This window comes from Pelodiscus sinensis, chromosome 6 (assembly GCF_049634645.1).
Source record: "Pelodiscus sinensis isolate JC-2024 chromosome 6, ASM4963464v1, whole genome shotgun sequence".
NCBI lineage: Eukaryota > Metazoa > Chordata > Testudines > Trionychidae > Pelodiscus > Pelodiscus sinensis.
This window is the reverse complement of record NC_134716.1, coordinates 52,285,307-52,429,485: the sequence shown is the minus strand read 5'-3', so window position 1 is coordinate 52,429,485 and position 144,179 is coordinate 52,285,307. Positions and strand designations below refer to the sequence as shown.

Genomic DNA, 144,179 nt, shown 5'->3' with positions numbered 1-144,179 from the left:
AGTGCTTGGGAAAGGGGTAAAGGAAGGGAGAGGTGACAAGTGTAAAAGAGCATGAGGTCTTGCTCTTGTTGCACAGGTATCTTACTGCCTCTTCTTTTTATTATTCATTATTTTATAAGTAAATGTAATATTTGTAGTTTAAGGAGCATAGTCAGAGGCTGAAGTGGAGGTCAGTGATAGAAGAAATAGAGAGAGAGGTTGGAGAGAGAGGTTGCGTGACACACAGGATAGGAGTGGATACTGCAGGCAGAGGGAAATATGGCTTATAGGAAGCAGTTCTCCCAAAGTCTCTCTTTCTTCAGGGTTGTGGAATATAGCAAATGGTCTAAAAAAATGGTATTTGCAGCTTGGTTATGTCTTCAACCAGGCTTTAGGGCTAAGTTCTCCGTAAGCTGCACAGATGCACCACTACCTACTTAGTGCTGCACAGGCACTCAAGGCACCAGCCCAAGCTGGAGAGTAGTGCCACCTTAATCCTCCCCTAGCCTGGTCTCTAGGCTGCCAGGGCCGAGGGGGGAGGGAGGGAGGGGACAACCTTAACATGGTGACTCTCCCCTAGCCTGAACACAACTGCGGCCCGAGTGGCCCAAGACCCAGAACTTCCCCTGCTGTAGCCCAGGACCCGGAGCCCCGGTCCCGGAGCCCCTCTGTTGCATCCAGGGCAGCCCTAGATTTCCCCCTCACACCCTTGACCTGTGGCCCAGCCCCAGCTCAGAGCACACACCCTCAGCCAGGGCCCTTGCACTCCAACACTCTGTTCCAGCCCTGAGCCCCTCATCCCAACCCCACCTCATAGTCCCACCCTCAGCGAGAGCGCTCATATTTCTGCACCCCAATCCTCTGCCCCAGACCTCAGCCCTCTGCCACACTCAGAACCCATTGGCCCCACCCCTGAGTAGAATGAATTTTTTATGTGCACTGATATGGGGGCAGAAGAGGAAGTGCTAGGGGAACAGTCAGAGGCTGTGCAATATAAAAATGAAAAAAGATGGAAGCTTTGCTTTCTGAAAAGCTGATGAAGGTGAAGCCGTTGGGGATTTCTCTGAGCAAAAATTCTCTTTTAAGAGCCAGCTCATCGTAAGGACAGATCTCTGGAGAAGTGACATCACCGTTTTATTTCATGTTCAAGGTCACTAAAATAAGCTGAAAATAAATTTGGAATGGGAGGGAAATTGATAAAGCCAAATACTAAAGTGTAGGTATAACAAGAACAACAACATTAAATGCAAGTCTAAGTTGCCTGATCACATATGCTCCTCATTCTGACAAATCATTTTGATGTAACATGAGAATGTTACCCCATAGGGACTCACGTGATCTTTACAGGCTAATGCTCCTTGCCGTAGGAAAAGCCTTTCTAGGAGGAAAAGAAAGGAGGAAGCCTGTCCATCACATCAATATTGTCTTAGTTTTAAACAGCATGTTCTCCCCTCCACAGTTCTCTCACTCACACACACACACACACACACACACTAACCATACATAATAGGTGGTGCTGTGCACTCCATTTATTCTCAGAGTAAGCTAGAGTAATGCTACGAAGACAATAAAACAGATTTAGCTGAACCTGCAGCAAACTCACTTTTCTCTAATTCCCCTCAGGAGTTTACAGACTGTTGATGCTCAATTTATTTTTGCATGTGGGGGAGGGAGGAAGAAGACTACTAAGGAAGAAATGCACAGATAAGCAGTAAAAGCGAAACCGTGCCTTTTAAAAGTGTCAGAGCTACCTCAGCAGGTTCCAGAGCCAGCTTCAGCTCATTCTGCCAAAGAGTGCAGGCAAGCGTTTAAAAGGGAACCTAATTAAGAAAATTGACTGGCACTTGGTTTCATTGTTGGTCTCTTGGAGCAGGAGAAATCAATCTAGCTCAGACTTGACAGCAGTGTAACATAAAGGGCACTCTGCAAACTACTAACTGGCTAAAGACTAAATCCTGCATTACACATTCACATCTGGCTCTGTGAGCATTGAATTAGAGGAAGTGTAGAAAGCCTTTGGCTCATGGAGTAATTGACTTTTGTAGACCCTACACACTGTGACCTCTCATAGGCTGCCTCGGTGTCTCCTTGAAAATAGAATGACTGAGCTAGTACTTTTGGTGCCGTACAATAGCTTAGTGAATTAAGATCCTGATCTTCCTTGTCTGGGGAGTTTACACATGAGAAAAGTCACCTCCATGAGAAAGTAATATTCATTATTCACTAAAGGTTCAGCTTCTACTATAGGAGCCGTTCCTATGCATGGAGCTGGTTTTTGTTTCTTGTCAGCTCATTTTTTCCACCCACAGTTATTTCTGTAATTGTATATGTGTGTATACAGTACATGATGTCAAAAAGAAAAAATGAAGATCTTGTGTTCTCTTTAACAAGTAAGACACTCAGATAACACAAAGAGAGAGGGGTGGATAAGACTTTGGGGAAACAGAGAAATAAACAAATAGATAGGTTCAGGGGATAACCAAATTAGTCTGTACAGGATAAACTTAAAAAACAACAAATGGTCTGGTAGCACTTTATAGACTAACACAACATGTACATGTACAAGAAGTCAGAGGAACCAGCTTGCCTGATTTGTGTCCATCAGAAGTTTCATGTGAAATGTGTTGATTCTGTTAAGTCAGCATTTTCTTACAGAAAAGTGTTCCACCGGAAAAAATTTAGCCAGCTATATACATTACTAATCTAAGGTGTGCAGCTCCCTGTTCTCTTTAGGTGACAGCTATACCAGCTGCTGCATGACATATTCACAACTTTGTGCCCCAGTCCTTTAGTCCTAATGTGAATAAAATAATTTAGTTTACCTTGAATTCAGATTGGATTTCAAAACACACATTAAAGACCGGGAATATTTAAATTTGCATATGTAATTGCATTATGATCTAGGGTCTTATACAGGTGGGGGGGAGAGGTTGAGCATTTTAATTCTCAAAGCCTGCCAGAGTTCTGTTAGAAAGCTTTTGTGAAAATGATCTCTAAAGAACAGACGGACCTCCCTCTGCAAATGCAGCTGTTACCATCCAATTTCCCATTTAAGGATGAATTGCAAAAACGTTAATCAACATCATTTCTAAAAGATCAGAACCCCCAGATGAATTGTTTGATGCGCTCTAATCAAATAGGTTTTTACAATAGACAAGCAGGGCACACAGACAACGCAGAAAAGGTTTTAAATGTGTTCTTACAGAGGTAAGTTTGCAGATCAACCATTGTGGGTAGAGTGTCATGTTTTAAAAAAGTCTTTTGAGCAGGTGTACTGCATTAGTGTTAGAAATTAAGACAAAATTCAGATCTGGACGCACAAACGTCAGTAATATATGTAGTCTGGAATTTGGTTCTGTTAATTATAAAGTGGGATCACTTGTAAAATCCATATGTGGATTTTCGCTGTCACACACACAAAGTTCAAGGATGTTTGAATCCATATGCCAGATACTTGGGTTTGGCTGGGCTGAGCTTGATGGAGAAGCTGGAGAGCAAGGCAAAGGAAGACAGGGGCGAAGAGAGCAGCTGTAAGCATCCTTTCTCTTCTCCCTATCCTGGTATTGTCCTGGAGCTAATATGGACTCTAGCATTTGCTTTAAGTTACACTGGTTGTACACGGAAGTCCACTCACACTGGCTCTGGTGGTGCACCATAAGTCCAACTCACCCTTGAACAGGGAGTACAGACACTGTACACCACTTAAGGACTCCCCCAGGTCAGAAGGACTCCTCGGTTACCTCTTTTGTGGGGTGGGATAGCTCAGTGGTTTGAGCATTGGCCTGCTAAACCCAGGATTGTGAGTTCAATCCTTGCAGAGGCCATTTGGGGTAAAAATTTGTCAGGGATGGTACTTGGTCTTGCTGTGAAAGCAGGGGACTGGATTTGATGACCATTCAAGGTCCCTTCCAGTTCTAGGAGATAGGCAACCTCCATTATTAAAAAGGCAACTTTACCTTCTGGAATTATAAACATGAATTTCCATTTGATTTTAGATTCATTTCATTTTTCACAGAATCTCAACTTCTATACCGATCTTAATTAAATTTAAGTAGAAGAACAACTGTACCAGAATCAGAGCTAGATTCTCAAAAGGGAAGTCTAAATCTTGAATTTCAAAAAGAGATCCAGAATCCCCCAGTGCTAGTCAGTGTTTTAGTTAACACATATCCCTAGTTTAATCATTTATACTGAATCCTTTGACAGAATTTAAGACTTCAAACTTTAACTTGTGGTGTTTCCTTGTAGTGAGTTTTCCATATCACTATCTGCACTCATTTTTCCTCATCAATATTTATTTATACCAACTTTCTTTATTTATGTAATGAATGTATTTATTTAATAACAACTTAACCAAGAAAAGATTAAATCCCTCATCCTCAGGAACTGCTCATGTTGTAGTCATGGAAAAAAAGGAAGTGCCCTCTGAGGCTGCTGAGAGATGGGGACAAAAGCAGTGCCACCTAACTAGAAAGCCATAAAAGCAAAAGAAGCTTCCCCACAAGTGAGATGAGAGCTATGGTCCTGTGAAGGAAGAACTCATGCTCCCTTGTCTAGTCTAGTAGCCTCCTGATTCAAACCTAGACCCATGAGTGATAGGTGAACCTAGGGTTAGGGGAGGCAAACCCCGAGCCCTGCCCCCTTCTTCCTCAGGACCAACCCTGTCATCCCAGACCTCCCAGGGGAGCCAAGCCACCCCACTGTAGGGCAGGCCCCCAGTCCATCCGCTTCCCTAGCAGATGGTGTATGGCTTGGCCCCAGCCTCCCTGGCCCCAGAGCATGAGGAGGCCAGGTAGCACCAGGAGACTGGAGGGAGCCACACTAAAGCAGAAGAAGCTGCCTGGGGGTGAAGTGTGAGTGGGGCCACATATGGCCACACATACCCCCTAATACCCACCACCCATGCCTAGACCAACAGATAAGGAGAAACTGGAGAATTATCAGCCTTGCTTGTCCATAAGAACTACATTAGTTCTCAGAGACTAAACATACAGTAAGAAGTATTTTGTTGCATTTTCCCTTGGATTAGGCTGAAGGATGCTGACTAGTGACTGGTTTGTTTTCCTCTGGATAAGACTCCAGGAAGCTAAGACTGGATCTTTTGTCCTTTTAGGCTTGACTAAACGTAGATGTGACAGTAGTCATTACACTATTCTACTGGAAATTATAAGGAAGTATAAAGGTCTTCCAAATCTCCTTCCATCTACTGTGCTTTAGTGGTGTGTGTACATATATTTCTATCTCACACACGCACAGGAGTTCACTACAAAAACAATTCTGTTATGGGCTCAAGAGAGGTTATAAAGAAGATAAATATGTTGTATTCTAGGCATATATGTTGAGTGACTTCAGATTTTCTTTTCTTTTGCCATTTCATATAGTAAATCCATTTGTCAACAATTTTATTTTTACACACACAGCACTGCATTGGTATCTGTTCCTTGGAACAGCATAAAAGATTGCTTCTTTACAGCCTATGATCTGCTTTATATACATTTCTTGATTTCTGAACGATTTCTCAGCATTAAAATCCCAAGATTCTTACTTTGAAATTGAGGAATATTTGGCAGTGACATGCTGATCATATTTTAATCACTAAGCAAAGAAAAGCTGTATTTTGTACTTTCATGGGACAATGTATCACTGGAGCTAACAGAGCCCAGGTCCTGTTCTTTCTGGAAAAGGGAATGGCCAAATCTAAATCGAATACAGCTCAACTAAATGCCTACGTTGGAATTAAAATAGCTTACATAATTCAGGTTTCAAAACTTTGTTTTCATTTGGAATTTGCTCTTTAGTAGCTCAAAAATGTTTTGCTTCCACAGCAACCTAACAATCCAGAAAAAGGGTTGGGTGACTGTTACATAAAATGCATCCACTAATATTTATTTAAATGATTAATCACTTTCACTTTTAACTGTGGTCACATGTCTTTCATATTCTCTGTAAAATTTAATTCAGGAGTTTGTGATATTTAGAGAGACCACTAGCTATATACTTGGCTCCACTCTGGCTTTGCTCTTGTTGTATCTTACAGTACACATACTCAGACAACACCTGTATGTCCCAAAAGAGGCCACATTTTCAGAAAGGGTCACTCAAAAAAATATGCCTCTGCTATTGCCCAGGTAAATTGGGTATTTGCATATTGAGCACCAAGAACCAAGTAGCAAGACCTGTACGTCATAACTGCAAGGGCTTGTACCACTAGGTTGGGGGGCCAGACCTGCTCACAGGGCTGAGCTCCCAGATACAAAGCTGGGCACAGCACTGAATAATCACTGAACATCAGAGCTGCCACAGTAAAATGTTGGCTTTGAGCAATATACCTGCATGTATGGTCTACAGTACACAATCTCTTCATCCAGAAATTGACTGTGGCCAATACCTCAACCAGTAATCTCCTATTTGGTCAATTGGCCTATTCTCTTGACTAAGCCTGAGTAGGGTCAGAAGCAATTTACTCATCAACATCTCTCCTTAGAGAATTAAAGATTCTCTTCTCCTCAGGAAAGTCTGTGTGAAATTATTCATACAACAGTAAAGATAACAAAAAGAAGAACAAATTGAATTTAAACAGAAATGGTTTGCTTAGCATATCAAGATTCACACTTTTAATTAGCTAAACTAGACAAGGCAATCTCAGTTTATTTAGTGAGGGAATTTCATGTCTAAAAAGCAAATCCGGATTCTGATTAAGGATGTTAAGAGGCAGGTAAATGACTAATCGTGTAGTTGATACAATTTGTATCGACTATACAATTAGCCGATAAGGCTCTGCTGTTTAAATGTAGTAGGAGCTGGGTGTGCAGGCAGCCCAGCTCCTACTACATTTAAACTGTGGAGGAGCAGAGCCGCCCAGCTCTGACTACATCTAAAATGCAGAGCAGCAATGGCCTCGGACCGGCGCAAGCTGGGACTGAGCCAGGCTTGCTCAGTTCCAGCTAGCGCCAGGCTGGTCCAGTAATAGCCCCTGTCTCATGGTACCCAGGCTGGCCACAGACAAGGGCTGCTGCCAGAACAGCCCCTGCCCATGGCCAGCCTGGGTGCCATGAATAGAAGTTGCTTCCCCTGCACCGGATGCCCCCTGCACCAGCTCCTGTTTCCTCCCCTTGCTGCCTCTGTAGCAAAGGGGTGGGGAGCAAATAGTCAACTTGATAACCTGATAAGCTTGAGCATATCAAGTAGCTGACTGCTCGAGTACTCACTTACATCCCTAATTCTGATACTCTCCTATGATAGTAATCCCAATGCTGCTGTGTCCAAAGCAAGATAGGTGCATCTGTCCAAGACAGGACTGCCATCCCCACCCTCCGTGCCAGACATGCACATGCATGGACTTACTGCCTTCTCCAAGAGATGGTCCATTCATAATTCGAGGACCTTTAAATAGCTGTCCTCCAAATTAAACATGTGCTTCAATAAACTTCCTTCACAAGGTTTTAAAAAAGAACTATATCAGTACCTTCACTATACTCTTGAAAAAAGTTAAGAAAACAGGAATATATAGATATTTGCTTTGAAAATTGAAAAATATTTGAAGATAGCTGATTTCATTTAGCACTGCAAAATAAATTGTTATTCAAAGAAGAACTTTTTTTAGAAGTTAGGTTATCAAAAGTTAGGTGAATACACAGCCTTACATAGGTTTCAGATAGGTAGCCATGTTAGTCCATATCAGCAAAAACAAGACACTTTAAAGACTAACACATTTATTGGGTTATTAGAGCGTAAACTTTCCTACACTACAACTCACTTCCTCTGATGCTGAAGAGAAAAGAAACAAAGAAAAACAGAAATAGGAGGGGGGAAAGGCTACACACATGGGAGTGTGGCATAAGTGCTAATTAATTCAGAATGGTTGTGGCTAATCTCCAACAGTGGTAAAAAGGTGAGATTACCAGAATGGGAAATTACCTAATCTCATGGAAGAGCCACTCCACGTGTTTATTTAGATCAGGGGTTGGCAATCTTTTCAAACCAAAGAGCCGAACTACATCAAAATTCAGAGCAAGTTGTCAACAAAAAGTCATATAAGAATTCCCATTTGCGTTACTGAAAATATACAACTTAATATTATTGATAATTGACATGATGATTAATAATAGCAAAAATGAAATGTAGTCACAGACTTTATTTAATGTGACTTCTGCTGATGCATCTTTTCACACATTTCTTTGAAGTTTATATCATAACTGGTCAAATTCTGGTTCTTGTATGCATTCAAGCAACATGAGTAATTACACATTTTTAATTTTTTTAATTAATTTTTCATTTTAATTTAAAAAGTTGCATGCATTTTGGGAATGACAAAAGAGCCATATTTGGTTCCATACTGAGCCATATTTGGCTCTAGAACCATAGGTTGCAGACCCCTGGTTTAGACCTTGGTTTAGGGTGTCAAATTTGCACATGAATTCCAGCTCAACAGTTTCTCTCTGTAGTCTGTTTTTTGAAGTTTTTCTCTGAGCATGGCAACTGACAAGTCTGAAACTGTGTGCCCAGGGAGGTTAAAGTGCTCCCCCACTGGCTTTTGGATGTTGCCATTCTTACATCCTTACATAAGACATGCATTTCTTTTAACTATGTTCTTTCAAGTTAAGTTTGTCACAGTGGCCTTTTGATTTTTAATGACTATCAAAAGGGGACCTGAAAGAAATTCTTGTAATAGAATCATTAACATTATCTGTGTTGCAGAAAGGAGTGGGAAGTTATTCCACCTTCAGCCAGTAGCATACACTAGGGCATATTCTATTGAGAAAGGAACTAGTTAGAGAAAGGTTGTGTGGAGAATCTCCCTCCAGACAACTCTTTCTCTCTCCCTCTCATTTGAAATTCATGAAGATGAAGTGCTGCTTTTGTTTCCCATCTCGGAGATGAGCCCTAATACTCTAGCCAAAAGCAAGCTAACACAGCATAATTGTTTTTCATCTAAATTGCATGTCCAACCTGCTTAGTTTTCAAAGAACATTGATGATACTGCTTTGATACCCTACTCCTGAATGACAAAGTACAGGGCATACAGGCAGATGGGCATGATGAGAATTTTTAATCACCATGTTCCAGTCAGCCTGCCTTACAAAGAGAGAAAAAGAGAGGGAAATGTACACAAGAAAAGAGATTCATGGACAAGATGATTTTTGTTTTCATTATGAATATAAAGCACATACACACAAACAAGGAAAGGCATGGTTTGAAACAAAGCTCTCCTGAGGTGTTTTTAATCTATGCTATTTCATACAATTAAAAGGGCTTGAAAAGGTTACAAAATAGACAAATGGCTAGAAAGCACAAAGGCGGTTCTTTCTACTACAAAGACAAAGGCTTTGAGGGGGGAAAAGTGGTTTCAGATGTAGATCTTCACATAAGACACATGTAAATTGTTGAAAAGATACATCAGATTTGAATGTTGTGGTTTTAAAACTCCCTCCGGTATATAAATGTACTTCAATTATATTTTAATATACACTGATCTCCTTTTGTCTCAGCCATTTCATTTAATCTTATATTCACAATGTTGAAAAAGATAATTGGAAGGAGGCCCAGGTAGAAGTGAATAAAAATAATCACCTAAGACAGTTATGTAATCAAAATCCATTCTCACTGGCAGATAGAAAAGCATGTGGCTTCTATTGTTGATCCCTAGTGGTTCCTTGTGTAATCTGGAGCTAGGACAAAAGGCTTGATTGTTTCTACGATATATGTGCCGCTTAATTTCATTCTTTCAAAGTTTAAGCTGTTGTTTTCTAATTACATTCCCAAAACTCTGCAAAGGGAGAGCTGAGGGTGGCGGGAGCGTGTTCCTTCACTTTCTGTGCATGTAAAGCATGTGGATGTAGCGGCTGCATTATCCCTGCTGCTTTCTGTAATCTTATTTCTCAGTTATTGAACACTGGAAGCTTCTGATCCCTCAGCAGTCAGGGCATCCTACTGTGTTTCCATAATACACGACAGAAAAGATGGGGGAGGGAAGGGAACAACAACTCCCTACAGAGAACTCAGGATTGTGCTTTCCTCCTTTCAAAATGAAACAGTGATTAAATTTTTCTTGTGCTTTTCACAGCGAATATGGGTGCCTTTTAGCTTAAACAAATGCAGGAATCTTGCTACATTCAGGATTTTATTGTTAATTACACCATGTTATTCTGTAAAACTGTTCAAAACGCACACAGTCCAAAACTCCTCCCTCCATTTCTATCTTGATCTGTATATTGTATGTGGAGCCAGATAGGAATACAATGGAAATAGATCTGGGATAAGAATTCTTCATATATATATCTTATTGAGTGCCTTCAATGCAACAACAGTTAGTAAAGTTTCAGCAAGTATTGGTTCCCACAAGACTTGCTCCTACAAAGTGCTGAAAAATCTGGCTATGAACCAGTAAAGTCCTAAAGCATATACTATTGAACATGTTTAGAGATGAGACCATTCTTTGCTATATAAAAGCCAATCTGCTCAGCACTAGGACTAGCCGGAACAACAAGAATTTCACTTCAGAAAAGTTGGAGGCTATGACATTTTGTTCTCATTCTAGATTGGAACCAAAGCTAGATTTTTTTAAATGATTCATAGGGTGGAGGTAAGAGACATGAGCGAGACCACAGTGGTGAAGGGCACTCACCTGGGAAGTGGGTGATCCAGGTTCAACATTCTGCTCTGCATCAGGAAGAACAGGGATTTGAATCTGGGTCTTCCATATCCCACAGGTATGCTCTAACTAATGGGGTATTCGCATATGCTAGAGTGGGCTCTGGTTTGTTTCCATCATCAACCTGAGGCACCTCTCTGATGAAAGTTTCATCCCATAGATATTTCCATGAAGCTTTGCTTTTCAAAAATTTGGTATTTTCTGATAAAGTTAGCTCTACCCTTTTAAGGTCTAGTCTATAACGAAGCACAGTCAATTGCCAGGGTTCATCAGTATTACAAAGTCTTCATGTTTGCTCATATGCAAAGTTTGTTTCTGTCACACAAAGGTTTACAGAATACTTTTAAACAAGTGATCAGGGAGCTTTTATTGTTTAGTTTATCATTACAAAGGACAAAAAGAAGAAAGAAAAGTGGTGCTAAGAATCAACATTACAGAGGTGGAGGCACTAATTTCACTACCATCTATTTCTGAAGCATTATAGGTGCATAAATGATGGTCCGGAGCACTCCCAGTACTATTAAAGGGAGAACAGATCACACATATATTGAAAACTATCTGGTTCCACAATGAAGTGAGTGGACAGAGGGACAAAAGCGAGTCAGCTACTGCTTTTGCCTGAGCATGGTGAGAGTGCTATTGATCTGATTGACTGGGTCACTGAAGTACTGCTGTACATTATGTAGAGAAGAAAGACTGAAAATTACATTAATTCAAATTGCTAAATCAATATTTAACTGAACAGTTAGTGGTACTTGACCTCAGAAGCACCTTTAATAAAACAAAGGTGAACTAGAGCACCCTGAGGCATATGCAACACAATAATGTGAATTCATGTGGAAAAGATACATTTCAAGGGCCTGTGGTAACATAGACAGTCTCTGTGGGTATATGGTATAGCAACAGGGAATTTTTGGCTACTGCATCTCATCAGATATGAAGTAGGAATAACGGACTTTCCCATCTTAATTATCAGTGTACCCATCTAGGTCACAGCAGGTAGCCTATTATTATTACAGGATGGAGAGCAAGAAAAGTCAGTCTAACACTACACTCTGCTGCATTTTGCTTTGGATGTACCAATAAGCTGCAGGCAATAAAACTTGGAAAGAAGGATGAAAAATACTCCGGTGAAAACAAATAGGAACAATAAGGAGATGGGTCAGAGAGAGACACGCACGTTCACCCATCTTGTCTTATATTCTTATCGTATTTTTATCTCTTGCACATGCACCCCCAGAGCTAGCTATTGTACCCGTTGCATTATTCCTCTCAATACTGAGAGCTGCTTTGGTATGTTGTAGGTTGACTACAACCGCACGCACGCGTGCACACATGCACACACACATATACACACACTAATCTGGACTGTGCTCCAGTAGGTTAGTTGTCATACAATGTTGTGCTTCAATGGGACTAGGAGTCCTTACTTCTTATCTATTCACAACCTAGAATACCTTTAGGATTCAGACTCAATCTTTTCTATCCTGCAGGCTGGTCCCCACAGAATACCTTCTGATATCATTCTGTTCGGAGTTGAGAAAAGTCTCCAAAACCAAGAGTGAGAGAATACAGCAAAAGGTGTAAATCCCAAGTTCTTCAGGAAAGAAACATTCACAGATAAGGCCAAAAGGGACCACTGTAATCATCTAGACTGACCTCATGTGTAACTCAGGCTATAAGCCTTCCTTGATTTCATTGGTGTTCGAACTAGAGCAAATCTTTCAGAAAAAAATACTCATACTTGATTCAAAACTGTCAGTGATGGAGAATCCACCCCAATCCTTCCATGGTTAATTAACCTCACTGTTAAAAATTTATGCCTTGTCCAAAATTTGTCCAAAATTTATCTTGTTTCCTCTTTCAGACATTGAATTTTATTTTGTCTTTGCTACTAGACTGAAGAGCTCATATTTTTTATTCCCCATCTTGGTACTTATCTACTAAAGTCAAATTAACCTTTTCTTTGGTAGGCTACAGTGACTGAACTTATTGAGTCTATCACAACATGTTTTCCAACCCTTTAATCATTCCACTAGACCTTCTTTGAACCCTCCCTGTTTTATTTTTACTTCTTCTTGACTTGCGTACACTAGAACTGGACACAGTGTTCTTGCAATTGTGCCTACTAGAAGGGTAGTTTCATCTCTTTACTTCTACCTGAGATTCCCCTATTTATGCAACCATGAATCACATTAGCCCTTTTGAACACAATTGCACTGGGGGGCTCATGTTTGACTGATTGCTTAGGGTATGTCTACAGTACCCTCCTAATTCGAACTAGGAGGGTAATGTAGGCATACCGCACTTGCAAATGAAGCCCGGGATTTGAATTTCCCGGGCTTCATTTGCATAAGCGGGGAGCCGCCATTTTTAAAACCCCGCTGGTTCGAACCCCGTGCAGCGCGGCTTCCTAGGCTTCCTAGTTCAAACTACCGTTACTCCTTGTTACTCCTCGTTCGAACTACCATTACTCCTTGTTACTCCTCGTTACTCCTAGCGGGGTAGTGTAGACATACCCTTCGTGACAAAGTAGCTTTCAGAAGCACTGCATCCCATCCTGTAAGTAAGGACTGCGTTATTTGTTCCCAGATGTATGGCCTTACATTTGGACATACAGAAATGCCTATTATTCACTTAATCCCAGTTTACCAAATGATTCAGATTGCTCACTGACCTGATTTCTTACTTACTTACCAGCCTCCCTTTCCCTCATTCCCCACCAATACCCCCACTTCAGTCTATGTGTGTGTGTCATTTGGAGACTTTCTGTGATCAATTAACATTATCCTCCAGATCACTGTCAAAAATGTTAAATAGCATAGGGCCAAGAACAAATCCCTGTGGCATCCCACTAGAAACCAATGATTCTCTGTTTACAATTATTTTGAGACCTATCAGCTAGCCAGTTTTTAATTTGTTTAGTGTGTGCTAGCAAATAGATCAGAAACTGGCTAACAGATCTCAAGATTATTAGATATCTTAGATCTGCTACAGTAAAACAATAATGAATACTTTGCACTTATTATAATCCCATAGATCTACTTTACAAAGTGTGATGTAGAGACATATAATAATCCCTATTTTACAGATGAGCCAGAAACCACAAGTAAATTTCTTAAGGTAACACAGGAAGCCAGAAACACAGCTGAGAACAAGAAATCCAGAAATCTAAGCTCCAAGTCTTAGACCACCTAAGTATGATTCTCTCTCCCTCTGCTGCAGACCAATAAAAACTTTTACCAAACCATGACAGATCCCTACAGTTTGTCCTGACAGGTTCCTAATGTAATGAATATTAAAAAAGTGTTCTGTTAGAAGTTCTTTTCAATTGTGATGTAATCAATTACAAAATATAGACTCTTTGACAGAGACACAGATTCCATTTTCTTTTTCAGTTTACCATTTGCCACAATTTTCTCTGTACTGGAAATGACTAGAGTCATAACAGGCACAAAGAGGGATTTTACTGGATGATGTCACTTATGTATGGAATGCCCTATTAAAACATGTATTCCACTAAACTGTTCACTTGCTCTACTTCCCAGATTTACTTTTTTTTAAAAAATCAAGGAATTAAGGTTATCTGAAGATGAACATATTCAGGGAAATTAGTGTGACCGTTTAGGAGAGAGATAAGGTCACTTCTGTATACATAAGCAGCCAATGTCAGCATTATCCTACTTGCCATGTGTATGCTAGAAAGAATGTGTAGTATCATCTAACTAACACCCATGGGATAACAATCAGCAAAGTTAATCCAAGTGGAGCTTGGAAATGTTTAAAGTACAGAGTGTGACAGTAGTGAATCTCAAAAAGGTTGTTTACTAAAACTAAGAAATGTCTTGTGGTAAGATGACAGCATCATGTCCTTCCTCTGTTCCAGTACTTTCAATCACATTTATATTATGCCAACATCAGATAATTAACCCACAACCATGCACATTTTTAATGATGAGGAAAGGGCTCAGAGAGATTATAATTGGCCACACTTGCAAGGTCATATGATCAGCTTGATGGCAATGGTAATGTTACCCAGATTTACCTGAACCTAATGCTATCATAAGTAATCTAGATTCCTGAACAGCCTTGGGAAATAAATCAATGAGACATAGCTCCCAAAAATATATCCCCAATCTACACCCATTTATAAATAGGGTTGTTCACAAGCCAGAAACCTTCTTTATGTCATTTAAGATTCCACCCACCAATTTCAACTTGTTTTTCTGGTAACATCTTTTGTTTTGGAACATAGCATTTCAACCTAGTTGAACCATGAATGCACTATCTGTACCACACTCAAAGACTTCTCTAAATTGCCTTTGACAGAGCTGTGCAGTTATAAGGTATTGTGGGATACTTTGCATAAGAGAACAATAAGCATAAATAATTTAGCATAATTACCCAACTTATATTCAATATACCATGCACATAATATCTATTAGTATACTACACTTAACATATGTATTGGCTAACAAAATCGCTGACAAAAAATCAGGACGTAGTTACTAAGAAAGAGGACAGGTCGCTGATACTGGCAGTATTTCTGGTATGCTATGTGCTTGAGCGGTCTTTCAGGAGAGATGCAAATGCTGCCCAGCTGATTAGCAGTGCACCCACAACTAGGTTTATTGTTTCTACTGGTAGGCACATTTGCACATGCCTTGATGCACATAAAAATGTATTCCACACATGAATGGAAAAAATCTGCATGTGGAAGAAAAAGATTAAAGGGAACATTGATAATCTACATTCCAGATCTGCAAGGGCACTCACTCTTACACCAATGGAACCTCCCTGTGTTGTATGTCACATATGAGGCAACTTAGTGTCTCACTGTCCCTCTGATGGCTGCTTCCTCAGCTATGATGGTGTGATGGATAAGAGTGCTGGCCTTTTCTGAACATCCCAGCATCCAGTAACCAAAGGGTTAAACTCAGGTAGCTAGGAGGTGTTGGCAGGAAGCCAGGAGAGCCAATGGTGAAAGATGTTGAGAACTGAAATGAAAGAAACCCTGCTTGATTTTTCTTCTTTGTGTGAGTTTTAAGCCAGGAATTGGGGGAACAAGATTAATTGAATCAGGCACAACTACCATGCCTATAAAGAATACTGAGCATGGAAATGGATTTGAACTCGATACAGGGATCTGAGTAGATAGGGAATGGCTATAATAAAATCACCTTTTTAAGGCAATGATTTGATTCTTGTGTCCTAGAAGGTAATAGGGAGGTCTGTGTATACATGCCTAAGACTCAGTGGTCAGCTATCAGAGATTACAGTTTGTTTTCTCCTTTTATTCAAGTTCTCTTGTGTTAGAAAAAATTAGAGTACCCGTCTGGAAGAAGTTCAAAGTGCTTCTTTCTGGGTTCAAGAAAAAAGGGGTAGCAGCTTCCCAAGGCCAGGGAATCTGTGACCTTGGGGAGCTTTTAAGCAGAAGCCTATAGAAGCAAGGTATTTTTAAGGTCTCTTGCAGACCACCACCTTCTGCACATAGGCTGTGTCTAGACTACATGCCTCTGTCGTCAGAGGCATGTAGATTAGACACATAGGCAAAGGCAAATGAAGCCGCGATTTAAATGATCGTGGCTTCATTTACATTTACATGGCTGCCACGCTGAGCTGACAAACAGCTGATCAGCTGTTTGTCCGCTCAGCACGCTAGTCTGGACGCTCCCCTGCTGACATCAAAGCCCTTTGTCGGCAGCCCCGTTATTCCTCGTGGGATGAGGTTTAACGGGGCTGCCAACAAAGGGCTTTGATGTCGGCAGGGGAGCGTCCAGACTAGCACACTGAGCGGACAAACAGCTGATCAGCTGTTTGTCGGCTCAGCGCGGCAGCCATGTAAATTTAAATGAAGCCGCAATCATTTAAATCGTGGCTTCATTTGCCTTTTCCAAAACAACAAATCTACATGGCTCCGTCGACGGAGCCATGTAGTTTAGACGTACCCTCGAGTGCCAGAGTAGGGAACAGCTTTAACAGATGGTTAGTCCCATTAGGTCCCTTCTCCAGATTGCCTTACCGAGTCTTCTGGAGTTCAGCCATCCAGCCAAGACACAGAGCAGTTTGATTCCCTTCCAGGATTAATTGCCAAAGAAAAGATCCATTGCCCCTCCTGGGTTTTAAATTAAATTCTGCTTCTTTTTCAGGATACTGACTGCCCAGGATTTCCTGCTCGGAGTCTAAGGATCACTTGAATTGGATTTTCACCCCTCCTGGGCTTTTCCTTCTTTCTTTGATTCCGACAGACCCTAAATCAGAGACTACTCCACTTTGTAGACCCACTGTAGGAGTTAACCCTACTCCTGCAGCTCTGCTTCCTTGCCACAGCCCATCCCAAACTACCTTTCTAGTCTGGCACCCTGAGGACCTGAGCAGTGCTGAACCAGTGAATTTGCCAGACCACAGCAAGTAAATATTGTCTATCAGCATTACCAACATTTCCATTGCTTACTGGGTGCTTAGAACACATTTAGGGGTAAATTAGACCTAAATAAAGGTACGAAACACTGGAGTCAGGACTGGTGGCTGTAAATAAACTTTATCAGACTATGGGAAACTTGTCCACACGCATGATAAGTGGACATCTAGTTGGTTGATGGCACCCACTAATTTCTTCATTCATAATGCCCCATTTCATCTCTGCCTATCATCTCAACAGAGTTTAACCTGTTGACACTCTGAATAACTAGTCTCCCAGACAAACAATAATGAGTGGAGAAGTGGGCATGCATGCACACCACTCCTAGCATGCAGGGGAAAATATAGTATCTTAGTATGGGAAAAATGTAGTACCCCTAGCAGGAGGGAGAAAACTGGGAGGCACACATATCCCCTAGCACCAAGGAAGATGGTAATGAAAAGTAGAAAGATCTCCTTGTGGCAGGAGGGAGAATACAGGAACCTGGGTATGGCAGAAGCAGAAAAATTAGAGCCCAAGTTGGTGTGGAAGTTTCCTAGAAACCCTGGAAATAGAGAAATAGATGAGTGGCACACAGGGAGCTTGAGGGAGTGTGAATGGAAGAATGCAAGGAGCTCCTGTTGTGTGCCTGCCAATGTTCCCTCTAATCTTTTCCATCCATGAAAGGAATTAATTTTGTTATGTGCACCGAGGCATGTGTGAATGGGCACCACCCATAGAAACACAAAACCTAGTTGTGGGCGCTTTGCTAATCAGCTGGGTGGCATTGGGATCTCTCCTGAAAGGCCACACAAGTGCCCATCTTGGAAGCACGGGGGCCTGCAGAAGCAACCTAATTTACTTGCTGCCGCACAATACATCTGTGGCATAGCTAAGATTAGAACCCATGCATTCCTAACATTTGCATTCCTCAGCTCGGTTCACCAGATCATGCCAACTTTCTGGAGAAGGTAGAAAAATGATGGCCTTGATTATTCCTTCTTTTAGAGTCCCTCTACCAGCATAGAACAAATCATCCCTGAAGACCCTGTAGGAGGCATAGGAGGATGGTGGCAGAAATCTGACATAACAGCTTCTGCATTACCACCTGTTCCAGCTGATAGCGAAGATTGTATGTCCAGAGCAAAGGAAGTATGTCAGGGGCTTTTTGGAGCCTACTGAACTCAAGCTGCTGTATCAGCTTCTTGGAGCTCTTGTTAAAATGGCACAATTTAGAGAAGGCTTGAGATTGCTCTAACTTATAGTGGACATGACCAAAGTGCACCTAATTCAGAGGCAGAAGATCACAAAGATGGCTTAAAGCCATCTTTGTTCATCTCCTCCTGCCTTGAACTTTGCACTTTCCTCAGCTACAGCTGAAGATTACAAGTAGTATCTTCTCAGTCAGAAAAGCAGCCTATGAAGACACTGGGCTTCATTATGCTCTCTGACAGAAATCAGAAGTAACTTTTCTGAAATCAGTGGTGTTGTACTGCTGTGAGAAGTTAATCAAACTCATTATGTATTTTGACTATTGATCACCATTAAAGAGCACATGCGATTTTGTTACACCATACATCTTCCATTGACTTCAGTGGGAACCAAAGACATTGAACAGAACAGAATTTGCTCCAATAAACATTATTTTGCTCTCTAGATTTTGAAAAATCTGATAATAGAAACACACAGTCTCTTAAGTAGGTTAGCTCATTTCCTCGGTATTCCTAATGTGAATTTAGAAATGACTGTTTCACTAAATATTAGATAGAAAATTCTGACACATAAGTTAATGAGGAGATTTCTCTCATACTGACATAACTGCTAAATCTTTGAAAGCTTCCACTCTGGCCTAATTATTTTAATTTAAAATGCCCACTAAGTCATTTTTACTCATGATTCTTATCTGCATGATCTGGAAAAAATTTACTGCTGCTTTAGAGATATGCAAAGAATCAAGTAAGTAACAGAAGCATCATGTTTCCATAATACCTAGACCCAGGCAGCTCCTGAAAGAGAGAGTAATTGTAAATCAAAAAATAATCTCCTCTGAAATGAGATTTTAATTACTACAGTGCCTCGATACAGTTCATTGAGACCATGAATGTCATCACAGAATATATCCTCTAATAGCCTCCCCCTTTCTCCTAGAATGTATCTAACCCCATTGTCAATTGTTAGCTGTGTGTGTGTTCTCTCTCTGTGTTGTTCCATCTCTGGCACAGCAGACTTTGATCAATCAGTCCAGTATCACCATAGATTTGGTTCAGTGGCAAAGATGCTTGGCCAAGGTTATTGCTGACAAAGCACAGTATTAGCACATCATATATTCTACAAGAATACTAGTAGTTATGCCCTTCGTGGTAGATCTACTCAGTCAGTGGAGGGACTTACTTTTGTCCAAGGCTGTGTCCAGACTCCATGCCTCCTTCGACGTAGGCATGTAGATTAGCCACATCGGAAGAGGGAAATGAAGCCGCGATTAAAATAATCGCGGCTTCATTTAAATTTAAATGGCTGCCCCGATCTGCCGATCAGCTGTTTGTCGGCAGATCGGGAGAGTCTGGACGCGATGCCCCGACAAAGAAGCCTTTCTTCATCGACACAGGTAAGCCTCGTGAAACCAGGTTTACCTGTGTCGATGAAGAAAGGCTTCTTTGTCGGGGCATCGCGTCCAGACTCTCCCGATCTGCCGACAAACAGCTGATCGGCAGATCGGGGCAGCCATTTAAATTTAAATGAAGCCGCGATTATTTTAATCGCGGCTTCATTTCCCTCTTCCGATGTGGCTAATCTACATGCCTCCGTCGAAGGAGGCATGGAGTCTGGACACAGCCCTATAGACCAGTCAAAGGGTTCAGGTCAGGTTTCTGAAACAACTTTGTATCTCCTTACGTGTTTCATACCATGTTTGTTACCTCCCCTGGTACCTTCCTCCTAATGCTTCAGACAAAACATCACTTTTCATTACTTCATTTGAGACCAGGGGGCTAGACTCTTGAGGCCCTTCATTCCTAGGATTCAGTAAAATCTTTTTATGTGCTAGGTTGGGGTGTACTTATGTTAGCCTGCTGGAATGTGTTTACATATTCAGTGTATTTTAACACTGGTGACAAATTAATCTACCAGACAGTGAATTTGCAGGCAAGTATCTGCTTTTAACAGGGCCTGACTTTTGTTCATAGCATATCTTGTGCTGGGCACTGCATTCCAGCCTCTCTCTTCCTACTATCCCAGAATGTTTGAAATAATAGGTTGTCTCTCATTCACACTGGTTTTACAGTGGTATATCCACATTCACCTCCAAGTTATCCATAGAACAATAAGAAGGTGAATCAGACGTCACGTGTCATATTTTCTGTGGCAATTCTCTTCAGGTATTATGTTAATTTTCCACACTTTCCAGCGGTTGTGTTTGTGCTGGAAATGAAGTGTTAATTTTTTTCTCTGTTATTTAAATGAAAGTTTTACAAAGGAAACTTTGTTCCACCTGAAGGAATATTTTAACAATATTGACAAAATTGTTTACTTATTGGTGAGAAGGTCTGGTAGAAGTTACTGGGTATTTAAAAAGTAATAAGGTAATTTCCAAAGGTCAATGGAATTCCAAAACAGCCATGTTGCGTTCTGAAACTGATTGTCCCAGGTGATGATGCTCTCTTGTCTTCCATGGAACAAATATTGCCTTAGCTGTAGTGCTGATTCTCATTTGGTCATTTGTAGTGACAAGGCTTTTCAAAGTTTCTCAATGGTAATTACAACTAACATTTCCAGTCAAATCAGCTACTGGAATGCTGTCCTCATGATTATGAGTCCTTGTTTGTTTTCTTTCAGGGAAGATTTTTCCTCCAGCAGAAATACTTTATCCTTTCAAACAAAGCTGTATAAATCACAATGATGGCCTTTTAACTAAATGTAATGATAGAAAGAAGTGGTCTAGTAGGCAGCATGATTCAATGCTTTTGTTGATAGTTTTTCTTTCATGGAATGCAAAACCTGGTCTAGTTTAATGAGAGCATGCTACACTTGGAAATAAGTGTTACTTGGAAGAGAGCAAGTTATGTTCAGCTGTTGTTAACATGCTGTGCCAAGGGTTTGATTTACATAAAATCTAATAACATTTCATATCTGCTCATGTACCTGTGGTAAATCAACATCACTTCAACACAAAGATTAGCTTTCTTGTTCCTATTATAATTTACTCTCTTTTTTTGTTTGAAAATGTGCACACCATCACATATGCAAAACTTCAAGGTACTCACATATCTGCTGATCTCCATCACCTTCCAAATATATTGTCCAACACACAATCCATGAGTTAAGCACTGAAATGCAATTTCCAGACGAGTCATGCTCCTTGGTAATGTTCTCTGGAAATTGTGCGGACTGGACTAAGCGGTATTCTATCTTAGCAAACAGATGAGGAGCATGCTAGAAAATTATTTGTTCCCTTGAACAGAGTGGTGAATAACATGACAGCTGTAGTTTCATAAATATTCAGAGCCATAGCCATATCTTTGATTTTGCTACAGTTTTTGTAAAAATGTATTGCCCCTGTAGAAAAATTAGATGTTCAATACAGAAGAAAGGGTGTGGTTCTGCAAAAGAATGGTAGGCAGAATTTCTGTGGAAAGTCTCTCTTCTCCTCAAGACTATCAGGCCATTTGTAAGTGCTCCTTTTTTAGAGCTGGTTTTGGCCTTTGTAAATGGCTAACATGCCCAATTTTGCTGCATAAACATGGGTAAGGATGCCTTTAATTTGCAAGAATGTATGGAACTCACACTCTTAATACAGGAGTTAAAATAGCTCATTTATGTTCCTCTAATACCACCTCCTAGAAAAAAATACATTGACAACTATATCAACCACTTATTCTCTTCTCACATATATTGGTATAAATTAGGAGTCACTCTGCTGAAGTCAATGAAAGTATGTCAGTGTGAGAGGACAGGCAGTTTCAATACTACCGTTATGTTCCAAATGGCATTGACGTAATAATTGATTTATTTTATCAATAATAAATTCCTCCTCCACACCCAAAAAATTGGTTCATTTTTCTTTAAAAAAAAAATCCACACACACACAGAAAGTGTCCGTCAGGTTAAACAATACATTTTGAACATCATTTCTAAACTAAATATCAAAATGAGCCTTTTAAATGTTTGCAGGGTTAGATTTCTTGTAGAGATGTAAAATCTATTTAATTGGCTAATTGGTTAAACATATCGTTTAACTGATTAACTGATTAAAGGGAGGGGGCAAATGGGGCTGGAATGCTCTACCCTCCCTCACTGAAGGCAGGGGCTGCATGGTCAGGACACTCATACAGACCCTGCCTGTGACAAGCCAGGGCACCCTACAGGCAGGGCCTGGTCCCACCTCCTGGTCAGAGCAGCCCCGGCCTACAGAGTGCCCTGGCTCGCCATGGACAGAGGTTACTGTAGCTAGGATGCCACATCAGCTCCTGAGTATGGCAGGCCAGGGCTCTCCCCGCCCTCCCAGAGGTTGCTCCAGCATCCTGATCGTAGCAGCCCTGCCTGTGGGGCACCCTGACCCACTGCATGCAAGAGCTTCACTGGAGCAACTGCCTACTGTGCTGCTCCAGCCCCAGTGGTTAACCGTAACTGGTAAGCCTCACCAGGTACAGGTAAGACTAACTGGTTAAACCTTCACATGCCTGGTGCTTACCTATTATGTGATTTTGAAGTACAACATTCCCTCACTGCTCACTTTGAGCTTGAAGTCAACTTTTCAAAAAAGCTCAGCAGCCAGCAGTTTCCAGTGTTTTCACCAGGAGCTGTGGGGTGCTGAGCCCTTTTGAAATCAGGCTACTGAGGCATTTATCAAGAAGTACCATTTTATAAAGTTCATAATTCAGTCAAAGCAAAACCAAATCAATTTTCACTGGAAGTCAAAAGCATTTCTAAATGAAGACTACTTTGCTATCAAACTTTGTATTTGCATGCACTGCATTTCTGGCATTAGAGGTCAAAGGAAACTGCAAGATTTCTTTTTTTTATAATGATAAAGTATTTCTCACACTTTGTGTGCTCCATAATAGAAAAACCAATTTTGCTTGAACAGCTTTCTCATCCTTTTTCTTCAAAGTCCACCTCAGAGAGAGGAGCAAATTTCAGCCTGAAAGTGTTGAGTAGTTAAGAGCATCTGAAAACAGCTTCAGAATGGAAATGATGAGGCAACCTTATTTACAACTATTGCTTTACTCCAATAACTAACACACACACCCCTCTACCATAAGCAAATAAAAAGCTGTATTGATATAGAAAGTATCTTGGAACAAGGTAAAACACAAGATCCAAGATCCCCTAATGAACTGTTGGAAGACAAAGGATATTTAACATTCATGCTATTATATGATGGTTTTATGAGCACATGTGAGGTTTTTCAATTTTAATTGTGCTTTTGATGTTTTTTCTTCCACTACTGCTGAATAAAGCAGTAATTCAAATTTAATAAAACTTTATACCAGAAGAATAGATCCATCCAAATGGGAAAAAATAACACATGTATGGTTAATTGATATTCCTATTACGTGCTTTGTACTGCTGAATGGAAAACCAAGATCTGAATAATTTTTTTGCAACTATTATTATTTAAATGATAAGCTTTAAATTCCTACATATTTATCAGAGTGTTCCATCTATGTACATTGCACCATAGTTTATTGATGCTTTTTTTAAAGCTAAATGATGCTCTAATGAGAGAACTACTTTCACAAAATGAAGACTGTACATTATTGTCATAAGCCCATGGGGCACAAATTGGCTTGACCTCATACCAGTGGCAGAGACAGAGTGATTGATGCTTGGTAGCTTGATGTGTCCATATTGCTATGATTTTGCTTCAGCCTTTTAACATGTGCAGTATTCTTGTGCCTGTGTATAGTCACTGGAATATCTAACTCTCCTAACTCTTACTTAACTGTGTGAATGATCTTTTATATTCTGTCCCCAATTCAGCTGATAGGTATTTTTTCACTTCTTCTTAAACTGTTGCATAGTGTTTCACCCTAGAGGCTCTTGCATTTCAATGGCATGTTAAGTGGTTTCTACATCACTTAGTATATCCAGTTGTTAAGTTTGTGAAGTATGTTGAAATCCTTAGGGACAAAAGGTGAGAATTAAATGTAAAATCCTCATTGAATGAAACTGCAATAAAAGCTGAACAAGCAAGTAAACGTTTGTAAGTTTTTTATATTGGGACAAACATATGCTAATCTGTGGCCTAAAAATAACACTGGGAAGATGATAATAAAAGGTGTGACTGTTCCCCTTCTTACTTTATGAATATTGGCTTCTGAATATAAAAATAATAACTCAAAGATGCTTTAAACAGAATTCCTCATGTAAACGATCAATTTTAATATTACAATCTGCTGGATCAGTGTATCATACATAAAAGATCACCTGCACAAAAGATTTGCATTGTTCCAACCAATGCCATCAGATACTAATCGCACATTAAGTTTTAACTACTGTTAATGTTTCCTTGTTTTCAATGTAAAGTTCAATACTAAGCTCAGAACAGGAGTGGGGAACCTTTATGGGGTCAGGAGCTGTAGACCCACAAAAAAAAATCACAAGTGAGAAGCAAAAAAAACAAAAAACCTGACGTGGTCCCCAACTGAGAAAGACACTCCTCACATTCTCCTGCCACACCCGGGGCGGGGAGGGGGGGGTGAGGGGAGAGGAGGAGCAGGGCCCTCAGGTCAGTAGCTTTATGTTCCAGCCCAAGGCCCTGAGCCTTAGGGGTCAGATTCAGGCAAGCCAAGGGACTCCCCACCCTTGGCTTAGAAACTGTGTCTTTCCTGCCCAAGGTGCTCCATCCCAATCTCATTAGGTTTAGTAAATGATTCATATATTAGTTGCTTGTAAAGTCTAGCCAATAAGAAAAATAAGCCTTGAATTTAAACCTCTATAGTCCCACTGATGAGGTGTATATTTTATGTCCTAGTATTTTCTCTTGGTACTTTTTTCCCCATGCACACCATAGTTTGTAGTATTATTTGTATCTAAGTGTAAATAGAGCAAACAATCTTTCAAGAAGGAATAGGCTCCCTTTGAATAGCTATACTGTTTTAGGCAGGTGATCAAAAAGTTGTCTGACATATTTCTTCTTGACAAAAGTTATTTTTCAGCCTAAAACAAACAAAAGAACCCCTCTCCAAACGTTAAATCATATCGTTACTGTGCTTGGAATCTGACTGAAACAGAAAAGTCTCCAATTTGGAAGGGCATAATGACAGATGAAGCTTGGGGCTTGAGTTCCAAAGCTATTCCATGAGTAATATTTTAATGCTTTGTGAAGGGGGAAAAGGTAATATTTCAGCTTGCTAGCAGTAATAAACTCATACGACTTAGCAACACTACTTTTGGGGACAAAAATACGTCTATTTTCAACATAGCTACTCCAGAAAATAATAAAAAATGATACTCCTCACCGCCTTTGCAGATTCAGACTAACATGGCTAACCCTCTGATACCAGAAAATCAAGTGTACTTTTGGAAGATGTCTATTCTAGCTATCCAAAGACAATGACAATCTCAGGGGATGTGAAGGGAATAACAACAGCATGTTGAACCTTAAGAATTAAACAGTGAGGGTGCATCTATATAGCAGGGTGTGACGGCACGTTGGGGGTCCCCCATCTCCTGCACCCCGAAATGGCACAAACAGACTGCACCAGCCAGTGGAATTGAGGGTGGTTTATTGCTCCTCCAGCACAGCGCAGCACAGATGTAATCTGGTTACAGGAACTGGGGCTAAGAGGCCTCAGTGCCCCCCTTGAGATAGGGGAGTCCCAGCCCCCTCCCCAGCTCCTTATTCCCTGCCTTCCAGCCAGGAACTAACTAACCCTCTTCCAGCCCTGCCCCCCAGCCAGGGCAGCATTCCACCTTCCTTTGTTCCTCTCCATGACGGGTGTCTGGCCACTGGTTCAACAAGTTTGGCATTACCCTTGCATAGTGAGACTTTCCCTGCTGGGTCTTGCTCCAGACAGCAGGGGTCACCACAGCCCAGCAAGTACCCCCACTACGTCACACAGGGCTAAATTCAAATTAAGCTACGTAACTTCAGCTGCATATCAACTATCAATTTTACAGTTGAAGTCAAAATAGCTTAATTCAGCTTTTGGCGCTGTCTACACAGCAGGAAGTCAAAGAAAGAACACTCTTCCTTCAACTTCCCTTACTCCTCTTAAAATGAGGGTTATGAGGAGTCAGAGTAAGACATCCTCTAGCTTGACATTATTTTGAAATAAAGGTTTGTAGTGAAGACACTGTTGTGTAGAAGTACCTGAATGAAAGGAAGATTCTGTAGTACTAGACACGTACAAAAGGACTTTAGAGGAATAAAGACAAGAGAAATCTGTCTCACTCTGTGGAATCTCAAGAAGATACTTATTATTCTTCATTAGTATGTAAGCACTGATCAAAACTCAGTAGTTAAGGTTGAGTTTCATTTTGCACTTAAAGCACAGTCTTAAACTCTGTTTTGTACAAAAAGATACAAGGTATCATCTCCAAAATTGCAGCAGTCACTCTTTGGGCACAAAACCCATCTTCTGAAAAAAAATTCAAAAATCGATCTGTTATTCATTTACGAGTTAAAGTTTGATACATTTAGCATGTGTGTCAATCTTTTCTTTTCCCAGAAAGATATGAATAGAACACTGATGCTTTAGTGTTTCCACATACTTAAAATTAAATGGAGTCTTGTACATAGATTCTTATTTCTTCAAATAAAGTCTAACTAAAGTAAGTTAATAATAATCGCCTATAACTGTATGGGCTATAGCCAAGCACACAACACCCACATATTACTGAAGCGAGGCCACTGGGAATAAGAAGCAACTCCAGCAATCACCATTCTTTCTTCACAACTAATTTGCATACAGTAGGTTTATTAGTTAAAAAGACTAATAGGAGGGAGAGTTTTATTAAGACAGCAATGGGAAACCTGAGTCAGTGATTGGACTGCATGAATGGCCTTTAATCTCAGGGAGCCATAAAATGGTCAGAACCAATATGGCCCCATAGTATAGGGTAGTTTTGCTCACTGCACTTAACTAGAATTTGCAGGATGGACCCATTGAACCATAGCAGCACTTTGATTGGATGCAGAGGGAGTGTGCACGGCTGTCACAGTCAATGTCTTATGCAATCAGCATGCACCTCACTTCACATGCCCTTGTTTTATGTAGGCTAATAACGGTAGGGAAAAAATTACGAAGACAGAAACTAGCATAATCTAGCAACCTGCACATGAGCAATAGCATCTGACATATACATATATATATATATTTGTTAGTCTCTAAAGACACGTCTACACTGAGGAGTCATATCAAAATCACTCCCCTTATTTTGAAATAAGACAATTGTCCACACTACCAAGCCCGTTATTTCAAAATAATGGGCTTGTTATTTTGAAATAACTCCTACTTGTGAAGAAGAATAAGGTTATTTCAAAATAGTTACTATTTCAAAATAATTTATTTTGAAATAACCTGGTAGTGTAGTGTAGTGCAGACAGATGCCACAGGATTACTCATTATTTTTAAAGTTACAGATTAACATGGCTAACCCTCTGAGGGTATGTCTACACTAGCCCCCTCGTTCAAACTAGGGAGGCTAATGCAGGCATTCAAAGTTGCAAATGAAGCCCGGGATTTAAATATCCCAGGCTTTATTTGCAACTTCCCGTCCGGGCGCCCTTAGTCCAAACTAACTGCCTGCAGCTACACGCGGCAGACACACGTTAACTTGAACTAAGTTCTTAGTTCAAGTTAACTGTTACCCCTCATTCCACAGGGTGTAACAGTTGTGTAACAGTTAACTCGAACTACGGACTTAGTTCAAATCCCGGGCTTCATTTGCAACTTTGAATGCCTACATTAGCCTCCCTCGTTCGAACTAGGGGGCGAGTGTAGACATACCCTGAGACTTTTAAACATGAAAATCTCACAAAGAGGGGGTTTGGTTAAAGGGAATGTGTGTTTAGGTCTTTATTGTTTTAAACATTTGCTGTCATGTCTACCCAGAGGTCATTTCCCCTTGAATCTTGATTTATTCATTCTGATTTATGCTAGGGATAAAGTTTTCTCAAAATTTTTAATGACTTTATAATAACCAATAAGCAACTTATATGTTAGGGAAATGATGAGAAATCATGAGGCTTAAAAATATCTGGCAGTTTAAAAATAAGCAGAATTTCAGAAACCTAAAAACATCTTTTATTGGAAACCTACCTCTTCCTTTTCACCTGCATTACCATATGCATTTGCAGTGGCAGGGAATTAAATTAGGTAACACCAAATACATCAGTGACTAGATGGGCCCCGATCATGTCTTGCTTTCCCATTATTACAAGTAATCCACCATTCCCAACTCTTGCAATTATAAGTTAACACAGAATTTTGCAAAAACTGAGTACCTACACCTTCAGATGGGGTTGGAGGGAGGAGAGGGCTTAAATCCATACCCCAAGTGCATCCAGAAGTCTCAGAAATGAGAACACAAAGAAGTCTCTAAGTTATTTTATTTTAATTTGTAATTTTAACCCAATCTCATGATTTTTTGAAGCCTTGTTTTTTGAATGCATGGGGTTAGCTATGTTGAACTACACAAGTGATTCCTTGAATGAAGAGTGACTGTTAGATATATTAAAAAAGGGTTTTCATGGTTTAATTTTCAATCATTATGTCCGTTAGTAACAAATTTATAGAAATTGTGTGTATAGTATGTTCTATGCACCTGAATTCTACTTATTGACTGGGGTACATTTGTATTCCCACAATTCTATGAGTGGAATTTCAGTGTGGGCTACAGGCAGTACAGCAGAGACATAGTGACGGTCTATATATTCTTCTGTAACAAAACTTGTTCAGTTTTCATATCACTGTAAGTTCAGCTCTCAGCATTATGAGCTTCTCAACATCTGTTTGTGGTGTTTCCCCTAATGATTATTACACAAAAAGAAAAGCAAGTACTTTTATTTAAGACAAAGAAAGAAACAGTCTAAAGTCACCCTGAGAGAGAAGGTGAAATATGTGTCATATGCTGTAAAATCTCACATTAACTCAGGACAAGAGGACAAAGAAGCTGGCTTACATTTAAAAAGATACAATATCAGAAAAACTATAATTTCTAACTCATACAGCACAGTGATGTAGAATGTAGAAATGTGGCACGTCATGTTCTCTTACTTGAAATCATTTGGTTGTTACAGAGACTGAAATGGTGTGGTTAGATTTTTGTAGCATTAGAAGATATAGCGAGAGCACCTATCTGGATAGTGGAACACCTAATCAACATAGGATTTCTTGATGTTTAGGGAAGAGGATATATTTACTACCAGACTCCCTGATTACATCTCGTACCATTGGCAAGGTGAGCTAGGGACATCCCTCAGTGATACATGAGTCCTGTAACGGAAGAGCAGACCTAATCATCACTGTTATGGGACATGGTTAATGTCACAGTTACAGGATGAGCTGCAGCGTTGAGCCCTTTTTAATCAAGTGTGTCCCTCAGTTGACAGGTTTGACTTCCTGCATTTCTCTCTAGGTGAAATAGCACAATCTGACTGGGTCCAGGCTTCTTTCTTCCCAGCCATATTATCTCAACTAGTCTAGCTAAGTTTTGCACCAGGAAACTGTGACAGCAGGTGATTAAAATGTCTCAGAGTAAACCATTATTTATTTATTCAACCACTGCAAAAGGATGTTCTCCATCCTTTTCACTTCCTAATGGAATAAAGCTTCACAGATAGCTACATCTTTACTAAGCTTTGAATAAGAGTGAATGTAATGATTTAAAAAAAAAAGTCAAGTCACCCATTCTTCACAACTGTTTCCACAGGAGAGATGATCTTTCATCTCAGGAAGAACACTAAAATTGAGAGAAATTACTTGAGAAAACATATGCACAACAAACAATAACAGATAAAAATATCCATGACAGACCATTCAGCTTTTTAAAAAATAGATTATGCAGTTATTTCCTAAAAGTAACCACAAAATCTAAAGAGGGATTTGGAAATTACAAGCTTTGAACTCAATGCAAAACTAGTATCTAAAAAAATATTAGCCACAAATATAGGATAAAGTAATTTGTTATGCACAGATGTAGAAGAATTTTTTTAAAACCCACTACATAAGTACCTGGCATACTACAGGTAATGAGCATATCTTATTCTGTATTCTTATTTCATTTTCCACCTCTTTCAAGTATCCTCAAAGGGCCATTACATAGTACACTCCAACCCCTAAAGGGCTTCTTTTGTTGCTGATGTGCAATGCTGGGAGCATGTGTTCCCTGTGTGTGAAAAGCCATATTAATCTGAGGACCCCAATGGTTGGAAAACACACACTGTGTGCTTGATTTAAATCAAAATGAAAGAGATATCTCAGTAATTTTCCAAAACACGATAAACTAAAGTACAGTATACAAAATTTTATATAGCAGATGAAGTAACAAACGATATTTGTTTCCTTGATGAAAAAAATACTTAATAATCAATTCCCTATTCATTTTTGTTTACATTTATGGCACACGTTTATATTAAATAAAATGTAAAAAAGAAACATTTGCCCCATCACCTTAGCTTGCCTATCTGTTTAACATCAGTGGGAACAATCTTTAGAGAATCTGACTGGAGGCCTGGAGTTTCTCTGCATGACGTCCCTTTCGTCTCTTGCAAAAACAGCACAGAATGCCTGCCGTGTAAAATTAGGCCTAATCTTCATTATCTTGCTATCTATTTCCTGAGCTTAATTAACTTTTCTGAGTGCTTTTCTGCACTGCAGTGAGGACTAGACCCATTTTGTCTTATTCAGTGTTTCATGATTTCTTTTCCTAGGACAATGACAGCACTTCACAGTCGTAATTGCCATAGCAAAGGCAGAGATACAGTTTTGAAAGAAAAGCTATAACAAAAATTGAGGCTGTACAGCCGCGCATACTAATAAAAAGGGACAGAAATCTGCAAATGTGGAGAGATAATCCGTTCTAGCCCCTAAATGAACTCACTTTAAATATTTAATTATCTTGTTAAGTAAATTCAGATTATTGGATTCAAATCCTAGTCATTACAGGTCATCAGGATGTTTTAGATGGAGTACAAATTGACTGCTAATATTCTGCAGTGCTCAAATAATTTTAGAAAATAACATCTAGATTGCATGTTTTCTTATGATCTGTCCACTCTTACCACAAGGGACCACAATGTTATGAGATTTTTTTAAGCAAAACTGCAAAATTTGCTATATTGTATAGCTAGAACTTCACAAGGAAACGCCATCCTGTCATCAGGAAAATGGTACAAAGAAATCCTCCATTCACCCTGCATGCCACATCTGCTTTCTCTAGATTTGCTCCTGTAGGGAAAAAAATGGGGATTTGATTTAGAAATTCACACAATGATTATTGTATCAATATACATATATTTCCTTACAACAGTTAACAATTTAGCCCAAACAGCATTCATTTGAGATGAGCAATCACCCCCTAAGGGAAAACCATGTACCCCCAAATCTGGGAGATTTGCAGCTATCACTCCCAGAAGGAAACACAGGGTAGTGGTGATTAGTCCTCTTCTGAGGTGGACTGACGCACCCATCTGTTGCCCTGCCATGGCCATCCTGGGAGATATGCTGCCTGCCAAGGGCCCCAATCTGAGGCTACATCTAGACTGCATGCCATTTTTGACAGAGGCTTTGTCAACAGTATCTGTCGACAAAGCCTCTGTCGAAAAAGAGCATCTAGATTACATTATGTGGATCGAAAAATCGATCCTCTTTTTCGAAAAAGAGCATCCAGACCACTGGATGCTGTTGACAAAAGAAGGCACCCGGAAGTGCTTCTGGCAGGGCATGGGGACAGCCTTTATTTCCAGGTGCTGCTGCCTGCCCTTTGCAGAGATGCGTGCTTAAAGGGATATCCCTGGACACCTGTTGCTCTGCTCCTGCTTCTGGCTTGCCTACCTCCTAGAGGGAAAGCAAAGCTGCTGCAGTGCTTGCTCTGGTTGCCCTGCTTCCTCGGACACCACAGCAGCTTATTTGCAGGGTTTTTTTCTGCTTTTCACCTTTTATTTGACCATGGAGCCTGAGCTGCCCCTGGGCAGGTGATGGCCCCACGCAGCCATACTGCAGCTTCTGCTGCATCTGTATGACTCTGTTGTGAATCTCCTGCCCCATATGGACCCAGACCGCACCAAGGAGACCCTCCTCCAGGATGCAGGAGCTCTGCCCTTGCCCCCAAACTTTTTTGGGGACAGGCAGATTTGGAGGCACAAGACGAGTTCGGACTGGTGGGACTGGCTCATCATGCATCTCTGGGACAACGACCACTGGCTCTGCAACTTCCAGAGGCGGAAGGCCACATTCCTGGAGCTGTGTGCCTGGCTCACCCCTCCTCTGGAACACCAGGACACCCACCTGCGGCCCGCCATCCCCCTGCAGAAGCAGATCGCAATTGCCCCGTGGAAGCTGGCCACCCCCGACAGCTACTGCTCCGTGGGACACCAGTTTGGCATGGGAAGGTCTACCATTGGGGCTGTCTTGATGGAGGTAAGTCACTTTCAGGGGACAGGACCTGTTGCTTGGGGGGGGGGTTGAGAAAGGGGGACTACCAGGCAAGGGCAAGGGGAAGTGGGGGATGGAGTGGCACTTGGAGACCGCTCCTCGGCCACCCCTGCACTGATGTGGGGGAGGGGGGCGTCCTAACAAGGGGACGGGTGGGTGGGAAGGGGGGAGGACCCCCCCCCCTGAGCACTTATGTAACCTAACTCCCTGGTTTCTGTCTGTCTATTTGTCTCATGCTGCAGGTGGTGAGGGCCATCAATGCGGAGCTGCTGAAGAGGCTCATCCGTCTCGCAGACCTGGACAACATCATTGCCGGGTTTGCCGCCTTTGGATTCCTGAACTGCACAGGAGCCCTCGATGGGACACACATCACAATCCGTACACCGCCCCATCGAGCAGCCCAGTTTATAAACCAGAAGGGTTATTATTCGATGGTGCTGCAGGCCCAGGTCGTCCACCGGATCACCAAAGCCCATTGGATCACCGGATCACCAAGTCCACCGGATCACCAAAGCCAGATCACCAAAGCCCATTGGAAAGTCAAAAACATGGAGACTTGGGAGAAGGGGCAGAAATTGGGGAGAGCATGAGTTGTAATCTTACGGATAAAAGCAGGGATGGGCAATAAAAAAGTGACAGAGTTAGGCCAAGGCAGCCTGCCAAGATCAGCTTGGCCCGCTAGGGGAGACCCTACTGCCACTATGTTTACCTGCACTTTTGCAGGTATCAGACAGGTTCACATTAGCCATTCACAGCCAATGTAAGTGGCAGGAAGTGGTGCAGACCAGGACACCGCTTCTCACAGCTCACACTGGCTGCAATTGGCGATTCACTGTGATTGTCTGATACCTGCATAAGCACAGGTAAACATAGTGGTGGGGGACTGCTGGGAATGACCTCTGTGGACTGGTTCCAGAATTTGCCCACCCCTGGATAAAGGAGAGACAAGATCAAATGTGGGGGGCGGGGTTAAAAACAGTATCTTTGATGTCTACATACTAATGAGAGAAGAATGGGGAATAAGCAGGAAGAACTTGAAATGCGAGTAAATAAACCCAACGATGATATAGTTAGTATCACAGAGTCTTGGTGGAATAGTACACATGACTGGAATGTTGAGATAGAAGAGAACAGCTTGAAGGAAGGATAGGCATGGGGGGAAAGGGAGGAAGTATTGGCTCATGTATTAACATGTATACATATTGGCTCCGCTTGGCCATGTCCAGGCAATTGGAGCCATGAGGCTCCGTGACTGTGGAGACTTTACATAAACAAAGCGGGGTGGTCTATTAGCAGCTTTCACAAATCAGGCCCGCAGCCCACTTTGAGAAACACTGGTCCCTTGGATTCTTCAGAATTGAAATTAAACTGTTATACCTTCCATCTTCTCAGCAAACAGAAAGCCTAGTCAGCCAGTTCCTCTAGCTAGCAGCATTCTGTCCTGTTGTAAGAGTTGACATGCCATGGTAAGACAGGAAATTTTGCCTCTAGCTAAAATGATACAAATGTGGAAAGCCGCTATGACAGCAGACACACATCCTGCCCTTACACCATCAGCAGCTAACTCACCTGTACCTAATAATAGCTCTTGTATAACACATTTCCCTTTTCACCTCCACATCCCAAGCTCTGATTGGCTAAGTCTCAGACCCAGGACATGTAAGACAAAGAACTGCCTGCTGGTAACAGTGGCTTTCTAGATGGCTTCACAAAAAACTACCAAGTATGCTTAGTAACTTCTACAATCTCCTAGACTTTACTAGCTCAGTCCCCTGCTCTACTCTATACAGATCTGCATAGAACAGATGCTTCAAAACAAATCCATTCCTGCTCTCCATTGCTTTTGTTTTGGACTGAAATTAAAATACTTTTGTAAAAGCACATAGGTTACATGAGCCACCAGCATCAGAGAGATAGCCAAGTTCGTCTGTATCCACAAAAACAACAAGGAATCTAGGGATACGTTTACACTGCAGGCTAAAGTCATGAGACACAACTTCAGCTACGTTAATGGCATAGCTAAAGTCAAAGTACCTTAACTAAACTTTGGCAGTGTTTTGCACTCTTCCTTCGACTTCCCTTACTCCTTGTGAAATGAAGGTTACAGAAGCTGGAGTAAGAAGCCCAATATTTTGAAATTATTTCAAAATAAGGAGCTTGCTGTGTAAACACGCACTTATTTCAAAATAAGCGTGTATTGTCGACATAACCTCACAGATTTCTTTGGGCATAAGCTTTCATGGGCAATGACCCATTTTGTCAGATGAATGGAGTGGAAATTACAGAGGCAGGCATAAATATACTTTAAGGTGCCACAAGATTCCTCGTTGCCTTTATGAGCCACTAGTGAAGTTTATGTCAAGTTCCACCTTGGTGCTAGCTCTTATAAAATTATTCCTTCAGCTGAAGTAGTAGCAGTCTGTGCTGAAAGCTGCTGGGTTCAAAGTCTCCGAATGACCCTTAAAGAGGAAGCATGACCCTTAAAGAGTGGGAGCTAATATGGTTGCAAATGATGGAATGTAAGCCTTTTAGTTTACAGTACTGCAAATAAAGAAATGTTTCTAAATCCCTCCTTAAAAAAAACTCTTGCTGTAAAAACCTTGACAAACATTTAGGTAGCTAATGTGATAAGGCTATGGCCTATCATGCTTACCAGCATTGCTTCTTTGTGCTTCCTCATCTGTCTGCATTTACCAGTATTTATCTGCAGAAACAAAAATAAATAACCATCATTAACCAAAACTTTCCAAACAGGAGTCTGTTATTAGACCATACAATCCCTATAAATTCTAAATAGCTTTTTAGAGACCAGAGCATCTTGAAATTTCATTTATACTGAAAAGCATCTGAAATGGAGCTACAAGCACTTATTTGTTACATTCAGAACACTGCACAGCCTGAAGAAAAATACTTTTCTTTTGCTTTCTTTTTCTTTTGATACATAGATCATAGCACAGATCAAACCTCTGGTAATTTTCAGGCAACGGTAAGGTCTCGCATACAAGAGGCTGGATTTTAGTAAAATCTTTGCCGATTACGTTGAAAAAAGGCTCTGCTTGAAGGGTTTGCTATGTAGTGTTCTGTAGTTTGGGACTATTACCAGTATGTGAACTTTTTCATGTGCAAAACAGCTATTACTATTAACTTCCCATTTTTAATGTTTGTGCAGCCCTTTAGTCCCTATAACACTGCTGGCAAGTAGGGAAATATTATCCCCATTTTTAGATGACAAAAATGATGGAGAAGCCAAGTGATTTGCCTTGCCCCAAAAAACTAAAGAGCTCCCCACTCCTAACCCTAAGACCAATCCCCTAAACAACTGTGATGCTTCACAGGAGTACCCAAGTTTGTGAGGCACTTCACCACTACCTTCCCTAAGCATAATCTGTGCCTGCTGTGATGCAGCTTCCTGAAGCAGACAGCCAATGCATTGTCTTCTAGTGTTCACAAAATGAAAGTCTCAGATTTCTACAAACCCTCAAATTCCAAAATAAACTTCCAGGAATGCCTGCAAAGCTCTAACCTGCATGCACAAAAATTGCCATTGCCTCCAGCAAGTCACAGCACAGTAAAATCAATGGTCAAAATAGGAGGAGGTCATCCAATTCAGTAGCTGTCTTCAGAAATCTTGGAGGTATCAGCTTAAAACAAGGAGATACAAGAAAGAAATGGACATATAATTTGTGTCCCAAGATGGGTCATAGCCAGAAAAACAAAAGGGTGTTTGTGTGCATACACAATCTACATAGTTCAGAAGGGACATATCCCTGCTGCTCCCCACTCTAATTTCTATCTACCAAAGTGAAAAATGTCACCACAACAGAGAATCTTTATGATGTAAAAAGGAGGGGGGCGGAGAGTTTCAGGTCAGAAAGTTTCTTCTCTAAAAAATTTTAGGCACCTACTGCATTTACAACAGATTTTGGAAAAGAAACTAAATGCATCACCTAAATGTGCATATTTCTTCATGGTTCCCCAAAGGAGGAGAGTGTCCTGCCCCCTCCACTATATTGGAGAGGAGTTTTTTGGGGGCACGGGGTGTCTCCCAAGAGGAACTTGCAGGGAAAACAGACCCTTTTTTAAGAGGAGTAGAAGTAGATTGATGATTTCCACCTGGGATACCTCATTTTCTTACCTGTCAAGTGCTGGTGCTGTTCTTCCTACTGGTGAGAAAGTCTGGGCCAAAAATTCTCAGCAACCACTAAGTTCTACTGCTAGTATTATCATTGCACATCCCCTGGCCCAGAGTCTTCATCTGAGCCTTCACTAAGTACAGAAGATTGGAACAGAGCCAGGTAGAAGAGAAGTTCTTCTGAGCAATCTATGGCACAAAAAATGGTTTGATGCTCATTTTGTTCAGGTGAATCTTTCATGGCTTAGATCTGAATAACCCATTTCTAACACAAACTTTGCCCATACCCTGCTAGAAACTAGTTTCCAGGCCTTCCTTTGCCTCTTAAGAGGCAAATCTATTGAGTCTAAATAATAAAAAAAAAAGCATCTGCTGAAGCTACTAACAGCTTATTGGATATGTTCAACTAAGCCAGCTCCAGATCCCCTCTGCCCTCATTAGTAGATATCCTGGCAGTCAGTCAATGGAAATACAATAAAATTAAGAATTTCAGCAAGTAGGAAGAGGCTGTGTATGGACAGAGAGAGGAAAAAATATATATCAGCACTAAAAGCATCTGTACTTGCTCAGTGATCTTGGCTCTTCCATAAAATTATGTTGTGCTGTTATTTTCCTTTTAGTACCATACCAAAGCCATAGTCACTAAAACTCTTACCATAATACAATCAAGGAATTCTAATTTCACATTCATATACCATATTGGAGTTTCTATATAGTTCGTCATGTGGGGTTGTGAAAGCTCAGGCAAAGGTTGCATTGGGTAGTGAGACTCACAAAAGATCAGACCCTCTACATTATGAAACATCATATACATTCTGATGCAGTAACTACATTTGAAATGCTCCATAAGACCTATCCATTCTTTCCTCCCTTCTGTCACCTGGGTATGTTTCCTATTTTTGGAAACTCTGACAGCTCCTTCTCTTAGGCCAGGTTGACACTAAACCTGGCAGCTTGGCTTAAGGTACGCAGTTCCAGATATGTATTCTATGTAGCTGGAGATGACTTACCTTAAGCCAAGCTTGGCATCTTCCCTTATTCCTCACAATAATTATTGAGGGGTACGAAATGTCAGTGGGAGCACACTCTGAGTTCAATTTAGCAAGGCTTAACTAGATTCACTAAATTAAGCTCCAGAAAATAGATCATAGCAGCATCGATCTTCCACAGAGTGAAGACAAGTTTTAGTGTAGGAATCTCATAGTTTCAGATTTTTGTTAAAGGTACTTCCCAGTGTAAGAAATAAAAAAAAAAAGTTACTAAAAAAGAAACTTCTATTAAATGAAAGCCAGAGGGTCCCTTGTTCTTTCTTTGGTATAACACCTCTGTTTTAGTAAGAAGCACTAGCCAGGATACATGAGAAGCCTGAATTAATGGATCAGAGCAGCATTGACTTGGTTGGTAGAGTGCTAACAGCAACTGAATAAGGAGTAATCAGCTAGAGATCTCAAAATCTTGCCTCTAGCTTTCATGAGGGCAGGTACATAATAGATGTCACCCTGCCTCAGAGGAACAGTTTCAATAAACAATATACATAGAGCTGTAAAGAGTCCTTGAAGCAGTTAGACCATAAACCGATTTTTTCTTCACTGTTACCTTGCACTCTCCCCACATATTTGCTGTATTTTAATTCCCTGTTACTCCTTGAGGATGTTTGGGGCAGGTTCCCTGAACACCAAAAAATCTCCCTATTTGACAAGGACCAGCTCTAGTGGGATTTTCCATTTTCTTTTATCTATATTTGCAATATAAATGTACTTATTCTGTGCTCTTGTATGTATTGGAAATGAGATTGTGCTTGCTGGCATAAATATATTTGTCATGATGAGACTAACATACCGCATGCTTTCATGTATATGTTTTCAATACAGGGGCTGATTTGCACTGTGCTTGTAAGTATATTTTTCCTAGGAAAATGTATAGGGATTTGCAGATTCTTTTTAAAATTAAAATTTTCCCAATAGTCCTAAGAATGAGGTAAGAATATTTATGTTTCAGATCAAGCCACAAGTAATCAGAGGAAACTTGGAAAATATAAAATGTATTCCATTACTAAAAGATTTACCCAGCATTTCTCGGGTTCTTAGCTCAATTATTTTTTTTCCCTTCATTTAAATCATTGCTCTGGGGTAGGACTGCAGATGAGGGGTTCAGTATGCAGGCTGACCCAGGAAAAGAGGACTCCTCTTTCACTGCAGCAGCTTGGGGACAGGTGAGAAGTGCCTCTCCATCGCTGCTACAGCTCCAGCAAGCACAACCAGGCGAGGGGTGCATGTCCCCTGGATGGGGCAGGTCCAGGTTTGTCTGCCTCCTGCATTCTCCAACCAGAGTAAGGAATGGAGCAAACAGTGCACTAACCCCTTCTTCCCTCACCAAGAGGAACAGCCAGCAATGTTCCTGTACAAATGGGATGAGAAAACGGCAGCCTCCCCTGTCCTCCCTAAAGAGTTCATGGGGGGGGAAGGCTCAGGGTTGGAGCCAAGATGGGGGGCACAGTCCCTGGCCAGCCCTTTTCATCTGCCTGGTGATTCTGTCTCTCTTCTGTATGATTTTATGCATTCCTGTACACATGGAGGGGGGGAGCGCCAGCACCACACACACACACACACACACACACACACACACACACACACACACACACACACAATCAAACTTTTACCTTCCTTTAAGTTCTGATGAGAGGAAGCTGCATACATAATTTGGTGGTCCAAGCTCCTACATTTAAGAGGAGTTCATGAACAAACGAACAGATGGACAGACTCATTCTCTCACTCACGAACTCTTTCAAATATATATAGTAGATTCCACTATCCTAGAATAAGCAAAAATAGGATCTCCAAGTTTGCAAACAAAAGGAAAATCCTCACCCTCACTGCTAATCCTACTAGATTATTCATTTGATTACAGACACTCCCCAAAACTTTATTTGCAAGGACCCCACTATAAATCCCCCTCTCTCTGGACTTCCATAATTCATCATTTTCCCTATCATAAGGGACTTTCTCCCTATTATGTTCACTACTAATATAGCTCTCCGTCATATGAAATACTGCCATATGGCCTGCCCAGTGGATACAAGTTTGACTCTAGTTACAACAATAATATTTAGCACCGTTCACCCACAGATCCCAAGGTGCTTTACAAAGGAGGGCTAGGCGATAAGTTAAGAGACTTCTCCAATGAGATGCAGTAAGTTAAATGTCAAGCTGGGAATAGAACCCAGAACATCTAACTTTCCAAGCAGTGGAGCATAATGCCTACTTACGTCAGCCCTTTGTTTCCTGAGCTCATCAGCAGCAGGTGATGGGAAACTATGTAATGAGTGTTTCACATCACCGGAAGGGAAACATTCTGAAGAGATATTTCAAATTCAGAAACAATACTCTAGGGTCCACAGCTAGCCTTGGCTGGGAGGATAGACTCTGAGGGTTAAAAGAGTAAAAGAAAAAAAATAGGCAGAACTTTAGGACTTCTAAGATGGTTTGTGTCCTTTAGTCCTCTCTAGTTGTTTACATGATCCCCAACATCACTATATTTCAATGCCTCAAAAACATGACTTCCAAGAGCCATACCATATTCATTTTTAATTTCTTGTACAGATTGAACCTCTCTAGTCCAGCACCCTTGGGACTTGACTGGTTCTGAATTTTCAGAGAATTTTCTGGACCATGGAGGTCAATATTGTCTAGAAGCATTACCAACATTTCCACTGCTCTTTGGGCTGTTAGAAGACATTGAGGAGTAAAATAGAGCTAAACAACAGCTCAGAATATTGAGAGCTAGGACTGGGGGCTGTAAACAGATTTTATGGAATTGTGGGAAACTTGGCCACAACCATGAAAAGTAGGCATTGGCTACTAAAATCATCCTGGATGATGGATGCTTCTGGACCACAGAGTTCTGGACTAGAGAGGTTGAACCTGTATTAACAAATTTTAAATTAAATTTAAACCATCAACTGAAAAATCAATGGACTATGAATAGTAGCCATTTGAAAGAATTAAGTTCTGTCAGGATGCCCTTTATTTCAGGCAATTCGGAACCACACTTTTTGTTCTCCTGAAGCAACAAAGGAAGGAATTCTTTGCATCACTTCTTTCTACTTACTGTCCTTCCAGAGCTGTCTGTATTGCATTGCAATGTCACATGCTGGCAGAATCTAGTTAGATTAATGTGCAGTTCTCTGCAAATCTGGATGTTACCTTGGTCTGCTGGGACTGAATCATAAAAGAGAAAAGTAATAAACCAATTGGTACATTTATATTTAAGGACTTTAGCACTAAGGAGGTTGGCAAGGGATTAAGAAGGCATGACGAAAATGACTGATGTTTAATGATTCACTAAAATATGTACTTAAAAAAAGTGTTCCATACTTTCCTCATGCTAAAAGCTGGACATTACTTCCCTAGAAATACAGCTTGGCTATAAATTACCTGTCAGTATATTAAGTGTGCTCACTGAGCAGACTTCAAGACAATTCAAATGTGATACTAGAAAGAGAACAGTAGATGGCATAATTACACTGTGATCAGGAGACATTTCAGCGCTATTTGTTCTCAAGCACACTAGATAGATAAACATTTCTTTCATCAAAATTGTTCAGACTTGTGACCAAAAAAAACAAACAACCACAAATAAAAGAAAAAGGAAAATGAAAAGATGCCACACACTTACCCATTTTCTGCGGCAAATAAAAGCCTAACAACTTGATCAGTTGACAGCTGAGGTGGCATAGATAAATTGGAGAACTCATCTGTAAAAGAAAAGTAATTGTGAGCTGATGTTCATTGCAATTACTAGCAATGGATCTGACCTTTGTACTAAAGCTTTATTTCTCAGTAATGGGCAGATCCTAAATCTGGATCTTCTTAACTTGGCTGCTCAAAATCCAGGTTTTCCACTATTCTGCATATTTAGAAACATAGCAAAGCAGAACAATCAAATTCAAGCCTGGCTCTGATGTTTTGGTGCAAGTTCATAAGAAGCAATTACTAAAGGAGCAGAGGTTTTCATTCAAGTAACAGGAACATCCTTATGGAGTGCAAATAGCTATATTGAGTTATGGTTACTACACTGAAAACCTATATACACTGAGTGCTAAGTTTCTGTCTGCACTAGTTCTTAATTATTAATGTGTTTCTAAAGGACCATAATATTGTAACTTTAAAAGGACCACAATTAAATGAAACAGTAAATATACATCTGAGTTGAGAGGGTGGAGGGAACCCATTAGAGCATTTAAAAACTCTGAGTTAAAGTGTTTTTTCATTTTAATAACACGCAGTTGCCCTCATATCATGCATTTCAAATTAATACATTAACACGCTGACGTAGATAAGTATAATACATATAATTTACAGAGGCCCAGACAGCATGAATTTGTTAAGATGTTGTAAAGTAACATTATGTAAATAAGTGTTATGTAAATTAGCTGCATTTCCATGGAAGACAGTGAATTGCATGATATCTGATCAGAAGCCACAGTATAGAATGAAGGCTGTCTTGGAAAGTGGACAGTTATATACTTCTTATGCTTCTTAGCACATGTCTACACTGGGATACTCAGGAAGATTAGAGTAAATCAACTTAAGTCAATAAGTCAATGCGCATAAGTGAAAGCATTAAACCCCAAAGTGAATGTTCTCACTCAGGTGGAAACAAAACATTTTTGATTCATCAAAAATTTCCAGTAAAGTTTGTTTTCAGTATGACTTGGAAAAATATTCTTCAATTTTTTCAGAATTTCCAGAGAAATTCAGCACTAGACCTCCCAGCTCTAGATCTCCAGTGCCTATAGAGCCAGGAAGGAGAAGGAACAGCAGCATGTGTAATCCACGTTCCTAAACTGTTCAAGAAAAATTGGAAAGAACAATTTTCACATAAGCTTTTCTACTCAATCCTAACCTGTTTGATACCTGAAAAGGCATACAGCTTCCCTATGATATCCATCCAATTTCTTGGGCTCTATCATTCTGTAATTTTGACAATGGCATAGGTCAATTGCTGGTTCAATATTGAAAACATTGGGAGAAACTGCCTACAGCCACCTTGGAAATGGCATAAATGTCTCCTGAAGATGGCAGACCATTGACGGACGCTATGCTAACAGGATTGTTGGAGGGTGAGGGGCAGGGTCCCCCACAGCATGATACAGCCTTTCATTTTCCAATGCTTGCTAGCTTCATTGCAAGTCAATGAAGATACTGCCAAGTGTGCTGTGAAGAGAATCTGGCCCTTTTCTGGAAAAGAAAGATTAATGATGGGCTCAGGGTTTTCTGTCAATTGTGTTTTAAAAAAAGAATTGAATTTCATATAAGGCTGCTTGAACTGCTCTTTTACAAATCCCAGCACATCTGATTCCAACACAATTTTAAGCCTCAAACTAGGGGATTTTTTTTTTTTTAGATCTGGATCCCAAATCCATTTTTTATTTCTTAAATGTCCTTACTTTTTCTGTTGGTTTTGCTGTTATGTAGGCTCTGTCTTGAGGGCCTTTTACTGAACCAAGGGCAAGCTGTTCCAGTGATGCTTTGATAGTGACTGTCAGAGACTAAAAAGAGCAGCAGAAGAGAAACTGACAGGGACGAATTTACATCTATTAAATAATAGAGCTGCAAGTCATACTTGGATCTGCATGTAGTGGTTGTGACGCTGGTTCTGTTATATCGCTGTCACCTGTGGCGATTAAGTAATAGGTTCAAGCACTGCACAGGGGTTTAGTGTCACTGAGCAATACCTACAGTGCCACTTAAAGGACTAAGTAGACACCATTCTGTGTTTAAGATACTAGACCAAGTAACATCTCTAGTAACAGCATAAGTGGGAGTTGGAGTCCATTGTCCTTTACTGAAAGTAGACTGTAATGCCACTATTAATAAAAGACGCCTAATTTTATTTGGCCTTCAACCAAGACTCCAGTGTTGACATTGCATTTATGAGCCCACAACTGTATTCATTTAGATATCTGATTTGTGCGTATTGTCAGATACATGCCTGTGTGGGTTTAATTGTGGCTGTAATTAAAGGCTTACATGTGTAACTATGGAAACAAAATTATTCCCACAATATTAAAAAGACTTTTTTTTAAAAAAAACTACAAACTTAGGCCCAGATAATGCAATTCCACCTCACACGTGGACCCTTGTAACCATTCGGTGTGCCACTGAATTCCAAAAGAGGATTGAATATGAGCCAAGACTGCTATATTTGCCTATGTATTAACCCCATGCTAATATATAACTCAGTTTTCAAATTTATTTCATCAACTTTAAATACTAAAGGTTCTATAAAATCAAATGGTACCTGAATAAATCAAATCATATTCCACTAAATCTTATCACATTCAAGTTAGGTGTTTCATGGGGTGGGAGGGCGGGGAGAGGGAGAATCATTATTTTATCACTGCACAAATACAAATATCCAAGACCAAGAAGTTGTACATGTAATTAAGTCCAAAGAATGATATAAGGAATGGTCCTGGGATTTGCAGATCAGGGAGTCCTACTTCAATTACAAAAAAAAAACCCTTATTGAAATGATCATTAAAATCAGAATTATAAAGCACCTAGGTTATCATGATATGATGAAGTATGGGGTGTCATTTATTATACATCTGTACAGTGTTCAGCACAATGGAGCCTGGATCTTGACTGGTGCATATGGGCAAAATCATAAGATAGATAAATAGTAATGCATACCTTTCACAGCTTAAAAAAGGGAAACTTGTGCTGCTCTAATCAGAAAGAATTCTTTGAGCGTATCAGCAACAAAGAGGATGGAGAAGAAGCAACTGATATATATTTAGAGTTTCAAAAAAGCCCAACCGTCATTTGTGAGCCACTCAGTAAAATAACTGTTTAAAGCTTATTACTGATAAAAAAAATCCAGCAAAATATTAGAATGCATAAAGAATGCATTAGAAAATAACACAGTGAAGATTATGTAAATCAATGGTACAGTCTCAGCTGGAGTACTGTGTTCTGATAGCTTATGATGCACCTACAAATCCCTTCTCTAAATTCCCCTTTGTGGTGGTGTTCACAAAAAAAAAAAAAAAACTTGGCAATGGTTAGTCTGCTAGTGTACTGAAAGAGTCGTCCATCATACTGTCCATACTGCTTTGCTATTTTCTTGTACTCCTACATTAGTCTCTCTATATACACCAGGGCTATGTCTACACTCGCAGCTTCTTGCACGAGTAATATGCAAATGAGGCTAAGCGTGGAATATCACCGAGCCTCATTTGCATACCTAATGAGCCACCATTTTTTTCAGAAGAGGCTCTTGCGCAAGAAGGAGCATCTACACTGCCCCTTCTTGTGCAAGAAAAACCCTCTTGTGCAATGCCGTTACACCTATTACTTTTCAGGAAGAACAGCATTGCACAAGAGGGTTTTTCTTGCGCAAGAAGGGGCAGTGTAGATGCTCCTTCTTGCGCAAGAGCCTCTTCTGAAAAAAATGGTGGCTCATTAGGTATGCAAATGAGGCTCGGCGATATTCCACACTTAGCCTCATTTGCAAGAAGCCGCGAGTGTAGACATGGCCCTATTGTCTCTTGTCTTATATCGTAAACTCTTTGGATCAGGGCCTGTCTTTTTGCTCTGTATTTTTAAAGCACCTAGAGCAATGGGACCTTCATTTCTAGTTAGGGTTCCTAGTGACCTCAGCAATACATAGAAATAAAATAATAATCTGGTCACAGTGTCTAAAAAGATGAGACAGAAATAAATAGAAGTGGTCCGGTTATGGTCAACAAAAGTGACTAGAGGCCTGGAAAGATGGCAGCATAAGCACACTGAAAAGACTGAACTATTTAATTTAGAAAGGAGACACGAGGGACATGAAGAAGGGTATACCACATATAAAGAGGGGGAAAAAGGCAAATCAGGTGGTCCTGTTCTCATTAAACATGATAGAGAAATTCAAGGAACTTGAAAGGCAACAAATTTAATACCAAAAAAAGGAAATACTACTTTAAAACACATGCACAATTAGCCTGTGCCACTCACAGTCATGAGACAACGAAGTCAATAGCTCAGTAGAATTCAAAAAAGAATCTCACATTAGAAAGAGAATATTCAGTTACATTACATAGGATAAAAAATTAAAAGGAAAATAAACCCTTACACTTTAAACTCAAGATAGGGATACTTTCTCTATGAGTATGTTATTCCATAATTATCTTCTTGCTCTTTCTTTTAAAGCTTATGGCACTATCCTAATCAGAGACAGCATGGCAAACCTAGCTAACTGGTCTGATATAGTATGGAAATTCCTATGATCCTTATAGGTTCAACAGGCACTATATTTCATTGTTGCATAATGTAAATATGCTAACATACATAAGATCCAGATTGTTTCCTTGATAGACTTACTCTACGTGCGGGAGAGGAAGAAGGCTCCCAACCCTTGCTCACTTTATCCAGATTTTGCACCTGCTATCTGGATACTCCATCCTGCAAACAACCAGGCATCAAAAGGGTCCACTTCCCAACCCCCATTCTAATCCACCACTCACTTTCAGAGCAGCTGGCAATCCTTGAAGGCAATTAAGATGCCGCCTTTCAAGAGTTGCAATAACTTCCCTCCTCCCTACCACTCAGAGTCACAAATCCTTCCCAGGGCTGCTCCTCAAATGGAGAAACAACAAGATCTTTAGGTCTGTGCCTAAAGGCTCAACCTAACCCAAATAAAATATAAATATTTGTGCCACTGTATACAGAATTTTGTTACATAATTAGGAACTATGGCATATACTTGTCTTTATGAAATATGTATTTTTCACTTTCCTTTTAATTCAAGTCATTACCAAGGTTCCTAACATACAGCAACATTTATTTTTGAAGTCCGAACCATCTGAATGTTCTAAATATAGAATGCAGTCAATCATGCATATTTAATAGGTAATCAAAATAAGCAGGTTTCAATTGATAAGTACAATCACTTAGGGTCTGATCCTACAAGTTGCTCAGCACCCTCTACTCTCGCGGAAGACAGAAGGAGGTGAGCACGTTCAATATCTGTGAGGAGAACTAGGTGCCCAATCCTGCAAAATGATGTAGGCCAGTGTTCGCTGTAAGCTGTGATCTTGTGTCCCCGCTCAGGACAGATTCAAATGCTGTCTAGCTGATTGGCACCAACCCCATGGCTAGGTTTTTTGTTTCAAGGGGTGATGCGCATTCACACATGACTGGGTGTGCATAACATTTATCCTGCACATGAATGGAAAAGATTAGAAGGAACATTGGACAAGACCTAATGAAACTTTAGGGACAAGAATCACTAATATGAAACAGTTCTGCAAACACTTAACTCTGCCAACTGAGTAGTCCTGTAGGGTAAATATACACCTAAGTTTGTGGAACATGGGAGCCTATGACTTATCAGAATCAGCGACTGCTGTCCACTAACTGCCATGAGGGCTTGTCTGCATTAGAGATTTTGGTACCCATGTAATCACTCGGATACAAACCTTCAATATATATGGACTACACTGATATAAAACAGAGCTTGTGCCAGTGCAAATTACTTCAGTTTGAAGTGTAAAACTCTGCTGAATTCTATCCCATGGAGGTAGGTGAAGTGGTCCCCAGAGGCAGTGGGCCAGATTCTGACCTCAGTTACTGGCTATAGTGATTCCACTGGCTTTCCAATTGCGTAGCTCAGATCCTTCAGGATGAAATCTATTCTTCACATGGAAATTAAAACAAGTTACTAGTCACTATTGCTATTGACCATATACCAGTGGACTATCCAATCTAGCAGTTGTGCTCACTGTGTGCATCAGATTATCCCAGCTGAGACTTGGCAGCAGTTCTCTCAGGACGACCAAAACGGAGCCTTATGCTCCCAGTGCCAGTCAGAGATACTCTCACATGGTCCATACCAATCAATCTACAAGAAAGGCAGTTTTTAAAAAGATATACAGTAACCTATACTCCTAGGTATCACAGAAATATAAAATATTTCTTCATTGACTCTTACCCCACACAGTACATTTGCTGTATAACACATGTCCAGAATGGCTGGAGGTAGAAATTTACGAGTGAGCTAATTCAGAATTAATTATCAAGATGATGCAGTTTAAACTTTATGTCCTGGCTACATTTTATAAAGTAGAAACATCTGCAGAATACATTTCCTAAAATAAAACCTCTCACATTCATAAAGTGGCTGGCCTCTGAAAAAACACGCCTACGGCCCGATATAATACTTGCCAAAAGGCATCCTGAATAGCCAGCAAAACTTAAAGGGAATTTGTGATTGTCCTCCCACGCTTTATAAAGTTTGACTTTTATGAATATAAATATGCATAACTCAAAGATGCTTTAAACAAAATACCTCATGTAACCTATCAATTTTAATGTTACAATCTGCTGGATCTGTATATCTTATTTTGGTGCATGTATCATTCTTGTATGTAAAGTTAGAAATATGAAGTGTGAGACTGTCTATAGTTTTAAATGTACAAATGGGAGGCATTACTGGTGCCCACCTCCCCTTCCTCCCTCCCCAAAGCCTTCAGAACCAATTTAATGACTTGTAAACACCTTGTTTGTCCTATAAGTCTAAGCAGTGGTTGGTCCTAGGAAGACATGTGACCATACCACCTAGTACTGGAATTCCATGTTGACCATAGTAGTTTTCCATGGAAAGGGAGACGTATAGCAAAAGGTTCCTTCCCTGGGAAAAAGACTAAGCAATGGGAAGCTATCAGACCTTTGTCTTCAGCTGGCCTAACACACTCCAAATAGGGATCAGGACCCTTGTCAGGGTAAAAGAGTCTCTGACCTAAAGATTTTACCAAAATAAGAACAGCTCATTAGGACAAGAATCTGCTTGTAAGAAGTGTTTTGGTGAATTAGCACTAGCTATGTGTTTTCTTTTCATTTTAACTTAATAACTGAGGGTACATCTACACTAGCTCGTTAGTTCGAGCTAGGTAGGGTAATTAGGGCAAGCGGAGTTGCAAATGAAGCCCGGGATTTAAATATCCCAGGCTTCATTGGCATGTTCCCGGGCACCGCCATTTTTAAATCCTCCTTAGTCTGAACTCGGTGCCCACGGCTACACGTGGCACGGAGTAGGTAGTTCGAATTAAAGTTCCTAATTCAAATTACCGTTACTCCTCGTGAGACCAGAGGATCTGGCCCAGCAGAACACGGTGGTAGAGAGCCTCAGAGAGCAAGAAGGTGAGTGTCAGTGGTGTGATCAGCACATCAGGGAACAATCCCAATGGGTCTGACCGCACCCCATCACAGAATTTTTTGTAGAAAGTGTGCACCGAGACATATACTGAGCAGGGGCTGTGATACTAGAGAGGCTAAGATAAATATTGGCTACTGGATGTTGAAAGAACTCACTCCCACTGTAGAAATAAATATTCTATTTCTTCCTCTTTATGGAAAGCATAAACAGAGTCTAAAAATAAAAAGATTCTCACCTTTCTCAATCTCTGATATGCAAGTCAAGACACCAATTTCTGAGGCCAGCCTTTCCCCTATTCTTGTTCCTATTCCTCATTTTAGGTATCAGCTGGATCCTGTAGAATCCACAGTTGTATTCTTTCCCCAGTCACCTAATTTCTCCTTCCTAGTCTGGTTCCATGCCCTTGCTGACCTGACAATGAAACAATTAGATGGTATCATCAGCTTTCATGGGCATCTACATGCCTTGTTAGTCTCTAAGGTGCTGCAGGTCCATTTGTTGTTTTTTAAGTTTTTCCAGTTACAGACTAACTCAGCTACCCCTCTGAAGCAATGAAACAATTGTGAGCTTTGGCCCTGCTTGTGTGACCATGGCCAGATCACCGTCATAGACAGGGCCCGACAAATAATACAATCTACTTGCCCGTGGTGAGTAGATTGTAACCCGGAAGAGCTGGGTTCGGGTGATCTGCGCATGCGCAGAACAATCTGCGCATGTGCAGATCGCCGGACAGCACGGCTGGTGAGCAGGGCTCGCCGTGGTTCGGCGAGCTCTGGTCATAGATATAATGTTGATTTTCCTGATCCAGTTTAGGATGAGCCTGCATACTATTAGAAATCAGAATGGATAAATTGTCTCTAATAAAACCAGCCTCAACTCACACCTTTGCCCATCATTGACCTAAACCAGAGATGACTTTTTTAGCATTTGAGAGACAAAAACTAAGAGTCTCTCATGATTTGACCCTGTGTAAATGGTTATGGGTGTTCAACTGAGGGGCAGACTTAATGAAATGCTCAATAAGAAAATGCATAGGCATCAGCTCTGCAGAGTAAAAGATGGCAACATTTTCCTAGGAAAAACTGATGAGAATATAAAGTTACTCAGTTCAACATTAGAAATGAATTACTCTCTTGCATCTCAATATATGGTGAAAGAGTATAGGAATCAAGCATGGATCCTGACCACCTGGTCAAGTGAGCATGTAGGACCAAATTGGTCTTTGCTCCAAGGCATCAAAGCCCTGCAGTCCAAACACTTCCGTTTTGCTCAGTTGGCTGAGCAATTTAAAACACCAGTTGAAGTTCTCTAGAGCAGAAGGAGCGAACACAAACATGTTCAACTAGCACATTTCTCTGACTTTGCAATAGGCCATGGAAATTACACATCAACACCAATGCACTTTGGATTTATTTTCCACAGTTTGGCAGGAAATGAAAAGTCAATTTCCTCACAGCAGTCTTACTGCCGTGTGCTCCGCTGCAGTTTGACTGACAGCAAGCAGGGGGAATGCCTTCTGCTTAGAGGAATGAAGTCCATTCGGTGACTAGTATGGCATTGTCAAATCAATAGTTCTCTCTTGAAAATGGAGTTGACTATGGCATACAGTTTTCTGACATGCTTCTGATTTTCTGCACATGGAGGCTACATTCTTGATATTAAGAGTCCATAATGAGACCACTGCACTGTGGAGTCTGTCTTAATGCACATTTCTTTGCTCAGTCTGTGAACACATTGCTTTTGGCAGAAGCAACAGGTGAAAAAGTCATTTTCACCACAGAAATATCTAAAGAACTACTTTCCGCAAGAACCAAATGAAAGAACATGTTGAATACTTCCTTGTTAAACTGTGAAATCATTGTGGATTCTTATCAATTAAAAGGCTGCTTTGGTAGTTTACTGGTGTAGCTCTGGCTAGATCAACCTGAAAACTTATTTCTTAGTGACTTTTTAATTAAAAGTGTAAAAGTTCACGTACTTTGCCACCTGAACAGTTTCATCCTCAGACACTTGTAACAAAAAACTGGGAGCACAAGTGTCATTCTGTGCTTTCAGTAGGAAAAGTCTTAAATATACATTTGTTTTCAGCCAGAAAATTAATTTTCTATTGACACCTAACCAGTGTACAAGCCAGACATTTCAGATAAGCTTTTAAGCATGTGAAATACAATACATTATTTATACAGCAAATATATACTGCTTAAAGTCAAACTAAGAAAATAAACCAGGAAGCTTCAAGGATAGTCTGTTTTATCAATTAAGTATTTTGTTCTAGAAAAACAAAAGCTGATAGTGAGAACATTTTTAATTTATGTGAATTTCTTTCCCAAATCAGAGATAGGTAGTTGGTGACCTGTGCACATATTAAATTAGCCCATAAAGATATACTGCCTTTAGTTTAGTGCCGCAAAGTATTCCACGTTAAACATTAGAAGTTGTAATCAATTTACTGACACACACTGGGTTTTCTTGGCCACTACAGTACTTGCAGTTTATGCAAATAATTTATAATTTGAGTAACAATTTACAAACACTCTTCTTCTAAATGATTCTAAACTTCTATTCTCCTTAATTGTATTTGTGAATACTCAAGTGAGCCAAGTACTTGGTGACAGAGAAAAAAACCCACTGAGGACTGAGGTTCACTTTAATGAAGGCAAAAAGCAACTTGCAGCCAAATTACAAAAAAGAAAGGAAATTAAAAGGACTTCTCACCTCTGCTTTGCAATGAGAGTAGGAAATGGGGAAGAGGGGAGAGAACTGTGGCAGTGGGGGGAGAGAAGCAGAAAGACAGTAAAGAAAATACACAGAGAATGAAACCATAACCCCTATTTTGCCATTGACCTCAATGGGCTAGGATTTCACACAGAAAGACTAATTCTATTTTGTTATCAGTTTCACACAGGTGTCACTCCACCAAGTCCATGGGAGTTATGTCTGATCACTGTACCCATACTGAGACCATAGGACCAGATCATGTCCTCTAAATCTGTACATGAAGAACTTCTGCATGTGGATCCACCCTTTCTATGCAGAAATGCTATCCCACTTACAGATACCACCCCCTCTACCTCTCTGAGCCCTGCAGAGGCCTTTCTGTACTGTCCAGAATCTGGGATTCCAGGGACAGGATGATGAGTTGGTTCCCCCTCTACATGCTTTATGAAATTGATTTATCGATACAAACATGCATAGTAGGGCTGTCAATTGATGTGCATTAATACCTGCAATTAACACAGGGAAGGATTAACATGTTAATTTTTTTAATGCGTTAATCACAGACGTTAATCCTGAAACCAGGCTCCGCATTGCATTGCCCCTTCGAAGTGCTGCTCTGGCGCTTCAAAGGTGCAGCGCATTAGGAGCTGGGGATCAGCTGGAGTGCCACCGCGGCACTTCAAAGAGGCAGTGCTGCATGGAGCCCGGGATCAGCTGGAGTCCCCAGCTGACCCCAGGCTCCCACAGTGCTTCTCTTTGGAAACGCTGAGGCGGCCTTTCCAAGGAGCAGCGCTGCACCGAGCTGGGGTCAACTGTGGACTCCAGGTGATCCCGAAATTCCCCAGTGCTGCCCCTTGGAAATACCGGGGCAGCCTTTCCAAGGGGCAGCACTGCACTAAGCCGGGGTCAGCTGGGGACTCCAGCTGATCCCAGGCTCCTGCAGTGCTGCCCCTTTGAAACGCCACCACTGCGTTTCAAAGGGACAGATGTACTGAGTCTGGGGGGTCAGCTGAGGACTCCAGCTGATCTTGGGCTTCTGCAGTGCTGCCCTTTTGAAATGCTGCCACAGCGTTTCAAAGAGGCAGTGCACACAATTAATCATGATTACAGTTTTTAATCACGTGATTAATGTTTTTAATCACTTGATAGTCCTAATGCATAGCGCAAAGATGCTTTGGACAAAATACCTCATGTAACCTATCAATTTTAATGTCTCAGTCATTGGACATGTATCTTATTTTGATATATGTCATCACTCTTGTATGCAAAGTTAGAGATATGGGGTATGTGTAGGGTAAACATTTCTGAGGCAGGCTATCATATTCTTTTAAGAACCCCTATTCTAAATTTCAGGTCTGGAACTGGCACAGAAACACAGTACATGATGGTCGTCCGTCCCCCCCCTCCCAGCCCCGCGTAGCCCATCGGAGGAAGGTCATCGTAGAGCTAACGACCTAGGATGAGAGACAGGACATGACATATTCAATGATGCTAGGAACAAATGCGCAATTTGTCAAGTACTCCTAATGTCTCTGCATGGATGTGATCCATTGGTGATGCATCTGGGGATTAAAGCAGAGATACCTTCCTGAAGCTGACAGACACATCGCCAGTTAAAACTTAATTGATAATTGAGGTCGGCTTTGTTTAAATACTCATTTAAGTAGACATAAGGTATTCTGCAAGCTATGGGCAGAAAACACTATGTAACCTTTAGATTATTGCTCTCCTTTTGCCTCACAATTAGCATCTATCCAGGGGTCTGGGATTCCGCCCACCTCCCCCCCCCATCACTTCATCCGCCTATTAAGCATCCTATATAATTAGTTAAAGCGGCGAGGAGTCCTGTGGCACCTTATAGACTAACTGAAGTGTAGGAGCATAAGCTTTCGTGGGCAAAGACCCACTTCGTCAGATGCATGTGATTATATAATTAGTTGTAACCTATTGTCTGGCAATGTTCCCAAGCCTAACGAGAAGTGACACTCCACCAGTGCTGTGCGTTAATAAACTCTTCTGCTTGTTTCATACACAATGTCCAGAATCTGTTCCAATACTATGGAATGGTTTTGGGTTTTAAATATGCAAATGAAAGCCATCAGGGGTGTTTCCAAAGCTTGGACACCTCAACATCTAGATGGTCAACTTAACCATTGGGTCACAGCCCTGTTTGTCTTTAACTCTAAGCAGTGGTTGGTCTTAGGAAGATATGTGACCACCCCAACTGATAGGGTCTGACAGGGTAATTTTCCATGGAAGGTGGGAGTGAGAACAACAAGTTCCCACCTAAACTGGAATCTATGAAAATATGTGAAACTAACTGTCCCTTTGTCTTTGGCTGGCATAGCACACCCAAGGAAATAGCTGGGACCCAAGGTAGAAAAAGATCTTCCCTGGCTTAGAGGTTCCATTTTGGGCTTAGTCTTAAAGCCAAACAAGGCTGCCATCCAATCATTAAGTCATTTAGGGAAAGAATAAGTAACCAGTTCAGAATTGTAATAGAGAGGTAGCCCTATTAGTCTGATCTTGCTAAAACAAAAGGAAAAACTATGTAACACTTTAAAGACTAACAAGATGGTTTAGTCTTTAAAGTGCTACATGGTTTTTCCTTCAGTTCAGAATTGGTCTCTGTGAAGAAAGGGAAATAGGAGATGGAGATTTCCTGTTAAACAGGAAGAGGCACTAAACCCCAGCTAGGTCAAGATAAAGGCACTCAAGTTGTTATCCCCACAGAGCTCTCTGCTACATATAGCAGTTCATACATACCACAGCAGTAAAGTGTCATAACTATAGTTCATACTAGCTTTAGTAAGGCCCCTGTGACTGCAATTTGGTACCATTTTCTGAGCTATCCCTGATATACATTCAGATTATAGTGTATTATGAAATGTATGTTGTATGATGCACAGCCCCTATTAAATGCTCATTATTGTAACAAATTTGTTCCCAACTGTAGGCAGACCTACTGGCTGTGCATATATGATCACCAAGGGCTTGTGATCCAAGCATCAATTTCCTTGCAAATGCATGAAAATGATTTTTCTTTCTACATTCAAATTTTAGATCTAGAATTCCCTCTCTGGTCAAACACAATGTTTCTTTTTCTATTGCAAAGAAATTCAATGGAATTTTCAGGACCTACTGAAGTCTTGTGTTTCCAAATTAAGACTGGATATCTGTCACAATTATCAAGGGGTAACTCAGGCCATTGCTATTAGGTGTATTGCTTAATATCCGGAACGCTTGACATTTTGAAGCTTTTGCACTTGAGTCAGAAGCATAGAGGGAGGCAAATGCTCAAAAAGTCTCCTGCAGAGCCTGAAAGGTTAAACCCTAGGAGGCACATGAAGTTAATGGAGAGCAAAAACTCAATAAGAATCCTGCAGCAAAAAAAGCACCTGATGAGCCATCTCTGAGTTTCCTACTCCCCCAAGTAAACAAAATAAGTGTTATTTCCTATGAAGGCTCAAGCTGAGTTTTACACATTCATTTTGCTTGCTACACAGTCAGTTTACGATTTAGTGACAGATTCACCCTGACACTTTTATAACTTCCCTCATGATTTATCTTGACAAGCCTCCAGCTATGAACATTACACAATTAGCCACTGGAGAGGCAGGGAACACCTTAATCCTCAGACTGGGTGGACAAATATTCTGTGCCAATGTGGCAATTACTGAGCTTCCATTTATTCAGTATGGTCCCAGAAAGCTGTTCAAAATAGCACAGGGGGAAAAAAAGCTTGTAACTTATGATTTTTTTATTGCCATCACTATTCACCAAGTGAATCATTCATGATATAATTTATTAGGCAAATTTTCTGTTACCAGAATGCCTGCCGATTACTTACTTTGAGATTTAATTGATGAATTTTTGGGGAGATTCTTTATTTTATGATTAATCACATTTTGTTGCAAATATTCAATATTCAGTATTTGATATTTCAGCTTGCAGATTGGCCATATACGTTTCTTAGTGTTGTTGCTGTTCCCTCAACAGGATTATCAGCAGGACTTGAAGAAACCACTAGAGCTTTAATTCTACAGGCAGAGGGAGCAGGAGATAACTAGGATTGGAGAATTTTAGAAAATATTAAACACTTTCCGTTTCTCCACACAAACCTGAGCACTGTTCCTAGAAAAATGAAGCTATTGTAGGGTACTCGGTGCAGATTTAATTTTTCAATGCATTTCACACGTGAGAATGGTACATGTGGTCCTAGCGACCAAGCTTGCTCTTAAATCTTTATATGGCTTGTTTAACTGTATCTTTGCAGAAGCTCAGCTGAAATTTTTGGAAACACTGTGCTTAACACAGCAGGAGTAGTGTACTGCCCATCCCTACCCCAAACTATACTAACTCCCGATGTTTACTAGTTTGCAATTTCCTGTTTATCACCACAGTTAACACAAAACAATTGCATGTGTAATGGTAGCTACAAAGGGTAAGGTTAGATCCTTAATTAACTCATTGAATTGCCTCTGTGCCTGGAATCTGAGGATGGGTTTTATTAACTCTTTCCTCTGCTGTGTCATGAATGCATCATTCCATTCACCACTTGTAATGTAACTACTTGAGCATGCAAGCTTAAAATATACTTTCCTTTAACACTTTTGCTATTAAAACTCATTCACCAAAGGGACTCAAGATGAAGTAAACTCAGAGAGGCAGTATATCCTCTTTAAGAGTATGCTGGCTTGAAGAGCAGAAGCCCTGGTGTCTAATCCCAGCTCTGCCACTGGTCTGCTTGATGACCTTGGAGAAGTCCCTTTGCCTCTTAGAACCTCAGTTTCCCTATCTGTAAAATAAACCTCCTTTGTAAAAAGCCTTTTGAAATCTAATGATTTAAAACATTAAAGAAGAGCTAGGTTCTGTTATTTAATTCTAAATGAATACCTACAGAAGATATTTTGTGATATTATCCCTATTTTACTTTTCTCTCAGGAGGCCACTTAAGCTAGTAAGATGAGTAATGCTGATGTAATGCTTAATCAAGGCCTCATAAAACTAGAATTCTCTCCTCTATATAGCTTATCACCTATAAAATCTCAGGCATTATTTCCTTTTTAATGTCTTCTATATTGTTTGTGTGTATTTACATTAAGGGCTTATGTGTTCCCTTGCTCCCCGTTTTGCAATATCTGTGAGGCATATTTCCCTTTTGAGTTTTTTAGATATGCCCAGAAGCCTGCAAGCATTTTTCACCAATAAATTAACATAATCATCAGCAATCCCTCGAGGTCAAGAATAATCTCTTACCTGGGTTTTAATTTTCATAGGTTCTTCAGTGACTGAGGAGTTCAATCCTTGAATCACAGAAGAAGAAACAAAGATAAGTCAGAAATAAAGTATCAGATCCCAGAAGTAAAAGCTAGGATCAGGAACCAATTTCAGGAGCAGCATGAGGAGGCAGAGTCAGTAGCAGCAGATAGATGAGGTTCCATCTAGATGAACAGATACAGTTTCTGTATCTTTCCCAGGATTTAATAATATGTCTGGAACAATCAGGAATATCCAGTCAATTGGGCTCTCTGGGCCACTTCCTGAGGCTCATGACCTACTGAGTATTTCCACTGTGAAGTGGCATGGAGGCAGAATTCCACCAACCCATCTTCTTGGCCTGCTGCTCCTTATAGGAGGAAAAGTAAGGCATATCCAGGATGGGCCCCTGGCACCTGGAGAGCTCATGTGAATCGAAACCTTCCCTAGCCAAAAGATAAAGTACCAGGCAGCTTCAGATTTTAGTCATGTGACTCATCATGGGCTTCACTCAGCTAAATCCCTGTCAAGCCCTTTGAAAATGACATTAGTCATTCTCTTGAGGATGCAAGGGGGACAAAATCACCCAGTACAACAAAATAACAGAGGCACTAGAATTATAATTCATCCACAAATTCAATTCCTCCACTGATAACCTTCTCAATCGAGATAAAGGATGGCTGAGATATTATCAACCTAACATAGCTCTTTGTCTGTGTAGATTCCCTTCCTACCTAATTTCTATCCTTTGATCCTTATCTTCTTCTTTTTAACTACCCAATCTTCAGGTGCTTATAGATTACCAGTTCTGCCTACTTGTTTTTCCCTTTGATATTTTCATACCCTCTGCTCCTTGTTTTTCACCCCTTTCCTTTTTTTTTCTCTCCCCCCCCCCCCCACCTATTTATTTTGAGTCTGCACATCCTAAACTCAAAACTCCAGCCATCTGAAGAAGAAGGCTGTGCCCACGAAAGCTCAGGATACCATATACATGTTGTGTTAGTCTATAAAGTGCTACCAGACCATTTGTTGTTTTTTAAGTTTATCCGGTACAGACTAACTTGGCTACCCCCTGAAGCAACAAAATTTGAGTTATAATCCACTAGGTGGTGCTAGTCTGCCATATATATAGTCTCCATGGGTAATAGTCTCCAGTTTTACTGAAATATAGAATTCAGTCTCTCACCAACTTCCCAGTTATCTAGTCTTAGGGGGGGAAAAAGTACTGAACTTCTCACACAGAGCATCTGGCCATCACATCCACCACATTTTTATCCTTCATTCTGACCTTTTTTCTAAACTTTTGCAGTTTACATTTGTGACTAGATTTGTCACAGATCAACTGCATGAAAGAGCCATTTTCCTTTCAAGAATGGGCGACAATGCTGAAATGTTAAGCAACAAAGCAACGGTCTAAAATCTCCTTCCAGTTGTAGTGATGAAACTCAACAAAGATCCATTGGTGAGTGAGGAGCTTGGTCAAATGTGTGAGACTGGTTACAGGGAGACAGAAAGAAAAAGATTTGTGTAATCCTTGGTGCAGAGATAATGGTTGAAGCCAAGTAAAGTGATAACTTTGCACAGCAAAAGTTTACCTGAGATAAAGAGGGTAAAACGGGAGGGGACCAAGGATGGAGTGCTGAATCTACACTGAAAGAAGAAAAGTCGAGGAGAGGTCCCACTGAATGAAATGGGAAGCGTTCTGACATGTAGGAGGCAAGCTGGGGGAAAATGTAATCATAAAAGTTAGGATAGAAAAAGACATCTAGATAAGCAATGATGTAAAAGACAGCTAAGAGTTTGAAGTAGATCAGGACAGAGTACAGGTCCGAAGATTTGACCAGGAAAAGGTGATTATTAGGGTCTTAAACAAGAGTGGTCCCAGGCAAGTGAAGAAAGCCAAAGCCAGATAGGTGAGGTTATAAGATGGAATCAGAAAAGAGGAACACAAGATGACAATTGCAGACTGGAAAAGTACAGCAGCATCTGTTCACTGAATCAAAGATGCAATTGGGAGGATAGCTAGACAGCATGTGTTAAATTCAGTGTTCTTTCTGTTTGTGTACACTTGTAATGGGAACTCTTGATGTATGCATATCATTTACCTCAACACCCCGGCCTCATTTCAAGCAAAAGTTACAGCTTGCAACTAAAATCTCAGCCTCTCTCTCTGGGATCATTTCAAATTCAACATGGCTAAAACAACCCCTGCATTACCTCTCCTTTTGCATTCCTCCAGACTCAAGTGGGCTCTCCCTTCTCTATTGCATAAGCTGCAGGTGTTCATTTTCAAGGCCCTTTGCAGTCAGTCCCCACTCTTTTGCTATTGAGCAGTCAGTGCTGCCTCCAGTTGGACCGTGATTCCTGCCTCTGTTGCTCATGTTACAAGCACCACCTTGCTTTCTCACGTGTTTGGGAGGTGCAGCCTTGTGATGTAGTGGGGGTGTTGTTACAGTCACTGATGTAGAGTGTGTGTGTGTGTAGGTGTACCTCAGTTTCCCCTCCTTGCAGTTCTCTCTGCATGATGAGGGAGAGGCCAGGCTTGACTCACCGTGGAAGTATGTCAGTGTCTCACCTCCTGGGAACCAGGTGATAAAAGATTCATCTTTGGTCTGGGAGCAGGACAATGCAGGAGGCAGAGCTGCCTGCGGGCTCAGAGACCAGTTGCTGGGAGTTGCTAGTGGGAGCATGAAGAGAGCAGACTAAGTCCAGTACAAGGCAGGTCAGGGGCCTGTGAACCCCTTTACCCCAAGAGGACTAAGGCTGTCTGCCCTGACTCCTATGTCATCATCGAGCCTATGCTGTTCTATATCTCTTAGAAGCAATAAACCCTTCTAGTCTACCGGCAGGTGGAGTCACATCTGGCTACAGACTGGGGTGCATCATCACAAGCCTGTAAACATCCACAAAGTTATCTCAGTGTACAGTTTCAAATTCCTCCTCAAAACTCTCCTTGATGCCTACCAAAAACTTTACAACAACTAGGATGTTAGCATGCCGGGGCAGTAGCCCTATGTGCTGACAAATATTGTCTGATTGTTCACTTGTTCTCCCCCAGTTGGCCTGTCTGTATTTATCTGTCATCTCTTGTCTTATACTTAAATTGTAAACTCCTTGGAGGAGGGTGTAGCGGGGTGCAGCAACCCTGCACTCGGGGGCGGGGGGCGAGGGGAACCCCCGGAGGAGGGACTCCCGGATAGGGATGCCCGCGGGAGAGCCGCTGGAGAAACCGCACTGGCTCTGCAGGAGGGAGGCGCCCGGGCAGGATTAGATACCGGTGCTGAAGGCACGGAGTGGGCAGACCAGGCAGCGCGCACTGATGATGCCAGCGCGACACGCCTCGACCAGGGAGCAATGGGCAATGACGTCAGGGCTGAGTGCAATGACCAGGCGGCGCCGGAGGATGACGTCACCTGCCGAGATGGCGGGACGTTAAAAAGGAGAGCCGGGGCCGCCAAAGGGGAGGAAGAGAAAGGATCTCACGGCAGCCAGGGTGGAAGAGGCTCGCGCTCTTGGGCTCCAGGGGTTACCGGGGGCTGGTAGGGTAGGAAGCGGCCCAGGGCGGGGCTGTGGAACCCGAAAGCGGGTGCATTTAGGGATTACCACCCCACCCACTAGCCAGGGAGTAGGCTCCCTATCTTAGGGCCCTGGATCGGGACTCAGGAGAGTGGGCGGGCCTGAGTCCCCCTATCCAGCTTCCTCCAGTATCCAAGGGCACAACCGACCAGTGCGGGAACGCCGGAGCTACCACAGGAGAGGTACGCCTCGGTGACAATATGGAATCTGGGTGAGGGGAGGTGCACAATAAAAACAACTAGAGAGAAACCATCGCGGTGTTCTCAACTTTGTACAGAGGGACCATCTTTTATTCTGTTTGTGTAGTTCCTAGTACAATGGCCCCTAAGGAGGGCTCCTAGGCACTATGGTAACACAAAAAATAAATAATATAATATCTAAAGAGGAATGGTAATGATTGGTGGAGTCACCTCTAATATCAGAATGAGGCTACTTAAAAATGACATATGCTGTCGTACTGTAATTATAACACATATTGACAACAATCAATAATTTTGCCCATTATAATGTAATTTCTTCAAATAGACCTATTTACAAAGATTTCAGTTAGTTTTAACTATATAGAAAGTCATTAATAAACCATTAACGAGGGAGAGGGGAAATAGTAAATACAAAATGAATTGTTTTTAACAGAAATCTAATTGAAACAAAAAGCATTGGGAAAATATTTTTCTCTCACTTGGTAACGCAGGTCACAATATTTTCTGCTGGTTTTGATCATCCTGAAGACAGATTAAAATTTGATGCCAATTTTATTATTCTAAGGAACAGATTGTGATTCAAAACAATGTTTGCAAGCACAGCAATATAGTGTCCCATTTTACAGGTACATTACCAGTCATTATTGCACTATTTAACACATACACACTGCAGACTTTGTTTACTGCTTTCTCTTAGTTCACTGTTTTACTCTAGACAATAAAGCATAAATAAGGCAATTGATGTCTTCTGGAATATCATCATATATTTGCTCATAGTGACAGGCAAAGTCAAATGACACAAATGGGAATAGAACTCAAATTCCCACTCCTCTGCCCACCCCTTACTGATATTTAAATTAAAAAAAATAGATAGCACCATTCCATTTGCTGGTGAGTTAGATACCAGCTTCACAGCCTGTCTACATTTGCTACAGAAAATGGTAATTCCATAGTGAGTAATACCTAGTATTAAAGAAAATAATGTTTGCTTCTAAACCATTAGCTACATAATCACCAGAAAGTATGATATCTGTAACACAAAACCAGATTTTGATGCCAAGATTCAACATGTTTCTTATGTTGAGAATATATAGTAATAATTAATGTACTTTATTTTAAAAAACCGTTATCTTGCAAATTCCCAATTCCATAATATTAATTTCATCTACCTTATATTTTTTTATCTTACTGCAAGGGATTAAGAGGGAAAACGCCATTAGGAGATTAAAGTGGAGCTGTGTAACGCAGTTCGTTAAAAATCTAACCCCTGTCACCAGCACCTTGGGGATTTGTACAGAAATGAATAGACCAGAACTATGCTTCAGCTTCTGCTAGTAATGTTGTCAACTGAAAGCAGAGCCAAAAAGAGCTCTGCTTTCTCTTTAGCTCTTTTTAATAGTAATTCATGATACAAAGTAGTCACTCAAGGGAAGACATGCTATATTGTGGTTAGAGCAGAGGAGTGGGAATTTTGAGTTCTATTCCCACTTGTATCATTGACTCTTCTTTGTGACTTTGGGCAAGTCGGTGAGGGTAAGATTTTTCAAAAGCACAGAAGTCAACAGACTGTCATTAGACCTCTGCTGAGCACTCTGAAAAAAAATCCACCCTTAAAATCTCTGTCCTTCAATTTACCCAACTACACAATGGAGATAAAACAACGTGTTTTTCACCTAGCTACATGGGTGGTATGTACCTCATTAACTAATATTTCTAATGAACTTTGAGTTCCTCAGATGAAAAGTGCCATAGAAATACTAAATATTGTTACAATTAAAGGGTCCTTTTTGGTGATACCATGGATTTCTAGTCAGATTCCTTCTGATTATATTACAAATCATGCCTAGACCAGTTTATGAAAAGATAATGTTCTCTTGATACTCCCTGTCCCAATTTTATTTGTTCATTTGGTGTTTGGTGTTTCATCTTGTTTAAAAACTTAGACAGTAAATTCTGTGGAGGTAGAAGGAAGCTGTCCTTCTTAAGTCTGTGCAGCACCAAGCAGAATGTGGTCTGTGCAGCACCAAGCAGAATGTGGACTTCTCTGTACTACTATAATGTTTTTATATATAACTAGGAAAGGAAGAGGATGAGTGGGATGGAAACTAATGGATCAACCTCTCCAGCATAGTTGTGCGCATGGGGTGTGCCAGGTGTGCCCAGGCACACCCTAATGTCTAAGGCCAGCTAGCGGCTGCTGGAGGAAGAGAGAGATTTGTGATGGGGCGCCGCAGCCTCTCACTTTAAATTCCCCGCAGCCGTCTACAGGGCACTGCAGAGCAGAGAGATCACATGTGCGGTGTCCTCAAACGCCACGAAACAGGTGACAGAGGAGACGTCCAGGCATGGCATGACATCATGGCCGGGGACTTTAAAACCGCATGGCCCAGCTCCAGAAGCAGCTGGGGCCCAACTACAGATGCCAACCTGAGCCATTTTTGCAGCTTGGGCCCCGCCCGACCCAGAAGCACAGTGCGCCGCCCCTTTACACCCGGGGAAGCCTCCACCCAGCCCGGCAGCACCATGTGGTGCCCCTGAGGTGCCCCCTCCCAGCCCGGAAGCACTGCACAGCACCCCTGAGGCACCTGGGGTGCCCCCACCTGGCCCGGCAGCTCTGCATGGTGCCCCTGAAGTGCCTGGGGGCACGAACGTCTGGCCCAGCAGCACCCTGAGGTGCCCCGGGATAGGGCCTGGCCAGCCTGTAGCTTGGGCTGGCTCTGACTCCCGCCCCACAAACTGGAAGGCAGAAGCTGAAGGTAAGAGAGGGGAAGGGAGGGGACAAAAATAAGAGGAAGGGGTGGGAGGGGAAGGGGCTTGTGCTGAAGGGAGGGGGGCAAGTCAGGAGAAGAAAGGGGAAGTCACCAAAGGACAGGGTAGAGGAGACACAAATGCCAGTGGGCCAAGTGGACACAATGAGGAAAAGGGCAGGAGGGAAGTTGTCAGTGGGAAGGGGGACAAAGTGATGCTGGGAGAGGAGAGGGTAAGGGCATTGGGGGTTAGAGTGGGGAGGAGGAGGTGCTGGGAGAAGGCTTGAAAGAAGGGGTGGGCATGAGGAAAGCAGGGATGAAGCAAGTCATGTATGAGGGCACAGGGGCATGAGGGGAATGGGGGCAGAGGGTGGTGAGGGGATGGGCATCAGGGGAAAAGAGGGCAAAGGGCACATGGGCAGTGAGGGAAGAGGGAGGCACCAGGAGGGAGCAGGGGTAAGGGAAGGTGCAGGTACCAGGGGATTCTGGGGGTGAAGCAGAAGGACAGACACCTGCAGGGGAGGGACCAGCACCAGAGGAGAGAAGCAGGGCAGGTGTGTAGAGGGAAGTGTTAGAAGAGGGGATAGCTCACATGATCAGAGTGGGGCTACTGGAGGAGTGGGCACGGGGGGAGAGAAGGGCTGGTGGAGGGGGCAGGTCTCAGGAAGGCTGAGGGCAGTGAGAAGGGCAGGAGTCAGGACAGCAGAGGAGGGTTGGGGGGCAGCAGGCACCAGGAGAACTGATGGAGCAAGGGGAGGAGATATGGCAGAAGAGGGAAAAGGTAGAGGTTTATGAGATATAACATCTTGGGTGCCACAGTGGCACATCCAAACAAGCCACATGAACTCACTACTGGTGCACAACACAAAATTCATTCTGCTCATGGGAGGAAACTCTTAGAGGGAACACTTCCCCCAGCCTCTCTGCCCCCTCGTTAATGCCACACACATTGGGTTAATGCAATTGCAGGATAGTTGCATGAGGGAGGGTTGGTGGGGGCCAAACTAATCCCTGTTGATAGGAGGAGGATGGGAAAAGTCCTGGGGGGGGTCACATGACACCTTTTACTTCTGATCGTGTGTCCATCTTGCCCCAAGAGTGTTACCTCCAGAGGCGTGGCTAATGGTGGCTAGGGGTGTGCTTAACAGGGGTCAGGGGTGTGGCTAATGGGGGTCAAAGTACATTTTTAAAAAATTCTTTGGGTAAACAAGCTAATGAAATGTGCTCAGTGGCCTATGCTCTTAGGTGAATTTAGTTAGTTGCCAATTAACAAAGCAGAGTTTAAAGTCACATATTTATCCCTACCCCTCCTCAAAAAAAAAAGAAAAGCCACAGCAGCACTAGTGCATGTGTAACCCACACACCTATTGGATGTGGTTCATTGCCCCATGTAGAGGTACTCACATGGGACTACTTACTACTGAGACTACTTACTATACATGGGACTACTTACTACTCACATGGGACTACCGACTACTTACAGAGGGAAAGAATATGTTTCCTCTACTGAGGGGCAGTTGATTATTAGTTCAAGCTGTGTAGAGGCTCATGCACAAAGCTCCGGAGGTCCCATGTTCAGTTCTGCCTGTCGGTGTTACACATGCTTCCATACGTTGTTACACAAAGATGCCAGGGAATCAGTCTTTATGTTATTCAAACTGTTTAATCCTCTCCTGAAAATGGTAACAAAGGTGGCAATTAGCGACAGTCAGGGTGGTGATTTTGCCATCTGTCCACAAGGACTGAGAACATTAACACATTTCACACTAACCACCAAACAATCAGGAAGCAGAGACAACTTCTTTTTACCAATAACATGGTCAGAATTAAGCCAGTGACCTAGAAATGAAATGTATTGCACCTCTACAAATCCCATAACCCACTCATTCCCTCAAATATTTTCCCACTTTTCAGACTCACCTTGGACTACTTAAACCAACTCCAAAAGGACCACTAGGAAAAATGCAAATGCCTGCTTTTCTACGCTGTTATGCCCTTCCCAATTAGAAGTAGGCATGCATTTACACATAAAATTACTATTATACCATCAGCATTGTTATAATATAATATAAGATGGGTGAACTAGACTACCTCGTATTAAAGGAGGAGATTGACGTAATAGGCATCACTGAAACCTGGTGGAATGAGGAAAATCTGTGGGACACAATCATACCGGGATATAAAATATATCGGAAGGATAGAGCAGGAGGTATGAGTTGGGGAGTGGCACTGTATGTGAAAGATAATGTAGAATCAAATGAAATAAAAATATTAAATGAATCAACATGTTCAATAGAATCGCTATGGATAGTAATTCCATGCTGTAATAATAAGAATTTATCAGTAGGGATATATTATCGACCACCTGACCAGGACAGCAATACTGACATTGAAATGCTGAGGGAGATTAGAGAGGCTACCAAAATAAAGAACTCTATAATAATGGGGGATTTTAATTATCCCCATATTGACTAGATACATGTCACCTCAGGAAGAGGAGCAGAGATAAAATTTCTCAGTGGCTTAAATGACTGCTTCTTGGAGCAGCTGGTACAGTAACACACAAGGGGAGAGGCAATTCTTGATTTAGTCCTCAGTGGAGCGCAGGATGAGGTCCAGGATATAACCGTTACAGGACCACTTGGGAATAGTGACCATAATATAATAACATTTTACATTCCTGTGGTGGGAACAACACCTCAGCAGTCCAGCACTCTGGCATTTAATTTCAAAAAGGGGAATTACACAAAAATGAGGAGGTTAGTTAAACAGAAATTAAAATGCACAGTGACTTTAGCCAAAACCCTGCAAGCTGCTTGGAAACTTTTTAAAGACAACATAATAGAGGCCCAACTTAAATGTATGCCCCAAATTAAAAAACAAAGAGACCTAAAAAAGAGTCACCAAGGCTTAACCACCATGTAAAAGAAGCAGTGAGGAACAAAAAGGCATCTTTCAAGAAGTGGAAGTCCAATCCTAGTGAGATAAATAGAAAGGAACATAAACACTGTCAAATCAAGTGTAAAACTGTAATAAGAAAAGCAAAAAAAGATTTTGAGGAACAGCTAGCCAAAAACTCAAAAAGAAATAGCAAAATGTTTTTTAAGTACAATAGAAGCAGGAAGCCTGCTAAAAAAACAGTGGGTCTCCTAGACGACTGAGATATAAAAGGAGCAATCAAGGACGATAAAGCCATTGAGGAGAAACTAAATGATTTCTTTGCTTCAGTCTTCATGGCTGAGGATATTAGGGAGATTCCCAAACCTGCACCATCCTTTGTGGGTGATGAGTCTGAGGAGCTGTCCTGGATTGAAGTGTCATTAGAGGAGGTTTTGGAACAAATAGAAAAACTTAATGTTAACAAATCACCGGGACCGGATGGCATTCTTCCAAGGGTTCTAAAAGAACCCAAATGGGAAATTGCTGAGCTATCATCTGTGGTTTGTAACCTATCCCTTAAATAGGCTTCTGCACCTAATGACTCGAAGGTAGCTAACGTGACACCAATATTTAAAAAGGGCTCCAGAGGTGATCCTGTCAATTACAGACTGGTAAGTCTAACTTCAATACCGGGCAAATTAGTCGAAATAATAATAAAGAATAAAATTGTCAGGCACGTAGAAGAACATAATTTGTTGGACAAAAGTCAACATGGTTTCTGTAAAGGGAAATCATGTCTTACTAATCTATTAGAGTTCTTTGAAGGGGTTAACAAACATGTGGACAAGGGGGATCCAGTAGATTTAGTATACTTAGATTTTCAGAAAGCCTTTGACAAGGTCCCTCACCAAAGGCTCTTGTGTAAATTACATGGTCATGGGATAAGAGGGAAGGTCCTTTCAGGAATTGAGAACTGGTTAAAAGACAGTAAACAAAGGGTAGGAATAAATGGTAAATTTTCAGAATGGAGAGGGGTAACTAGTGGTGTCCCCCAAGGGCCAGTCCTGGAATCAATCCTGTTCAACTTATAAATTATCTGGAGAAAGGGGTAAGCAGTGAGGTGGTAACGTTTACAGATGATACTAAACTGTTTAAGATAGTCTAGACAGAAGCAGACTGTGAGGGACTCCAAGAAGATCTCACCAAACTGAGTGATTGGGCAACAAAATGGCAAATGAAATTTAATGTGGACAAGTTTAAAGTAATGCACGTTGGAAAAAATAACCCCAACTATACATAGAGTATGATGGGGGCTAATTTGGCTACGACAAATCAGGAAAGAGATCTTGGAGTTATCATGGATAGTTCTCTGAAAACTTCCACACAGTGTGCAGAGGCGGTCAAAAAGGCAAATAGATTGTTAGGAATTATTAAGAAAGGGATAGAAAATAAGACACAGAAATATCTTACTGCCCCTGTATAAAACTATGGTTCACCCACATCTTGAATACTGTGTACTGATGTGGTCTCCTCACCTCAAAAAAGATATTTTGGCCTTAGAAAGGGTTCCGAAAAGGGCAACTAAAATGATTAGGGGTTTGGAACAGGTCCCATATGAAGAGAGGTTAAAGCAACTGGGACTTTTCAGTTTAGAAAGGAGGAGACTTAGGGGGAATATGATAGAGGTCTATAAAATCCTGAATGGTGTAGAGAGAGTGAATAAAGAAAAGTTATTTATTAGTTCCCATAATAGAAGAACTAGAAGACACCAAATGAAGGTAATGGGTAGCAGATTTAAAACTAATAAAAGAAAGTTGTTCTTCACATAGGGCGTAGTCAACCTGTGGAACTCCTTGCCAGAGGAGGCTGTGAAGGCTAGGACTATAACAGAGTTTAAAGAGAAGCTAGGTAATTTCATGGAGGTTAGGTCCATAAAAGGCTATTAGCCAGGGGATAGAAATGGTGTCTCTGGCCTCTGTTTGTCATAGGCTGGAGAAGGATGGCAGGAGACAAATCACTTGATCATTGTCTTCAGTTCACCCTCTCTGGGGCACCTGGTGCTGGCAGACAGGCTACTGGGCTAGATGGACCTTTGGTCTGACCCAGTATGGCCATTTTTATGTTCTTAGCATTATAAAGAGATGGGCTAATGGCTATTGTGAAGAGGCTTAAAGTATTCTAAGATTTCCTAGGCTGCTTAGCTCCTTCTCTTGCTTTGTCTCTATAAATGCTCCCCTATCCTCTTCCTGAGAGAATCAAAGCAATCAAACCCAGATTTGTTCCAGCTGTGTTTATTGATTGGTAAAGTGGCCTCAGTTTTTCTCTTTTTTTGTTTCCCTTTCTGTGCTACTTCTCTAAAGTCTGGGCTCATTGTTGCCACACAGGAGTGTCTGAGTCATAGTTGTGCTGCTCTGATTAACGCCTTGATCAAAACTCATTCAAGTAAATGAGAAATTTTCTATTCGCTTCAGCTCGCTTTGGTTCAGGCATCCTTGGTTGGTATTTGCTGTATTGTCATATTTAGGCTTGGCAGAATTTGGTTTTTATGTAATTTTTACAGATAATATGTTTTATTTTAAAGCATTTTTTCTATTTGTTTCTATTTCAATTTTCACAATTGCAGGAAATTAGGTGGGGGGAGAGAGATTGTGGTTCGAAATATTAAAGCTTTATAACCATAGAAACACAAGACAAAATATACCAAGTAAATATCCTTCAAATCCGTCTTTTCTTTTCCCTATCTGTGAATTATGATTATTATTGGTGGAAATATTTTTTCAGCAGTTTGTGTGTGTACAGTGAAGTCAGCATTTACTGAAGCAAACTTAATCCTTCCATGCCTAATTATATTGCAGGTGGCCTGCTCCTGTTACGGTTATTGAATGTAGCACTAGCTGGTGTTTTTCTGACAGCCATGATACAGCTTATCAACCAGCACCTCATGGTGTTCACATGTCTTGGTCAGTGTCACTGTGCTTTGTATACACCACTGGAGTTCCATGTTTCATAAAGTTCCACCCTACTCTGTTGCCTAAAATGCGATAATGCCATTCCACACTAGAGTTGGTTTAATTTCCCTGCTTCAAACACCATGAATCTATAACAAGCATGAAATATCTGAGTCATGCAGGGCAGCTTGTGGCTGAAAGACAGATGACTCAGACTCAAATAAGATGGTTGGTGGAGAAAACACTTCTGAAGAACACTCAGACTGTGTCTAGACTGGCAAGTTTTTCCGCAAAAGCAGCTGCTTTTGTGGAAGAACTTGCCAGCTGTTTACACTGGCCGCTTGAATTTCCGCAAGAACACTGACTTCCTACTGTCTGAAATCAGTGCTTCTCGCAGAAATACTATGCTGCTCCCGTTCAGGCAAAAGTCCTTTTGCACAAAGCTTTTGCACAAAATGGCCAGTGTAGACAGCTCAGATTTGTTTTGCGCAAAAAAGCCCCGATTGCGAAAATGGCAATCGGGGCTTTTTTGCGCAAAAGCGCGTCTAGATTGGCACGGACGCTTTTCCGCAAAAAGTGCTTTTGTTGAAAAGCGTCTATGCCAATCTAGATGCTCTTTTCTGCAAATGCTTTTAACGGAAAACTTTTCCGTTAAAAGCATTTGCAGAAAATCATGCTAGTCTAGATGTAGCCTCAGGATGTTTGGCTTCCTGATGCTTAATTTTTTAATGCTGGGGCTTGGCAAAACTAGACACCTGGGCTTGGCTTGTCAAACTAATGCAGGAGTAGCCACCTTGCCTCTGAATGAAGTAAGAGTAAGGGGAAAACAGACGTTGCTAAACCAGGGGGTGAATTCGCTTTGTTCTTGAGGCCACTTCCACCCTCTTCATTTATGAGATTTTTTGTATCCTTGAAGGAACTAACAGCATTATCATTGGTTTTGCTCTGCTTGTTGAAAGCTAACTTTGTATATGTTTGTTTTCCAAGAAGAGGAGTAAAGTGCAAAGATGCTGTGTGGCTAATCAGCCTGTGATTGTAAACTGATTTCAGCCAGCAGAACCCCAGGCAGCTAAAAGGTCTGGACAGCTGGAATCCAAAAATGTAAAATATAGTTCTGGAAAGAACTAATTTATTGGATTTCCAGAAAGTTTAACTCTGGGAATCAGAAAAGTTAAAATAACTTGCTTTTGGGGAAAGGTGGGGTGATCATTTGTCTGTTATTGCACAGGAGAAGAAAATACATATTTAACTCATTTTTTAAAACTTCATTTCATAATATTCTATCTATCTTTACACGATCTTTTTACTTGTCTCTTTTGTGTTTCATACATGTTTCTGTATCTCATATTTTTATCTTGCATCACAAGGAACCTTCCTTATCTTTTCTTTAATAGTTTAATTGATTTGGAGTTTTCACCTGCAAAGGGATGTGCTGTTTTGTATTGATCTACGTTTCCTTCCTGATGGTGATAATCATGGTGTTGTCATAGTTTATTTTCCCTTCTGTTGTTTCTGTCGTTTATAGTAGATGTAATTACAGTTTGCTTCACGCTGATCACAAAAGAGATATTTGTTTTCCAAAACTAAGCAGTTTGGGGGGAGGGGTTAATTATATAAAGAAACAAGAGAGTAAAATGTACAGAAAATCATAATTTAATTTAAACAACATTTTTTGACGAAATAGTCCAAATTAAATTGTCATTTGCTTTGCTAAAGAATGTGTCTAGGGAACTTCAGACTAGGAATTCAGGTTCATAAATTTAGAATCCATCAGGAAATGGGAATCCTCATGGCTAGCCCTTTATATCCAGGTTGAAGGTAAAGGGACTCTGTACAGGCATGAGGGGCTATCTGCATGGATTGAGGGCTTCAGCCAGGATGACTGAAGTCATCATATTTAAAACACTTTTTTCCACTGTGTGCACAGTTTTCTCATGTACAATCATTACCATCATCTTCAACAAATAGGAAGACATGCGAGCTTGCAGTTAATGGCTACAGCTCCCTCTGGAAGGAAAGGTTAAGCAAACTGCTATTGTTATCTGGTGATTTGAATGTAAAAGGCCATATTAAAATGAGCTGCAGTATCTTCATTTTAAAACATTTACATATATTGATAATTATACACACACATATATGCACTTTTAATGTGGGTAGCAATAAAATAGCCTTGATATGCCAAATGATTTAGATAAGGCAGTATATATACTATATAAAAGATACTTTGCCGTTCTGAGTAATTAGAGTCAGGCTGATAGTCCATATGGTATAGAGCATATTTCTATTTGCTTCTGATGCTGAACTTGTCAAAGAAAATTTATTTGAAGAGTGCAATTCTTTTACATATCCTCATGTTTTTTAATTTAAAAGGCAGAATGATTTCACTAATAGTATTAGAGCTGCCTATGAGAAGTGATTTATACCAACAAGGTAATAGGGCTAGTAGTCAGTTCTAAAGTCCTATCTCACAACATAGTCTGACTTGTTTGAAGTATATGAAGCACTATGGACAAATGGAAAACCACCTTGTGATATCATGCTAACGTGTTACTTATTAACAGATTTAACAAAAAAAAGTAGCTTGAGCTGGGTTCACATCAAGAATGCACTGCCTACAGCAGTGAACGGATGAACTTTTAAAGGATCACTTCGGAGATCAGCAATTTGTGCTGAATTTGTTGAATTCTGCCACTAACTCCATTAAAAATGGTGAGAAAAAGGCATTCCTTGGATGACTCTGTTTTTCATTATGAGACTCAAAACAGCTTCCGGAAGCCTGGTGAGGGCTCTCCACTCAGCCTTACAGATAGCATTGGATCAGTGTTTCTGAGGTAAGTTCAATATAGTTCAGACTGAGCATTTTGAACCAATTTGATATCTGCAGAGAAAATAGCAGCGAAAGAGTAGGATGGCACCAGCGCACCTATGCTGCTGTAAGCCCTCACAAAGACGTTTAATTTGTGAAGGCAAAGCACACAGTGCTAACGATTACAGTTGGATGAGTGGCTGCACTTAGTATGAGACTTAGTGTTAGTCTCTAACGTGCTGCAGAACTGTTAGTTGTTTTTTAATTTTTTTCAGTTACAGACTAACACAGCTACTCTTCTGAGACTTTTAGTATTGAGGAAGTTAATCTAAAGGGCGCGGCGGGGGAATTTACGAGGCAGCACAAGATTTATGAGACTACAGTTCCTTATTTTTGTATAGAAATAATAAGAATAATTTCAAATAATAGTCTGAGCCCTTTCTATGGTGGAAACCAGTTCAAACCAAGGGGTGCAGGAGCACCCCTTGTTCCAGCACATTTGTCTGTGAGGAATGGGAGTTATGCAAAGGGCTATTTGCTGAAGGAGCTTCTTAGAATAGCTCTGCCACCACTTTAACTTGCATGAGAATTTTCCACCACTATTTGACCTCTGTATCTGCCCCGTGCCACAAATACTATTAATAACCACCACAGTCTTTTTTTTTTAAACTATAAATTGGTGATTGGTGTGTGTTACATAAGCACATTCAGGGCTCGTGAGGAACACCCTGGCCGTTCCTTTGGGTAACTGTCATTTTGCAACACAAGAATAAATCTCAGCGTGTTAAAATAATTGGAGACCAGGCTTCAAAAATATTGTTTACGGTTAAATTAGTTTGATAGCCTGACCTCAGGTTCTGTGAAATATTTTTTTAATGTTTATGTTTTCATAATGTCTTTTATAATTTTTAGTTTTTGACTATGGGAAAGAGATTGTCTACCAACCTGAGCACAGGATCAGGACACAGCAATTCCTGAGTTCTAATTAAATTGGTGTCAGAAGTTCCTTTTGTTTCCTGAAAGGAGTCAATTAGGGCCTGCTTTCAGATCAGCATCCAGTGTTCATTTGTGTGCCTATTTTTTACTCGCTTCACCATGTTATGTACCCCAGATGTGGCTGAGGGGTATGCATACCCAGCTAGATACCCTGGATGTTCTGGAAGCAGCATAATCATTCTGTGGAGAGGTAGAGATTCCTATGCCTCATGTCACTCAGAAACAACCTATCCCGCCAAATAGCAAGTGGTGGAGAAAGACCCTGTAGAAATCCAATCCAGTCCTGCTCAATCTGGTGGCTGGTGGAGGATCATAAAGGCCTTTCTAAAAAAGAAACACTCCAACAACATGAACTAACTTAACAACAACAAAAAAACAGACAACCTAGGAAGGAAGCATATGTAATTCCATGGCATGACCTGGCAGTTGGAGTGAGCACTTATGGACTTGTTTCCGGTATGTGTGTCGCAGTTACGACTCCTAAAGTGAGGTGCATGCCACTGTCAGTGAAATAAGATTTTTTAAAAGGCATTCAGACTTTTTTTATTCCAATTAATTTTCATGACTATCCTGTTTATTTATAGAACATTATCTATGTGTAAAGATAGAGACTAACAATTTCATATTAATGATTGTTCTCAGTAATCATAATTAGTCATGCTTGAGGCCAAAGACTGACTGTATATTTAAGCTTTTATATACCTCAGCTTTGCTCTTGCTGTAATTGGCACTGTGCAAATGAGTATAAATCTGCAGGAATCCAGGGGCCTATTAACATTTCAGACAGGGGAGCACATCATTTATTACCATGGCAGCATGCAGCTTCTGACAAAGAGCAGACCTGATTTCAGAAACAAATAGAGAGCAGATTTCAGAAACAGGTGGGATGTTATACTACAACCAAGGCTTCAGTTAGGAGTACAGCATGCATAGCCCTGTATGTTTATGGATCAGGTTTAGGAATCTATATCCAAAAAAAAGAGTGTTAATAATATGCATCCACAGCACTGTCAGGTGGATTCACAAAACTGTCCTGAGAGCCACCTTCCAGCAATCCAGACCAGTTAATTAAGATCTGAACTTCACAATTGATCTCTACCTCTACTACAGGGGCTGAATCAAAATCTTACAGTCAAATCCATCAAACCTCAGAAAAGTCTCAACTTTAACTCAAACTTTGTGGTTTAGGCCAATCCAATGGATTGACTATGTACAAATTTGTTTTTTAAGGTTAGTAGACTAGGGTCCTTATCGTCTATGGTGTCTACAAGACTCAGTGTATACCTACTGCATTCTGTATGTATTATCACCCTTAACAATAATACAATGATAATGCAAGCATAAAAAAATCTATTCTCAGTACATCAGATGTTTGTAAAGGGAAATTAAGGATTAGCGATGGCCAGTAATGATTAAGCTAACACACACAGAAAATCTAAAAGGGACTCCAGTGTGGGAACCAGTATAGCCTAGAAGTCAAAAGGTCCTCGGGTCTTATATTGGCTCTGCCAATGATCTGCAGTTTGTCTTGGGTAAATCTCTTCATTTCTCCCCCATGGGTTTCCTCATCTGTGAAATGTCATTAAGAACACTTATCTATTGCACAGAGGTCTAAGTGAGGAGGGTTGGTTAATTAACAGCCATAACACAGTTTGAATATGAAAAGTATTACGTAGATATTAAGCATTTTTATTAGGAAACCATTAATTTAGGTTCTTCTTGCTGAAGTTTATATGTTGTTCAGAATATGTACTTGCACTAAATACAAATGAAGTTCTGGTGGTGACAACTGTATCCTTCAGAGATAAGCCCAACCCACACTAGGTCACCAAGGCTTCAGACAAACTGAAGCAGTAAAGAGAGGGATAAATGTTCACCTTTCTTCTTAAAGATGTGCTATCTTTATAGCCTAATTATGACCACTTAAAACATTGTGAACTGTTTCGATGGTCAATAACACAACAAACTTCCCCAGGATAAGCATTTGTCTGATGTGGCCTGTTATATCTGGGACACATTTTTTACAGGTTCCCAAAGCAGCAAAAAGAAAAAGAGATTTTTTTTTCTTTATATGAAATAAATTGTTCAGTAGAACAGTTTATTACCTTCAGTTTTCTTTGCTATAAAAACAGCAAGGAGCTGACTGGACTAATGTAATTCATTTTTGATGTTATATGTTTTCTTCATTCTGAATTTTTCCTTAGAGTTTGAGCAATTCAGGGTAGGAATTTCTTGTCCTAGATGTCTAGAAAAATCTGGAGGCTACCATAAAAAGATAAATGAATAATAGAAGCTTCATCTAATGAAAGTCATTGTAGGTAATTAAACAGGCAGGACTAACTTTGTTGCATGAAGAGATATAAGAAAATAACTTGTGATAAGCAGGGCTCGACAAATAATGCAATCTCGAAAATAGAGAGTAGATCACAACCCGGAAGAGCCGGGTTCAGGCAATCTGCGCCTGTGCAGAATGATCTGCTCATGCGCAGATCGCTGGAGAGCACAGCTGGCGAGTGGGGCTCTCCACAGTTTGGCGAGCCCTGGTGATAAGGATAGGCTTATTTTATAACAACGACCTGATGACTACAGCAGTAACAGAGGCTATGTCTCGACTACAGGCTTCTTTTAGAAGAAGCTTTTTTTGAAAGATCTTCCAAAAAAACTTCTTCCAAAAGAGAGTGTCCACACTGCCAGAGTGCATTGAAAGGTGATCTGCTTTTTCAAAAGAGAGTGTCCAGACTGAATGGACGCTCTCTTGCATGTAAGCTGTGATTACTATGGATGGAATGGACACCTGGGCAGCCGTGCTTTTTCCTCTTTCCTCTTCTTCCAAAAGAACTTCCTCTTTCCCATCCACACGCCTTTTTGTGAAAGAGCTCTTTTGCAAAAAGGCTTCTTCCTCGTAGAATGAGGATTACCAATGCTGGAAAAACCCCTGTGTTTTTTTGATTTTCTTCCGGAAGAACACAGTTGCAGTGTGGACATTCCTCAAGTTCCGACAAAACTCTGTAGTGTAGAATACCCTCTGAGGCAACAAAGTTGAGGGTTCTATTCCTGCTTCTGATCTGCTATGTGAACTTGCATAGGTCACCTTACCTTTCAGTTTCCACTTCCACCCTTTGTATGCCTTTTTTTGTTTATAAATTCTATGCTCTTTAGGTCAGAGAAAGTCTAATTATATAAAACATAGCCTAGCCCAGTGTGGCTCTGACCTGGATTGGAACCTCTAGGCACTACTCTAATCAAAAAAATAAGTCCTATTAGTAGTAGTAATAGCAGAAAGGAAAAGGTCTTTCTGTAAATGAAAGACAGGTAAAATTGGTTAGTTTCCACTTTGATAAAAAGTTGAGATTTTTGAACATCAGGTATAAAGGCTACAAAGGTATACACTGAAGGCATATTTTTATCATAATCTACTTTCCTAATTCTTGGCTTGACATTTGTAGTTCTCAGAGACTGTTTCCCTCGAGCAGTAGGTAACATAGTCTGCAAGGACTAACATGGTTAGAAAGCACAATGGGAGAAATTCTGGCCCTGCAGAAGTCAATTAGAGCTTTTTATTGATTTCAGTGGAGCCAGGATCTTACCTGGTACAATAGCTTACTAGCAGAAGTTTTACTGTTCTGTAGGATCAAAATCTTCAGAGGGGGGAAGCTGAGTTAGTCTGTAACAGGAAAAACTAAAAGAACAACAAATAGTCTAGTAGCACCTTAATGTTTTGTTAGTCTTTAAGGTGCTACTAGACCGATGTTTCTTAAACTTTTTGAGACCGAGGAACACCAAACAATATTTTTTTTTATGAGGAACACCAAGGATTTTTTATTGAACAAAAAAAACAAAAAACAAAAAAGATCGGGGGGAAAGGGTCAGGGGGAAAGTTATTGAGAAAAAAAGAATTGGGGGGAAAGTTACTGAGCAAAGAAAAAAAAAGTCGCCTGTCCATTTAAGGGTGGTCATTTTGAATTTTGTTGTTCTCTGCAGCATACCTCAGAACACAGTTTTAAGAAACACTGTACTAGACTATATTTGTTTTTTAATTTTGTTCTGTAGGAGTTGGGCAGATCTGTCCCCCGGGGGTGTAGAGCCTGGCTCAAACCGCCTCCCCCCCCCCCCATCCTGCCTCTGCTCCATCTCCACCTCACTCCTGTTTCATCTCTTTCCCCTGCTCTTTTCCCACCCTACCCTTTCCAGGCCCCTCCCGCAAGCAACAGGAGCTGGGGGATTACCAGCCTCCACTCATTGTGGCAGCAGGAGTCGGAGTGACCCAGCCTGCTCTGCCACGCCATCCTTTCCCAGACTTCTGTGCTCCACTTTACCACAGCGACAGGAAACAGAGAATCCTGGGGCCAGGGCCAGGGCCAGGATGCTCTGCTTCCTGTTTCCATAGTGAAGCAGAGTGTAGCAGACTGGGAGAGAGCGAGTGGGAGCAGATCAGGCTGCCAGGTCACTTAATGGCAATCCATACTATACAAGTAGTCCGAGTATGATTAAAGGATAATCCTTACCAAAGAATGCATTTGACATACAACATGTCTGTGGACACTTGGGGGTGCATCTACACTGCACCCATAGGTTGAAATAAGATGCACAATTTGAGCTACACAAATTGCGTATCTTATTATGATCTAATTTCAAAATAGCATATTTTGAAATGTGATGCCATCTACACCGCACCTAATTTTGAAATAAACCGCTATTCCAAAACGTTCCTTAACCCTCATGGAACAAAGGTTACAGGGATGTCGGAATCGCAAGCCTGTTATTTCACAATCTATTTTGAAATAACTGGCTGGTTTAAGAGATGCAGAATAGCTATTTCAGGATACCGAAATAGTGCCACAGTATAGATGTAACCTTGGAGAGGAAGTGCTGATGAAATGGGTACGGAGTTTTGACTGTGTTATCACCGTTAGAAGGCATTTATATGACAGGAAAGCCCATGGGATTAATTTTATGCACATTTCTACTTGCGGATAATAGTATTTATGTCTCATAGCCCTCCATGCTGACTTCTTATGGCAATCCACAGGGCAAATATTCTGATTATGAGTATGTGCATAGTTGGTTCACAAAGGTCTACATGTGTGCCTATTTCTTCCTATCATGTGTTAGCCCTATTGATTAGTGTGACAGGGCGAACCTGCCCCGCACTGAGCAGGAGGAAGGGGAGCCCATTTATTGGGCAGAACACGCCCCTCCCCCACAGCCCTACTGGGCATGCTCGGAGTGCAGCCTCGCTATAAAAGACTGCTGGGCTGCTCAGTTGAGGCAGACCGCTGGGGAGGCAGGAGCTCCGGCCCAAGCTGCAGGCCCGCCGCCGGACCTGCCGCCAGATCCAGAGCCGGAGGAGGCACCGCTGCGGCTACCACCAGCCCTGGGGCGAGCACGCCCCCAACACCGACGCCCGGTGGCCGTCCGCCCCGCTGCAGAAGACGCCCCCGTGCCCCTGCCCCAGGGACAAGACCGCCGGACGAGGCTGCTGCCAGCAACCCAGCATCGCCAGGTGGGACCTCCGTCGGCTGCCAGATTGGGGGTAGGAAGTAACCCAGGGCAAGGGGCCGGGAAACCCCCCCCCCCAGTGGGCTTAGCATGTTTTGGGGGAGGATCCCCCGCTGAGCCGTTGGTGGGAACCACCCACCACCGTTAGGGCCCTGGGTTGGGGTCCGGTGGAGAGGGAGGGCCCGGACCCCCCTACCCCACCCCTCAGTGCTGGACTAGGCCGCTGGGCCTGCTGCGCGTGCTGGACTAGGCCGCTGGGCCTGCTGCGCGTGCTGGACTAGGCCGCTGGGGCTGCTGCGCGTGCTGGACTAGGCCGCTGGGCCTGCTGCGCATGCTGGACTAGGCCGCTGGGCCTGCTGAGATTATAGATTAGGCCCCCAGGCTGGGGGTCAACGCTTTGTTTCCCAGGGGAAAGGGGACGGAGGCGGGGGGTGCCCCGCCACAATTAGTCACCAGTTTTACTTGCTGTCCTAACTGCACTGGTATGTGCCTTGAAAGTTTTGTCACTGTGGACTGTGTACCCAGTAAGTGTGTTACTATATTTGTATTCATTCAGGACTTGAAATGAATTTACAATGGAGTATGTGACACTGTCCCCATATTTTTATGGAAATATTTTTGAATATGAACATGCATAACTCAAATGTGATTTATGCAAAATGTGGCATGTAACCTCTCGTTGAAATATTGAAATACACTGAAATTTGTTTGTATGTATCATTTTTGTATGTGAAGTTAGAAAGATGAAGTGAAAACTCATTTATTAATTGAGGTTTTCTAATGAAAGCAATTAGTGCTACTTAAGGAACTTAATGGCCCCAACCTCAAGACAATGGTCTGTGAATGGCTATGGTTTTCCAATAAGCCTGAATTGTGTGGTTGGTTCTACATAAACAGGTAGCTATGTCACCTGGTGCTGGAATCCATTGTGAATGTTGTTCTCTTCTGGGTTGTGGGGGATTGAAGGGAGCATTGAACAAAGGATTCTCACATTGGGGAAATTATATTTAAGGAATGGGACGCAAACAATGATTGTCTTCAGCAGGCTTCATATACTTCCCCCCATTACAAGTGAGCACATGAAGCCTAGGTCTACGCTAAACCAGACAATTCAGCTAGCTACACAAAATGCATATCTGGATTCGGCTTACCTTAAACCGAGCTACCACAGCATCTGCACTGAGGAAGGCTGACATAAGCACATGCTCCCGTTGGCTTCCCTTACTCCTCGCAGAATGAGGAGCGCTGGATGCCAGCAGGGACTGCCCTCAGCATTCAATCTGGGGGTCTACACTAGACCTGTTAAATCGAACAGTAGAAGATCGACCTCCAGAGAGTCAACCTTCTCCGGAGTGTAGACATGTCCAAAGGACCTGGAAAGTTTAGTGAACAGGGACTTGTAACTGAACTATTATCTGTGTCTTTGTTACTTTATATTATTGAGGTTTCTGTGAGCAGATTGGAGATATGAATGACCCTGTGTTCCACCAATCACAGTGCATTTTGTTCTGGTGGTGTATTGACCTTTGCCTCTCTTTCCATATAGTATTTTTGCAATGACACTTCCTCATATGTACAAATTGGGCCTACTGGGACTTCACATGGAAAATTTCTTGCAAGTCATTGGTATCAGAATATCAATCAAGTAGATGCTGGAATGGTGGCTAAGGCATATGTACAATGTGTTATAGACCCACCATTACATGACCTGGAACCATGTTACTAGTGCATCATTGCAGAAAATCCATTTGATGTTTCATATTTTGTTCCTATAAAGTGTCCCCAATTTATATGAATATTTTGCTGATTGTTCTTATTAGCTACCACAATATCTACTAATGTATAACTCATTCAGTTGTTCTATCATCATCCCTAGGACAAGCGATCTATACAGGCAGTCCCCGGGTTACATGGATCCGACTTACATCGGATCCCTACTTACAAACGGGGTGAGGCAACCCCACACTAGCTGCTTCCCCCCAGCAGACCAGGGAGACGCGGAGCGGCTTTTCTCAGCAGACACCTCAGCTTGAGAATAAAGGACTGAGGGAAGTGAGGTGTGGGAGAATAAAACTGAGCTCTGGAGAAATGTTTGGCTAGAGTTTCCCCTACAATATGTACCAGTTCCGACTTACATACAAATTCAACTTAAGAACAAACCTACAGTCCCTATCTTGTACGTAACCCGGGGACTGCCTGTATATGCCCCACCATCTGTGTAGGAAATTTCTGGCTAGCAGCAGGTTTTACTTATTCATAATCTTTATGTACATTTCATTCCCATGTAGATATGCATAAATTGTGCAAAATAGGATTTGTAAATATCAAATCAATTAAAACCTACAAGTAAGGAATTCTGAATAGTGAATACACAAAATAATAGACATAGCAAATACTTTGTGAGCAATCCATAGGCTGAAATGTTTCAATGAAGCATCCATCAAATTCCCAAGGGTCTACTTATCTTCTAAACCCTGACCAGGACTTCGATTTACTTTGTACATATCTTGTGTGCTAAAGGACTTGCAGATGTTTCACAACATTTCATTGACTTGCTTGTGTTTCTAATAGGAGTGGCTCTTTTGCATGTGTGATAGGATTAGCTATGGTTTCAACATCTTTCCCCGTGTCTGAGTTAAGTTTCTCTTCTAGCACAATTTCTGTTTCTATGTTACAGCCCGCCCATGTCTCACATTTTTACTGCTTACTGAAAAGTCTTTATCTAATCTTATCTTTGTCATTAAAGTGATCCTGATAGAATACTTCAAATAATCCTTCTACAGACATATAGACTCAAAGGTCAAGAGGGACCATCATAATCATCTAGTCTGACCCCTGGCACAATGTTGGCCACAGAACATCACCTTATCCACCCATCCCTGTAGTAGGCCCCTAACCTCAGATTGAATGTTTCTAAGTGACTGTTGGTGTGTGTTATAAAAACAACACAGCTCTGCTCTGTGTTTGCCTTACGCGTTCCAGATATCACAACTTCATATTGGCAGCTTGTGTTTAGTGCTGTACAAATTCTTCCACAAAGCTTTTCATGACAGTGTTATGGAGGACTCTGGCTGAGGCTTAGGCATTTGGCCATATACACACACCCCTATCATTATGTATTTTATTCAGTATGGTTCTCCAGTAGTTGGTTTTAGCATTTTCTTACCTATTTGTTGCACATCCCAAACTTTTCCTGCCTCAGACACTTCTGTTCATTTTGCACAACTCTTGATTGTGTACTATATATCATGTTTCACCTATAAGCTTTAGGCCAAAAGTTCGGGTACTCATTAGGGATGTTAAATTGCAGTTACCAAGCTAATCATATAAGTCAATACAATTTGTATCAACAATATGGATTAATTGATAGAGCCATTGTGCAGAGCCTCAGCGCGGGTAGCTCCGGGAACCACCCGTGCTGTGGCTCTGCATTTTAAATATAGGAAGAGTTGCCAGGCTTTTACAACATTAAAAATGCAGAGGAGCAGTGTCTGTGCAAGCTGGGACTGCTTGGTCCCAGCTCATGCTAAGTCCAGCATCCCCTGCGGACATGCTTCGCAGCAGCCTCTCCTATCTCTCCTCGCTGCCTCTGATAGAGGCAGCAGGGGGACAGGCAACTTTTAAGCTGGCTTCCCCCAGTACCAGCTTGGGTTCCCCCCTCTTGTTGCCTCAGAGGCACAGTAAAAAGCACAGTAAAAAGTGCTCTCTAGGACCTGATATGTAGAACAGTCTAATTGGGTAGGTCCTGATGGTGCATTCTGAAAGGTGCCAGAGAAGTAGTAATGGAGTTTCTAAGATGAGATTTAGGATGGGCTAAAACCATGTCAGCTGTGACAGGAGCAGCATCTCAGGGAGTAACTATATGAATGGCTACAGACTGGCAAGCAAGACTCTAAGTAGGGGGAATAGAACATATTCAGTCCTCATAGACACTTGTGGGCTACGTCTACACTGGCCCCTTTTCCGAAAGGGGCATGCTAATTTTCCAGGTCGTAATAGGGAAATCCGCGGGGGATTTAAATATCCCCCATGGCATTTAAATAAAAATGTACGCCGCTTTTTTCCGGCTTGTAGAAAAGCCGGAAAAGAGCGTCTACACTGGCCCCGATCCTCCGGAAAAAAGCCCTTTTCCGGAGGATCTCTTATTCCTACTTCAAAGTAAGAGATCCTCCGGAAAAGGGCTTTTTTCCGGAGGATCGGGGCCAGTGTAGACGCTCTTTTCCGGCTTTTCTACAAGCCGGAAAAAAGCGGCGTACATTTTTATTTAAATGCCGCGGGGGATATTTAAATCCCCCGCGGATTTCCCTATTACGACCTGGAAAATTAGCATGCCCCTTTCGGAAAAGGGGCCAGTATAGACGTAGCCTTGATGTACTGTTGAACAGTAAGAGGGGCATTGGTGAGTAAGGTTTTGACTACACTTTTTTTATTCAATCACAAACTTTGTTTCATGTTGAAACAAAAAAAAACAGATTTTTTTAAAATATTTCTTCGAAGCAGAAATTCTGGAAACTCATTTTGGAGCCATAATATCTCATTTTGACTTTTATATTTAATTTGCAGCAGTGTGTATAGCAAGTCTATCTAAAGCATTCAGAATATCTTAACTTAAGTGCATGTAGAGATAAGAATTTATAAGGCCACATTTTGGCTATAGGTGCTTATTTACAGTACAGTAAAATATATATGCTATTTATAAAGCAATATTAATTCAGTTTTGTTTCAATGGAAACAAACTGGACCATTAGGAGGAGCTGTTCATTGTTGCTTTCATCTAGCACAGGGTAGCCAAACTGAGTTTGTGAACGAGCCAGAATTTACCAGTGTACAATGCCAAAGAGACACAATAATATCTCAGCAGCTCCCCTCTATCAGTCCCGGCCACCGTGCCTCCTGCCTGCTAGCAGCTCCGCCAATCAGAAGTTTTTCTCTCCATCCCTGCACCTGCTACTCACTACAATCAACTGTTTCACATCATGCAGGAGGCTCTGGGGAGGAGTGTGGAGATGGCAGGCTCAGCAGAACATGTGGGGGCCTTGGTAAAAGGGGTGGAGTGGGAATGGGGCCTGGGCAAAGGCGGGGATTAAGCAGTGAGCACTCCTAGCACATTGGAACATTTGCACTAAGTCAGTGGCCATGCAAGGGGCTGCATGCAGCTCTGGAGCCACAAGTTGGTTTGCGCTAGCACAGTGGTTCTCAACCAGGGGTACATGAAGTCTTTTTTTGTAAGAAAAACAGTGCGGGTACTCTGGGGGAAAACTTGTTGAGCAACAAAGAGCAAAAAAAAAAAAAAAACCACCCAGCCAAAACTCAGGGGGAGAAAAATTGTTGAGCAACCCAGCTACCCCAAGAAAAGAGGTGCCGGTACCAGAAGGGATTGCAATTCATGTAAATTAAGCAGGGAAAATAGGTGCTGCTACGCTGTCCCAGGGCGTACCATCACAAAAAAAGCACTGGGTACATGTAACCGCCGGGGTATGGAGAGGTCTTCCAGGGCTATATTAACTCACCTAGATATTTTCATAGTTTTACAACAGGCTACATAAAAAGCACTAGCAAAGTTAACATTTTATACAATGACTTGTTAATACTTCTCTACTATATATTTTAGAAAGTTTGTGTGTCTATCCATCCATGAGTCTGTTTGTTCAAGAACTCCTTCTAAATGGTAAGAGCTGGAACCCCCACCTTTGGTATGCAGCTTCTGCTTATCATAACAAAGCGAGATCAGGGTTTGGTTGTGCCACGAAAATGGAATGTGCCTGGAACAGGATTGCTTGTCTTTAAATTACTATATAGGAAAAAGAATCACCAGGCAGGTGAAAGAGTTTAGCTGGGGTTGCAGAGGATAGGGTAAGGGGTGGGGAGATGTGTGTGTGTGTGTGGGGGGGGGGATGATCCAGACCCAAGCCTAAGCCTCCCACCCTGGGCCCTTTGGGGAGGTATAATGAGTGCCAGCATCTGGTCAAATGCATGTGCCTGCTCTCACTCTGTTCTTCAGACTCTTTTGGCTCCTCCGCCCTGTAACTGAATCACTTCTAGGCCCCCTTTAAGAGCCTCCGACTTTTACAGGAAGAATCCTTTGTGCTGCAATCTAGCCCTATAGACTAAAACTCCCATGATGCCTTAGAAAAAAGGAAGGGAACTGTTCTCTTCCAGGCAGTGCAGGAAGAGAATTGATTGGTTCCAATCTGGAGAGAGAAGCCAGATTTCTGGTGCAGAGCCTTTCAATCTGGAAGCTAGAGCCTGCTGGGTGGGGCTTGGATCTAGCAGGCTATTTCAGGGGCTCTTGGTGATTGACCCTGGCAATGCCTGTGGATAAGAAGAGTCTACACAGAAGTAACTGTGGCTGTTTGGGAAAGGATTGCCTGGGATCGAGCACAGAAGACAGACTGAATCTGGGTCCAAAAAGAGGCAGAATGATCTGCCTAGTGAACCCACTGCTAGCATTTGGTGGGGCCTGCTCCAGTGGCAAAGGGATTTTGCAGCTAGCTGCCTGCCTGGACTGACACACACAACCTGCACAGTGCTGTCTCCACTCCAGCTACAGATCTTCAAGAGCTCAAGTGTCTGGGACTCAGATCCAGACGAGTGCACACTCTGGGGTGGGATATATGTGGCAGTATAAATGCCAGTTAGAAGAGTTTCATTTATTTCTGTGTACTTTGTTGATGGATTTTATTCAATTTTAGTCTGCTAAACCTGTTTCTTTAAATGGCTAAGTAAAGGTGTGTTAATTCTAATTTAGTCAATTAGATGTAGAATCATAGAATCCTAGGACTGAACGAGTCCAGCCCCCAAAAGGAGGCAGTGATCTGGCCAGTGAACCCACTACTAGCATTAGTAATGCTAGCATATAATAATGTATATTATTTATAATTGTTGTTTGGGAGTTAGATCCAGATTACCAGAATAAGTATTCCTGGAGGTTCCCAAGGCACACCATTAAGTGTGTACTGGGTCCAGCCAGGTGGAAGCACTGCAATTTTATATACCTTTAGATGCAAGGGACTGACAGAGGATCCCCAACTATCCAATATCACTGGGATACTCAGGATCTCCTTTAATATTAAAAAAGATCAGGCACACAGATGAGCAATGCCTGCTCCTGAGTAACCCAGGGAGGAAAGAGGGGGTTACATACTCAAACCCCTTCTAAGGTATCCACTTAGCAGCCCATCTCAGTAGTCTCTGTTAGGGCCCCTCTTAGTCTCTCATTTTGTTTCACCACTCAGGAGAGAGTGGTGCCTCCAGGGCTTCTCTTCCTGGAAAGAGTTCCTTGCTGCTAGATAGGGGTTTTACCTCAGTTCATCATATAGTCCTCACAAGCTCCCCATATAGAGCGCTCAGTGCTGCTGCTACACCCATAATCAGACAGCTACCTGTGATCTTCTCTACTTGACAACTCCAGCAACACTGAGCTGATACTGGTCCTGCAGCCCCTTTTATAGGGCCTTCCTGGCCTCAATTGGTTGCCTCATCCTGCAGACACTCTAGCCTCCTTGGAGGACTTCTCTGTGGTTTGCTGGGTTGGGGAGTGGCAAGGTACTAGCCTTCAATGGGAGACTTTGGGGCCTGGTCCACCTGGTCACAGGAGGGCAGGGCAGCCTGAAGTTCCTCTCTGCCTCCCTCCCCCTGTAATTCATACAGGAACATAGCTACCTGGCTGTTTCCTTTTGTCAGCACAGATGCCTACATTCCTCACTCAAGCTGGGGAGCACAAGAGGTAGATGAACCTAAACCTGCTTCAAGCTGGGGAAATGCACCCCTTCCCCATCTGTGTATACTGGAGTGGCAACTACCATGGAGAGGCATTTCTCACATGGCCCAAAGCTGCTGTGGTGAGAGAGGGCTGAGGTAGTCCTGTCTCCTTGGGGCAACCTGCATACTGAATCCCTCATTCTCAGCCCCACTCCAGAGCAATGATTCAAATGAAACAAACATTAATTAAGGACCGGAGCGATTCCAGGTAAACCTTCTTGTGCATTATGTACTGAAACGTAAGTTCAATATTCATATTCCAATTGATTTATTTAATATTATGGTAAAAATGAGAAAATAAGCCATTTTTCAGTAATAGTGTGCTGTGACACTTCGTATTTTATGTCTGATTTTGTAAGCAAGTAGTTTTTAACTAAAGTGTCTCTTGGGGGTACACAAGACAAACCAGCCCACTTGAAAAGAGAACAGTAGTCTGCAACAGTTGAGAGCTCATGGCTCTCAGTGCCCTACACCACCACTCTGGGAAGAAAGAAGCGGAGAAGCAAGGATTAGCAAGGGTGACAAAGGATCTTATGTTTCTCATTATCTTTTGTTCTTGCATCTCACAACCTTCCTGTATCCTCCTCTAGTTTGTCATCCTGTGCTGTGTTGTATCTTAGATTAGGTCCTGGTCATGCAAGTTGATCTAGTTAGATCCAGTTTTAGGATCAGCACCATAGACATCTTGGAGCACGTACACATCTTTGCTATTTGTACGGCATCTTGGTGTTGTAGATGTGAAATAGCTATGAAGTATGGTTTACGATACAGTGATATCTATTTTCTAAGAGTACTTCTGGAAAGCTATATAATTACTATTAGACATAGTAGGATGTGGACTTTGACATAACAGCAGGTCTCTGTGGGTAACAGCAGTTCATCTTCGCATGGTTTCCTTACTGTATCTATTAAGTGTGGGCAATTACAACTGCATAACCACACAAGCACCACTGTGCCTTCTCCTTTATGTCAGAAGATCCGTCTCAATATCAGAATAAAAGCCTAAGGTTTGAGAGGCTCTTCCACCCACATGAGCCCCTGCACATTCAATAGCTCAACATAAATACCTGAAATCATGATGTTTATAATTTTTAAAATCCTATGACTGTGAAATTGACCAAAATGGATTGAATTAGGTAGGGCTCTAGCTATAAGAAATACTGAAGTAAGCTTCACCCATCATCAGACAATATTCAGCTGAGAATTCTATTGGTACCACGAAAAGAAAAGAAAATGTGAAGTACATACAAATGTCCTGTTCCTACTTTGGAACCAACTAGCAAAGACCTTTTCTGTGTGGAGTCTTGGTGACTCCACTGGATCTGGTATGGTGATTTTGATTCCGATATAAACATGTATTTTTGCCATACTTTTAAAATTTCATAACAATGGACCAGTTTTGTGAGGGATTTCATTTATAAATTGATTTTGTCCTTCTAATACACATTGAAATAGATATACAATCCACACTTTTTAACTTATAGAATTTATTTTTGATACTCTCATTTATATTTCAATGCTAGCACACAAAAACCCCTGTGTGAAATGCTGCCATTTAATATTTCTCTCTGCCGGCAAGTTCTGCAGCATCCTGCTGAGTGTAAGTGTGTGTGGGGGGGGGGGGGGGGAGAAGAGGTCTGACATTTGATCTTACTGTATATTTGTTGCATGACATTAGATGGTTTCTTGGGGCTGCCATGCCAACCTAGGGTGTTGCTAGACAGAGTAAAAAACAGATTTATCTGAACCAACATAGGGGAAAACATCAGCTCCAGTGAATGATTCTAGTAAGCTATCCTAACATAGAGAGACCACACCCCCAGCACTTAAGCAAACTTCTTCAGGGTACTAACATTAATGGTCACAGGTAAATATTGGGACATAAGCCTGGCAGGTGCTGCGTGGCTCCTGAGAAGTGCCCAAAATATCCATATTTATTTATGTTAGAAATAGCAGGAATGCAGAGTTTGATCTTCCCTGGTTTTGTGCGACGACCATAGGAGGTCTGATGGATGTTTATTGTGAGATCTAAAATGCTAATAATTGAAGGTGCAAAGGTGTTGAATGTGAACAGAGGCTTCCTTTATCCAACATTTGAATTGAACATTGACGTGCAATAGGTTCAAATAAACCAAAAATAAACAATTCACTTTCCATTGCCATGGCTCAACTTTCACTATCTTGATCATATTGTATTGTCATTAATGGGAGATTTGCTATTGACTTAATAGGAACAGGATCAAGCACCTAGCCTTTGTGATGTCATCCATTGCACTCACTGTCCAGACACCAAAAAAACTTTCGAACTAGAGAGACAGGTGCTTCTAGATTACAAGCAGGAAAATAAAAACCCAGTTCCTCAAAGGCCGCCTTTATACACCAAAAAGTGCTCTTTTTTCCCCATATGTTAAAGGTGCCAAGTCCCTTATTTGTAAATATAGAGAAGGCGGGCTTGAGATACTGTTGAATCTTGTGACTACAGACTTACTAATTTCCATGCTAAATACTGCCAGGCTATATCTACACTGCCCCCTTTTGCACAAAAAAATATGCAAATGAAGCAAAGCATGGAATATCGCTGTGCCTCATTTGCATAATTAATGAGGTTCTGTTTTTGCACAAGAGGCTTTTGCACAAAAAGGAGCTGTCTAAACGGCTCCTTTTTGTGCAAAAGCCCCCGCTTGCGCAAGAGCCATTCTTCCTGAAAAAAAAGAGGAAGAACAGCTCTTGTGCAAGTGGGGGGGGGGGGGGTGTTGCGCAAAAAGGAGCTGTGTAGATGGCTCCTTTTTGTGCAAAAGCCTCTTGCGCAAAAACGGAGCCTCACTAATAATGCAAATGAGATGCAGCAATATTCAACGCTTTGCCTCATTTGCATATTTTTTGTGCAAGAGGGACAGTGTAGACATAGCCCCCGAGTTTAAAAACCCAACTATGGTAAACCCTGAAATGTCTCTGCATTCTTAATAGAAATGACATGACTTTTTCAGGACATCCTTGTTGAGTAAGACTATGGCAAGACTTTAGTTAATGTTGAATATCAAATTATAGTAAAACCTGTGTTGTCCACCATGCTCGGGGATTAGGGCATTCCGGTTATCTAAAAATTCCAGTTATCTGAGGGTCCCATCAACCTAGGAAAAACCAATGGACAGTAATAGTAAAACTCAAGTTTTTAATATTGGTAGTTTTGTAGTATGAGGCATTTGGTCTCACATTTCTATTTTGAGTTAAAGATGATTAGTACTTCTTAAATAAAAAATTGTTAAGCCAATAATGGTAAACCAAGCCAGGCCTGCGCGCCTGACGATGAGACAGTATTGTGGCTGGGGACAATGCCGGTTAACAAAGTTTTCTGGTTTATAGAGTGACGGATAACAAAGGTTTTACTGTACTTGGAGCCATATTGTCATAGTCTATTGAAGATTTTCCCAGATTCTCCCAGTGTTCTTCAATAAATATCCTCATGTCTCACCTCTTCCCCAAATATTGTTTACTGCCTACTAGCTGACTACCATGCTCCATGATGCATAAGTTCCAAAACCTGATTCTGCAACTTGTTGCACTTGAGAAGATTGTTGTACCCATACATAACATCATTGATTTCCAAAGGGCTCCATACAGACAGATGTGACAGTTTGCAAGATCAGTGGAATCTTTTGTGAGGCACACTGGGGTTACATCTACACTGCAGAGATCTTCCACAAAAAGTTCTTGCACAAAAGTGCGTCCACACTGCCATGTGCTTTTGCGCAAGAGAGCATCCACACTGCCATGGACGCTCTTGCGCAAGAAAGCTCTAATGGCCATTCACAGAATGGTCATCAGAGCGCCTGTGCTTTTTCCGTCCACACACGCCCTTTTGCACAAGAGCTCTTGTGCAAAAAGGCTTATTCCTCGTGGAAAGAGGAATAACTCTTGTGAAAAAAGCCCTGTCTTCTGACAATCTACTGCACTTTTTCTTGTGCAAAAATGCGCTTGTAGTGTGGACTTTCTACAAGTTTTTGCACAAAAACTCTGCAGTGTAGATGTAGCCTGAGTGAGGGCCTTCAGAATGAAAGACCCTATAAAAATTCACATTTCAGAGAGGTAGCTCTATTAGTCTGTTTCAGCAAACACAAGGGAAGAGTCCCGTGGCACCTTAAAGACATACACATTTATTTGGGCATAAGCTTTTGTGGGCTGGAGTCCACTACATCAGATGCATGAAGTCTATGTTTTGTTAATCTTTAAAGTGCTCCCAGATTATTTGTTGTTTTTTAAGTTTATAAAAATGCAGTGTGTTATTGCTGCTGTTACACAAATACCTAAGTGGATTTATATGTCAGAAAGATAGTGATAAAGGTGGTGCAAAAACTTGTCACCATGGCCAGCTTGTTGGTCATTGGTAGCACTACTCCATGCCTGCTGTCTGCTCTGAAAACAAAAATTGGCTTTGTGGGACAGTAAAGAGTTAATGGCACAGTCCCTGGCGTCTCTTACCATCGTTGTCATTCCCATATAAAACATTAAATAGACCTTTTGTTTAAGTAATCAGGAGGCAGTGCTCGATGAGGCAACATCCTGTTTGAATAATTTAAGTTGTGTAATAGACCAGCCCCTAAAAGACAGGATCATGGTGTGTTGCCTCAGTTCTTTGTCACTGTTGTTATATCTCAAGTTATCTAAACTCAGTGCTTTATAATTATGTTTAACATCATTAAATCCTGTTGTACAGAGTCATTCCAATACGCTTATGGTTTAAAGAGTAAAGCCGCTGTGAATTGTTAGCGCCGTGTTTTCACCTGCTTGGCTCATTAGTTTCTTCTCTCAGAAAGACTTGTTGAACAGGCTTTCTCCCCGCCTTCCCTTCCGCCCCCCCTCCCCCGCCTTTACTGGGGGGGGAAGGATGGCTCTTTTCTTTCTTCCTTCCTCCTCTCTTTCCCTCTTCTGCCTTCCCTTGACCATTAGCTCCAGCTAATAGGACCAGTTTGAACTTGCTCAGGTTAGCCAGAGACAAAGAGCTTGGCTGAATTTGCTCCGGAGTTTCAAAAGAGAGTTGTGTGCTGGGGAGGGAAAAGCTGGAGCGAGTCTATTTCAATTGTTGGTGGTAGAGGAGCAGACACACGGATACTCGCAGCGAGCTTTCCGCAGACGGCGCTAATGACTGAACAACAGTCTGATGTGGAAGAACTAAAACCTGTAAGGGCTGTCAATAAAAAAGAAAACAAAGGTTTCCTCCTCCTGTAAGTATCCGATGTATTGTGTGACATGTCTCTGCTGCCTGTTGCCTGTGGTGTGGGGTTGAACCGAAGTGTATCTACAGTATCAAAGGACAAATTCCTATACAGTTTTTGTGTTTTAACTTTTGATGCCGGCTGCCCTCTACGATTCTGCTGTTTCCTTTCAGAGTTGTTAACGCTGAAACTTAGTAGAGAAGCTACAAAGTTTCAGGAATGCCGCCTAGCTCGATATGATCGTGTGGAATTAAGAAAATATGTGAACTCCAATTGCAATCTGTTTATAGTGCGGCTGCACGTGACTAGCTGTGTTACTCAATGAGCAAGGCTGAACAGAACTTGGGTCTGGCTTTCTTTAAAGCTACGGGGCTACAGTGGTAGCTGAGGAACCTGTAAATATGCGTATATGATATCAGAGTTCTGGCTGCCAGAGCTGATCATTAAGTTTGTATCCAGTGGGAGCCTTCAATAATCTTGTATTGTGCAAAGTCTAACTATGATGTACTATCTCAGGTTGTTGTAGTTTTCTAGTGGTTTGAATTTTTTTTCTTTTGCCTGCCATGCAGCTTCTGAACAGGAAATTTGGGGCATGGATTAAGCTCATCTTTATTTAGAGAAATGGAACTATGATTAGATCTAGACTAAAAAACCCTCTAAACATCTTGTTGTGCGTCTCCTTGAAAGCCCAGGCCACTTTATAGGGTTTTATGCTGACTTGCTAGCAGCATGCCATAATTCTGAGAAGAGTTTTACACTGATATGATTCCATTAATCCCCTCCCCCCCATAACATTTAAACAGGTTTTCATTTAAACATTTATTTTGGTCCTAAACATCCAACACTCCGGTCATCTGAAGTGGGCTGTGTCTCCTGCCCAAGCTCATGATGCCATCTACATTTTTTGTTAGTCTATAAAGTGCTACCAGACTATGTGTTGTTTTTTCAGTTTACCTGTACAGACTAACTTGGCTACCCCCTGAAGCATTTAAACAGGTGTGAATGAGTCTAGAATAAGGCAGAAGCTGATCTCTAAGTGGAGCTGAAGTGAAAGGTCAGAGTTTCATTTGATGCAATCAAAATGCTACTTCCCTTTGCCCTAGTTCCCCTAATTTAAGAAGAGGGAGGGAGTAATATTGTTTCTGGCTCCAAAGTTGGAGTGGGGGGAATAATAATGGAAAATAATATTGTGTAAAGATACGTAGGGAAAATCTGTGTTTTATATCTGCTTTGCATGTATGAATGAGCATATCCACAGACCATGTTTGCGGATGGGATGAGGATTCAAAATTTATATCCAAGCAGGCTGGTCAGTGTTAACTCTACTCTTTAGTGGCAGTGATACCCATGAACTCATTCAAACTTTAAAAACAAGTAGTTCTATGGCACTTTACATATCTATATAAACATTAATTTCTATTTTAATAACATTTATATAGTGAGATAATAATCACATGCTTTTATGGGCAAAACCCACTTCAGGTGAGATGATCTTGAGGGTTGATCTTAAAGTTACAGACTAACATGGCCTCTTTTGAGACTCATTCAAACTTACATTTCTTGCTATTGTTAATCTTTGAAGGCTGTAGTATGCTTATATGGTGATTGACTCTTTTTTGAGGAGGGGATGTTTAAAGATAAAATAGCCATTCCAAATACAACATTAATATGTGAGGTTAATGACAGGAAATAATAAGATTGGAGAGAAATATGTCTGTACTGAAACAGTTGTTTATTTTAAATCATGTCTTCATGATGCTTCTATACATAAATATTTATTTACTGTCAAAAAATGCTTGTGTTAAAATGTCCATGACACAGGTGGGAACAGAAGATAGAGAAAGCTTCCTTTGTTACCTAAGCACTTTTGGAAATTTTTCCCAGCATCTAAGTCCCATTTTCAAATGTAACTTAACTTATAAGTTTCATTGAAAGACAATAGTGCTAAAATCCAAAGTCATATGGGACTTAGGTTCCTAAATTCTTTGTGTGGTTTGGAAAACGTCTGAAAATTTGGGGAGAGGGAACAGGGGGGAGGAACATGGGTATGTATACGTACACGCAGTGGCTTTCTGAAGGACTAGAACTTGAGTGCATGTGCAAGTTCAGTTTTTATTAACTGCATTAAAGATTTCCTCCTTTTAAAATTTCTCCTTAACTCTTGGTATGCCCTAACTGTATTCCTTCATAAAGATGGACCCACCTCAGTCTGGGTACTGTTTGAACATCTCCCTTCCTACTATCTCAATATATTTATGTAATTGCATCTTTTAAAGTCCAAAGATCTAATCATAAATGCACTGATTTTTCACTATTTCAACATATACATTTTATATCCTTATTTAGTCTTACTCTCATTGGTATTTAGTTTGAGATAAGATCCTTGTTACAGACAAGTGATTTATGACATAATTCCATCTATAACTGATGAGGCAAACTGCATGGAGGACTGTCAGTTAAAACTCAACCCATGCCTGTTTTGCCTAACTATGAAAAACCTCACGGTAGTACTTACAGAGGAAAATGTTTGCCCTGGTGTAGGTCTAAATATGCCCTATTGTGAAGTTGTACCGTGTGCTATACACTGTTAAGCTTCTGCTTGCTGCCTGGCAGGTGGCTGCATTTCCTGTGTATGCATGAAGCCTGTGAATCAGTCAGAGAGCTCTCAGTATAAGGAACTCATGAATGTAAAATATTCTTGAGAAGTTAAATACCAATGCACAATTTTGGACTACAGCATTGAAGAAAGATGTGAACAGTGTTACCACATGTTACCCAAAGAATCAGAGCTTACAGGTCTACCCAAACCAAATATCCATAGAGCCCTGCCAATCCGTGGATATCTACTTTATATCAGCGGAAACTGATATAAAGTAGATATATAGAAAGGAAACTCAATTTGGGAGAGTTTGGATTTTGCATCTTAAGGCCTCATCCTTATAGGAAATTAAAGTTCCCTTTATGCATCACAGATCATGATTAGAGCTGGCTAAAAATTTTCCAGCACAACCCTTACCTGTGAGAAAATGCTGATTTGATGTGTGCCAGCACTTTTGATGGAAACCTCATAAGCCAGAAAGCAGATCGTCCTGTCTGGGCTGCCTCTACTCCTGAAGAAGGCCCTCTGGGGCCTGACACCCTATGACTCCAGATCTGAGGGGAGTTGGGCATCTTGGAAAGGCAGCTGTCCAAGGAGTGGGAGAAGGCTGAAAAAAAATCCCTTTCCGTTCTCTTAAAATGGAACCTCAGAATATTCCCACCTGTGAAAAATTTTAAATCTTTGATTTTTTTTTTTTTATCTGGAGTTAGGATGAAATTATTTGTCTAGCCTACTGAAATTTCTCACAGGAGAATAATTCCATTTTCCATCCATCTCTAATCTTAGTCCTGTAAGCAGTGAGGAGGATGGAGAACATAAACAGCTATTTCATTTTCTGGAAAGGTGTATATGCTTTTAATACTTGTGTCCTGGTCCAAACAGATGCACTCCCAAAATACCCACCATAGTGAAATGCATTAGCAGAAATAACTTATTCCTTAGGCAATGCTTGAGGAATGAAAGAGGCATGTTCTGCATTTTCCCACATTCCATTTGGGGCAGGGAGCAACTATATATCCCATACAAACGAGTCACTCTTTAGCTCACTGACTTCTTACAGTTGATGGCCCTAACCTTGCATACAGATCCATTTTGGTGGATCTCTAATTATTTCAGTGATGCTTTTTATAGTGCAACTATCTGGCCATATGGATCTACTTGTGTAATCAGAACTTGCATATCTTAATTGTATAGTAATAATTTTGCACAGAATTATATATGAATAAAGTTTAGACTAGATGCATATACTTGTACTGCATAATACTATACTAGGCTGTGAGTCTAAATAGAAAATATCCATGAGATCCTCTTTTAGTTACAGTAGCACATAAAAATCAAGGACATATCTGTAGTTTAAATGATACTCCTTTTAAGGGTGTTTTGTTTGATTTTACTACAACAATCTTTGTATTTTTTTTAAAGCAGGTGTTGGATGCATTTATTTGATTTCTGAAAACTCTCAGAGCACTAGACAGCATTAAAAAAGAGCGATCAGTTTTGCATTAATTGTAGAAGCGTGTGGCTTTGTGAGAGCAACGGATGTAAACAAACCCTGCCATCAAAGAGGTTCGTGTCACCCGAAACTCTCTAATGTTGTGTTTTTTGTAGAAACAAGTAAGACAATACTTATGATATTTGATCAAGGTTTTTAAAACACTATCAGACCTGTTTTTTCCCCTCTCACATTTACACACACAACTAGCATATCTGGCCAAGCTTCCATTTAAGAGAAGCTGGGCTTTCTGACACATAGGGGGGATAACGCTCTGTGAATCTATATCACCCTCATTACCATAGTATTTGAGCACCCCCCAATCTTTACTGTATTTTTCCTCTCAACAACCTATGAAGTGGTATTTATCCCCATTTTATAGAGAAGTAACCAAAGCACAGGGAGGCTAAGGACTTGTCTATACTGCCACTTTACTGCCCTGTAACTTTCTTCTCTCAGGGTGTGAAAGAATACCTCCCTTTTGAGTGCAGCAAGTTAACGCTGTACAGCACCAGTCTAAAAGGGTTCTCAGCGCTGTTAGCTACTCCCCTATGGAAGTGGTTTACCTACTGTGCTGGGAGAGCTCTCCTCCCATGCTGCCGCCATAACCACACTGCTGCATTAAAGCACTGCTGCAACTGCATTTTAAACTTAGCAGTATATTATAGACAAAGGCTAAGTCATCACGCAGGAAGTTTGTGACAGGATGTAGAACTGAATCCAGGCCTCTCAAGTCCTAGACTAGTGCCCAAACCGCTGAACCATTCTGGTGTTTTCCTAAATAATAATAATTAAACTTGCTCATTTCCAGATGCTGCCAGAAAATCTGAATTATCAAAAAAGGGGAGTAATAATGTAAAGCTTGCTAGTCAGATGGTCATTATTGTAACTTTGCTCCAGTAACTGAAGGCCCTTCCACCTACGTGGCTGCTCCTTCCAGGCTGCAGTGCCCCCTTCCCTCAGCTGGCCTCTCCGGGCTGGAGCAGCCCTCCACCCAACACAGGTAAGGGGCTGCTCTCGCCCTTGCTGGTTAACAGGTTCTTAAGAGGTGATGGTGATGCTTACCAGTTACGTTCCCATTCCTTTTGTGAGCGCCAGGCCTCCCTGCTCAAATAGCTGCACTGGCTTCCCACTAAAGAAGCAATCCCACTGATACTCAGCCCCCTCCATCAGGCTGCTCCTAGGTTCCTGAAGCAGTATGCTCACAATGACCTGTGTCTAGGGAGCTGTCTGTAAGAGAAACTGCCTGTATGCTCCATGTGCCCTAGCAATACAGTTTACAATCAGCAGAGACACTAGCCGGTGAACTTTGTATAGCTACCCAAAGTAGATATTGCAGTGGGATCGAACACTGTCACCCACCTGTCTCTTCCCACTTTGCACTCCCATGATCAGACAGATGAGTTGTTGGTCTCTTGTGGAAGAAAGTTATAAATTTTATTTACCATGCAGGCATATGTTATTGCCAGCCCTTATGCTAGAAGAGCTGTTGCTTGGTCTAGCAACCTTCAAAGATAAAATCAATATGAAGAAAAATGTCTTAACCAGTATTCTTTGACAACTCCCAAGATACAATTAAGTTTTCTGCCAGAGCTATTTCCTCAAATGCTATATTGCACAAGAAGCTCTGGCTCAGGATGCAGAAGGCAGATAGCCAAGTACAGCAGCTTCTGTCTGCCTTTCTATTTTCCACAGAAAGAAAGCTCTTCAGGGAACAATAACTGAGTCAAATGGAGAGAAATACTCAATGCTTTCTCACAGACAAGGTGTAAAAAGCCAGAGGCCTCTACAGATACTTTGTCCTTTTTCCATTGACAGAACAGTGGGAGACTTTCACCTGAGGGAAGAAGATACACAGGTGACAATTGCCTGTCTGTCTACTTCCAGCATAGAATTTTACTATCTCCTTATCATAGCGGTGTTGTGTTGCTTAATGACAGGATGATTGTTTGTTCCCTATTGCCTCCAGCCTATTGTTCAAGGGTAAACCTAGCTGAAAGGAGTATCCAGGACTCTCAATGGCTTTCCTCTCTTTCTGCATGTGTGTGTGATTGACTGTAACACCACTTGGTTGTCCCAGTACATGAAGGAGGCTACAGTGCAAAAGGGAAGGATGCAGTGCAGTTTACAACCAAAATGTTCTCAAACCAGCATGGAGTTTGCTGATGGATATAGATATGAACATGCACTAATCTGTCGAATCCAGCTTAGAGAGGAAAATTCAATTTAGAGAGGAATCCAGCTGAGAGAAGAAGAAGGTTGCCATCTTCACAGCAGCCAATATGTGGCAATGATGGAGATGGCTGAGAAATTGTAGGAGCAGTCACTATAACAGACTGATTCCCAGGGTAATGTGAAAATGGGAGAGAAGATGGGTAGATTGCCAGAGGTGGAAATCTTGTACCAAATCTGATGGCAACATAAAAAAACCCTCTGCACTCTTATTTCTTAGAGAAATGTTTGGTTTGTCTCTGCAAAGTCCTGGTCAAAGGAACTGTTGCAAATTGCACAGAATCTAATTAAGCCAGACTGTTTACATCCAGCATTAGTCCAATATTTCCTACCATAAGAAGTCTTCACGTTTCCTAGTGGATAAGTTTGCCCAGATCAACTGTCTGTCTCCATGGAAGCAGACCTGTGACTACAGGAGACAAATGTGCAGTCTGTTGAACTCAAGTGGAATGTTTGCTGAGGTGCTAGGAGAGTTTTGAGTAGTCACCTAAGATAGATCTGTGCCATTCCTCTTGGTGAAGGGGGGAGAGAGGAGTGGCTAGGTGGACAGGCAATGCATTAGTTCTGATCTCCACCTGTAACTAGAGAAGAAATGGGAGAGGGGAGTGATGGGGCTAAACAGACAAACTCTCCAATTATTGCCCTGCTTTTAATCTATATTTCTTTCTAAAAAGAGTCATTGAGAAGGATGAGATCAGGTAGCTAAGTTTCCTTGACCCAGTCCACTTAGTTTTAGGTCAGATTCTGGCACAAAGCTTGCACTTGCAGTGTTGGCTGATCAGGTATCCATACTAATTCTCAGATAGCTCATCTATCTGATCAGCTTCCATCCAACTGTCCCTTTCATAGGTTTCCTTCTCTCTCTATTTACCTAATCAAGAGCTACATATTTTTGGTTATTTCTTTACACAGATTAAAACAGCTTTCATGAAGCACAGCTATAATCCCTCATAACAAAACCGATCCTGATTGGACTGCTAGATGCAGTGCAAAGTGCTGTTAGTGCAGAAAGATACCATTATTAAAAAGGGAGACAGTAGGACTTCCGAATCTCACAACAGACTTGTTTACTAAAATTCTTACAGTATGCTAAGTTTAAAAAAAATTCCTTGACTGTGTAGTCTTAAAAGCACTTGGTACAATTAACCAGTATATGGGGATATAGAAGTGCCATATTCATCAATAGATTTCTTGCATAAGCACAGCTGAATCTGAAAACTTGTCTCACAGTCACATGAAGAGAATCACTTTGGAAAGCAGGTACTTTTCCCAAACACTTTGAAAAAAATGCCACACACTTTCCAGTGGTGTATCTAAGCCAGTGGTCCCCAATGCGATGCCTGCGGGTGCCATGGTTCCCGCCGAATTATCTGGGCTGGCCCCGGGCGCGTGGTGCATGCGCAGCACCAGCTCCGGGTGCATGGTGCATGCACAGCCCCGCACCCAGATGCACAGCACGTGAATGGCCCCACCCCCGGGTGCCTGGCAGCCCCAAAAGTTTGGGGACCACTGATCTAAGTTTTTCCTTGCTTGTTTACTGTTGTAAAGATGCTCACAAATGCCTACATTGTGCCTGAGACTGGGTGTTATGGATTTTCATACACCGGGAATATTTGTCAGGCCCTAATATAATGACTGTTAGTGGATTCTGCAGGCAACTGCATTTTTTCCCCTTATTTAACTTGGCAGAAAAGAATTGGAAACTCAGACCTCCAGGCATCTCTTCCTTCCCCTTCTTGATCCTGAACAAAACTTGGGGCATGTCTACGCTTAAAAACTTACAGCCACCATAGTAACTACTGTTCTGGTTTGTGTCCACACTACCCTCCTTCAGTCAGTGGCATGGGATCCTTACCAAGAGCTACTGATCTAATGAACAGGGGCAGGATCTCTGCTCCACTCGCTGCTCCCTGTCAGGTGGTGGCCATATTCTTTACTTCAGTAATAGTTCTCTGGCCTTAGACTTTCTGTTGAGGATTCCTGGAAAGTTGCAGTGGTAATATTATGGAGTGAGGGTCCCTCCCCCCTTAAAGTATGCACACACTTCGAAGCAAGATAGAATCATAATGGCTTACATTCCTAGTCTGTTTTATTTTTAATGGCACAAGAAATTTGTTTTTATTTTTCTCTGGAACTTGACATTAGCCTGTTTTTGGATTAGATGGGGGAATACTGCCTATTAATAATAGTGTGTAAATTCTCAGTTCTTAAATACCATCTAACAACCTCCATAAAGTCAGAATGACCTTACTGCTGTCTGCTAAGGCACTCTGGTGTGAAATGTGACCTGGCTATTAGGTGAAATGTTCATCCACTTCACTAAAAAAGTACAATAAGAGGAGCTGTCTATTTTGTTTTGCTGCTTTAAAAGGTGTAAGTCCATGCTTTTTACTGTTTTCATTAGACAAAATTCATTACTTGTTTAAAATAAGAATAATACATTTTCTAATATTGTATAAAAATACTGACATTTCAAAGCAAATAAGTGTGTACATTGCTATGGTTTAAAGATATTGCTGCAGAGTGAGAATACATCAAATACTCTGCTTCAAGAGTCTCCTTCCTTTCCCTCACAGATATAATCACAACAACAAAACACCAGTAGTGAATAAAAGCAACCCACTTGTGCTAATGTCTTCAAATCCCTTCTCTGTCATTTGAAGAGCCATTTCAAATATGCATACCCCACACATTGCTATACCTGTCAGGAAACAGTCAATCCTAGGCTTATCGTGTTCTGAGACTGGCTGCCTATGTTACTGAGAAGGGCTGACAGAGCAAAACAGTGGTGTTCAGAAGATCTAGTAAAAGAGAGAGGAATAGCTGGGGGGATGGGAGGAGAGTACAACTCAAATATACCCATCAACTGTAGCAGCTTCTCTCGGCTATGTTTATATTTGGCTCAAGTGAGTTGTTTCTGTAATGAGAGAATTAGCCTGCTAGCATTGCTCTCAAAAGGATTGAAGCTATGCAGACCATTAGCGTCTGCTAGAAAAGAATAGAACGTCAACTATATTTAGCACTGTATACATGTGCAATAACTAGCTGAGCCCCAATTTTAGTATCCCTGAATTTAAGCTTTGAACTTGCTCCTTTGTCACATGTAAAATTGTCATATCTTTAAACCGTTCCAATATACAACTGAAATTGTATCCTTCAAAAATCAGATTTGGGCTTTTGTATGATTAGGCCAGAGCACTAAGTATTTTAAATTACACAAAGATAAATTTATTCCATCCACTCAGATATACCATTGACCTACTTAATTTCCTGTTTTTTCACGCTTAGTCCAAATATAGCCTGGGTTCTGCTTGGTGCCGTGAATGTTTCAATAGTATTCACTCTGAATCACTGTCAATCGTAATACACTTGTGTGTCTCCACTTACGCTAGTCAAATGGTTTTAATCTTGGAGTTTTATATCGCAGTCAGATAAGTTAAACATCTAAGCTCTGTAGCGTTCACCTCAGACAACAAGACAGCTCAGAATAAATAGATTCTCTTCCTTTTAAATGCTGAGTGCTGAACATCTTTATGTATTTTATATGGTGTTAGCAGCTCAACTGCAGCTGTGTGACAAACCACATCCTTATCTGGTAAAGACAGGGTGCCAACTGTCACAGTCAAAGGTGAACTACACAGTTCCTCTTTTAGAACGTTGGACTGTATATTCCTTGGGCCTCACTTCCTTCACCCTTCTGTGGCCAGAACTATATGTTTCAACCATTCTGGTCTGACGCTGAGCAGTAACATGCCATTTCCCAACCATGTTAATAAGTCCTGCTAGGTTTGACAGTTGTACACCATCTTTCACCACAAGCTTATGACAATACAAGTTTTCAGGGACACAGAACTAGCATCTTCAAAAGAAAGTAGCTAGCTAGCTATAGAACCAACCAAGTACACATCATGGAAAGTGAAGGGTTAAACAATAAAGGTCTAAACATATATTTCGCTTACATTGACTTTAAAGCTTTGGTATATTTCACCTAGCCTAGTTCCATTGCTGGCTAGGAATAGCAGATTCTTCTGCTTGCAGCATGCTCTGTATCTCCTTGAGTGCTAGTCAGCTCTCCCTGGGCAGCAATTCTTGGTTCACCCAACCCTCCACGCTGCTTTTCTACTCCCTTGGTGTTGTAATGGCTTAGTATCCTTTTTTATCCTAGGCCTAGGCCCCAATAAACAGCTTCCCCATTCTTTGCTTAAGGCTCTTATCTTGTCAATTATTGTTTTGCTTTCCCTGGTTGATCCCTTTCTACAATCCCACATCATGTAGGGCCCGTAACTAAACACCTGAGTGTCTGTGCTGTAATTAAACACCTGAAGCTGGCCCTTGTCAGATGACTTGGCCTATAGAGGCTCAGGTATGGTACGCATGGGAAGACATTGCCTTCCCAAACCACCTGCCTGGCTCCACCCATACTCCACCCCAGAATGCTACTGCCCTCAAGTACCTTCCCTCTCCCTTGCCAGGGAGGCTGGTGCCGTGCACCCTCAACCTTCCCCCTTGCTCTGGGGCCGGGGAGGCTGGGAGCAGGGTTGGAGGGCTTCACTTTCCCCAGCCCTACCTTTACCCACTGCCCATGGATCAGGCTCTGGGGCTGAAAAATTGCAACATAGACTGCTAGGGGTGGAGCCCCAGCTTTGTGACCCTGAGAGGGGAACAGGTCCCAAAACCCAGCCCAATGGTCTATGCCACAGTTTTACAGCCAAAGCCCCATAATCCCATATCTGTAGACACAAGCCACTCACATGCGTTTTAATTGCCGGGTAGCCATTCCCACAGCCATATGAACCCTATCACAAAAATAATAGATATTTCCCTTTTTATCTCACACCAGCCAAGAGAGACGTGAGCCAAGGATGATGTGTCGCTCACTTGGAAGATTAAATACTGCAGTAAAAAGTGTTCCCTTATGCTGTGCAAAGGAAATCCTTAGTGCTCCCTCTAAGCTGTGGGGCAGCACAGCTTCACAGGTGTTTAATCAGCCCTGCTCAGTCAGTCAGCTCCATGCGGGGAGCCCTGAGCCTGTGGGCAGGACTGATTAATTACCTGTGAAGCTGTGCTGCTGCCCAGCTTAGTGGGAACATAGCTTAAACTCCTGGATATTTAAGAGTAACCTGAGTAATGGGTAGACAGTCCCTGACTAGGGATGTTAACGGGTAACCAGTTAACCGGCAGCCCAGCTGGACTAAAGCAGTCCCCCACTTGACACAGGCAGGGGGTTGCTCCGGCCTGGCCTGGCCTGCTGTGCTGTGGGCCCGGCCATGCTGCTGCAGCTTTCTGCCTGCAGTGTGGTGGGCCTGGTACACTTCAAGACCGCTTTTGATCTCAGAGAGAGGGTGGACTTTGAGAGAGAGTGTAACTGCCACTCTAGAAAATATGAGCAAGCTTCCTGAATATTAAGGATCCACATTATAATGCTTCTGCATATATTAGAGATTGTTTCATTTTTGCTGAATTCTGTGTTGAAAACTAAAACCAAAATAAATGTATTGGACCTTTCTCAGAACATTTAACAAATGCATACTGTTCTGCTCGCTATGCCTTTAAAAAAAAACAACTACCTGGTGGTCAAATAACACTGAGTGTTTGAAAGCAACTTTCATTCAACATCAACCAAAAAGCTGTGTTTGGTGAGTGCAAAGGGAGCAGGATATAGAATAGGTTTTTAGGAGCAATTACACTTCATAATAGTAGTTTGATTTTTTTTTTTTCCCCCTTTGGAAAAATTCCTTCATGATCAATGTAGTACAATTTTTGGAGCCTAGGTTAACTACAAGTCTGCGTTACTGATGTTCTAATCCAGAAGGCATTCTTTTGAGTTCAGAAGGGACTTTCTTTCTGTAACATAAAGAAGTCTGGGCCCCCAGATCTGTCACTAATTTTCTGTGTTTATATACCATGTATAAAGAAGACAAAATCTAGTTCTCATAACTTTCAAAATGTGCTGGCTAATGAGGTGTCTTGGTACACTTCATTAAGGAGACACTCAGTCCACTGCTTTTTGTTAAAATATTTCTCTGCTCTTGATTCCTTTTGCTGTGGGTTCATCTTATAAACATAGTCTCCTTTAGTGAAAACCGTATTAAGCAAAATGACGCCTACCATAACACTTAGGTGGAATGAACTATTTTCTCTCAAACTGTTTTAGTAGAATGATGTCTTCAAATTGCCAACCGTTGAAACACTAAATCATTTAAGTCTAATCTCCTGTATATCACTGGCCACCAGCAGCACACACATACTAAATCCAGCAACTGAAATGAGACCAAAGTAAAGGAGCTTCTCAGGAGTCTGGACTATTATGTGCCACAGGCAGAGAACTGACTGGATCAAGATGCAACAGTGTCTAAGGAGCCTGAAATGGCAGAGAAATTACACAGTACTGCTGATGTTTTAAAGGACAGGTGCCTGCTTCCTCTGGGCCCAGGGGATGCTCAACCCCCTCTTCTGACCCAGGGTCCACCCTCACCTCACGCCTTCCCCCAAGTCCCCACCCCTGCCCCCAAGCATGCCCCAGTGTTCCCTCTAAGATTTTCCATACATGAACAGCATGAGTTTTTCTTCTTGTGCACCAAACCTGTCATGTGCATTTGTTCAGATGCCACGGCCCCCGAGTAGGTTGCCAGGTGTCTGGTATTGAACCGGACAGTCCGGTATTTTTGCCTCCTGTCCGGTTAAAAAAGAAAGTTTCAGAAAAGACACCTAAGATGTCTGGTATTTTCAGATTTTTTTTTTTCCTGGCCAGGAGGCGAAAATCCTGGGTGCTTACTGAGTTCCGCAGGGGAGCTATCTGGCCTGGCGCAGGGAGACAAGATGGTAGGCGGCTGCTGGCCAAAAAGCCTCAAAAGTAAAGCGTTTCTTAAAGGGGCCATTTCTTTGAGAAATCTGAATAACTGCATAATATTTCCTTGTTCCTTATCCTTCCCTCCCTGTTTTTTGTGTCACTAGTTCAGTTCTGTCAATTTTCTCTTTAAGCAGCACTGTAACATCTTTAGATCGCTTTTTACAGTGCCCAGTCTGGTGTCTGTCAGTCTGGTGTGACCTTGATTCCCAATGGGGACTCTCAACATGGCAGTAATATAAACATCAATCTTAAATCCAGTGAAGGGTTACATAAATTTAAGGAGTACCATGAATTCAGAAGCTCTTAGTGTGGGTGGAAGGCTTGTCTCTTCTCATCTCCACACACGCTCCAAAACTAACAAAGAGGCCTATGTTCCTCTCTTCCAAGTAACAGTTCCCAAGAAGCTGAAGAATTGTAGGGGAAAGTGGCAGACATTTGACTATCTCTTGAAGCCATCATAAAGAGGGATTAAAAGGCCTCTAGGCCCTTCTACTCTATTCCTAAGATAGCCAAACCTGGTCTGTAATGAGAGGGAGTATCCCTGGCTAGCCCAGGGCCTGACTAAAGTCCTCTTTGAGGTTCATGCTTATTGGAACTTCAAATTAAATACAATTACTGGTTGAGTTCTTGAAGTGGAAGTTTTGTGCTATCCAGCACCTCTAGATTGCAGATCTAACCTGAAATAGCAGTCATTGAAAATTGTCATGTCTGGTCGGACAAAACTGACACACGCTTGTGCAACAGTATGGAAACTTGCTGTTCTGTGAGTAAATGGAATTTTCGGCAGCAAGTGTCAATTTGGTATCTCTTTCACAGGCGTTAAATTCACTGGGTGTGGGACTGCGTTGCTCAACAGGTGCGTGTTCTCTCAAGCGTTCATATTTACAAAGGCCAGTGTAAATAAACCAGATTATTTGTGTCCTATCAAATAAACCTTGGTATTTAGCTGATAGGTGAGAGAATGAGATAAGTTTGGAAGAGTTTTTTGCAATGACCTCACTCAGCCAACATCACGTAGACTGTGACACTTTTTATTTCTTTGTGCAATTCCCAATAAAAATATGAAAGTTTAAATCTGTCTGAGAAGGCCTATGCTAATATGAATGGTAAGGCCTTCATCTTAGGATAGTAATTAAAATATCTTAACTTTTAATTGAAGTTATATTGTGTAATGTCATGATCAAGATGATGGTCAGGACTGTGGTTACCATTTTCTATAACAATTGTAAAATTGCAAAGAGCTCTATAAATACTACACTGACTGGTCCTTGTAAAGTGGAGTTATCCAGAACCACCTTTAAGGAGTGCAGATAATATTGACAAATGCATCATTTTGCTACTCTTTTTTTTTTTTTTTTTCCTTTTGTTTATCGGCAATGTCTAATCTTTCTAGAACTTCATTCCCAAAATAAGATATGTATGTGGTGGCTTAATTAAAAAAATCTAACCAACAAACTAAAAACTATGTATACCACAGGATTAAACTCTGCCCTCAATTGTTACTTTGTCTTTTGGAAGTTGATTTGATACTTTTTAAAGGTGGAACAGTATTAAACAATGGATGGGGAGAGAGAGAAGAGGTTTAAAAATACAGATGTTTTGACAGCTTACTCCTTTGCCTTTAGACTTCAACCCACGAGCATATGTATATGAAAACATCTAGGATAGCATTGAGCATCAGGGAAAATTTTGCAAAGGACTTTGTGTTTTTGTTTAAATTGATTTACCACATAACTTAATTAGTGTGGAAGTATGCATGTTTGCCATGGGAGAGATTGATTTCCGTTTTTATACGCAAGCTATTAAACACAGACCATGTATTGTGACATAGGTCACCTTTGTAAACCTGATAGATGCTTCTTCACATTCAAAATAAAATGGAATAAAAACACTTTATAGTAAGTAGTGACTGAGAGTCAAGGGGACTTAGTTGGTTCCAGATAAGAGGATCTCAGGAACTCTGCTTTAACTTGTTTCCTTTTATAATATTTCGCTATAACAAATGTGTTAAGTATGACATACAGGTTGTAGGTTCATTAGAAAATTTAAAAAATACTAACTCTACTGGTACTACTTGACTCTGTTAAGCACCAAACACTCTTTTAGTTTAGATTTATTCCTCTACTACTTGGAACCAAAGCTGGGCTGAAAACATTATCACTGTGAAATAGTAGCCCTTTCATTTCTGGTCATTTCCCCCCATTACTAGAATTTCAATAGGGCAGATCATGTTGTTTAGGAGACATCCAGTCTGTGGTTGAAGATTCTTTCCAGAACACTAAGGCTACGTCTATGCTGCTTCCTTCTTGTGCAAAAGCCTATGCAAATAAAGCATGGATTAGCATAATGCCACAGTTAATGTGTATAATTAATGAGGGGCCATTTTTGTGCAAAAGCCTCTTGTGCAAAAATGACCCCTAATTAATTACGCAAATAAAGTGCAGTAATATGCTAATCTGTGCTTCATTTGCATAATCTTTTGCGCAAGAAGGAAGCAGTATAGATGTAGCCTAAATAACTGTTTAGGACACTGTCAAATTTTTTCATTAAAGTGTAATCTACCTCTACTCATATTTTGATAACACTGCCAGCATAAAATTTCCCAGTTACATGGATTATAAGAGTTGTTGCTATAAGTACAATGTCTGAACGCTGCTCTAGGAAAACAAAGCAGTTTGACATTCATATGAAAGGTTTGACATTTATCCTTCGGCCAGAATGGTGCTTTTTTCTCCAAATGATGAATGGGGGGGTCAACCTCACAAAGTCTTTGAAACTCTTTGGTTGTTTTACTGTTGTCTTTAACTTGGAAGTTTATTGGTGGGCTCTACAATATGCCCTGATCAGGCTTTATAGCCACACTTTGTGTATTTTGCTGTATCTTAGAAAATGAGACTACTTTTTTAAATGTTCATCATGGAAAGGTTTTAATGGGGCGGGGAGCCTTTTTTGTCAATTTTTAAACTATAAAAATCTTCGAAGAGGTACTTAGATACTACAGTGATTGATGCTATGTAAATATTAGCTGACCTAGAGGATATTTTAAATTCATATGTTAGTATGACAGAAATAAGATAACTAGATTAAAGTTCTAGGTAAACAAGCATGGAGGATAGGCATTTAGTTTTCCCAAGCATGATAAAAGATCCAAGAATGACTATTGTTAAAATCTTTGTGTGTTAATATTTATAATTAATGATTGAAGTACATATTGGACAATTTTCCTTCTTAGGTCAGTTTGGTTTTTGCCCTTGGTATGAATCCTTAGATAAAGAGGACTGTTTTCTCTCTCTCTGCAGGTCAGATGGAGAGTATGGTGCAGAGGAAAAGAAGAAGGCAGGAAAATCACCCAGTGTATTGCCACAGACCCCTTCTAATGAGGTTGAATATTTTGATGACCGGAAAAAAGTTGGTGCTGCCAGGTAATGTCAGATAAAAAATTGCTGAGACCCATCCAAGCAAACTAGTAAGAAAATAAATATTTAATACACTTAATATCCAGATTGTGGCCCAGTTTGTGCAGCTGCACAAGGGAATAATGGAGTGTCAGACACTCAGGCCAGCTACTGGAATGCAGAAAGGAGCATTTCAGGGAAAGAGCAGCTTCCTTGGGGTGCCTACATCCAACCTCTTATACAAGGTGGTGGGAGAGGACAGGATGAGGTAGGTAGTGTAATAGGTACCATCTTCCCCTCCATCTGGTGGGAAGGGGGATGGTGCTTGACCCCCTGCTGTGCCCTATGCCTCATGCTGACTCACTTTCCCCAAGCCCTACCCCTACGCTACCCCACTCTTTTTCCCCCAACTTCTTATCTCCAGTCTGCCTCTTCCTACCCCTGTTCTGACCCTGCTCCCACCCCAACTTCTCCCCTGAGCACACCCCATTCCCTCTCCTTCATCTCCTCAGAACTTGTTCAGAAAGCTCCAGGAGGGCAGGGGATAAGTACATCATTGGCGCCACCAGCAGGTAAGATGGGCAGGACCTTGGTACTGGTGGGTGCTCAGTATCCACTAATTTTCTCCCATGGGTGCTCCATCCCCAAGCATTCACGGAATCGGTGCCTATGGGTAGCATGCCGAACCAGTGTTTCTGGGCCCCTCTATGCACCAACTAGGCTAGTTCTATTGGCATACCAGAAGAAGTATACTGCATAGGTCTAGACCTGGTTGCAGAACAGGGAGAGACTGGGGTGAAAGCTGTGTCTGATTCTAGGACGACTCCTGGCGTAGTACTATGTTGTAGAGTCCTTTGCTCGTGATAAAGGTATAGCTGAACCCCAGTATGGGATCCCTCTGGTAAAAATCTTCTATCTTTCCACCCTGTCAATCACATCATTCTTTTAGGGAAACAGGGCTCAATGACAGAAATCTCTGTAGCAGTATATACACTAGGTCTCTGTAGCAGTATATACACTAGGTCTTATGCATTTGGGTTGCAGGGGAATACCATTAACTCTTATAAAACAAAGGCTGTGATGGTTTTACAATCCCACCCAAAGAGCTAGATGATTTGCTCACAACCATGGGATGCAAATCCTAATGTCCTTTTCATCTTGCCTGTTCCTTAGATGACCAATGCAACAACCAACCTAGGATCACAGATTTGCTTACAAGGCAAAGACACATGAGCTTTTTGAGTAGTCTTGCACATATTGCGTTTTCCCTGCTTCTTCATGTAAAACTCTTGAGGAAGTTCAAGAATATCCACTGTAGACTGAAGGTTTCTGGTTAGGCATCTCTGTCCCAGGAAAAAATTACTGGATAAGTCCCTGTATAGTGTTTTGTGTAGGGTTAATAGAAAGAATATCATTAGACTCCTGCATGGATATCTGCAGATTTGCAGGGTTCTAGATACAAAATTGGTATCCTTATCCATACCTGCAAAAATTAGCCATATATATCTTCATCCACATTAATGGATGTGGATACCCATGGATACAAAGCAGATATCTGCAGATTTACAAGGCTTTAAATATCATTCAAGATTTAAACCCAGTAGAAAATGTCAAATGACACATACAATGACTTCACATAAAACAAGAACTAGGGCTCACCAAATGAAATGAATAGGCAGCAGGTTAAAAACAAATACAAAGACTGTGCATTGTGTGGAACTAACTGCCAAAGCACATCATGAAGGCCATAACTATAACTGGGTTAAAAGAAGAATTAAATAAATTCATACAGGCTAGGTCCATCAATGGCTATTAGTCAAGATGATCATGGATACAGTCTCTTGCTCTGGGTATCCCTAAGGCTCTGACTCTCATATGCTGGGAATAGACATGTGATAAATGCCCTATTCTCTTGATTCTCTTTGAAACATCTGCAGTGGCTGCAGTTAGACAAAATACTGAGCTAGACAGACCTCTGTTCTGACCCAGCATGGCCATCCTTATGTTCTTCTATCCAAAAGAAAAACCTATAAGGCTTTGCCTACGTGAACCAAAGTATACAAAAGAAACTAGCAGGAGTTAATTTATTCCAAACAACAAATGAACATTCCCTCTAATGTTAAAATGTTTTTCACTGAGTTATGAGACCTGGCATGTTCTGAAACTGATGTTAACTGTCCTTATCTGTTTTGCTGTCCTCAAGAGACAGAAGAACAAGAATGAAAGTTAATAAAGGATGAATGTGGGTCATAGACAGAAGTATACATCCTGATGATAACAAAACTAGTGAAATGACACTAAGCATGAAATTAGTAATGTTTTCTTATGCTCAGGACAAAGATGAGTGTGGACAGTCCCCTACTGACAACAGATGTCAAGACTGATGCCAAGATTGAAAGGAAAAAACATGGCTCAAATCAGGTAATGCAGACATAACACGTGTGGGTTTGGTTAGAGTAAATGACTTTACTAAACCATTACCTGGCCCAATAACAGCATGGTTGTGCACTGCCACTGGTTTCTTGCCCAGCGCTTTTAAGACTGCGTAAAACATGCTAAGTGCAAAAGTGAACCCATACTACTAAGTACAGACAGATTTGAGAAAAAGGAACATTCTTTTGGGAAAGTTCACCCATGGGACATTCTCTCTTCCTTGACCCTGTGTAATGTTCTAAATATATCACATCAGCCTACTGGTGAAGATACACTCACGTGGCAACCTCTAGAGTGTCTATTTCTCACTTTAAAATGTTCATTGAGCTTTTTGTTTGCTGTCCTCTTTTTAAGCTGGAGTTTGGGTGCTTTTGGCCCCCAGAGTTGAATAGTGTTACTGTTCCTTCTGCTCTGCAGAATTTCTTGAGATCACATTAGATCAGAGGTTTCAAACTCCCAGCCCACAGGCCAGCCCCAGCCAAAGCAGCTGTGCAGTTCAATCCTGGAGTCCCATCCCCACCCCTTCCTGCTATTGCTTCGCCCTCTCCCTCAATGGCATTCCATGCCCTGATGATGTGGCATTGGGGATCACTGAGGGGGAGGGGGGAACCTGATGCGGGGGTGGCAACAGCGTTCCCCCTCCCCCCTGCCCATACTTCCCACGGCAACAGCAGAGTGAGTGTACCTGCTGAGTGTATTCTGCTTCCCCAAACCTCATGCCACCATGGTGATCCTGATGATCCCAGAAGCCATGTTCTTGGGGAATGGGGTGTCATGGGGGAGAGAATGTGGATCAGTGGTGGGAAGGGGCCAGGCTTAGAACAGGGATGGGGATGGCCCACAGGCTGGGAGTTTGAGAACCCCTGTAATTACAGGCAGTCCCCGGGTTACGTACAAGATAGGGACTGTAGGTTTGTTCTTAAGTTGAATCTGTATGCAAGTCGGAACTGGCGTCCAGATTCAGCCGCTGCTGAAACTGATCAGTTTCAACAGTGGCTGAATCTGGACGCCAGTTCTGACTTACATACAGATTCAACTTAAGAACCCCAGGCACCCCCAAGTCAGCTGCTGCTGAAACTGATCAGCGGCTGATTCCAGGAAGCCCGGGGCAGGGGCTTCCTGTAGTCAGCCACTGGTCATTTTCAGCAGCTGCTGACTAGGGGACACCTGGGGCAGAGCAGCTGGGGTGCTCCTGGGTTGATCCAGTGGTACCCAGAGCGGCGCTACGGGACCAACCGGCAGCGCCCCAGCTGCTGTACCACAGGCGTCCGGAGCAAAGCCGCGGAGCACGGGGGCAGCGGGACAGCCCAGACGCGCCGTAGCTATCCTGCTGCCCTCGGGCTCCGCGGCTTTGCTCTGCTCTGCTCCCCGTCCCCCAGGTCTGCAGACCAGGGGGAGGGGGAGCAGAGTAGAGCAGAGCGGCGGAACGCGCGGCCAGCTGACAGCCCAGACGCGTCTGGGCTGTCAGCTGGCCGCGCGCTCCGCTCTGCTTCCCCCCCCCCCCATGGTTTGCAGACCAGGGGGAGGGGGAGCAGAGCGGAGCAGAGCGGCAGAACGTGCGGCCAGCTGACAGCCCAGACGCATCTGGGCTGCCAGCTGGCCGCGTGCTCCGCTCTGCTCCCCCCCCCCTGCAGATCAGGGGGAGGGGGAGGGGGAGCAGAGCGGAGCACAGCAGAGCGGCGGAACGCGCGGCCAGCTGACAGCCCAGACGCGTCTGGGCTGTCAGCTGGCTGCGCGTTCCGCCGCTCTGCTCTGCTCCGCTCTGCTCCCCCTCCCCCTGGTCTGCAGACGGGGGGGGGGGAGCAGAGCGGAGCGCGCGGCCAGCTGACAGCCCAGACGCGTCTGGGCTGTCAGCTGGCCGCGCGTTCCGCCGCTGCTTTGCTTCCTCTCCCTGGTCTGCTCGAGACCAGGGAGAGGAAGTGCCCCGTTCGTAACTGCGGATCCGACATAAGTCGGATCCGCGTAACTCGGGGACTGCCTGTAGATGGTACAGCTATAGAAGAAAATTGAACTCCAACTACAGAGTTACAAATAATGCCTCCTTGTTATCGAGTGTATTGTCCAGCCTGCAGAGCTGGAGGACTACGTGAAAATCTCAGTTTGGCTGTACCTCTCTCAATACTGCTACTTTCTGTTGCATAAAGGTTGGACAAACAAAATACTAAGCTCTCTTCTCTAAGGGCATTTAAAAGAAGAGCTATAAATAATGTTCCCTCAAATTTTTTCCATCCATGGGTGGAATATATTTTGTTATGAGCATAGAGGCATGTGCAGATGCTCATAACCAATAGAAACACACACTGCCATCTGTGGGCACTCTGCCAATTAGCTGAGCAGCATCTGATTCACTCCTGGGCGGCCACCCCCAGGTGCGCAGCTTACAGAGAACACTGGCTATGAGGCAATTTTTAACTTCCAGAACTGTTGCATTTTTAAGGAAAAAGTGTGTAATACTCCTTTATCTGCATTTCATTAGCACTAATCCCCATACAATATGAGCACACAGAGGATGCTAAAGTAAGGGAAGGAAATATATTTTAATGAAGGAGTAGCCAAAATGTGTGCTGTGTTTGATTTGTTTGTTTTAATTTAGTTAAAGGCAAATGCTCACTATCACAAGCTATTTCTGGATGTCCCAACTGCAGAGCCACTGAAGCAAAGTAAGTACCACATCATTGTTTTATCTGTCCCAGAATGAAAAGTGAATCCATGACAGAAGCTGTTTTATTCAAAATCCACTATTGTAAACAAACATCTCTCTTACATACAATAATAATAATAGTCTTTTAGCTGCATGAATTTATACTTAAGACCTGTTCCTCCATCTACTTAGTTCCAGAGGAAATCTTTCAGAATTAAACAATCATTCCTTTGTTTACAGTTGTCAGGAGATTTTTGTGACTCGTAATCTGTGTTCTGGCTATTCCGCAGTTCCAAATAGAAATAACTAAGATTTACACTTTCTACTTGGTTACTATTGATTAATACTAACCCAAACCTGTAATAGAGGTATAGAGAACTGACCAAATTGCTAGTTTATTTGGAAGACATTCAAGTTAGTAAAACTTTTAAAATTCTGGCAAACTTTTTGTGTCTTCTTACCTGGAAATACACAGTGATCAAGCTGAATCCTTTTAAATTTCAGGTGTTGGTAAGAGAAGTAGCAGATGAGGATTGTTAAAACAATATATAAAAACATTAACAGTTCAAAATATACAAGAAGAGCACAAAAGATATACAGAGTGGCACAATACTTTAGAAGAAGGAATAGCAACTTAGCGTGTGACCAGCATACACTACACAAATGAGTGAGGCGGGATTGTTCCGTAGCTATAACAGAGAAAATCCTATTTAAATGTGCATCTCTCAATCTGGTTTTGGACTAACCTTCAGGATTTGTATTGTATTTAATGGCTTTAAACAGAGAACTGGCTAACACACCTAAGAACTCTTCTTGTTTTCAGTATGTAGTAACCTGTAAGTGAAGAAAATATGTTTATAGGAAGTAAGATGTGTTTATAGGAAGGAAGTAGGAAGTCACTGTGTAAGGTATCCTTGGGAGCTTTTTCATGTTGTAGATCTTACTATACTCTTCAACACTTAAGTTCAGAATGTTCAGAACTTTCTGAAGAATTCTTAACTCTTTGGGCTCATCCCCATTTACGATTCATTTTTAATACTGGAAGGTTTATCAGAGTTCAAACCTATTCAGATTGGAGCTCTAAAGACTTTCTATGCATAGCTAACCCTTTAAAGTGCACACAATAAATGTATTTATTTTTATGAATAGCACATGGGTTTTGGGGGAGGGTTAAATAACCTATGCTCAGCTTAGTGTTGCCAACCCTCCAGAATTATTTTGGGGTATCCAGGAATTAAATAATCTTTCATTAAAAAAGATTATATTCTGTGATGACACCTCCAGGAATATGTCCAACCAAAACTGGCAACCCTAAATCTTAGCTGCAGGTGCTGAATAATGTAATATGTCTGTGTTTATAGGTTTTACCTGTGCTCTGCAGAAAGAAATTCTGTACCAAGGAAAATTATTTATATCTGAAAACTGGATTTGTTTCCATTCCAAGGTCTTTGGTAAAGACACCAAGGTTAGTAGCATCTCTGAGTGCAAACAGCAGTGTAATTCTCTGGCATCTTGGTGAGTTGTAGAAATTCTCACAAAGACAAAGTGGGGGAGAGGGGGTAAAGAAAGCATACAATATACAGTGACCAGGGTAGTAACAAGCCCACATCATGTTAGTTTCATATCTGATTTTTTTTTTAAATGTTTGTGTATACATTTTACTTGTGTTACAAAATCTAGAGGGGCTGGAGGGACACTCGGGGTAGAAGTAGAAGAGAGGAGAGCAATAGAAAGGGAAGGAGGAGAAAAAGATGAGAAGCTGAGTTGACAGGGAGAGTGTGGTTTGGGAGCTGAGGAGCTATTGGAAGGTGGGAGAAACAGATTCTCCCTACCACTGCTATTACTCCTCATGTGGAGGGATCCAGTGCTCTGGATTCTTGCCTGAGGGTCTGCTGGGAAGGCAGTGAGCTGTAGAAATACTGACTTACCTGCCACCTATACTAGTTGTTTTGGGAAAGAGTTCTCAACGACTTTCATTAAATCTGAAGTTAGTCTAGCTGCTGCTTGTTGTTGTACCATGTTGTGATGGCTCCACATCCCTCTTGGGCCACACTGTAAATACAGACAATGCATTATGACCTGCTTCTAGTCTTGGGATCCCACTGATATGAATCTGTGTATCTGAGTTTTGGGGGGTTGTTCTTTTTAGTGGGGACACTGTGCCTGTATGTGTAAAATATTTGTACATTTTCTTGAATGAGAGTCAGGTTTATACGCACGTCCTTTCCTTATATAATTACTAGGGTGCCAAGGCCATATCTACTGACTTAGAAAAACAGATTAAAATGTTAGCAGCCCAGAAAGGAAATCTGATCAAAGGCCTGGCTTAATAGAACACCTCCAATATTTGGAGAATTTTTTTTAAGAATATTAAATAAATTTAAAGAACGATTAATGATAAATTGTCCACTGCTTATTGCATTTGCGAGATGTTCTATTACAGGGCTGAAGTAACTGAGTTATTCTTTGTTGTGAATTAACAGATTGCATTAGTCATAGTAAATTATTTGACATGAATGGGGAAATGTGCTTAACAGCCATGTAGAATAAATAAGGAAGTTGAAATTAACAAAAGGGTCACATTCTGGCACCCTTGCTCATTGAGTAGAACCTTCCTTGGCCAGATAGATCCATTGAAATTAATGAAACTGCTTGTAGAGTAACTTAACATTCAGCACAGATAACAGTGGCAGATTTTGACCCAATCTGAAGTTCAGCTTTGAAATTTGCACGCTAACATACAGGAGGAAATATAATCCAATGTTCACATGCTCAATGGGAAGGACAAACCTGGGAGGTCAGTAATGCAGAAACAGACTTAGAAGTTAGACATTTAGGAATGTGTTCAGATTTCAAAATACGTCAGTATGATTTCGGGACTACATATGTAATACACAGAAGCATTACATCATAGTTCAAAGGGTCAATTCAGTCTTTCGGTAATGACTGTGATGCAACTGCAACTAGATTATTGGAAAGATTTGAGAAACTGAAAGACTTCAGAGAAGAGTATTGGTGATTAGGAATCCGGAAGGACTGACTTATAAGAAAAAAACTTAAATGTTCGTAGTCTTGCCAAGAAGCAACTGATGAACCTGTATGGGTGCATGATAAGCCTACAAACATTTCTTGGGTGCCACAAACAAAAGGCAAAATAATATAATTAAGGATAATGTAATAGATCATAGATGTTCCATTGTTAGGAACAAGACTGAATGAAAACAGGAATGTTTTTCAATAAGAAATCGTTTCTTATGACAAAGAGCTGGACTACACAGTCTAATGGATCTTTTCTGTCTCTAAACTCTCTGTATCTATAACGTCGTACTGTTTTAAGCCCTGAGAAAAGTAGCTATTTCAACTAAACAGTTATTCAGAGTATGAAGCACAGATGGCGAGTTCTGGTATGACTGATTTGTGCTGAATTGCAAAGCCCTACTTAAAAAAACACTAATAGTCTAGTAGCACCTTAAAGACTAACAAAATATGTAGATGGTATCACGAGCTTTCGTGTGTACAACCCACTTCTCAGATGACAGGAGTGTTGGAAGTCCAGTTCCCAAAGCCCTACTTGTTTAATAAGGAAGAGATTTTTATACCAATGCTGGATAAACCTCAAAAGACTTAGCAAATCTGCTCCTGGTGGCTCTCCTGATAGTCACATCTTGGTTGTGGGGGCAGGCCCTCTTCTGGTTGGGCAGCAATCATAAATTTTCCCAAGAGTGAATCACAGTTCTGAATCATTAGATTGGGTTATACTATGTAGCTCTCCACTTGTAGGGGTTTTTTTCCCCCAAAATTACCCATAGTTTCAATCCTAGTCTGGACAGTGAGTATTGCAAATGGATAGCACAGCTAGATAGAAGGGGAATGGTCTTCCAGTGAGTCTCCCTGTTAAACAGTTGCTGGTGTAATTGCGTAGGAAATGGGTATTTCATAAAATAATCTAATATTGGCCACCAAAATAGTATGCAGCAGAAATAACATTAAACTTTAATGCAGGAGATGACTGTATTTTATTAAGTTTGCAGAATATTTTAATTGATCTATTTAAATACATTAATTTGAAAAGTGCTGACAGTCATTTTACAGAAAAATATTACAAACAAACCCCTGTTCATAAATTTCTACTATCTAACTATACAACATATGATATAAACAAGGGGAAAGGCATAGGTGCTAGAACTAGGAGTGCTGAGGGAGTTTTTAAACCCCTTGGCATTAAGTTGTTTCCAGGTTTACAGTTTGGTTCAATGGCTCTCAGCACCCCACAATACAAATTGTTCCAGCGGTAAAGGTATAGAAAGTAGGATGAGGAAGGCAAACTATTCTCAGTAGTGATTTAAAGTGGGTGAGATACATTACATGTGAAAACAGCATAGTGAAAACAGCATAGTAAGCCAGCCAAAGAGAAGTTCAAACATACAAAATAAACAAACTGAGAACTGGAGGTGGGCCAGTATTGCAAACTTTGGATCCCAGCCTTCCAAAACCTGGCAGGGGAGGGAGAAGAGGGGAGAGAGAGATTGAACTTAAAGCTTTGATTCAAACTTCTCTCTTTATCAAGAAACTTACCACCAATGGCTTTTGATCAAAGTGGCCCTGATCCCTTCTCTAGCTTTATGAGGGTAGAGTATTCATTTCATTAGCCATTCCTAAAATAGTTGAATAACAAAATGCCATACCTTGGCTAAACAAAATCATCTGTGATGATGGGGGGTGTTAGCCAAAACGCAATGAGACTCCATTTCATGTTTCAGTGCTGCTTTCTTTAAAGACCCTTCATAAATAGAAGCCAACAACTAAAAGGTGATTTGAAACTTTATTTATCGAATGATTTATTTCAACCTATTGTAATTAGTCTGCAGTATTACATGCTTTCAATTTAGTATTATGAATACTAATTTTAGACAGGTTTCCCTTTATCCTAATCTCCCACATCTCTCTGGACTCTGTATGAATCAGAAGTGTAAATAACTGGAATTCCAACAAGGGCTGTGAAAGTTGAACTGGTTAACCGTTAAGGTAAGGCTTACCAGTTAAGGTTAACCGGTTAGGGCTGGAGCAGTCCCCAGCCTGCCAGGGCCAGGAAGCTGCTCCAGCCCCGCAGGAGGTCCACTGCAGGCAGGGGCTATTCCAGCATCATGGTCAAAGCAGCATCTGTCTGTGGTGGGCTGAACAGCCCCGGTCTGCAGGGCGCTCTGGCCTGCCACAGGGGACCGTCCCCTCTGTTAGTAGGTTAACCAGTTACACTGGATTTCACATTTCTAATGCTAACAGGGTGATGACCATTCCATCATCTGTCTAGCATGAAGCATCGCATCTGCACATATTGCTGCCAGCCAGCCTTTCATTGGAAACAGAGCCTGCTCTTCACACACTCTCTAGTAATATGGGGTTTCAAAGTGGGCCCCATAGCAAACTTCTAGACTAAAACACCCTGAAACTTAAGAGAAGTCCTCATTAGAAAGCAAACTTTGTGATCAAGCATATGCTTTCACTAATGAAGCTATATGGAGCTACAAGACAGGAAGGAAAAGTAATGAAAGTACTGATTTATATAAAGCATAGTTTGCAGGTGTATTTGCAAAAAGGCTGGACAGCATGCCTGGAGATGTGTTTATATTTAGCATGGGTGGCCTAAACCCTTTTAGTTATGCTGAAAGATCTGAAGTGTTTACTCATCTGCTTGCCACAAACTAGGCTCTATAAAAATAGTGGGAAAGAGTTTGAAATATGTTTCTTTGCGCTGTGTAATCTATGTTCTGGAATGTTTCTTTTTCTAAAGTAGAGTCTGCTGTAGTGCCTAGCTTCACGGAGGTTAGATCCATCCATACTTATTAGCCAGAATGTGTAGGAATGGTGTCCCTAGTCTGTGTTTGTCAGGGGATGGAAATGGATGATGGGAGAGGGATCACCTAATGATTACCTGTTTCTGTTCACTTCTTCTTGGGCATCTGGCATTGGCCACTGTCAGAAGACAGGGGATACTATGCTAAATGGACCTTTGGTCTAACCCAGTATGGCCATTCTTACGTTTTATGCTATTTCCTGAACAGATATTCTACAAACTTAGAATAAATTCATATCTCTTCTGAAAACTGTAGACCCCAGAAAAGAGGGGAGGTTGCTTTTATTTCTTTCATACTACACAGGTTTTTGAATAAAACATAGCTGATGAATTAACATTTACACTTAAGTGGAAGCAAAAAATAGAGTTCCTTACGTCAGCCCACATCTTTTGTGTGTAAAAATCAGGAATGCCGATAGATTCCACAGGTCCCTGAGCAAGAGGAGGAACAGCTCTGCACTCCTGGAAGGGGCAAGGCCAGGGCAGCCAGCTTTCCGCACTACCCGGAGCAAGGGGCCCTACCCCCACAGTCCTCAGAGCCACCCAGAGTGCTCTGGGCCCACCAGCCAGTTCCCTTTAAATTTCTGGGCCTTAGGCAACTGCCTCCTGTGCCGCCTCCTCTAGCCTCCTCTGGTATCACATCAGCAGGCCTGGTAACAATCAAAACAGGGCCTTGGAAAAGAAGTCCTCAGATAAGCTACTGTTTCAACATTCTTGAGCTATGCTAGTGGCTTGGTTTTCACATGAACTGCTGCTTGTATATACCCAATAAGGTGACTTAAGTATTCTGTTATTTTGGCGTGCTAAGAATGTGATGATTTCATTTCAGATTAGTATACCTGCGCTCTCGGTAACAATAATAAAGAAAACCAAAACTGCCCTTCTGGTGCCAAATGCCTTGGTCATAGCAACACTCACTGACCGGGTAAGTGTGGGATGGTTTTTGACCTCTCTTGCTTTATTTATGTGTAGTATTTGTTGTAATGGAATCTTGAGGGAGCAGCTGCCAAATGGCTGGTCAGCTATGAAGGCACAGACCGGTCCCATGTGACCATTTTTGAGTCTCTCAAAATCAAACCCAGAAGGATTTGACCAACTCTGCAGCCTGCAGCACCCTTCTAATAGGACTTCTTGCCTGTCCTGTGGTACTCAGCCTTCCAGAGTACCATTTTCCCCTGGGGCCCACAGAAGATGCAATGCTGCAGGGTAGTGGAAGAAGAGGGGGACGTAGAGAAGCAGGGTGCCAGTAGCTCTCTATGGTCCTACTACATGGCAATCCAGGCTAGAGCTAAAACAGCTAAGGAAGTGAACCTATATGGGGGGGAACCTTTATACAGCTGTAGAAAGGCCTGTCCACTGGCAGCAGGGATTAAAAGAAAAAGTGACATCTAGTGAATCAGCCACCTCACCTCCTACAGCACCTCTGGCTCTGCAGCCAGTAATAACCTAATGTAGTTCCATTACAACATAATAGCAGCCTATATGGGCATTCAGGATTATTTCTTCCTGTTTGTTGTATGTGGGGGGAAAATCCCTGTGAACTCCTATAATATCCATGCAAAGAAAGGGGCCAGATTTTCAGTATAATTTGACCAAGGAAGTGAGGGAAGTAAGGTTGATTTTTTTTTTTCCCACACATACGTGAGTGGGATGGGGAAATATATAGTCCTTAATATAGGCCTTGTCCTCATTTCTTTGCAAAACTCTTAAACTGTGTTCTTACTTCCTATCTTGTAGGCCTGTCTTTTATTATCTGCAGGCCTTAGAAAGCAATTGCTTAACCAGCAATTAATAAGATGATGCTTGTGCAAAATGTCTTTTCAAACGAAAATTATGTAAATTATTATTTTTGCCTTTCAGTACATATTTGTCTCCTTGCTCTCCAGAGACACAACCTATAAGCTATTAAAATCTGTCTGTAGTCACTTAGAGGTAAGTATTGACAGAGTGAAGTTCTGCAGCTCAGTTATGGTCTTTATGACTGCTTTTTATTTTCAAGATTAGCAATTAATAATTTTTAAAACGTTGGCTTTCAGGATAAAAGTGTTGACAACAGTACCAATCCTTCTTCTGCTGAAAACAGCTTCAGGGCCGATCGCCCTATGACCCTGACTTTGGTAAGATGATTCATCCTGTTTTTCATAAAGTTCCATTAATTGAATTCCATATTGTCCAAACTCTTCTAGTGTTTCAAACTGAAGGAAAGCCTGTCACATACATATTCTGTCACCTCAGAAATCTCTGAATGACCAGCAAGATAGCCATTGGTAATACCAACATAGAAACAGTCTTCTCTCCACAAGAATAATGCACAAATGGATGTGATGTCTGTGTGCTCTGAGTATATAAAAATGCCAGTTATTAAGGTGTATATGTAGAGATGACTGGTGAGGGAGGATCTGGAGGGGCCACTGGTCATGTGCACCCGCCCCCCCCCCCCTTTCTGCTCTGCTCCCTGGGACAACCGCCTTCTGCTCCAGGCCCTGACCCTCCCTGCCTCTGCTCCGCCCCCTTGCTCTGTCCCCAAACCAAGGCAGCCCAGAGGACTAGTGGAGTGTGGGTCTGGTGCCAGCGGGAGGGGTCTGGCCACTCCCCAAATTCACTGACAGTGGAGCAGAGCAAACTGAGGCCACTTTGCTCCACTTTCCTGCCACCACCAGCCCCTCTCACCCATGGCCTCTGGGGGCCCTGTGAGTCCTGGTGTCCTCGCACGTGTGTCCCCTGTCTGTATGTGGGCTGACTTGCATTTTTCTTCCTTTCCACATACCTGTGTTTCCAGCAGCTAGTCTTTCTCTATGCTCTGTACTAATTTAGAGTTGCATCAAGTGACTACCCTTGCCATTGAAGGCAGAATAACAGACTTCTCAAAGTTAGTGCTTGCAATCTTTCCCCTAAATGCCAGGTCAGTTCATTGATCTGAAAAAAAGCTGCTGCTCTTCAGTAGCTGACACATGCTGCAGTAAATGACCAAATAGTTCATGCTATGGCTATACCAAATTCTTTATCAGTAGAATGACTCCTTTAAATTTTCTGCTGATGTTGGTACAGATTTAAGGTGCAGATAACCCAAAAAGTAATGAAATAAAAACAACTAATCTTCATAATCTTAGGACTTGCCTGATCTCTTTCATTACTTTCTCCCTTTAGGATTTCAATGAAGATTACTCAGATTTGGATGGTATAGTGCACCATCAAAGACAAGAGTTGGAAGAATCTAGCAGTACTGGTTCTCAGACCCCTGAATCAGAACACTTCCAAGGTCAGCATAGTCTCAATGTTTTAAGACTGAAAATATTTAGAGCGGTGTTTCCCAAAGTGTGGGGAAAGGTCATATAATATAAAATTAGCCTTGGGAGTACAGATGGACATCATGGTTATTCTCCAGAGTCTCAGCTTTCATTTTTTTAAAAATATTCACATGATGAAAACCTTCAGAATATAATCCAAGTGTCATCAAGGCAAAGACATCATCTGGAATCTGCTGGCAGCCTGAAACAATGGTTCTGAAATGTGAACTGCACCATTCGTTTCAATAGACATTAAATCAGATGCTAATGACTATAGATATGAACATTACCCATCAAAGCACTTATGAATGGAGAGAAAGTATCATGCTATGAAATTCTACACCACATTTTCCTGAAGTGTAGTTCAAATTGAGAAAAGGAAAGGACAGAAGATGGATAAATTAAGATGTGTAGATGTGTTTAGCCAACAGGGTGTCATTATGCCTTTGTCTGTTAGATTAGAAAGCTCTCTACTATCACAAATTTTCTTTGCATGTAGGCACTTATAGATACTTCTTAGCATATTTAAAACAATGTTAATAGATCAAACTGCTTTACTCTTGCAAGGTGTGAAAAATATACCTGAAGCATCATTTCTGTAGTTTTTTTCTGAACCCATTCCAATCTTCTAACCTTTCAGAGATCTGAACACCAGAACTGAGCACAGTAGTCTATCAAGAAGAAGCATGATCCAGTTTCTAAATGGAGCCAAACTGCTACCCATGCTACAGTTATTTCTAGCACACTTGCTCAAGTAGGGATAGTATGTGTCTGTGTACTTGCACTGGGAAGCACCTTGCCAGTTGCACTGTAGACATACCCTTATAGTCTGAGCACCATACTCATCCCTCATCTACTTGTTTGCATGATTGGAGTCTAAATAAATCCATATAGATATAAACACACATCTCCTAACCTTTTTCTTTTTGTATGTAATAAACAATTGTACATAATAAAATATGGTCTTCCTAAGATTGTGATAATGCAAACAAAAAAATGAGTCGGGTGGATATATGTATTTACTCACAGCAGTAGACCCATTGAGCAAATGGAGATACTAGTGTAAGTAAAGCTAAACTGTAGGTCTTTGAACGTGATGGGCCCTATGTGTTTTGTTGTCCAGGACACAAAATATTTTTCGTGCCCGCAAATGTTTTAACTTAACACCAGGGATGACATCATGTAGATGACTACTTGATTAGCCGATAAGCCTGAGCTTATTGGTTGATCTTGTCGACTACACACATTTCCTCCTCCCCGCCTTGCCTGCCTCTGTATCAGCACCAGATCCACCTGCCTCCAGATCCACCTGCACCAGATCCATCTGCCTCCCCCCACAAGCACCAGATCCGCCTGCCTCTCCCCACGCTGATAGAGAGGCAGCACTGTGGAGAGTGGGAGTGGGTAGGCTGGAGCCAATATGCTCAGGGAGCTGGCTTTCAAGCCGGCTCCCTGAGCATATCAGCTTCTGTGGACCTGCCTGCCCCCTTTCTCTTGCTGCCTCCTACAGAGGTAGCAGGGCGTGGGCAGGCAACAGCCATTGCTGGGGGAGCCAGCTTAAAAGGTGCTACCAGTGCTATCCCCAGCTATACTTGACTGAGGCTGGGAGCACACTGGCTGCTGGCCCTGCTTCCAGGAGCTATCAAATAGTCATGTAACCACTACGTTTTCATGCGGTTTCATGACTATTCAATTACATGATATCTAGCACCCCTACTTGACACCCCTTAATGTTGGCACTCAGGGAAGCCATCCCAGTATCCCATGCTGAAATTGGGTCTGTCTGCAAAGTTGGGGATATTAAACTTTCTTCCTAGAATTGGGAACCTATATTTCCTTTTCACTTAGGGTACATCTAGACTACGTTCTTCTTTCAAAAGGAGATATGCGAATTCAGCACTAAATTGAATATTTTCTTCCGATCACTTTTTCAAAAGCATGGTTTTTTTTGTTTTTTTTAAACAAGAAAGCAGTTTAGACATGGTTCTTTTGGGAAAAAAGTCCTTTTTTGAAAGTACCCTTCTTCCTTAAAAAAGGAGGTGTACAGGATTCTTTTGAAAAAGGGGTTTGTTTTTTTAAAGAACTGCATGTAAACTGCTTTCTTTTTCGAAAAAAACTGCTTTAGAAAAAGCTATCAGAAGAAGATATGCAAATTAGTGGCATTTTTGCATATCTCCTTTCGAAAGAAGAACATCATCTAGATGTACCCTTAGATTGACTGTGGTGATTTGCGTGCCTTTGTCCTAGAAACCAGGTAAGTTCATGACATAGCGTGTACTGCATTAATTTTCAGTTTTAGTATGTTAAGTAGCAACAACTGAATTCCTGCTTTATCACATATTAGTAAATAGATGCTTTTGTGTCATGGTGTAAAACAGACAAAACAATAGCTATTTATTCTTGAAGCCTTGGGAAATATTACAAATGTTTCCGTTTTTCCACCACTTTATTAGAAAAGACTGGCTTTGGGCATATTCACTCGAGGTTCTCTGAACAGTATCTGATATGTCTTTATATATACAAAGTTAACCTTCCTTAGCCCTGTTTTTGCTTGATGTAATTGCTTTCTGTAACCAGATGTCCCAAAACATTGCAGAAGGAGGGTGGGAGGTGGAGGTGACTTTGTTGCTTTCTTTAATTATAATGGGAAAAGTAGAGTTTCAGTCTGTGCAGTTTAAAGAAATAAGGTAAAAATCTGCTGTGTTGCAATAGTGTCAGTAGGGGGGTGTACCAAAGTAAAGGTACACAATATGGACCAGCATGTCCAGAGAGTCTAATACTTACAATGTTATTTTACTCCACCCCGGGGCATTCTATCTTGCAATTCCAAATCACTATCTGTATCACAAGAAAAGCCATTTTAATAATAGTAACTTCAAATGCCTATATTATTTTTGGGAAACTGTATGTTCTATACAATTCAGGAGGTCAGACCAGATGATCACAATAGTCCCTTCTGGCCTTAGAATCTAAGAATCTACTAATTGGGTTAGGTTTAATTTAGTAGGGCTTTTTACTTTGTCACCAAGTTTGAATACCCTTTCCCCCTCCCCCTCACTCATGTTTACTAAATAGGTTTCTGAAAATGATTATTTTGTGATAGAAAGCAGCAACAACAAAACTGTTGTGTTGCTACCACCCGCTGAACTCATGTCCTTTTTGGCTCCTAACTCTGTGGCAGTATAGCTATATTCCCCCAGTGATATGGCCAACTTTTTTAATACTTGCATGCTCAAAACTGCTTCAAGAATTCAGAATTCTTTCCTGCAGGAACTAGAGCTTCCTTTCACTGCTCTATTCAGTGTTCTTTTCTCTACTCTGCCTTCATAAGTAAAAGCAAAGCATCCCATTTTAAAAGACTTAGCTTAATGCATCTCTGCAGCATACTCAGATACCACCATTATCGGTATGTTCCTAGAACCTAAACAGAATATGATTAGTTAAATTGGATCCTTAAATATAGCCATCGTGCAATTCCCAAGAAAATAAATTGGCAGTCAAAGAGAATGGCCAATCACTTCAGCATGTGACTAAGGGCAGGATTTGTGATTTAGTCACATTGACCTAATAGCTTGCTATTTTTGGCATAAAACCCTATTATTTTCAGTCCTCTTGATTTCAAAAGGGCAAGTTCTAGGATTAATAATCCTACAACATTTCACTCCCACTCATAATATAGGAAACCTTTTGTGGGGGGCTAAATATTCATTTGTACCATCTTAGTAGTACATTTAAAATATATATTTTCTTTTTGCATTCCTCCAACAAAAAATAATAGCGGACACACTTATGTCTCCACCCAATAAATGCCTGCATCCAAGTTCTTAAAATTCAACCATTCAGAGTTTGTGAGAATTCCATTGCAAGAGCAACATATTCACTTTAATTGTATAAAGATAAAGAGAGCCACTTTTTAGAGTATTAGAAACAAAATGTGTTTATTAGAGCTATGCTTTTAAGTAGTAGTGATCCAAAGCCCTAAAGTTCGTGATATTGTTGGTGCAGTGGTTTGGCTCACTACTTCAGAGTATTATAGAATTTGTGTCTAGTAATTGTACGTGTTCTTCACTGATAACCTGCAAAGCTCACGAGAGTTACCATCGAACTTGAAACGTGCCAAAGAAGCTTGAAACTTGAATACACTATACCAAAGCATTTTGCTACTGCAGATCGAATAGTTTTTGGGTTTTTTTAGCTTGTAAAATTTATGTTGAACTGCTATGCAAAGTGTAATGAAATCTTAAGAGAAATTTTATAATTAAGCCACCAGTATCCAGATTCCAGAAGGGCTTCCCTTCAAATCATCATTTTGGGGGTACTATGTCTTAGCTGACCATAATCATTTTCTTTGTGCTTCATTTAATTTTATAATCAAATCTTGTTTTTGACAGATTACCATGTCATTGAGACCCAGACTCATCTGAAAGTTTTGAAGGCAGAAGCAAAGTCTATCCATACAGACATACACAGTAAACATATGCCTGAAGGAACCGCCAGGAACGTTCCCAGAAATGGTAAAGAACCAAAGCTAGATCTTCAGCAGGTATAAATTGGTTTAGCTCCACTTAAGTCCAGGTAGCTAAACCAATTTACATCATTATGGTGTCTGTCCTTCACTGTTTACATCCTTTCCCACATTTTGTGAAGTCTTTTGTTGTATTACATCAGTCCAGTTTGATTAAAATAACTCTGCTTCTCACAACAGGCCATGCTGGAGACGCTGGATTCTTACACAGAGTCAAGTCCCACAGATTGTTATCTTTGAACCACATACTTATTTTCTACGCAGTTCTGTAAGTGAACAATTCCTTACCAAGACCATCAGATTCTCCCCTGCCTTTATTACACCAGTCTCATGACATTGCTGATTTCAGTGGTGTTGCACCGAAGTAAAACTAGAAACATATTTTAAAAGGGTTTCTTCATTCCTCTTTGTTGGTGTACCAGGAATATAATTTTATAGTAAAAAATTTTTCTGCTGTATAATAACCAGCAGAAAAACACTTTTTCTTGTGAACTTTCTAACTGGGTCAAAAAAGGGCTCTAGAGTAGGGGTGGAGTTTATGCCCAGTAGAACCCTCTATGGCCATGGTGTCCAACCAGTTCTGAAGCCACTATAGTGGCTACTGCTATAGCGAACTAGCCATACTCAACCGGCCAAATAGCTACATGTGGCTAGTGGCTATCATATTGGACATCTCGGCTCTAAGGTGATTGTGACTGCTAAGTTTAATAACACTACTTGGATGTCCATTCCAGATAACACTTGGCATGGCTGTAGACACTAAGAATGAGATTTTCAAAGCTGCCTGAAACATGCAGGCCCCAGATAAATTGGAAATGCCACGTATTAAGGTGGCTTGAAAATGCCACCCTAAGAATTTTGCAGTGTACAAATAATAACTTTATTCATTGATTTTTAAATACTGCCAAATTCTTTTGGATACATCTATATGAGGATAGTATGTCCCAACTAGCACAGTTGTTCTATGACTTATTTTTCTTTTTCCCCTGCAGTGTCTGTGTCCTTGTCGTTTCTACCCTCTACATGAGATATAAAATCAATGTTCTGGAGGAACGGCTAATCTCCATGGCTTCCTTTGTTGACTCCCATATTAATGAGTAAGAAGGCAACATTTATAAAGGATAATATGCAGTTTAGGCTATACAGTTCTCCTCTGTTTTAGGCATTAAGCTCTGCTGGGAACCTGTCTTCAAAACTTCATGATAATTGACAAGCAATTTAGGCTATGCAGTTCTCAAACTTTCTCTGTTTCTCAGGAGCATTGGGATAAAAGTACTTTAGAGACAATTCGGGTATAACCTGAATTTAAGCAAATTTCAGTTAATTGGAAGTAAAGTTTACATAGGATATTATGGTACAATCTAGAGTAATACTGTACCCTCCCTTCAAAGAGGCATAATTGAATTCCGCAGAACACTGACACTGGCTATTCTGAAGTGGAAATGTTTATTTCCAGGAAATGTTTATTTGCATGTACGTTGTGGGGAAGAGGGTTCCGGAAGGTTTGGGCTATCTTTACCTTCAAGAAACACCCATCCTACTGATCTAAAACCCTGATTTTCTGCAGCACAAAGGAAAGGAAAAAAATTACTCCCTCAATCTGAGCTACTCTGGCCATGGGCAACATAAATTAGAGCAGCCAAAGCCTTCTGAGGGCCACTTATAGACCATTACACAATTCAGAGAAGGCTGGAACTCCCATAGTTCTGGACCGTATAGGCTTGCCCTCACCACTGGAAATGAACACCACTTATGTCTGCTATGAGGTGTGCGTCCACTAGGGGAATTTTCCCATGATCCTTGTGGCCCAGTTAACCTCTCTCTTTGTTGCAGCAGCCTGCAGAGCTAGTTCAGGGGAAAGATTTGTCCCCAGTAGGGGTTTTCTTGCTTCATAGACTTAGGCCTGATCTACACAAGAAGGGGTTTGCTGGTGTAGCTATATTGGTATAATTATATTAGCACCTAGTAATAATTATATATTACTAGGCACATAGATTATTATAGACTAACCAATTAGCCCATCATAAAACGGGATTTTCAGGTCTCTCCTCCATGTCGGTCTTCTCTTTTGAGCCTCCAGTCTCTCGCTCTGTCTCTCTCTCTCTCCTCCTCCTCCTACTCCTCCTAGTGCTTCCTCATCTCTCTCTCTCTCTCTCTCAGCTCTCCTCTGCCTTCTGCCTCTCTCTTTTCTCCTCCCCCTCCTGCCTCTCACTCGGGGGACCATCGAGCCCAAATGGCCATTTGGGCTCCGCACTCCACATGCTACATGGTGAACACGGAGCCCAAATGGTCACTTGTGCCACTTGCTACCACACGGTGGCCCAGCTGACTGGCGCAGAAGTCAGCCGAGCGCTACTGCAGGAGGTGAAGGGGGGCAGAGCAGTGACGTTCACGGACAAGGGGCAGGGCCTGGAGCCGCTGTCACGCCGCACGTCACCAACCCGCCCCCCTTCGCCTCCCACCATGGCGCTTGGCTGACTTCTGCCCCGCCCCCTGGCTGTGTACATCACCACCCCGCCCCCCTTCGCCTCCCACCGTGGCGCTTGTGCTGCATGGGGAGCGCAGGGCCCAAACGGCCGCTTGCTCCCCCGGGGTGGCCCAGCTGAGCAGCGCAGAAGTCAGCCAAGCACCAAGGTGGGAGATGAAAGACGTGACTCAGGCAACAGCGCCGCCCAGAGGGAACAGCCAGCATTTCAGTGTTACAGACTCAGACATTGGGCTACTATATATATATATGATGAGAGGGTTTTTTGCAGATATCAGACACCAGTTTTCCAACTAAAATAAGCTATATCAGTTCAAGGACTTTTTGTTGTCATAACTGCATTGACACTAAGACTATGTCAGTATAGTTATGTTGCTAGGAGACTTCACTCTCCCAGCAAAACTTTTAAGCACAGACCTAGCTTTAAACTACTAAGTATATTAATGGGGCAAAGGGAAAGTAGATAGGAAAATACAAGTAATTTTGTTAGTGGATTAGGTTATTGATATTTACATTAACTCATGAATATTTATGTTTACTTACTAGTAAACATATTAATATGTCTATATTGCACTAAAAACACAAGAGGTCAGATCTAAGTACTTATTTCTAGTGCAGCCAATTGGTATTCAGGTAGTATTCAATACTTGAGCTGTTTGCAAGAGATCATGTTTATTCTGTCTGCTTCCAGTTGGGTATGCTGAACAAGAGTTCAAGAGTGCCCCATCGAGCCTCTGGCTGGTTAATCTCGGCCATTAGCAGCACAGTCCCAAATACCACGCCAGTAAACTCACATCTGGAGTTTCAGGTGACTTTTAAATAGATTCCCAGACCCCAAAACAATGGCCTCAGTTAATGGAAAAGGCAATACAAAATTGAGTAGTATGTGGAGAATGTGGTTAACTCTTTGCCCCCTTCAAATGAATATTCTTCATCCTTGGAAAAAGGCAGTGAGATACATAGCAGTATATTTATAAGCAACTCATTGACCATCCTAAGGTACCTAAGCAAACACAGGACCTGCTCCTCATTACCCCATCAAGTCCCCCTCCAGTCCTCATTTGTTAGCACCTCCTGTGGGTGTTTTTAAAGAAAAAACATTTATCTGCTCAGATAGAACAATGCCTAGTCACTGCACCAAAACCATTGCTACTTGTATTCATAGGTGGATATAATGGGGGAAAGTGACCAGATTATTTAGGGTTACATTCAGCTACATTCTCTCCATGTGTGACTACATATCTTACTAATCTAGCATTCAAAAATAGTTTATCTAATTGTAAAACAAAATGCAAACCTGCAGCAGCAGGTGCTATACCCGGAAATGTTGACATAGTCATCCAGCTGGAGAAGCACCACCTGAAAAACAAGCAGCCAAAGAAAGCAACACAAAGCAAAACCTAACACAAGGCGGAGTCCTAACCAGAATGGGTGGGCCTGTCTGCAGAGTATTGAAAGGAACCAATCTCTTGGACTGAGCTGTGTTAGACTTCTAACTCCATCTTCCCGCAGGAATCATCCATGACAGCCCAGTTCCCCGACAAAGCACTCTAAGTCACTTAGAAAAACTATTGCACCATTTAGAGTCCAATTCTGCTCTCAGCTTGTACTGACCGTAAAGACAGTATGTATCTATCAGAGATCAGAATTATGCTCTAGATTATTCATTTAAAGGAGTAGGAAGAGAATGATGCCTCATCCTTAACTGGAATGTCTGAAAAGCTGTTCAGACACTGATTTTTTCCTCCCTTATTTAGAGTTGTGTGAGACTGTTCTCGCATTATCAAACGACTTTGATAATGGAGGGAGGGTCATTCCAATGTGGGCAAACTTTTAAAGAAGAGAGACTGATTCTAATGAGCACTTTCTACACTTTTCTTTTTAATTTGTTTTGATCCATGTCATAAAAAGCAAGCATACTTTTACTAATAAAATACTTAAGAATTTCCATCTTGGTTCTGTTAAACTAGTCAAATGCAGTTTGAGGGCACAAAAGATATTACAGAAATACTGTGCTAAATAGTGATAGAAATGTAGCCGTGTTAGTCTGGGGTAGTTGAAGCAAAATGCAGGACAATGTAGCACTTTAAAGACTAACAAGATGGTTTATTAGATGATGAGCTTTCGTGGGCCAGACCCACTTCCTCAGATCAAATAGTGGAAGAAAGTAGTCACAACCATATATACCAAAGGATACAATTTAAAAAAATGAACAAATATGAAAAGGACAAATCACATTGCAGAACAGAAGGAGGATGCGGGGGGGTGGGAAGGGGGAGGAAGGAAGGTAAGTGTCTGTGAATTGCTGATATTAAAGGTAGGGAGAGTGGGATGTTTGTGAGTTAATGGTATTACAGGTGATAATTGGGGAAACTGTCTTGATAATGGGTGAGAAAGTTCAAAGACTTGTTAAGTCCTTGTCGGTAAGTGTCGAATTTTAACATGAATGACAGTTCAGAGGATTCCCTTTCAAGTGCAGATGTAAAAGGTCTTTGTAGCAGAATGCAGGTGGCTAAGTCATTTAGAGAGTGTCCTTTCTGGTTAAAGTGGCAAGAAACTGTTTTCTCTTTGTGATCTTGTCTAATATCTGTTTTGTGGGCATTAATCCTTTGGCGAAGTGTCTGAGATGTTTGTCCAATGTACATAGCAGACGGACACTTTCGGCACATGATAGCGTAGATTATATTTCTGGATGCGCAGGAATATGTGTTCTTGATCTTATAACTCACTTGGTTAGGTCCAATAATGGTATCAGCAGAATGAATATGTGGACAAAGCTGGCAACGGGGTTTGTTGCAAGGGAAGGTACCAGGGTTGGTATTAGTGTGGTATGTCCTGTGGTGGTTGGTAAGAATCATCTTGAGGTTAGGTGGTTGTCTATAGGAGACTATGGGTCTGTCTCCCAGAGCCTCTTTGAGTATGGTATCCTGTTCCAATATAGGCTGTAGTTTCTTGATAATGTGTTGGACAGGTTTAAGTTGGGGGTTGTAGGTGATGACAAGTGGTGTTCTATTGTTGGTTTTCTTGGGTCTGTCTTGAAGTAGATGGTTTCTAGGTATTCGTCTGGCTCTTTCAATTTGCTTTTTTGTTTCTCTGGGTGGGTAGTTGAGATTTATAAATGCTTGGTAGAGATCCTGAAGCTTCTGGTCTCTGTCAGTGGGGTTAGAGCAGATGCGGTTGTATCGAAGGGCTTGGCTATAGACGATGGATCGTGTGGTGTGTTCTGGATGGGAGCTGGATGCATGTAGGTAACTGTATGAGTCAGTGGGTTTTCTGTAGAGAGTGGTGTCTAATTTTCCATTGTTGATTTGTACGGTGGTGTCCAGGAAGTGGATCTCTCGTGTAGAATGGTCCAGGCTGAGGTTGATGGTGGGGTGTAGGTTGTTGAAATCTCTGTGGAATATCTCCAGTGTTTCTTGGCCATGTGTCCAGATCATAAAGATGTCATCGATGTACCGTAGGTAGAGGAGGGGTGAAAGGGGACGGGAGTTGAGGAAACGTTGTTCTAGGTCAGCCATAAAGATGTGCTAAATAATTATCATACTAGCAATGTTCCCATTCAAATCATTCATTGCTCACTATGCAAAATTTCTAATGTCCTCATCTTTCCTTTTCTCCTTCACATCTCATTCTTTTATTTAACAGACAGCCTGTGCAACGAGGTCTGGGATCCCATCTGCAAATTAATGCTGAAGCCTTCTGTGATGAACTAACAGCTAACCTCATAAAACTGGAAAAGGTAATTTACTGAGATGAATAATATTAGGCAACACTTAAATGCCCAGAGCTCAGGATACATGATGAGCACAACAGGTGCTCGTCAAATCACTGACATTTGTCTTTGCCGGAAGCACTACACCCTCCCAGATTTGCTTGTGTAGATCTTAGAGCAGCACCTCTGGAAGAATGTGAACCACCTTCCTGAGGTGAGACAGTTTTTGGACAATGGCATAAATTGACTGTTAAGCCCAAGCACATGTGTCAGCATATGTGAGTGTTTCCTTATGAGATCTCAAGGAATCAATTGCAATTTAATTACACTCAACCTCCAGTGATTTATTCTGCTGAAGATCAGTTAATGACCTTCTTCCTTGGCTAATTAGGCAATAGACTCTTGATTTTTACCTTTCTTAGTTGATGTGTTTATTCAGTCTGTTTTGCCCAAACAATAAAAGCTGCTGGAATTCTAGTGTCCCCCTATAAACTGAGTGTTTAACAACAGCCTATTACTGCTTAGTAACACAAGTGTGCCAGCCATTTGCTCCCTGCAGATAACCTCTTCTTTTTTCCATTTGCTACTTGCAGAACTAAATATATTTGCTAACCCCAGCTGGAAAATCAAACACAAACAAGACTAGGCAGGAAGTTATATTTTCACTCTGGTACATTTACATTTCAAGTTCAGTAAACTCATAATTAAAACTAAGGTGTTTTCATTTTTTTCCAGTGACCGTGCATATGAGTTGTATTTCTATGGTAATAATCCTTTATTTGAATTCCTACATGCTACAATCACATGAGCTTTTGTTTCTAAAATGTTGATAGCTAGCCAAGATCTTCAATACTGTTTGTTTTTCCAGAGCAAACTCTTCAGGTTGCATGTCACTGAGATGATTTAACATCACTGCTAGCTATATGTCAAAGGTTTCAGAACAACTTTGTTACCAAGGGAAAGGGTTTGATTCACTCCTCAGTGTAAATCTGGAGTAATTCCATTGATTTCAGTGTTTTCTAGGTTAAAAGTAGCAAGTGAGAGGAGACTGTATGGTAAGATTCAGAGACCACTCCTGCAATCTCGATTCAAGTGTACAGGCCCAATCATTTCAATGGGATGTCTCAGGGAAAGACTAATGCTTCAGTTCAGCAAGTACATGAGCATGTTCTAAAGTCTCATTGATTTCTGTGGGACTTGAACCTATGCTTAAAGTTAAATGCTTTGGTCAAGTGGGGTCTAAAGAATTGAACCTCTAAAGAGACCTTAACTCTGCTTGTTTGTTTTTCACAGTTGGATTGCTGCCAACTTACAATACAATGGTCCTAGTGTCCCCTGCACCTAGGTTGTTGCAAACCAACACACCTTTCTTAAAACTCAGGCACTGGCTCTCTTCAGTAAAGAGTTGCTAAACCTTAGCAAGTATCTAAGCTAAACACTATGAAATAATTAGCTAAGTGTAGTGTGACTTTTTTCTCTTACATTTTTTTAAATGATGACAGTTATTAGTCCTGGTACCGGTCCTTAGTACAGTATGTGCTTTCCTCTCCTCAACACATCTTTCCCATAGGCTTGCAAAAGTCTGGCCTTAGACATACTCTCAAAAAACCTGTTCAGAATTAGATCCTGTTGCAGTGACCAAAATGCTTTGAATTTCCTACTTTGAAAAACCCAAAGGCTTTTGATAAAAGTTGTAGCTGTTTTCTTGAGATTTTGGTCTTCTGTAAAGTTGCTCACCATTTTTCAATTACCCAAAAAGATCAATTATGGAAAAAGTTAATTAAATTAATTACTGAGTTTTTTTTCCACCTCTGTTGTCATGGAGTAGTCCTACTCCCTCACTAGCTCAAACTTAGTGGAAGTGTATGAAAGCTATGGAATTTACAAAAAAGTGCTCCTAAATCTCATTACCTCAGTCCCAGCTTTCCAACTGGGCTTGTACCTGGCAGATAAAAATGGATGTTGGAATAGTAAATATTTTATATGCAAAGTATAAATAGCAGTGCCAGAATTAACTGGGTCACCCAAACTTGCACTAACGAATGCTTTCTAATTGTGTGAATAGCCATTAAATTTATCTGAATCTTCTGTTCTTTTTTTTTAAGATACAAAACAACTTACAAAGACTACTTGAAGATGGTGATTGAAACCTTGACGTTCTGGGCTACTTTGAACCTCATTCTCCTGCTTCTGATAAGCAGCATCAGTGAACTCTGCGGGCTGGAGTTCACATTCCTTTTTCTTTTCTTTTTTTTTAATCTAACCCCACAATTAGACTGTGGCAGTAGCTTCTCCATCTCAAGACTCTAGAGAGTGGTTTATTCTTGTGCAATAATATATCTCTGTTTTCTGACAATCAGGGATTTCCATTGCTGGTCACATCAGTACAAACAATGTGTTTTTTTTTTTTTTAAATAGTTTGGGGCCAAATTCTGTTCTTGGTTACTCCAGTGTAAATCTGGAATAACTCCCTTTATCTCAATATTTTTCATTCACGTGGCTGTAACAGAGCAGAATTTGGTCCTGGATGTACAGCTACAGAACCAGCATGTGCAAATGCTTGTTGTCTTTTAAAGGGAGTCACCTATCCCAGTATTATTACTGTAGTTATGAATTAACACTCCATTTTTATTTTTCTTCTGTTCTGCCTCAGTTCCCCAACATCTACCCAGTTGTGTCACACCTTAATGACCAGTCTCTCCAAGGCTGATTCTGTGGGGTGCTAAGTGTGCTCTGCTCCTTATATGCCGGACTCTAAGCTGGTTTAAATCCACCTATCTTCATTCATTTAGCTGGTATTAATCTGGTATAGCTCCAGTTGACAGTCTAGCGAAGTCAGTGTGTGCCATAGGTGACAAGATCAAGCCCTGTGCAATCACTCACAATTTTTATAGCATACATATCCCACATGCTATGAAGTGTAGCTTCTGCAAACTATTTATGAGGATAGCAGCACAGTGAGCCACCTAAGCACTGTTTAAAATATCCATATATTTTAAATCTATCATTGTAACACTGTTTGCTCATGATGCCCTTCAGTGCTAAGTCCCTTTTCAAAGGGTCACATGGGGTCTTAGCTGTGCAGTTCTCTTTCCAGTTACCGGGAGTCGGAGGCTACGTCTACACTGGCCCCTCTTCCGGAAGGGGCATGTAAATTTCACGAGTCGTCGTAGGGAAATCCGCGGGGGATTTAAATATCCCCCGCGGCATTTAAATAAAAATGTCCGCCGCTTTTTTCCGGCTTTTAAAAAAGCCGGAAAAGAGCGTCTAGACTGGCCCCGATCCTCCGGAAAAAGTGCCCTTTTCCGGAGGCTCTTATTCTTACTTCAAAGTAGGAATAAGACCCTCCGGAAAAGGGCACTTTTTCCGGAGGATCGGGGCCAGTGTAGACGCTCTTTTCCGGCTTTTTTAAAAGCCGGAAAAAAGCGGCGGACATTTTTATTTAAATGCCGCGGGGGATATTTAAATCCCCCGCAGATTTCCCTACGACGACTCATGAAATTTACATGCCCCTTCCGGAAAAGGGGCCAGTGTAGACGTAGCCCTATAGTTATTTTGGTCATGGAAGATCCCACAGAGTCTTTCATCCTGACACAATGGGAACTGGCAATTTAATGAAAATACAATGATAGAAGCCATTCTATTGGAGTGAATAGAAGAAAAATAGGTGTGTCTCTTGTTACATTGTCCTGTTTGTTTTCCCAGAGCCTTAAATGATGAAGTAACTGGTGATTTTAACTCGTTGGTTTACCAAGTGGATTGGTTTTCATGAGGGTAGCATAAGATAGAACCTCTAAGTTAACAGATATTTATACATGCATTTTATAATCATTTCTGTGAAATGTATCTTATTTTGTTTAATAAAAAGTTAATTGATTTTAAAAGCTTACCATTCACTTGTACCTGCCCATTTACACACATGGCAGTTTGCTTATAGTATAAAACTAAGCTGATACAAGTTCTTTGCAATCAGAAATGTTGCTCTTACTGTGACTTTGTTTTGTGCCTCCAGAAACTGTTTTCAGATCTTCTTCCAATCCAATACATCAAATTATACAGTGCAGCTAGGGCCTGATGAAAAGCCCAAGAAGACAAAAGGGCCTCAAATTTTGACAGTTTTCTACCAAGTCATTTCCATTTATTATATACCTTGCACTTATAACAGAGACAACAAAAGAAGCTATATATACCTACAAAAATTATTTAAATTAGTGGTCTCCTTTTTAACGACAAGATCACTTTTTCAATTTAAGTGCAATGTAAGATCTACCTCAAACCCAAATACTTTTGCTCCGCTTCCTTCTTGCTCCTTTTCTGAGACCCCGCCCCTCTCCATCCCTTCTCCAAGGCCTCACCCTGCTCACTCCATCCCCCTTCCTCCCTGAACCTCATTCACTTTCACCAGACTGAGGTTGGGGGATGGGAACAAAGGGTTTAGAGCTTTGGACTTAGCCCAGGGCGAGGGATTGAGAGTCTAAGAGGAGCTTTAGGGTGCAAGCTCTAGGAAGGAGTTTGGGTGCAAGGTAACACACATTTGGGGCAGGAGGTTGGGGTCAGGAGGGAGTTCAGGACTGGGACAGAGATTCAGGATGCAGGCTCTAGCTGGGCACCACTTAACTGAGACAGCTTCCAGGTGGTGGAGCAGTGGGGATAAGGCAGGCTTACACCTGCCCTGGCCCTGTACCTCTCCTGAAAGCAGCTGGCCTGTACAGCAATTGCTCCAAGGTGCTATGTGTTGCCCCTCATCTACAGGTACTAAGCTCATTGCTTCTACTGAACACGGTTCCCCATTACTGATCAACGGGAGCGGCAGGAGTGGTGTCTGCAGGCAAAGACAGCATGTGGAGACACCCTGTTCTTTCCTTCTCAGGGGCTGTACAGACATGCCAGCCGTGTCCAGGAGCAGCAATTACCACAGGGATAATTACTTCAGCCATGACAGGTTAGGCATTTTAGAACTCACTCCTCAAAGAATTAAATTTAAGTGTAAGAGCGAAATGAAAATTATGAAATGCACAGACCAGTCAAAAACGAAAAATAAAATACTTTGCAAGCAGTAACAACATCCACAACCCACTTACGTGTTGGGTCACAAGATGAGAGTGAAGAACTATGTATGTCTGTCATTCTCACAAACACACACTATGTTTGAGAGTGACAGAGATTTGCATTGCCAAGCTCCCTACATCCTCTTCTCTCTGTGTGGAGATAGGGTACAGAAGTAAGGGGAGGGAGGGACATCCTGACATCAGCATCCCCCAACTTCTCTCTCCCACACGCTGAATAGCAAGCAGGAGGCTCCCGGGGGACAGCTCCAAGGCAGAGGGCAGGAGCAGCATGACACTGTGTGAAGAGGCAAGTGAAGTGCCAGTGCCTGATAGCTTCCTGGCCAAACCAATCAGGGTCACCTCTCAGAGGCTCCAAGATCTACTAGTAGTTCTCTGAATTCCCAAAGGAATCCAAAAAGGATCTAAGTGATGAAGGTGATTTAAATCATTGTGGGACCTTAGGCCTTTGCCAGTTTTTTGGTTGCATCCAAGTTTGACTGGAGTAGTTTCTGTGATTAGTGATTCTACATTATGAAACACTGTTTAAAGTCTTTGTATAATTTAGAGGTTTTGAAAATTTTAATTAATTCTGTTACTGTAAAGTGATTTTGTTTCCTCTGAGGGTGCGTTTAACCTTTAAATTAGATGTTATCTCTGCATAGGAGATTTTCGTATTCCTGTTTTTTCTTGTGTCTTTGTATGCAAAAACCATATCGGGCTCAGCTGTAAGCTACCTCTTCATCCAGTTTTAAATTCCCCTTTAAAGGCTTTTTTTGTGATGATAAACTTTTGTCTAATAAACTTTATATCTAATCGGGCAATCAGCCCATGTTTATATTCATAATAACACACCAGTTATTAAAATAATTTAATAATGGGAACATGTTAGCAGACAAAATTCTGTAGCAGTCCTCAAAAGCGAGAAATTCTGAAGCACCATGTGCTTGTGTCACTTCACAGCATGTCACCAACAAGATGGTCAGCACGAAGTGATGGCATTAAACCAGTTGCACAGCATTTGGACTCAGAGAGGCTTTCAGTGAGTCTGAATCTCTTACTCTCACAGCACAGGCTCAAACTGACCTTAAGTCAATTCAGCAGTATACATCTAAATCTGAATGCATTTTAATGTTGTCCACGTGGATGAAGCTGCTAAAAAGATCCACAACACTAATCTTGTAATTGAAGCACGTAATGCTACATTAGATGTTGAGAGGGACAACACTGAATGACTTTTTAAAGATATTCAAAAGATTTGTGATCAGTGGGACACAATCCTTCTGAGTCCAAATCAGTAGCACAGGGTACTGACATTTCATCTGAGTTTTCAACTAATCGCAACCTAATATCTCAATCTGATGCAGAAAGGCACTATTGAGTCAATGTTGGGGGGGGGGGGGTTGTTATTGACTCCATCAAATCTGGTCCTCTACTTTGATTTGAGTCACTGCAACAAATTTGTACCCTTTTTGGATTCCTTTGGGAGTTCAGAAAGCTAAGTGATGAAAGTCTATATTCAGCGGCTGAACAGTTTCAGCAAAGATACAACAAAATTTCAAGAGTTCTGTGATGAGATAGTCTTCCTGAAACGTATATATTCCACCAACTTTAAATTGGACTACAAGCCAAAAGAACTGTTTCAAAAAATATTAAATCTAGGTGAATGCACATTTAACACGTTAAAACAAGTAAACAACTATCGTCATTCTGCAATGGGACAAGAACATTTGAATGGGCTCACAGTGCTTAACGTTACCAGTGATGTTGCATGGAAATTAGATTTTTCTTCAATTATAAATGTGTTTGCACACAACAAAGCCAAAAAAGCATTGCTAAAATGAAGAGTTTTTTGTTTGCAGTGGAAACTCACAATAAAAGTTACATTTTTAATAATCATGCTATTGGTATTATGACTTAAATGTTAATAAATAAATGTCTCAAGTGTTCATTTTAATATATTCCTTTGGTTTTACTATGATTCCATGGATGAGAAGTTAGATACATCAGGGGCCTGGAGCTGCGATCTCTACACTTAAAGGCTACACTGCAGGCTTCTTCTGCAAGAAGCTTTTTGCGGAAGATCTTTCACAAAAACTTCTTGCACAAACGCATGTCCACACTGCAAAAGCGCATCAGAAAAGTGATGTGCTTTTGCGCAAGAGACCGTCCAGACTGCATGGACGCGCTCTCACAAGAAAGCTCTGATTGCCATTAATGGAATAGCCACCAGAACACCTTTGCTTCTTTCGATGGTTTTTTGGAGCAAAAACAGCCTCTGTTTCCCATCCACACACACCTTTTTGCACAAGAGTTTGGGCAAAAAGGAGTTATTCCTTGTAGAAAGAGGAATACCTGTACTGCAAAACCCCCTCTGTTCTGTCGATTCACTAAGTTTTCTTGCACAAAAACATGCTTGAGGTGTGGACCCTCTGAGTTTTTGTGCAAAAACAGCTTTTTGCACAAAAACTGCAGTGTAGATGTAGCCAAAGTGGCCCAGGACTCTGTCATTCTCAGAGATGGCCTACATGGAAACATGTACAGTATTGGTGCTTAAGATTACTTCAAGCCTTTTATCCCATTTGGAGAACCCATTTCAGGTTGATTGGTTTTCCCACAAATACACCGCTTAGTGAAAAGAACACAAGGTTTGTCTCTCCAGCATGCTGGAAGTTAGAGTTCCATTCCTTAAGTGGACACTTCAAAGCCCATCCAAAATTCAGAGAGGCAGAAGTTCTACTGAAAGTACTACTTTCTTCTTGTGGCTATAAAGTTTCTGGGAGGGTCTTTGATATTTACTTAGATATATAAATATCACTAGTTGAGCAAACTAATAAACAAACCCCTTAAGAGAGATCCACACAACTTTTTTCATCTCACTTTCCCAAACAGGAGCCAAATTCTGCCCTCATTTATGAAGTTAGTGGCATTACATAAGTACAATGGAAGGCAGTAACTGAGTTCCAGGGAATTTAATGTATGAGATAGGCAAAAAACTTCCTTATTCAGAGACTGACTCAGCCCCTGTGACAAACTCAGATACCCTGGAGAGCTGTCCTAATGTGATTCCATGGAGGATTCCTGCTGAGGATTATGACAGTGGAAAATTGCCAAAACACTGGATCTCCCCAGTCATGTTTCCTTTCAGCCTAACATAGCCTGGCCCATCCAATGAAGGCCCCATGGAACATGAGAGTATGCAGTGAATTTGAGCACCTGAGTTTGCAATATAAAATGTGTGCCAATGCTGGTAATAACTTTCTCCCTGATGTTACTTGGAGAGAGGCCACAACAGAGATTGTACTACATTTTGTTGACCCTTGAGACAACTTGAAGTATACTTAGTCAAAAAAATCAATTTTTTAGTTTTGTGCTAAAAATGTTTGGGATTTGTCAGCAGATCAAAAAGTGTTTCAAGCTGGCTAAAATAACAGTGAAAATATGTTTGCTTTATAACCTTTTGGGTCACGGTTGTTGTAGTGCTTGTTTGGGATGTGGGAGACCCAGTTTAAATCTCTTGTTTGGAGCAGTATCCTGAACTGAGCACTCTTAACAACCGGGCTATACACTATGGGTATGTCTACACTACCCCCCTAGTTCGAACTAGGGGGGTAATGTATGCATACCGAACTTGCTAATGAAGCCCGGGATTTGAATTTCCCGGGCTTCATTAGCATAAAGCCGGCTCCGCCATTTTTAAAAGCCGGCTTGTTCAAACCCCGTGCCGCGCGGCTACATGCGGCACGGGCTAGATAGTTCGAACTATGTAGCCATTCCAATCTATCTGTACACCTCGTTCCATGAGGCGTACAGATAGTTCGGAATAACTACATAGTTCGAACTATCTAGCCTGTGCCGCGTGTAGCCGCGCGGCACGGGGTTCGAACAAGCCGGCTTTTAAAAATGGCAGAGCCGGCTTTATGCTAATGAAGCCCGGGAAATTCAAATCCCGGTCTTCATTAGCAAGTTCGGTATGCATACATTACCCCCCTAGTTCGAACTAGGGGAGTAGTGTAGACATACCCTATGTTAGGAGGAGTTGCTTTGAATCTCTACTGTTGAAGCTGGTCCGCTTTTGGAACTTCTTGCATATTCTTGGACAAAACAGTGAGAGAGCGAGCAGAAGAAAATGACTCTAGGTTGGTGATGATTAAGACATTCACCTGGGAAAGAGGAATGCTGAATTCAAGTCCCTTCTTCACAGAGGATATTTAAGCTGGGGTTTCCTAAATCACACACAAATACCCTAAACCACTGGGGTACAAGTTATAATGGGAGAAACTCCTTGGCTACGTCTAGACTGGCATGATTTTCCGCAAATGCTTTTAACGGAAAAGTTTTTCCGTTAAAAGCATTTGCGGAAAAGAGAGTCTAGATTGGCACAGATGCTTTTCCGCAAAAGTACTTTTTGCGGAAAAGCGTCCGTGCCAATCTAGATGCGGTTTTGCGCAAGAAACCCCCGATCGCCATTTTCGCGATCGGGGCTTTTTTGCCCAAAACAATACCGCGTTGTCTACACTGGCCCTCTTGCACAAAAGCATTTGCGCAAGAGGGCTTTTGCCCGAACAGGAGCAGCATAGTATTTCCTCAAGAACACTGAAAATCTTACATGAGATCGTCAGTGTTCTTGCGGAAATTCAAGCGGCCAGTGTAGACAGCCCTTCTGTCTTACTTTGCTGGCCTGCAAAATTTTTTCCAGGGGGGCGAACTAAGTGGGTCAAATTCACAAAGCCTCAGGTCAACTAATCTGCACGTTTTGGCAAATTAACTTTGTCCAAAAAAAGTCATAAGCCAGATTTCTATGTGCCAAATGTTGCCTCTGATGTGCCCACATGGTTCCTGTTTAATTCAAAGGCAGCCCTGGGGCCGTAAGCAAAGCACAGCTCAGGATGGGAAACAGACTGTCACAGTCTGTGTTCAAATACATCTGAATAACATTTCTAAACGTGGTGGCTGTGTCTAGCCTGCATCCCTCTTCCGTAAAAGGGATGCAAATTAGACATATCGCAATTGCAAATGAAACGGGGACTTAAATCTTATTTTAAGAGGGACAAGGGATCTTTCGGAAAAGGCTTTATTTTCCAAAAGATCCGCGTCTAGACTGGTGCTTTTTTCCGGCAAAGCTCCGAGCCGGAAAAAAGCGGCAGCCATTTTTATGCTAATGAAGTGGGGGAGATTTAAATCCCCACTTCATTTGCAATTGCGGTATGTCTAATTTGCATCCCTTTTATGGAAAAGGGATGCAGTCTAGACACAGCCGGTGTATTTTAAACCAGTAGTTTCAATTTTTTTTGGCAGCCCAATTGAAAATAGATGCTTGTGACTTCCCAGAGCATAAGATCAGGAGTTTAGCGGATGGGAGGCTCAGAGTTGGGCTGTGGGGGTGAGGGCTGTTGAGTGGGGCCAGGAATGAAATGGTCATGGTAGGATGGGGATGTGGGCTGGGGGTAGAAGGTTGAGGTCAGAAAGAGGTCAGAACTCTGAGGCTACGTCTAGACTACAGACTTCTTTCGGAAGAAGCTTTTTTTGGAAGAGATCTTCTGAAAAAACTTCTTCCGAAAGAGAGTGTCCACACTGCAAAAGTATATCAAAAAAGCGATCTGCTTTTTCAAAAGAGAGAGTCCAGACTGAATGGATGCTATCTTGCTATGATTGCTGTGGACAGAGTGGCCACCCGGGCACTTGTGCTTTTTCCTCTTGCCTTTTCTTCCGAATCCTCTTCCCCATCCACACACGCCATTGTGCGAAAGAGCTCTTTGCAGAGCTCTGAGAGGGCAGAGGAGGAGTTGCTGAATGCAGGCCCCCAGCTTTTCCCTGGGAGTGCCAGCCTGGGATCACCCACAGGGTTGCCGGATCACAGATGTTAGCAAATGAAGGAAGTTTGGACTATAAAAGTCCAACCTGTAATATTCTAGGTATCACTTAATTGAAGTATTGTGCCTTTAAAAATTGATCGTTTGGGTTCTATCAATCAATAGAACTTCCTGTTCTCGAAGAAGCACAACAATTACTGCCCGTCACTGAATAGAGCCAATTTATGACTCCACTTTAACAGCAAGTA

At 41.5% G+C, this 144,179-nt stretch overlaps 1 protein-coding gene across 6 annotated transcripts; it reads left to right on the top strand.

Moving 5' to 3' along the window:
• The first annotated feature begins 71,883 nt into the window (after positions 1-71,883).
• GRAMD2B (GRAM domain containing 2B) lies at positions 71,884-135,481 on the top strand. Of its 6 annotated transcripts, none has more exons than XM_075931931.1 (16): positions 72,010-72,127; positions 95,596-95,736; positions 96,474-96,665; positions 108,044-108,166; positions 110,473-110,560; positions 113,166-113,232; positions 114,575-114,678; positions 119,894-119,989; positions 120,925-120,996; positions 121,101-121,181; positions 122,212-122,323; positions 126,743-126,865; positions 127,057-127,144; positions 127,869-127,973; positions 133,007-133,100; positions 135,179-135,481. In XM_075931931.1, the coding sequence occupies exons 5-16, from the start codon at positions 110,480-110,482 to the stop codon at positions 135,218-135,220; spliced, it is 1,065 nt and encodes a 354-aa protein (XP_075788046.1). In that variant the 5' UTR covers positions 72,010-72,127; positions 95,596-95,736; positions 96,474-96,665; positions 108,044-108,166; positions 110,473-110,479; the 3' UTR covers positions 135,221-135,481. The 6 variants fall into 6 exon arrangements, with proteins under 6 accessions (XP_075788041.1, XP_075788046.1, XP_075788045.1 ...); XM_075931930.1 differs by lacking the exon at positions 72,010-72,127 and adding an exon at positions 90,975-91,580; XM_075931928.1 differs by lacking the exon at positions 72,010-72,127 and adding an exon at positions 90,975-91,580 and having other exon boundaries at positions 95,593-95,736.
• Positions 135,482-144,179: the final 8,698 nt, after the last annotated feature.

Excerpts from the sequence above, each read along its gene's own strand:
- GRAMD2B (XM_075931926.1), top strand. The coding sequence starts at position 72,003 with ATGGTGAGAAAAAGGCATTCCTTGGATGACTCTGTTTTTCATTATGAG. Across the intron at positions 110,561-113,165 it reads AAAAACATGGCTCAAATCAG|TTAAAGGCAAATGCTCACTA; the intron begins GTAATGCAGACA and ends GTTTTAATTTAG. Across the intron at positions 127,974-133,006 it reads GTTGACTCCCATATTAATGA|ACAGCCTGTGCAACGAGGTC; the intron begins GTAAGAAGGCAA and ends TTTATTTAACAG.